The 117125-nt window shown below is 35.8% G+C and overlaps 7 protein-coding genes and 1 long non-coding RNA gene across 15 annotated transcripts; 5 read left to right on the top strand and 3 right to left on the bottom strand.

Annotated features, from left to right (window-relative positions):
• Window positions 1–1807: 1807 nt before the first annotated feature.
• On the bottom strand, window positions 1808–3055 carry LOC128558731 (uncharacterized). Its single transcript, XM_053548900.1, has one exon. The coding sequence runs from the start codon at window positions 3053–3055 to the stop codon at window positions 1808–1810; it is 1248 nt and encodes a 415-aa protein (XP_053404875.1).
• Window positions 3056–6158: 3103 nt separating this feature from the next.
• LOC123555144 (tubulin beta chain-like) lies at window positions 6159–15326 on the top strand. Of its 2 annotated transcripts, none has more exons than XM_045345795.2 (4): window positions 6159–6319; window positions 10971–11079; window positions 13168–13523; window positions 13866–15326. In XM_045345795.2, exons 1-4 carry the CDS (start codon window positions 6263–6265, stop codon window positions 14685–14687), a joined length of 1344 nt encoding a protein of 447 aa, XP_045201730.1. In that variant the 5' UTR covers window positions 6159–6262; the 3' UTR covers window positions 14688–15326. The 2 variants fall into 2 exon arrangements, with proteins under 2 accessions (XP_045201730.1, XP_053403319.1); XM_053547344.1 differs by lacking the exon at window positions 6159–6319 and adding an exon at window positions 11489–11548 and having other exon boundaries at window positions 10969–11079.
• A 144-nt stretch (window positions 15327–15470) lies between these two features.
• Window positions 15471–46200, top strand: LOC123555143 (malignant fibrous histiocytoma-amplified sequence 1-like). Of its 6 annotated transcripts, XM_045345794.2 has the most exons (14): window positions 15471–16437; window positions 28339–28590; window positions 29641–30516; window positions 30914–31643; window positions 32021–32259; window positions 32609–32753; window positions 33298–33318; window positions 36824–37004; window positions 37271–37426; window positions 37617–37749; window positions 38440–38611; window positions 39348–39515; window positions 41273–41370; window positions 44842–44981. In XM_045345794.2, the coding sequence occupies exons 2-13, from the start codon at window positions 28414–28416 to the stop codon at window positions 41329–41331; spliced, it is 3057 nt and encodes a 1018-aa protein (XP_045201729.2). In that variant the 5' UTR covers window positions 15471–16437; window positions 28339–28413; the 3' UTR covers window positions 41332–41370; window positions 44842–44981. The 6 variants fall into 6 exon arrangements, with proteins under 6 accessions (XP_045201729.2, XP_053403316.1, XP_053403315.1 ...); XM_053547341.1 differs by lacking the exon at window positions 41273–41370 and having other exon boundaries at window positions 15471–17711; window positions 44842–46200; XM_053547340.1 differs by lacking the exon at window positions 41273–41370 and having other exon boundaries at window positions 15471–17687; window positions 44842–46200.
• Window positions 18601–19963, bottom strand: LOC128558377 (uncharacterized). Its single transcript, XR_008371568.1, has 2 exons — window positions 19847–19963; window positions 18601–19051 (listed from the first exon to the last, which is right to left on the bottom strand). It is a non-coding gene; the product is annotated as an uncharacterized LOC128558377 (long non-coding RNA).
• A 2812-nt stretch (window positions 46201–49012) lies between the features above and the next one.
• LOC123555142 (mitochondrial fission 1 protein-like) lies at window positions 49013–61034 on the bottom strand. Its single transcript, XM_053547345.1, has 4 exons — window positions 60875–61034; window positions 59504–59583; window positions 58046–58151; window positions 49013–56431 (listed from the first exon to the last, which is right to left on the bottom strand). The coding sequence occupies exons 1-4, from the start codon at window positions 60993–60995 to the stop codon at window positions 56343–56345; spliced, it is 396 nt and encodes a 131-aa protein (XP_053403320.1). The 5' UTR covers window positions 60996–61034; the 3' UTR covers window positions 49013–56342.
• Window positions 61035–68514: 7480 nt separating this feature from the next.
• Window positions 68515–71318, top strand: LOC128558378 (uncharacterized). Its single transcript, XM_053547346.1, has one exon. The coding sequence runs from the start codon at window positions 68584–68586 to the stop codon at window positions 70333–70335; it is 1752 nt and encodes a 583-aa protein (XP_053403321.1). The 5' UTR covers window positions 68515–68583; the 3' UTR covers window positions 70336–71318.
• Window positions 71319–86769: 15451 nt separating this feature from the next.
• Window positions 86770–88539, top strand: LOC128558732 (uncharacterized). The gene has a single exon (XM_053548901.1). It carries the CDS (start codon window positions 86770–86772, stop codon window positions 88537–88539), a length of 1770 nt encoding a protein of 589 aa, XP_053404876.1.
• Window positions 88540–101915: 13376 nt separating this feature from the next.
• LOC128558379 (uncharacterized) lies at window positions 101916–108854 on the top strand. Of its 2 annotated transcripts, XR_008371569.1 has the most exons (3): window positions 101916–103006; window positions 105185–105364; window positions 107781–107914. XR_008371569.1 is itself a non-coding variant. In XM_053547347.1 (2 exons), exons 1-2 carry the CDS (start codon window positions 101926–101928, stop codon window positions 107933–107935), a joined length of 1236 nt encoding a protein of 411 aa, XP_053403322.1. In that variant the 5' UTR covers window positions 101916–101925; the 3' UTR covers window positions 107936–108854. The 2 variants fall into 2 exon arrangements, 1 of the variants encoding a protein (XP_053403322.1); XM_053547347.1 differs by lacking the exon at window positions 105185–105364 and having other exon boundaries at window positions 107781–108854.
• The last annotated feature ends 8271 nt before the right edge of the window (window positions 108855–117125 follow it).

Genomic DNA, 117125 nt, shown 5'->3' on the forward strand with positions numbered 1-117125 from the left:
CATGAAAATCGTCGGGAGAAGACGCAAATGCCCCCTTGCTATGCCATGATTCAATTTTGCTTAAAAGAAATCAAACAGTCTCATTATCGGGGACACATATGTAGGCCAACATCGAGAAACTTCACATCAGGCAAACACCCACATTTGATATTCTAAGATAAGATTTATTAATTGAGTCGGAAAGACAATTACACGTAACCTGGAACAACTGATACGTATTAGACCTTCCTGACGTAACATAAGCTCTGATGAGTTTTTTGACCGACTATAAATTCTCGTTATGTACTGCTTTGATTCTATTTTGCTTAATAATCTATTTTAAAAACTCTGTAGCTTTTACTCTGTTTTATTAACGTTTATCAAAAGTACAACTTTCATGTGAATTTTTCGATTCAACAACAATTAAAATACAAATCCGGAACTGATGTAATGTTGTTAAAAGTCATAGTAAAGTACCGCTAATATCTAAATATAATCAGGATTCGCAAGGAATGTCAATAATTTATCTGTTATGTACTAAAATAGGTTGTTACATTAAATATCGAGAAAAATATGTAAGTTAACCAGACGTGCACATGCAGCACGACCATTTGCTTAACTTTTAACGTGTAGCTTTCCATGTTGAAGTGGAGTTTAGCAGTTAATATACTACTGTTATAATTATTTATAAAAAGGAAATCTTAAACAAATATTTTGACTCAATTTTACATAAATCTTACAAAGATATTAAAACAATAAAATAAAATGTTTAATAATAAATAATATGAATCGGTCATTATAAAAGCTGTACAAAATAAGGGTAGAATAAGAATAAAGGGAAGTAATTCAGAAAGCAAATCTACTTTTAAATTAAATAAAGCAGTTTATCATTTAGCTTACTCCTACACAGTGATCTCCCTTGTCATTCGAAACAGGACAGGTAGAAAGAATCGCATGCAGATCTATATCCTATACAACTAAAAAAATGATTCAGATCATATGCTGTTTTATTACTGACGAGTGCATTATGTATTAAGGCTAAACTAGAGAAATCTTTGTTATACGTTTTGAACTATTTTTTTCACGGCATATTTTCGTGCGCTTCGGTCACGTCTGGGTTTTTCCAAAAGTGTTTTAAAGGAATACACCTTCGCTTTTCAACTTAGCCATGCTCGATGGATCAACCGACTTAAAAACATAATTTTAATACGAAATGACGCATTCTTTAACCTTACTGTATTTATATATGTATGAAACTATCAACCGACTGTAGAACAGTCAGAAAACAGTTTATATCAATAAGAACATCTGTCGATTAGCCCGATAAAACGGGCAAAAACCTTACAGCGGATTAATCTGTCATTCAGTGAAAATGGTCAGTCTGATATTTTTGCAAGCTCTGGAATACGGTAATTATAGGTCTCAACCACTTCGTGGTTTCAACCTAAAAACGGGAGATTGTATGTATGAATAAAAAATAATTGCCTTAAATCACTTGTTTTTTTTTTTCTTGTTTAAATTTTGAATTACTAACAAAGGAAAGTAATTCTTGAATGTCAAAAATGTATACATTTTCACCTAGACTTTTATATGTCGTTTATTAAATATGAAAATTTCTATTTTCACAACTTAAATATATATATTTGAAAAAAAAAACAGTATCATTTTCACACAATTGAACAATGTGCTTTTAGCAAAACAATGTCAAAACATGTTTTGTAACTATTGCAGTACAAGGCGACTTTTCCGACATTGTAACTATATGTAAGTGATAACGTTTTCCATCTCATTTTAGATTTCATCTTCCATTCCAGCAATATAGTATATTTCAGAGAGAGTTAAGTATATCATTGAATTTATAATGTAATTTGTAATAACTGCAACTTTCTCCCACCGACCAAGCTATTTGTGACAGCAATGACTGTGATTTATTCTTAGACACGCAGACCCTGTATGGAAATTCAATATCTAACTTGTACGAGAACAGGACTCGCCCTGTTTCAGAGATCTGTACAATAGAATTTGTGCCTTTGCTGCAGACAAGGATATAAATGGATGGACCTAGAGTTACACCTTTTGGTTCTTTTATCTGGTCGTCCTTGACAACAACCCTGGTGTTGCTCTTGATGTCATATATGTAGACTGTATGCTCGTACCTATCGGTGAGAATCACTTTGTCACTGTTTCTTATATATGTACAAGCACTAGTGTCACTAGGATATTTCATGTTTGGAAAGTTGATACTGACATCTTTCTCTTCTCCAGACAGAGAAACAATACGAACATGTCTTGTATCATGCATAGTTCCAACAATAAAGCTTCTCTCATCTTTCTGACATATAGAATCGTACTGCGACTTTACCTTACATGTCCTGTTTAAAGTTATTTCATTAAATTTACTTACACGTAGAAAGTCTATCTTGTAGTTAGCACCACTTGTTATCGCCACTTCCTCCTCAGATACAGCAACTACACTACGTGGTGCATACGATAACTGATATGATCCTATTTTCTCAAGCTTCTCATTGTAAATCAAACATTTCTTGTTATTATTATCCACGGCAACCAGTCTACCATCCGGAAGGAAATCCAGTCCAGAGTAGAACGGTACTTTGACATCATCTTCAGTCTGCTTTAGATCAATGGAAGTAATATTCGTTAACTTAACGATCGGATCTACAGGTGCGATGGGTTTTACATCTTCCGATAGAGAGCATTTAAATGTCAATTGTCCCGGAACGTAATATGAAATTGGAAGTGGGGGTAGTCTCAATGTTTCATCAAAATCAAATGAAACGGCCAGAGTCTCTAACCTTTGACATTCCTTGTCAACGTTGCTGCTAAGTTCATCGACTTTTCTCTTCATTCTTTGTTCCAGTATAAACTGCTGTGAGGGCGTCCTGTTCTGATGAACGTTATCAATTGTTTCCAGAGATTTTGTTACGTCAGCAACATGTTTCTCACTGTCAGACTGTTTCTTTGTCAGCTTCTCGAGTGTTTCTGCCTTAAATGATTCAGCGTCCTTAGCAACAGAATTCTCCAAGTCGTCAAACATTTTCATTACATCATCCCGCATTCGTCTAATTGTTAAAGACCTTTCTTTAACATCTTGATCCAGTTGTTCTTTCGAGGACTTGGCATGTTTAACGATCTTTTCTGCCTTCTCTTGTACTTCCTGTAATTTGACTTTTAATTTGGAACTTGCTGATGCAGATCTTCCGGCAATTTTTTTGTATTTCTACGACACTGTGGCATTTCCGGTGATCCACAATAGCACAGGTACTGTAGCAAAGCTGATTCTCATCTTCACAGAAGAATTTCAAAACTTCTTGATGCTCATAACATTGGTCTAATCCCTTCATATCAAACGGAATAGATTTTGTTCCCGCTTCAGTTGTATCCACTAGATGATGGGTCTTCATGAACGCGTAAAGTTCATGAATTTGTGAGCAATCTGAACACTGAAACTCGCAGCATGTCGGACAATATACTGACGCCGAAGTTTGCCTATTCTTTTTTTAACATGGCATGCACAACGCAACATCACTCCTCGCAGACGCCGTATTTTTTTGCCTCCCAGGAACTTGGTCTTCGTATTTTTCCGACATTTTCCCTTTTTGATCCGCCATATTAGATACGCCCAGTCGCTAACAATGTCTATGTAAAAAGTGTTTAAAATTGTGACTTCATATGCAGATACAATATTTTCAGTATATACATTAATGTCCTGAATTAACAGATAACAAAAGATAATAGATTATGATAACAGCAAGGGTAACCTTGAAAACATTGATATTCGTGAGGGGATAAATTTCGTAGATTTCGTAGTTGTACGTGTATCTAAAAAATGATCCCCCGAGGAGTAGGCTTTTTCTCTTACTTCTGGAATTTGAAATCTACGAAAATTTGCCCTCCTCTCCCCAACAAAAAGTCATTTTGAAAGAAATATTATTATTATCATTATACCAGATTTATATAGCGCCCTTTTCGTGATCAATTTCACGTTCAAAGACGCTTTACATAGTTCAAATGCAGCCACACAGGGCGCAGAATTCATCCTCTACTAGCACAGACACAGAGCGATCTGACCAGAGGGACAGAGTGAGACAAAGCCCCCATGACAGAGAGATCAGAAATCAGATACAGGCTTGTCCGGCTAACTTAGCCTAGCTCGTTGCGAATAGACAGCCTGGTTCTTTAACGTGCCCAGTGTATATCACTGATACACGCAACGATTGCCTGGGTTCCTGACCAGCACACCTCTAGTTGGGTGGGAAACACTGAAAAGCGTTTCTGAAAATTCCCGAGTAGCTGCCGGGGATCGAACCCCCGACCTCAGGATTGGAAGGCCAGTGTGCAAACCACTGAGCTATCCGTCCAAGATTTTTTGGCCCAAAAATTTATGATTTTTATAATGATTATGATTAATAATAATGATTTTACAATATACGGTTCCTTAGCTTCGTCCTAATTGATTTTGTGACAGGATTTTTGCTGTTAAAATAAAGCACAATAGTATACATTATATATACTGTATTCTATAGGACCCCGAGTGTAATGATATGATAAGTTTAGAATAAATCGTCGACCAAATACAATCTGGTGGAGTATACTTCATTGAAAATTTCAGCTTATTTTGACACTAGTTTGTTGTTTGTTTTTTCTCTACATTTCAGTGTTGACTTTTATTATTTTTTTATTAAAACAATAAATCCTTTCAGAAAATTTGTACAATTTCGATATGCTCTCGGTAATTGTATCCACAGAAAGTATGGTTACGAAAATCGCTGCACGTCATTGAAGTGTGTGTTGGTAGAAGAATTCATTCGCGTTGTTTCCTTCAAGTTAAACAATTGTGGGCCTCTTGTACAGCTTTCTCTGGATTGCGTGGGCATTAGTAAAAGTTTGAATACCATTGTTCGCTGGAGAATTAGCTGTCTCCAAGAGCATTTGATTACCTGTGATTTGTATTATGGTAGGGTCTGAACTGAGGCATGAGCCGAGCCCTGTGCTGCGACCTGTTTAGGTTTTCTAAATAAAATGAATAGATGTATCTTGTATGAATTACATGAAATTTGTTTATATTTAGAACTTAGAATTTCCACGACAGAGTAATTGTTTGTAAGATAAGCGAATGTTTAAATCGTATTACCCAGCTTCTCAGATACATCCATGTCTAAGAACTAATCTGAGATATCGAAAGTTAGTCAAACAGTAAACGAGCATCCACCCATGCACATGATTGTGTAGATTCAGATGAAACTTGCAAAACTGTTGTCAGTACTGTTAAGTCCAGCCTCGCGCTATATGAAAAATCTACATCCGCTTCAGGTCAGTAATTTGCGGTTAAGGTAGTTCTGCACGTTTGGATCGAATTTTTCCTACAATGTAGAATTTGATTAAATTCTGATTTTTCAAAACTTCAGAATATACCTAGATAATTCAGCAAACAAAAAGGATATGGTCGTGTGCTTAATTTTTGCTAAACTGATTTGAAAAAATTGAACCTCACGCAATATTTCATAAAAAGAGAGTATGGGAAAATCATAACTTTCATAACATTTTCGCGAATAGAATTTTTTCTACAATGTAGATTTTGATGACACTTCTCACAGTTGTAATTAACACATGGCCTATAGTTTTGGGAAATAAAATGTTTAGGTCCGTGTGCTTATTTTTGAGATAGTTGACCAAGATTAAATTGAACCGGACGTTTCACGCTAATTTTAAGACATGCTTTTTATTTTAACGTGTCACATGTTTTAATATCATATTTTGACTTTAGAAATATAGCAACAGTGCTATTGTAATAAATCTACCCACAGATTTCGATTAAATCATAAAATTATTTTCATTTCCGTATGCCGAATCCAGGCTTTATTCTACGTTTTCCGGAAAAATGACGTTACGCCATTACTTCCGGTTTATCAAACGTGCAGAGCTACCTTAATACGGGACAGGTCTCACTATAGGTGGGACATTTGAGTGAATTTTGTCTATAAATTAAGTATGAACGCGCTGATATATTCGCTTAACTTTTCTTGATCATTTATTAAAACCTTAAAACTGTTTTAATGAATTTCAAAATAACTATCCCCTGCCCTTCCCCCATAAGTCTACACTCTTGCAAATTATACATGCGCGCGCATGGTTTACAAACGGTGATTAATGGATGCAGCTGCGCACGCAGAGCGAATATAAAACTAACCCAGTAATTGATCCGTAGCCAGTTTAGTTAGTTAATACGCGGGGTGCGGACTTGGAAAAGCGAGCAGACGGGAAAATGAGAGAAATTGTTCACATTCAGGCTGGTCAATGTGGAAACCAGATTGGTGCTAAGGTAAGAAAATTTCTACAGTATCTACAAAGACTGTGCAGTCTTATTTAAATATCTACCGGTGTTTACTTTCTGCTTATCCGCTCCTCCTCTCTTCAGGTTAAAATATTTCGTATAGTTTTTGTAATTGGATATTAAATATGTTTTAGATTATCTATATAACCATTTGGTAAATTTAATACAAAATGGGCATTTAGTGTAGGTTCTGCCAGTACAACAATATTTAATCATTTATTCACATATTTAATGATAGTATGCATATATGATGGTGTGTGAATTAGTCATAACGCCTGTCCTGTATTACTCATACGATGAAAAGCATAATTATGTTATCGCTTTCCTTCTGGCAAATTAAACCCCCAACTGCCATATAAAAGCCAGAAGATGGCGCTGGGGCAGGTTTTTATATAAATTATGCATGTTTCACATTAGAGAGCCCTTTTTCAAAATTTTAAATGAACTACTGGATAAAAAGTTATGAAAAATTGCATAAATACACATTGAAACATTCTTTATCAATTGGTGTTTTTATTTTTTAAAACAAAAAATTGTGAAGTATAGTTTCAAAAAATTATTTAAACCTAACTGCCAAAAATTTGAATTTGCCGGGAGGAGCTAATGAGGTCATGAACCCTAGAGAAAACAGAGAATGTAAACAATTCCCTCGTGGTTAATTTTATCAACAAACTTGATCAGCAGAAAGCTTTATGTATCAGTAGAATTAACACCTAGAGTGCATTGTAAAACTTTTCCAGAAAAGTAACTTTGAATTTTTAAACTGAATAGAATATCATATTCAATCATTTCTGCAGTTATATTTTTATGTGTTATTTAAAAAATGTTTTAGAGATATAGGGAACTAAATAACAGACATACAGTGAAAATTATTTCAAATAGCTTATCATTTTTATTAGACCTTATCACAGCAACACTTGCTAATTTGTGTGCATTGTGCTACATCTCAGACTTAAATAGTTTATCATTTCTGCATTTATTGCTACATTATCTCAATTAATGGACCTGCCAGCAATGACAGAAAAGTTAAGAATGTTTGATTTCGAGTTTCACTGTTCAATTTACATTAATAAGAAGTTTAAAAATCAGGAATGCTAGTCTCAACTCAATTTTTCATAACAATGATATTGATATGGATGCACAAAATATGTATAATGATAATTTGTAATCATCAAAACATGTAAATTCATATTTCTTCTTCAACTGACCATTGTTTACATTTGATTTGTGAATCATTGAAAGTGAGCTATTTTTAGCTGACAGACAGCCTGGAGTAGCCTTGTTATTTGATAGGCCCCTCCTACAAAACTTACTGCCAGGGTAGTAAAAGTTGGGGCTTTAAATAAAGTTTAACCATATAGTATATTGAAAACAAATTTCTTTAATTAATTGAAATAAATGTATTTATTTGGTCTACGCAGTAACTTCTTTAAAAACTCCCTTGAATTTATAATAAAATTTTATAACTAGTAATAGGGTAAGGGGTAGGCTAGCCACTAAATTGATAATAAAGAACATGTGATAATATTTCAACTTTTGTCATTCTTCTTTTATTTTGTGTAATAGTGACAAATGCAAGTCAATTTTAGAGATATTGGACATAGGATATAGACTGGCTATATTCACAATTTTAGGCAGAAAAAAAAGAAAAAAAAATATATCTGGGACATAGTCTTCGCTATGGCAGTCAATGAACAGGATTTTCTTCTAAATAGTCTGCAAAAAATGTGGTTGATATTTGAAGTTCAATGTAAAAAGCTGTCAAAAGTCTGAGAAGGAATGTTTCGGCATATTTTTGTTTAATCCTGAATATTTACCCCCCTATCAACGTATATAATACCAATTTTATTGAATAGAGCCAGTATAAACATTTATATATATATATATAAACATTTATATATATATATATGATATTTAAGAGGAATGTATGGAAGAATGACAGGAACGCTGGTTAAATGTGGAATTAGTTCACGTGCTCTACCAGCTGTTCACGGAATGTTTAATATGTAGATCAAACATAATTATGTCCTGGCGTCTGACTGGAAAATCCTAATCTGTTTTTTTTTACAGACTATTGCCAATAAAATTAGATGCTCATTTACAACTTAATTTACGAGAGATTTCCACTGTGCACGTATGAAGATTTCATGAAGTTGAACCTCTTGAATAAATAAATTTGCTGACTCATTGTTTATTCAGCCCGTATATTCATCAGTTTGTTTTGCAATAATATTGACTATACTGTGTTGAATTTTGTATGAGTAATACTCATTGTCTGCAGCAGCAGACGATTCTCACACAGCAGATGATATTCACACAGCAGACGACAGTTGTTGATGAGTCACAGCAATGAGGAAAAATAACTAATTACGCCAAACAATAATTCGATGCATCATAATTGCTATATAATTTTCTATAGACTTAAAACAATAATTGTACTTTAAGTAGTCGAATTAATTCAGTCACGTAGAAAATTGGGTCAATGTGCAAATCTACACCCGGTCTGGTTGAATCACATCATGTTAATGTACTATTTTCCGGCAAATATGATCTACATTCCGCAGACAGTTCAAACCGGGGTCGTAGGTTCAAAATTGCGAGGGTGATACAACCTTGCTGCGTTTGAATTTTTTACCAGTTTTTTTTCTCGCAGAATACCATTCAAGCAAGGTTCAATAGAAGAGATATTGAAATTGATTGTATTAAATTTGTTTTGTACAATAATGATTTTACATTTTCATCTATAGATAAAATGCACTTTGTGTTATTACATGCTTCCATTTGCATACAGCTGCGTCTCGCTGTAACAGTTGTAGAAATCTCGTTGCTATGGAAACATTTAGAACGTTTTTGAAACACTGAGAAATTGTTTCTCGTAGTCTGGCATCGATCGAAGTTCAGGATCCCTAATTGAGAATTCAGAACATGCCGTCTGAGTCAGTAAAAAAAAAACGCGTATAATTATTTTCAGCTGCTTTCATAAATCTGTAGTTTCTTTGGAGTAAATGCCAATTTGGGGGTTTTGGGGTTCATTCAGTGAAAAGGGTGAAAAAATACAAACCTATATTGTTTGCAATGCATGCACTGACTAGCCTTGCTACCGACAGGATAATCTTTTTTTTAGAAAGAATGATTATGTTTCATCAGTCTTTTGAGAAAAACAAGGGACATAAATATACAAAATTTGAATAGCCTCATGAGTTATCTCCTGTGAACAAAACGCAGGGTCTGAACACAGACTATGCAATGTACATTTATTCGAGAGTTGGGTTAAGAGTTTGTTAAATAAATAGTTTTTCTGTCGAGGAATCCTTTGTGCTATGTGGTCATTTTTTTCCAAAGAATTATCAAACATTTTGCATTTTGTACGATTTCCATTCCTGCCAAAAACATTTCAAGTATGTGAGAGTGTATTCTGTCAAGGAGACCAATTTTCTTGTTTTTACACTCAGTATTGTTGAATACTTCAGTTCAGATATTCCCCCCACGAGACAGATCACGTTATTTTTCTCCATCAGTTGTATCGATCACGCCATTCCATGTACCGACACTAGGAGTGTTTCGCATGTAGATCTAGTTATTCAATATTTCTGCACTTAAAAATTAATGTCTGAGACATGTTTCCATGTATTCCGGAATAAATAAAAATTAACACTGTGATGTGATCACGCTTACCACTTCTAACGTTCTGTAGGGAGTTCTGTTGGTTTCTATGGTATCTAATAAAATAGACTAAACCTTTCATGTATTCGTGCGCGGAAACTATTTCATTGGAATAGGCAAATAGTCATTCAACAGATGGGAATGGCGAATAAGAGAATGCTATAATTAAATATGTAATTTCATTTTGTATTAACAAGATATATGAATTGTATGTATCCATATTTTTTGTTCTGTTGTGTTCTGCTCTGCTCTGCTTGGCTTCGCTCCATTTTGTTCTGTATAACTCTGTTTAAAATCTATCACAAATGCAATGGTCATTTTGCAAAGAGGAAATAATTTTTTTTTCACCCTAATAAACAAATTTTGATATTTTATGTATTTTTGCTATTGACTATTTATCGGTATTAGACCTATGACAACCCCCATCAAAGTTGTTTCATATGATAAAATGATCGGTTATGGGATGGTACATTTTGAATGTTGAAATATTTATCTGGTGAATAATTTTATCACAGGAGACTGAACCCAATTTTATCAACCAACCTTGATGTAATGAATGTTGAACGATGATAAACTGCCTCATCACCTTTCAAAGTGATCATTTATTCATTCGTCTGTACAAATCCTCTCTAATGTACATGTTTGTTTGTCTGCACAGTTATCGTGGTAACATTTTAAAAGCAGGATGAACTGTACATTTTGAGACAAATCTCTTGCTTAAAATTAGTTTGATACAAATATTATGAGAGTCGTGTTTTGCAAACAGAGCTACGCCGAAGGACTTTTGACCGAACTTCATTTAAAGAAAAAAACATAGGCTAAATAAATCATATAATTCTTTTGTAAAAATATTAAATAGTTAAGTTACAGTAAACAATCACTACCTTGCAGCCCAGCTGTCTAATGTAGGAACCGGTAAGACTGCAGAGGAGATTGTAACGTCGTAGTTCAAACATTGAACTTTTGACATTTTCAGTTCTGGGAGGTAATTTCCGATGAACATGGTATAGACCCCACAGGCACTTACCACGGAGACTCAGACCTACAACTCGAAAGAATTAATGTATATTTCAATGAAGCAACAGGTAGGTTTTCCATAAATAATCTGAGCAGTTGAGGGGCTCTTGCCACAAAGACGAATGTGTTTAGCTCTTTAAGGGAGGATGGAAATTGAATTTTAAAAGAAACATTCGCAGAAGGCTTTATGACTAAATTCGAGTGTAGTACAGGATTGCAGGATTAAGGGACACGTGATTATCATGCAAGTCGGCAAATTACGTGTTCTCCGTGTGTATTCTCTGTTCTGTATTCTCCGTTTTACAGAAAACCATTTGTACGTTTAACTATATTTACGAGTATTATTACGGGTGGGTCCGTATCCTTTAACTAAAATTAGATATTATAATATGTATACAGTTCAAATACTTATAATCTTCTTTAATCTGAATTAGAATCCTTGAAATAAATCACTGCTATAAATTTATCCTTTTTTAGTAAAACTGTTGATCCTACCTTAGCGTTCATCTGTATCAAGCAGCCACTTCCCTTCAGCAAGTAAGTCACCTAACGTCTTTAAATTGATCCTTTGTTCTTATTTCAACTTACCATAAGCAGACATCTGCTATAACTAGCCAGATTATGACGCTTCCTTGGCTGATCGCTTAATACAGGTTTGACTGTAGACATATCTCCGGTTCAAATTCGCAGAGATGAGCTTAGAAGTAAAGGGAATGTCACAGAAAATTCCAGTGTCCTTATGGAGTAAGAGTCTGAGATTCATGAAAGAATTCTTGATAATGTATTGACTCTATTGAGAGCATAACTATGTGAAATAATGGGTTGGGATATGATAAAGTATATAAAACAATATAAACCGGGTATAAATCTGGGCCTCGAAACAAATTTGTTTCACATCTGAGCTTCAGACAAAGTAAACGTAAGATATGTAGATGTAAAACTAAACTGAAAACTGCGAGAAACATTAGAGCGTAACTATGTTAACCTCATAAAACTACAACTATTCCAACTATTTTTGCTAAAAGCAAATTACTACCATCAAATATCGCGTGATAGTATGTATAATGTACGATAAACTGTGTGTTAAAGGTTCATAATAGGTGATCAAAAATATCAAGTTAACAATCTACAAAAACAAGATTGCTGGGGCAAACTATATGCTAAAACAACGTGGCCATTGTTATTTTATTTCTCTCAATGTAACGTATTGCCGGCTTAATTTTCCCTTAATTGTGTGTGAAATTGTTAAGTAATGTAGATGGTTTGTGTATAACATAGTAAAAGTCGGTTAAAGAGGCTTTCTCGTTACATTTGCTATTAATTGACTTTGTTATTATTTTTGTAGGCTTCTGTCCAATGACTCCATGAGTTCGCGCGTCTGTTTGCATAAATAAGTGGATTGTGACTTTATCATTAACACTGGAACATGTATATCATTCACATACCTGTTGTATTTGTTTTCTATCGTACAGAGTCAAAGTACAAATATTTTATCATATCGGATTTCATGATGTTTGGCTTACACGGTCCCTGGGATGCTGATTATCTATTTACACGGACCCTAGATTGCTGGTGATAAACATCGCAAGAATTTCATGATGTACTGGCTATCTACACGGTCCCTGGGGTGCTGATGAGCACTGTCTCATAAAAAAATAAACAGATATGAGTCGCTGCTCTGTGAAGGTTCATTTTTTCAAAGCATGGTTGATAAATGGCATTTGAATTTCATTAATGCCATTATACTATCTTACTCTTTATGTTACTAAATTTCAGTTATGTATAAATATGACGTAATTATAGCCAAACATGTGTTAACGTAATGGATCCGTGACACTTGGATATTCCCGTATGATGTTAACGTACCCTCGTTATGAAGTTCGGCATTCTTCGTACGTTACTGTAGCTGAACGCGCAAAAGACGTTCCGTAAAATCCGGAGAATGTCGAAATCGCAAACGGAGAATACGTAATTTGCCGATTACAAGTTATTAAAGCCTACCTACAATTAACGTCCAGTTTAGACTCTTCCATGCACGGTATTTATCTACAGGCTTGGCTGTATTTAGCAATTCGTAACGTTTTAATTTTAATAAAAAAATAAACGTGAGAACATGCATGTATTCAAATATAATTCAGTATATATGTCCTCTTCAGGTGGCAAATATGTTCCGCGAGCGGTGCTCCTTGATCTCGAACCCGGTACCATGGACTCTGTCCGATCGGGACCATTCGGCCAGCTTTTCCGGCCAGACAACTTTGTGTTCGGTCAGAGCGGTGCTGGTAACAACTGGGCCAAGGGTCACTACACAGAAGGTGCTGAGCTCGTAGATTCCGTGCTGGATGTGGTCAGGAAAGAGGCAGAGAACTGTGACTGTCTTCAGGGATTCCAACTTACACACTCCCTGGGTGGAGGTACTGGGTCTGGTATGGGAACACTGCTGATCAGCAAAATCCGGGAAGAGTACCCCGACCGAATCATGAACACATTCTCCGTCGTGCCATCTCCAAAAGTACGTAAAGATACCCTGCAAATTTGTTATTGATATTGTCGTAAAAAAATACTTTTTTTATACATATTTTGATTAGAATTTAGCCTTTTTTGTCATTTACGTTACTGGTTAGGCTGGTCGAAATATGAAGCGTTAGTGCCTTTTGGTCCATTTTTAACTTATCTGTCACATCTAAAGTATTAAAGAGGGCGGAAAGTAAGTTTTAAATGTAAATTACTCATTTGTATGTATGATATGATAAACACCTACAGTATTAATTTTAGTATAAATGCGTGACTTATTTAAACCTTAATACTAGACATAAATCTTGTCATTAAACGCTTTTATTTGTAAAATTTACAGGTATCCGACACGGTTGTTGAACCATACAATGCCACCCTCTCAGTCCACCAGCTTGTTGAAAACACAGATGAAACCTACTGTATCGACAATGAAGCGCTGTACGATATCTGCTTCAGAACCCTTAAACTCACAACCCCCACCTACGGGGATCTTAATCATCTTGTCTCCGCAACAATGTCTGGTATCACCACCTCTCTCCGATTTCCGGGACAGTTGAACGCAGATCTGCGTAAACTCGCCGTTAACATGGTACCTTTCCCACGTCTCCATTTCTTCATGCCAGGGTTCGCTCCCCTGACTTCACGTGGTAGCCAGCAATACAGAGCTCTCACTGTCCCAGAACTCACCCAGCAAATGTTCGATTCAAAGAACATGATGGCTGCTTGTGACCCACGTCACGGACGTTACCTTACCGTCGCCGCCATGTTCCGTGGGCGTATGTCCATGAAGGAAGTCGACGAACAGATGTTGAACGTTCAGAACAAGAACAGCAGCTACTTCGTCGAATGGATCCCCAACAACGTCAAGACCGCCGTCTGTGATATCCCGCCACGTGGTCTCAAGATGTCCGCAACCTTCATTGGTAACAGCACCGCCATCCAGGAACTCTTCAAACGCATCTCCGAACAGTTCACCGCTATGTTCCGGCGTAAGGCTTTCTTGCATTGGTACACTGGCGAGGGTATGGACGAGATGGAGTTCACAGAAGCCGAGTCCAACATGAACGATTTGGTATCGGAGTACCAGCAGTACCAGGAAGCTACCGCCGACGATCAAGATGAATTCGACGAAGAGGAAGATGATGAAGGCGAGGAGGCTTAAATTAAGTTTCGCAATTGAACACCTTTGCAAATATATCAAAATCTTCTTCTGATTTAATATGTTCCGTTTTAGGAGTCTGCTTTCAAGCAAGTTTTTGGAATATTTCCTGTGTTTTGAGTTCTCATATATCTATTGAAGTATTAGTAAGAAATTTTGTAATATGAACTGACCCCCCCCCCCCCCCCCCCACAAAAAAAAAAAAAAGAAAAGTTTTTTTTATAAAGATTACCAACACAGTTCCTTCGGAAAATAAACATTTATACGTTTGAGACATTCTTCTATTAGTAAAAATCAATAGAAATAGTTTAGAACTGGACAGAACATTTCCAGTAGAGAAAAGAAAAATGTAGAATTATTCAGATATAAACGCATATAAAACTTTGTGATTTATTTACTCCACAGGTATCTGACTAACTTTGAACTTTGATGTTGTGGCTTTTTGATACATTTGTTTTACATACACCAAGTGACTTATTGTAGGCAAAATTATTTTATTATTTTGCTTGAATTATTTGCCATGTGCTTTAAAGACTTTTGTCTTCTAAACCTATTGACATGTTTTGTTTGCTCTCTTGTGATAATTTGGTCGGACCATTGCTATCTTTTTGGATAAACTGCAATTAAACGTCAGGAAACATTCACTGCTTTACATTTCCTTAAGAATAGAGGTAGACTGAATACATCCCTAACTTTTCGTTTGTCATGACGTAAATAAGGACCGCTATTCATAACAAATCACGTTATGACATCAATGATGTTCACGTTTAAAGCAACATTGCTCTTGTTCCATGTGCGGCAGTTTAATTACATGATTGTTATTACGAACATGTAGCATAATAAAAAGGTGGATAAATACACATTTTCTTAAAACTGAATTCAGAACCAGCAGTAACTGTTGCGAATAAACTTACTCAAGTCGGAACTGCCTACATTGTAGAGATAGGCCCTAAAATTTTCAATGATAGAATTACATTAAATAAAGTCTAGAAATTAATTTCCAAGTCCTTGAAATAACCAAAAATGATTTCACAAATGTGAAGTTTATGATAGTTTTGTTAATATCAATAACAGAAGTTTTAATTTTTAATTTAAAGTTGTGATCCACAAAGAATGACAACTCTTGCCTTGGGCTAGTACTTATAAGTAGAGATCTATTAGTTTACTTCCCTTGCAATTACACAATTGAGTGGAAAATGAAAACTGTTTAAGACACACTATCATACTTTTTTGCACAACAAAATCATTAAGGATTTATTCATTTGTGTTTGATTTACCCCTCAAGACATGGTTCCTATGATTCTGTCAACTTACATATGGTAAAAAATTAACTTTTAACAAGCCAATAATAAAACGAAGTACCAGTAGGTAAATAATAGTGCAGATAATACAGTTTTGCTTGTATCAAAATGTCACAATAGATTCACTTTTGTAATACAGAACACCTGGTAGGATTAGTAAAGGTGCAATTATATTGATCTCTATTTCCTATGCCTATACATTGAGATTTATCTTAACACGAAAACTAACCCTGTCATCCTTTACGTTACCTTTCGCTAAAAGTTATTTCCCCTGAGCAGCGGTGATAAGATGTTTATCTCCCCGGGTATAATAACAAGCACGCGACATTTTTAACCCATAACAACGAACAGACTGATCTTTTCATCTGTAGTGACAAGTTATACTGTGTCTTAATGGGAATACTGTTATACACTAGAGGAAAAAAAACTGAAATGGATATATGAAAAAGAAGGTAAAATTATTGTATTTGCGATAAGATGTTTTATTTATAACACGCTTTTAAATCATTTCCAATTTCAAGTTAGTACATGTATAAACAATGTTTATGAAGTTAACAAAATGATCTGTCAGTATGAAATGAGATAGCCAACGAATAATTTGATACAATGTTTAATCTTTCAAGTATCTAATTGGCCGGTATGAGTTCTTTTTATCAAGTTTCAGAGCGGAACTTTTCTAATTGAATTACGCTAAACAATCCAATCTACCGGGACCGTGTGATTTTAATTCAGTGAAGATCTATGAATGGATAAGCCATATAATATGTATATATGTATACCAACAGTTAATGTATCTAATTAACATAACCGTCTTAAACGAAAGAAAGACGTTTTAATTATTAAGAAAACGGGCTAAAAGTGTTATAGAACTTTGAACTTCAGCGTTATATATACTTCCGATGCCAAAAGTTATTTCCCTATATAAATTAAGATAGTATCATAAAGTATAGTTAAAACATTTAATCATCACAAGACTTACAAACAAATATGTTCATGCCGGCGGAAATGACATTTTTACAAATACTACAATGAACTGATTTTTTTTTCTTTTTTGGTGGGGTTGGGGATAATTTTCGTGGTTTCTGTGGTTGAGTCAATCCACGAAATTAAATCAACAAACGAGTCAGATTCCCATTAATTCGATGTTCAAATTTTGAAAATCACCAATTCTTATCCCTGCGAAACTGCCGTTTTCGTCAAATCCACGAAATTTCATGCCCACGAAATTAAATGATTTGACAGTAAATCCACATTGTTGACCTTTTTTTGTTACCTGTTTTTTTTTTTTTTTTTTTTTTTTTGCTTTTTTTCATTATCTACTGGAAACTATGTTACAAATAACATATTTTGCATATTTTTACAACAGTCATAAAATGGTTCCGATTAGCATTTTGTCCTTACTTCTAAAATATTTTCTTTTAATAGATCGCAATGGATTCCAAAGTATTGAACGTGTATCTATAAAAAAAACGCCATTAAATAAATACTTACATAATAGCTTAAGACCTGTTGGTATGTTATGTCAACAATTGTCGTGTAAGAAATATCAATAAATAATTTAGTAAATGTAGAATCACGTATACAATACCTATGAAAGTTTCAAAGTTTAAAGCAAATATTTACACTGTTAAAATCTTTAAAATGATGGCTTAAATATATTTGTTTTTCACACACGCGATTCAAATAAATGGGGACTTACAAGGTTAGTGTTTTCATCCGTAAACTTGTAAGTATATTTTTAAATGATACAATGTCTTTTAAACAGATTAACATTGTATGTAATAAAACGTGCGATAAAATATGAAAAACCGGTATTTCAATTTATTAACTAGAGACGGAAAGCGGTACAAAGTAGCTTCTAAACGAGATTTAAAAAAAAACAGGATTAATAACGGTCAGTCCGGCTGTGGGGATCGCCATTTCTGGTGGCCACAACATGTCCGCTATCCATTTGTCAAAGTTCATTACGTAGCCCATGCGAAAATGATATGATCATAGTAAAATTTTAAAAAATGGTGATGGAAAATTCCAGATATCCATCTGGGTATTATTTACCGGGCAGGGACAGGCACAGAACCATCGACAATCTGGTTACCATGGCTTTCTCACGTGACAGTGTGTTTTGAAGTCAGCAACATCAACCGCTCGACAACCGAAGCCTTTAAATTTTGAGACCGTGAGTTTCAGTTGCTAGTTACCCATGTGAGTTTCTCTTCTAGTTGAATTCTGTCATTTTTTGTAGTCCTGTTTGGCGCCATAATTATAACCTCTACTGTGTTGGTGCGCCGTAAAACCCAAATAAATAAATATTATTTTTGAGGGACAGAAGACAATCCACATCACCACCGAAAGAAACTGACAATTTTCCCGCACGAATAATTTGGGTGTTCGAACTAAATACCTATATATAGGGATAATTAATTCATCAGATGAGCATTATAATGTAATACAAAGTGCTGCAACTAGTAAAACCAAAGTCTTGAATTTCATACAGACATCTGCATTTCCTTGTATGCATAACCTTGGCCCTCGTAATGACAATCGGCAAGTTACGTAGTTTATGTGACAGGAAAGGCCGTACCGGCGACAGTAACCATCAGAACAAATCAACACCCTTTACAATATTTACAAATTTATTTACAAAAGATGATTATTAACAATGAATAGATATGAAAAGAAAAAAAAACTGATTATCAGAAAGAAAAAAAAAATTTCAGTATCTCTAGATACAAAAGTTCTTATAGTCCATTCTAATCTGACGTGACACAGGTCTTTAATGTAATTGTGAACTTTAAGTAGCACAAACAAAACAGATCTCTAAATTCAGTCCCTTTAAACCGTGAATACGTTGATTCCGTGTTGGCTCCCTATGGTGGTAGGTGATTGCATCCCTGAGCTGACTTCAGAGGATAACAAAAAATCATCGTCTTTGCGGTTTACGGCACAACCATGGGACGAAAGCTCTGCGCTGGGAATATCACATCCAGGCGAGTGAAGACAAGTGAACCTCGGGCATTGTACTTCCGGGTTATGACATCACCAGGAAAAATCGTCTGGCGGAAGAAGCTAAAATATATAACATATGGTAAGCACCATAGCAAAACAAATAAGTCAGGGCATAAAACTGCTCCTTTGGGTACACCATACCTCCGTAGGCTCCCATAAATAATACGTGCTACTTATACAAAATATATGTGCTACTAAGTTCAGACGTCACATGATTAAAATACGTCACTTATTACTTCCATTATTACAAAGATTACTTACTTAAAAGACTAAAGTTAAAGTATGAAAAAGATATGAAAAGTTTATGATGAAACATTATAGATACGGACATGATAAACTGCAGCTATTATTTACAACTACAAATTAACAAAATTCAATGTAAATCAAACGTTATATGAGAGTTGGCATCCATATAATATCTAATGCCATACACTAAAACGGACATTAATTAGATGTGCTATAGACTGGCACACAATTACAAATTACAATAATATATTACAAACATGGCACTAGACTTGCCAGATAGATTTATACATAACAATACAATGCAGTAATGGCGTTCCATAATAACGAAATGTTTGACATAAGTTTTTGAAACAAAGTACTTTATAAATATCATGTTACAAATTTCAGTCCAAATTTTACATCTTATATAAATGAAACATTTTAGATTCCTCTTTCGAAATAATTTACAAAAGTCTGAAAAATTTAATAAATCATCCTGACATACCGAAACTAGCCAAAATCATATGCCGAAAAGTAAATGTTACAGAATTCTGTAGAATGAACAAAAATTTACCAAATAAAAATTGTAATGCAAAAATCATACAAAAATCTAACAAATAAATTTCTTACCTCGATCGAGCATAAATTTCTAGCAAGAAAATAATTCAGACATAGATTCGTCTATAAAGTCGTAAGGTGGTGTGCGCAAGGCATATCTAGTCCAGTCTATTTAAAGGATAATGTCCCGCCAAATACTAAATTTCATGGGATTCACGGCTAAGCCGTGAGCTCCGACTATTGTCATTTTCACGGGATTCACGATATAGCCGGGGAATCTAACTACTTTGGCGCGAATTGAAATTGACAATTTGAGGCCCATTATAGTGGTTTTGGGGATAAAAACATAAATTACTGAAGTTTATAAAATATCAACTTTCTTATTACTGAACAGAATTTAATGAAATTTACATGGAAATTTAAGTTATGAAATACAGAAAAACATGAGAGGTATTTCATGCGTGAAATCTGACATTTACCTCAATAACTCAAAAAATTACAAAAAGATGATGCAATACCTGCATTTACAATACATATAAAATAAGGCCCGTATGTCAATTTGTGACAGTTTACTTGTGCGAATTCGGCAGTCTCCGGTTTTTACGGAAGTTGAGCTATATTTACTTCCGATGAATGCCGAATTGCCTAACAAAAGACACGGAAATTGCCGAGTATCTTAACTGGTCCACTTCATTTACACGGCCTCCTTTACACCGGCAACAACAATTCGGACTAGAGTATATTAAAACTTGTTCCGTTTATGACAATATATAAATTTTGAGCTTGACTGAGATCAAAGGTTATAACTTATATGAAACACGCTCGAGTCTCCAGTATTAGTAGTTGAATGTCACCCGAATAATGCTTGAAGCCACAATCTCCGGGCCGACCGGTCGACACTTTTACCATTAAACTACGGTTCCCCTTTTTGATTTCTACAATTTATTTGTTTATTGCATCGTTCGAGTATGATTAATGGGCAGAAAATATTTAAAAATGATTTATACCCTATTTATAGATAAACTGAGTGTACATTTTCCAGGCCTACTAATTTAGACTAATTGATCTTATTAAGCAGAGATTCCTCAAATATTGACCTAACTCTATTTTCAAATACCATAGTAATATGAAATCAATCATATTCTATAGCTTCAATATTTGTTTTTGCCATTTCTCGGTGGTTTCATGTATTTAAAGGACTATTGATTGATTGGAAACAACTCTTCACGAGACAGAAAAGGAGAAACGGTTTATTAATCAATGATATTATCGTTATTGTACGAGTTAACTGTATTTATCCCGAACCTCGTTCATGTTAGTACATTGTATATGTATGAAGTATCAAGTTCTGAAGTTCCTGTACTCCAATGCTCCAAGGCTTACGATCCGGTCGGCCAGGCAATCTAGAGGTTGTGAGTTTGAGTCTCACTAATGTTACCACCACACCCAATCGCATGTAATCGTTCCTTCAGCAGGGATATGGGGTGAGATTTTGGATGTCCAGCTAGGGTTTCACAAGACCCCCCCCCCCCCCCACTCCCCCTCATCTCCAACGCCTCCAAACGAAAACACTGCAGAATTGAAAAGCTGTATTTATATAAGTTGTCTTTAGTTTAAGCAGTACTTATTTCAATCAAGTAAACATAACATAAACAACATTGAAACAAATACAATTAGAGTTAGGAAAAAAAGTTACATGGTAAATTATCTGAATCCTTTTCCTATAGTTGTCTTTTGACTTCTTCCAAAATTTTGAAATGTTTAAGCTTGTACTTTTTAGTCCCGTACCATTGTATATCAGGACCGAATATCCATGTATTTGGTATTAAAATATGCATATGTATACAACGATATCTGTATATGCAAATGCATGTTTATACCAAACAGCATTTATCAATAATTATTCAAAAGAGTTTTAAGTGCATTTTGTACAATTTGTTTGGACGAAATACAATATAAATGTACTGATAACCGTCAGAAAATGAATGATTTATAATTCCAAATGTTATCAGACGGGATCAGCCAAATCTGTCAATCTACAAAACAATCGATTCCTAAATCCTCTTGATTTAGACTTTCGAGAAAATGTTAAAAGACGTCAATACTTCAAGTACTGTGGGCTAAAAAGGGAAATGATAAGTGCTTTGTTTAACATGTTATAAATTTAAATGAAAATGAAGTTCTACCTGGCAGCGAGTTCAGGAATTTAGTTGAAAGTGCCACTGTGCAATAATACTTACTGCGGATACAAAATGGTAATTACAAATTTTTGTTTGAATATACAAGTTTCTAGTTGACCATAAAATGAATGAAGAAAGGAAGAATAAAGATTTTTATGAAATGGTTATTTTATCAAATAATAAGTCGGTTGTTTCATATTTTCCTTTCATTCTGCAAAAAAAGGTCATCTATGGAATATAGATGTGAAAACTGTTATTATTTCAGTTTGAGGTTTTGGAGGTCACCCTGTATATTATCTCCCAAACTGGAAGGATAGCGGTACGAGAGCCATTCATATAATATATTGAACAAACAGTATACTATTTTAAAATATATCTTTAATGAATTTCAGGAAAACATACGCAAAAATATACAAACACAATTATATTATTCTTTTAATAGTATGTAAAATTGAAGGGGTCCCTGCAAGAAGGTACCTATCTCCATTTTGTAAAAATGTTGGGAAAACGCTTTTTTGTAAAATTTCGGTGAAATATGATATTTTCCAAGATAATTGCAGCTGTAGATTGTATACTTTTTAAACAGTCATATTACAAAATTTCGTGTATTTTGCACTACTTATATCATTTTTATATAAAAAAAATCTAGTTTTTGTCGATTATGTTTATGCAACAAGGGTTAGGACCATTGTTGCATTTGCATTTAAACCATGATTTGCGTATCATTTTTGCCTAAATATATCAATAAAATATATTAATTTCACATACCTGATGACTTTTAAAATTATTGGTATAGTCTATTTACATTAGGCCAGTGTTCTTTTTATTATCCGAAACAGCCATCAAATCCCTGAACTCTTTGATGTCAACTCATTGTGGAGTTAGACCCAATGTTGCATACGTGAAATACCATTTTTTTTCACTCTTAAATAGAATAATACGCTGCTGGGGAAGTTAATCAGGTGCGGAATGTTCTATTTTATACCACAAATGTCCTTACTCCATTTTGACCAAAAATGGAGATAGATACCTTTTTGCACGGACCCCTTCAATTATGGGATGTTTTATAGAATAAAAGTTATTTTCAATTTTCTTAGAAATAGACCATAAGCTTAATTAAGGAAAACACTAGGTAGTAATACATTAAGGTAATGATTGATTTCTTGCCGTTAAGTTCCCGCCATTAACTTCTTGTCATTTATTTCCTGCCATTTTTCAAAACATTAGAAAGATTATAAAACACAAGTTGAGATTATTTCAGTCTTAAAGAACCGTTGTATGAAAAAAAGCGTTACCTTTGAAACTTTGGCTGGAGTATTATGATTATTCTTGTACTGAATATTCTTTCATTTATCAGAAAGTTACCCGTGCATGTTTAATTGTTATCTGAGGGAGGCACATAGATGCAGAGGTAGGGACAGCGGACTGTGACCGCATTTCATGCATTTCGTCCCCTTAATGCAAAAAGGTACCAAGTGCCTTCTTTATTCATATGCTCATGGTACCTTTTTGCATTAAGGGGACGATTTCATCCATGTGATTATCAAATACAGTACAGAATAAAGAGCAAAGTTATATTAATTGGCTGTTATAACATAACTCAGTTCCTCAACAATGCTTTATTAGAACTATTATCCTGCATCCCGCCAGTAGCGGTTGTTCATTATACATTTCAACATAATTGGCAAAGAAAATCGGCCCAAAGAACTTTCAAATTTGTAATATTAGAAACTCTAGAGATCACAACATCTTTTTAAAGAGTTTGTTTAACACAATATATGACAGCTATTTACATACGTTTGCATTCATCGAAGACGTATTTTGATTTCTAACAAGGTATATTTATCTATTTTAAATTATGCTTTTCTGTTGGGGGATTAAACGCAGCCCAAAACACATTTTCCAGCCAAACGTGCCATGTTTTATTCAATGTGCAACATACATAATCTGTCAAATTTGATCCTCATGACGCAAGTCTATAGAAGTAACTGAAAATTTTGTTTGATAGAAAATTGATTTTCACAATTCGGGTAACCCTTTAGAATTGTAACTTATAGAACTAACGTCTGATTTATGTTCGATTAATTGATTACATGTATACTCAATGGATTGAATTCATAACTGAAGTGGATTGAACATTTAAAGGTAAACTTTTCTTTACACTGTTGACAGTTTGAGGTCAAATATACAAATTTCAAGCTTTCATTCGGATGAAAAGTGTCGAAGTATTTTCATAGATTGATCGTACCGTTTATATATTGAAAGAGAAACTCACCATTGTGTTTAATCAAATATAGCACGAACTATTTTTTTTTTATCGCGGAGGGTTACTTAACACCGACAAAGTATGCAGAGTCTAAGGTATTTTGTGAAGACAAGATTTCAGAATCTGTGAAATACGTGTTAATGATTACTAGTGGTGAAGTTTGTTCAATACTTGGCCCTATGAGCAATGTCGGCTGTCAAGAGTAACAATCTGCCTTTGAATGGATAGGACCCATCTGACTGTAAGACGGTCTTACTTAAACTTATTTGTTGCGCAGTTATTCTACAATTCACCCACATCAGAAGTAGAAGGTGAAAAAATAACAGACCACTTTGACAGCTATAACATAACCTCGGACCGAAATTTCACTCGGAATAATCTTCCTCGTTTATGGAAATCTCAACTATGAGACAGAGAATTCTGAATAAATATATCGCTGTAAGGTAATCATATCTCACCTACAAGACAGAGTATTTCGAATGAAATACTGGTATGAGATAATGTTAGCTGCCTACAAGACAAAGTATTCCGATTATATTATCTACCTACAAGACAAAGTATTCCGAATGAAATACCAGTGTGAGATAATAGGGTTATTATAACAGTAGCTTGATCTGGGATGCAGTATTCGGCTCGAGTTTTGCCAGATCGGATCTCACGAGGCGCGCAAGCGCCGAGTGTGATCCGACTTTGCAAAATCCACGAAAGCCGAATACAAAGCCCCAGATCTAGCTACTGTTCTAATGACCCTTTTATTATATACCTTTACCATTTTAATTGATTCTTGTTTTGTTCTTGAACGAAATCTTCAATCTTTATCGATATTAAATGAAACTTAGTGAAGTTTTTATGTGCGCTATTTATAGAAATGTGCCGGGTCATGCATATTAATGAAAACAGTCCGGCAGCATACAATACGGAAGGTACAATACGGAATTTAAAAGGTACAACACGGAATTTTTGTCTGTCTGTTCATATTTAATTGTGAAATACAAGCCGATTTTTTTACAGAATTTATATAGGTATATAATAAAACATAATCTACCTACAAGACAAAGTATTCCGAAAGAAATACCAGTGTGAGATTATGGCATCTACCTATGAGACAGAGAATTCCATATTAGATACTAGTGTTAATGTGAAGTAATCAAATCTGACCTTCGATACAGGGTGTTCCGAATTAAAAATCAATGAAAGATAATCTTATTTCACCTATGAGACAGAGAATTCCGAATAAAATGATACGCCACTACTCAGCTTGTGCAATATTTTTTCAATTGTTGATGCACGAAAATGTAAAAATAACCGAATGGTGGGATATCAACCACGCACATTAAGTTGTAGAAAAGAAAATCTTCGTTGGTTTTTGTTGTTGTTTATTTTTGGGGGGGGGGGTTAAATCTCAGCCTCGGGTGGAAAATCCTTATTTCAGAACTCATGGTTTCATACGAGTTATGACTGCTTCTTTCATTAATGGAACATGTTAAAATCTTTCACCTGTTCCTGATGTAAACTTCTGACGTCATTTGTGCACAACTGTTGCGGGTGGGATCAGCCCCCCAAAACATACAACAAAATAATATATAATCCAAAAAGCTGTCATGATGTATCAATATTATATTAAACATTGAATACATTCATCGGTGAATAATGATACGCAATTGCTAAGTAAGATCAAACAAGGATTACGTCTTAACGAACACATTAAGTCCTTGATCATTCACGTAAGCGGATTAATTTTTCAGTATCAAAAAATAAGTTCAGTAGTTCAGTCGGCCAAAAATGACTTTATGTTTAATATAATAATAAAAATCTATCTCACACGCAATCTGCAGTGTATATGTTGTACGGTATATGGAACAACAAGGAGGTTGGGGTTGTTGAAGTGCCAGGTATGTTTATAATATATATTTATATATTTCAACTTTTGTGAAGGAATCTTATCTCACCTGTGAAACAGAAAATAACTAATAATATTTCCGTGCGAGGAATTCAGAGACAGGGTTTCCGAATAAAAATCGGGATAGGATAATCCTGTCTCGACTAATAAGAAAAGTGGTATTCCGAAAAAAACCATCGATATGAGATCATTCTGTCTCACCCAGGAGACAGGGTTTCCTAATAAAATCCCGATGTGAGGTATTCCTATCTCACCTAAGAGACGGGGTATTCCTAATAGGATACCGATGTAAGGTAATCTTTTCTCACCTAAGAGACGGGGCAGTCCGATGAAATACCGATGTGAGGTATTCTTATCTCACCTAAGAGACGGGGTATTCCGAATAGAATACCGATGTGAGGTAATCTTATCTCACCTAAGAGACGGGGCAATTCGAATGAAATACCGATGTGAGGTATTCCTATCTCACCTAAGAGACGGGGCAATCCGAATGAAATACCGATGTGAGGTATTCCTATCTCACCTAAGAGACGGGGTATTCCGAATAGAATACCGATGTGAGGTATTCCTATCTCACCTAAGAGACGGGGCATTCCGAATGAAATACCGATGTGAGTTATTCCTATCTCACCTAAGAGACGAGGCATTCCGAATAGAATACCGATGTGAGGTATTCCTATCTCACCTAAGAGACGGGGCATTCCAAATAGAATACCGATGTGAGGTAATTCTATCTCACCTTAGAGACGGGACATTCCGAATAAAATACCAGCGTGAGGTATTCCAGTCTCATCCGGTGAGAAGTAATCTTATCTCACCTAAGATCTTTCGTACGGTAGCATATCTAGAACAGTTTTAGGTCAGATTTGGCGATTAAACTGATGAAAATTATTTTGCTCTGTCATTGATAAATTAGCACAGATTAAGATCAAACTTTGCAAGAGTGTTTAAACTGCAGCTACAGACAACTAAGCTAAATTTCATCAGTAAAGATCTGCTAAAATACAGTTATAGCAAACTGAATATCAAATATTGCTGCTCTTAAATCTAATTCGTAAATTTTCAGATTTTAAGGTAGTGGACCCGTAATGACGCTCGGCAATTTCCGTGAAAGTACGTATTCGCGGAAACCCATTCGGCATTTTTTGGTTGTAAATGTTGCTCAGCGCACACGTGACTCCGTAAAATCCGGACTGTGCCGAACAAGCATACGGAGATTACGTAAATTGCCAACTGTTATTACGTGTCTACTACCTTAAAACGTTAACGTAAACGACTTTTGTTTCATAAGAAAGAAGTAAACTTTTTTTTTTTGGAAGACTGATTTTTTGTAATTATTAGTTCTTTCTCTGAATTTTAGAAGAGTTACTTTATTACCATACAGTAAAACACCGCTCGCTCGAGGTCGCAAGGGGATGAGCAAAATGCTCGAGTTATCCATGGTTTCGAGCGATCCAAACATTGACCAACATACGAAGAAAATTGAAGTTTGCTTTAATTTATTTTGCTAGACAATGATGGAGTATTCAGACTTCCATGGAGATTTAGAGCTTTTAGCTCGAATAACGTAACGGATTCGCAATCAACAATACGGCAGTGACGTGAATTTTGCATAATTGTTTTACTTAAACGCTGTTTATGGAAAACTGAAAAAAAAACATATTTCACAACTTTTAAATCGCTGTCGACACTGAAGTTAATGTCAACATTTTTTTCAATCTATTGTCGAAACCAGTATGTAAACGACATAGTTTTGAAAAGTATTTTTGTAAAAACTTATTATGAATGAAAGTTAAAGTTTGGCAGGAGATCAATATGAGTTTAAGGTTCACCCGTTAGATAGATTGATTAATATTGATAAAGACTTTGTTAATCTGTTGTTTTGTTTTAAGTGAATATGTCATTTTTAGTGAAGGCCAAACATATAATGAGAAAGGAAATAGTGCATTCATTCTTTTTAATTGGTATCTTTGTTTAGGTGAACTCTTTTTTCTTATTGCATTGTTTTGTACTGTTTTGCATTCATGTTATATTATTGTTATCTTTATGTTATATACATGCAATTTTAAAACACAAATTTTCTCCGCAAATCAGATACTATATTGGTATATAGTTTTGTTTTATTGAAAATGACTTTCAGAAATGAAAATGCAAACTGAAAACTTTTATTTTATATTTACTGACGATAAGAATTTTCTTTCTCCTTTTGTATTTACAGAATATTAAAAAGTAAAAATGGAAAAGACGCGGAAATGTGATTCGCCATAAGGCAAGTAAGGAACTACTTTATTCAATGTCTACCACCGCTCGGCCGCGCAGAAGACCCGGATCCCGCGGAGGAAATTCTGTAATCAAAGGACCTACCATGGCGCACGTGGGTTTCCAGGGGGCGCGCCATATGCACCCAGAGCGTCTGCCCAGTGCTAAACGGGAAAGGACCTTATCTGTAAGACTGTTTGATACAAACGAAGTAAGTAATTCTCTTATACCATCCCACGGCTTGCACGGACAAATTTTAGCGAAAAAAATCCTTCTATGATTTCTACAAATAGAATTGAATATGTTTTATTTTACTGGTTTAATATATAATTTATTATAAAGGGTACATTAGTATTATGGCACATGATTAAAAGATCAAGCTGTTTTAACTGACAATTGAGAAAATACTTTATACTTACTGATCTATGTTGCTAATCCACAAATCGGTACCCCTCGGTACGACTGAGACTGAACACCACTAAATCCGGTAGTTCTTTAGGCTGAACACCATCAAATCCGGCTGTTCTTTATTTCATATTAAATCCACTTATTTCATAACGTTTTTTTTTTCGACATTTTCTAGCCTATCAGATTTCCAGAGTTTCATATTCCCATAAAGAACTATATCGCTATTATAGAAATAAGGGAAAGAGGTGTTAACTTTTATATAGGAAAGCTACTTTTAATCAAATACAATCCGCTGAATTTACTCCTTTTCGCTTCTTTCAAAAAGTTCTGACGCTGCCATTTTACCTAATATGCGATTTAGATAGAATGCTACACATACATACTGAAGCACAGTAGAGTAAAAGAAACCATTTGATTTGATAGTAATCAGTCTTAACATATAAACATGGCGGCACCCACATTATTTGGATGACTTTTCACTTTCTCTGTTGGCCTTTTTTTTTTTTTTACTTTTATTTTGGTCTTTGCGACAGCTATCACGTTACGTCGAATCGATAGTCATCCACCCTCCAGTATATGAGTGCTATAAATAATTTTAATTTCTAATTCATTTCGTATATATTTTGGTGCATCAAAAGAAATATTATTCTTCTCTTTATTTGTATTTTGAATGCGATTTTGACATATTTTTGTCAAGCATACTTTTTAAGAATGTGTTTTTATTGGTTAGTGTAGTTTAAGACACTGCAAAGAGCAATATGCTAACAGAGGCTTGGAATATAATTGTTACGATCACATTCTACGAGATAATGGATAACATTTATCTGCATATATACCTTCTGCTTTTTTAAAGGACACCCTAGAAAGTATGGACAACCAGTCGAGCAATGTTAAGATTTTGATGGTGAATGGTTTGAACATGAACAATGTGAGCGAAGGTATTGTGGAACGCATGCAGCATCTGCAGAAGTTAGATCTTAGCGAGAACCAGCTTATCGACACAAGTCTTCCTGACTCGTTTTCAACTTTAGACAATTTAGTGGAGCTTAACCTTAGCAACAACAAATTCACTAAACTCCCGCCATCGATCAAAAAGCTACGTAATCTTAGTCGATTAAGTTTAAGTTTTAATACAATAGACAGTCTTAAAGGACTGGAAAAACTAAAGAAAATGCAAGTGCTAATGTTGGATCATAACAAATTCACTAGTGTGTTCAAAGACATTACGCACATGCGCAAACTCGAGATTTTGGACTGTAGTTCAAACAATATACGAGAAGTGGGATTAGATGTGCGCTTCTTGAAGAACTTGCGTGAGTTGAATGTTACTAAAAATAGAATCTCAGTGCTTCCAACGGATGTGTTTCAGCTGAATTCTCTGGAATCATTGAAGGCTGGTCAGAACCAGATCTCAAAGATTCCAATGTTCAACATGAATCCACAGCACTGCCACTGCTTATCTGAAATAGATCTTTCCTCAAATGTATTAAACAAATTTCCCGGACATTTGTTGGTGATTACAAAGAAATTGGACATCTCGTCGAACCGGATAAAGACACTGGAGTGGAGTAAGATCAAGAAGATGGAATTGCAGACGGACAAGGATCTATATGTGGAAGGCAATCCACTCACGTTTCCACCAACAGATATCTGTGAGTGTGGATTGAAATCCATGGTGCAGTTCTTCCAGGAGACGCAACTGAACCTTAAAGTGTATCAAGGAATGAAGGTATTATACCACAATTTATATCACATTTTTGTCATTTTTGCCTTCAAAATCTATCGATTTTTTTTAAATGATTCGACCATACATTGACAAAGCATTACATATAGTAAACATGAACAGAACAAATAAAGGAACTTATTGGGGCACCGCACAGGAAGATCTTTCTCAGTAAATGAATATGATTATTTTTTCTTTCATTGTTGTTTTAAAGATCAGAATTAGAGAACTAGAAACGAAAGAAAAGATAGTAGTATACAACTAAGTAAAGTAGATTTTCAAAATATAAAAAATGCCTACTTTTTCAAATTTTTAACTTTTTGATCAGTTTTGGTTTTTGTTCAGTGATATGTCTGTCCGCTGACGTGTAAAATTCATTATAAGCAAGCTGCTTCTTTTTCAGATACTTGTTCTTGGTGCACCAGGAAGCGGAAAGACAAGTTTTGTACAGACTTTGGTTGATGGACAGTCCAGACTTTCAGAGGAAATGTACGAAAAGTCAGCCGGAATAGAGGTCAGTGACATGACCTTTGAAAACATCGCTAACAAACCAGAACCTCCGCCAAATGTCACGGTCACCAAAGCAAACATGGAAATCCATAAAAAGCGCTTGAGTGTTCACGGGAAAGAGCGTTCAGAGGATACAGATGACGAAGTGTCATCGAATGCAAGCAGTTCAGAACACAATAAAACATTGAATCTGTGTATCTGGGATTTCTGTGGCAATCCATTTTATTTGTATCCGCACTATATGTTCTTTGAGCAGCCAGCAATCGCTATACTGACTTTTAACATGTATACATACACGTCAGATAAATTTGACGAGATGGTTAGTTCTTGGTTTGATTGGATGATCGCAAAAACGAACAAACTCGTGGTATTGTTGGTAGGAACACATGCTGATAAATTAAAGAAAGAAAAGATGAAAGCAGTATGTAATGAGGTCAAAGCAAAGCTTCAGGCTCACGCAGAGAAACAGCGACAAATTGTACAGAAAAAGATCGACGAAATTACGGAGAAACCCCATATATCGCAAACATTGTCTTCTCAACTGAATGCCTACTCTCTGCTCCTACACGAGAAGTTCGTGGTACAGAGCGAAGTCATTACTACAAGTGCTGCTAAAAACACAGGTAGGTGACCTTGTTACAATAAACGATGTGTCAAGGGACTCACTTGTAACAAACGGTAAAAGAAAATTTGACTTGCCATTTGAATATAGCATGTTGAACGATGACACTTAGCTGCACCTAAGGTACTGGACTTATAATGATTATCGGCATTTACCGTCCATTACGTGTTTTTTTCGTATGCGATTTCGGTATTGTCCGTAAGCCATGAAAAAAAACTATTTTCAGTTATGGCCGAAGAATACTAAAATGTTTTAAGAAGAAAACGTATTAGCACGAAAATTGCCAAGTGCCATTACGGTCCATTACGTGACCTCATTTAATAAGTCAAAGCACGCTATTATTCGGTTTGTTTCAGCCCATGTTTTATTGTGTTTCAGGTTATGAAACCATTGCAGCTTCGGTTGAGATGCTGGCGAACGATTCCCGTCAGTTTCCGCACGTTCTACGACCGATCCCGACATTTTGGCTCGACGTCGAGTCGTTCGTCGAAGAAAGGGGAAATACAATGGTTGTTCCGATCGTGAAATTTGATCAACTTAAAGACGAGATTGGTGAAAAATTTGGAATGAAACATTTACTGAATACAATCCTTCAGTACCTTCACGAGACGGGAAAAGTAAGTATAAATATAATTAGGGGAAGTGTCTTTTCTTTGGTGCTTTCTTCAAGTACATGTATATCTAACTCAATTCACAAGAAAGATTACAGTTCTTAAGGAAACTATTTTCATTATGTTTTTAAGTTTATAAAAGTGTTTTTTTGTTTTAACTACCATAAACCATTGTTATATAAAGTTTATTTCAGAGGAATGTAGAAAAAATGTGAAATTTCCGATATATCTTTCTTTTTAAGTTGCCGCCATGGTTTGGGAATTATCTTTCCGTTTAATTTGGCAGCTCATTATATAAAATATAATGTCATTTACTCTGAAACAGATAGGTAACATTGTATCTTTATTCGTCTAGGTATTGTGGTTCTCAAACAATGCGGCGTTGAAAGGTCACGTGATTCTACGACCGGCGTGGTTCTTTGACATCTTCCGTGCGATTTTCCGTCATGATCTTACGGAGAAACTGGAAATAGAAGTAGAGGACAGCTTTAAGACCATAGGTATAACACATGCACCAGGATTCTCTAAAACTGTGTCGATATTTTGATGTGCTATATCGGATGCCGATTCTCAAAACAAATTCCTTTCTAGACGTTTTCAAATTCTTGGGCAGAACTTATATTTTTTTCTTTTCTATATTTTTGTCATTTTACTTGGTTTCTTTCTTAGAACGATTTGAACGATTTCTACTTTAACACTTAATGAAAATCTGCCTGTTTTTTATTTCTACTCCGGTTTCTTTGAATTTATACTAATTCCTTTGCATGGGTTTTACGTGTTTGCTCATAAGTTATACAGCTCCGTCTGGACTTTTTGATGTACATAGATGATGCCTGCGATTCATGCAATATCACATATATACACTTTGGAATGCATATAGCACAATGCTGCTGACATAAAAATGCAAACATTAGATGCACGAGACTTGAAGTGAGGAATGCAGAGCACGCGGTATACTTCTTTGGTTATATCTTCCTCTCGTATCATGGCGCGAAAAGAACACCATATATTTATCTTTATATTTCCTGCCTCTCTACGTTGCAGTGTTCGAGGACGAAACTTCAGGTGGAGTATCAAAGCTGCACATAACCCATACCGCACGGCTAATCTGTGCTTCAAATCATATAACATAACGTGCACGAGAGTCCTTGATTAAGTACACATTCGAGAGATAAATAAATCATCTTTGAAAAAAGCAAGATTTCAGCACGAGGGCCTATAGTTTAAAAGTCCTATAACAGTCAGTCATGTTTTTATCCCGTAATTCCAATTTACAACATGATGGTAAGATGGTTACCTTGCCTATTCCTGTGCCAGCCTAAAGTCTGTGGAATCACACAGTTTAAGACAGAGCAAGGCACCGATTGAATGAAGCAATTAAGTCTAACTATTGGACAACTGCTGACCCAACAATTAAGCAATGTATCCGTTCTTACATTCATAGGACAGCATATTTTAAGGTATTGGACCTGTAACGACAGTCTATAATATTTACGTTCGATAACATTTACAGTGCTTTTAGTTGTTTGAGAAACCATTGCCCGTTTTGGTTTTGTTTTCGGCCGATTCCGAAATACTGACAGATCAAATTAGAATATGACATCGCACGGAAATTGCCGATTACGTATTTTTCCGTATAGAACTTCGTCATTCTTCGTATGATTGCCCATAAACGCTACACTAGCAGCCGGAAAATGCCGAAATAGTATCGGGATAAAACGTTATGTCACGGAAATTGCCGATTACGTATTTTTCCGTATAGAACTTCGTCATTCTTCGTATGGTTGCCCATACACGCTACACTAGCAGCCGGAAAATGCCGAAGTAGTATCGGGATAAAACGTAATGTCACGGAAATTGCCGAGTGTTATTATAGGTCCATTACCTTAAGAAAAACAGTACATCACTATTGTAAAACAGTGAAATGAGTAGAGCATGACTTAAATTGGTTACATTTGCTTTCATTAAACCAAACACCACTAATTACAGCTTTTTTGACGTTCAATTTAACAAGAGTGGAATAGCTATTTACATTTTATGATGCATTACTGTATTGTGAGAAAACACTGTCTTGTTTGTTTGAACACAGTTTGGTTGCCGTGTTTTCATTGTTTTCAGCTTATTTTCTCAACAAACGTTTTGGTGTTTTATCGTAGTTAAACAGGGCCATTATTTTTTTATATTTTGGTTTACGAACCGCCAGGATGACACATGGTCGTAGGAGGAGGGAAAAAAATAAAATTAAAAAACAGAATCAGAATTTTTTTTTTCCGTAGGAAACGGACCTTTGAAAGGAATATGGGTAAATTCTACATAACATCACACAGGCTGCATGTTATAATCTTCTTTCCCACTTTTGATGCTTTCAGTTCCTGCAAATATACCTGTGACCTTGGTTATATTTGATTAAAAATGAGCCTTGGGGCTTGTCGTAGCAGCTTGAGAAAAAATTTTGTCTTGGTATTTCTGTGAAATTACATTAATATACAGCTGGGCAGGTAGCTTAACATTTTTCTTGAAAGGACTGTACTATACATAAAAACTGCATATATTCTCACAAACTAAATGATTGGAGACATAGAAGTCATATGTTAAACACTGACTGAAATTAATACCTTCTGTTAAAACAACAGATGGAAGAATCTAATACTCCCCACATTTGAACAACACTGTCACCATGGATATATGATTTTACACTCAGCAGCTTTCAAGCATCTTGGCTGTTTATGGACCCAGTCTGAAACTTAGGGGTACAGCATACACTGCACTGTGCCTAATAAGCAATTATCTTTTTAAGTGTTTGGAATAGGAAGTGTCTAGCCATCTGGTAAACAGACACCTAGCCTATGTCTGTTAACTGGAAGCCTTGCCTTTCCTCATATGGTTTTCTTGGTATTTGTTAATTTATTTTATGAATAGGCCTAATGTAACATAGTCGAACTAATCCGACGTATACAGTTTGTTTTATATTGTGACGGTCAAACTGTAACAAAAGACAGAAATTAAAAAGCAGCCACTCAGCGACAGTAAGCTTGTCTAAATGTAACACAACAGTTCATCTTTGCAATGATCTTTGAAAATTCTGTTAGTCAATATTTGTCTTGCCACATCGATCTACTGCACAGCTACATTGGAAAAGACAGTAATTACATCTATAATCAACATTAATCTGATGTTAATATATAACGTACAATAATTTCATTAAAAATACGTAATTCACAACTTATAAACAAAATAGGTTACTGGACGCCAAAAAGCTGTACAGCCTACAGGCTAAACGTTTGCTTACAGGGCCTTACAATTACACAGTTTTAATGTCCCCTGTACCAGTTTATATCATCAAACAAAAGTACTGTCATCATTGTGTATTTACTGTAAATGATATTTTTCGGGGAAAAATGCTTTCAAGTTCGCGTAATAAGCGGTGCTATTGGAACGACAGTTACCGTAAACGTAGTTGTATACTAAATACAGACTGCATATCACCGACAATTGGCCATTTGTTCAGGAAAGCACTACGTCGCAACTTTGAATGTTCTTGCATTTTCATTAAAATTACTTCAAAACTTTGGAAATAATACAGCCTGGGCGCAGCCATTTTTAAACGTTTTGTAAATTGCGTAACAAGCATATTGATTGGGCGCAGTATATATCGGAAATTTTAATTGGACGTTTACGTCATGCATAAGATATGAAGTTTAAAAATAGAATTATAGGAATTCCTAATGTTGATTTGACTCGTTCGCCGTGACGGATATTCGAAGAACGAGACATTTTTTTTCTTTTTGGAATACGCGATGCATTTTTTCTTTTGCAAGCTTTCATGTCATAGCGGAGGAAATAAAAAAATCACGTTTTTCCAATTTTATTTTTTTTCTGAAAACACGTTTTTTTTGAGCGGCGGTTCCGTAAACCGAAAGATCAAAAATAAAAGGCCCAGTGTTTTCGTTGTGCAATACGTACATATAGCTCAACTCCTCTAAATTAAGCTCTAAACAAGCACTAGTTAGCTCTCTTTAGTAGGTCTGGTTAACCCTATTTAAAGGGATGGGTATACAGGTGAACCTGTCTGTGTGGTCACTTGCCTTAAGTACTTTTTACTGTTTTCATCTCTACCTGTCTAACGCAGCCACCTGTCTCCACCGGCCATTATGTCACTTCCTTGACTGGCAGCTTAATATGTAGTTAGTGTAGGATAAACACCTAGATTAATTAGTAGATAGGGTATGGGTTTGACCAGGAACTAGAGTGAAGTGGGTGGAACTTGTAGTGTGTATTTTCATAACTGAAGTCGATACGTCAAATTAAACTTTGATATAAAAATAAATTTAATATGCGTAAGTTGTAGAAAATATACTAAGAGTACCTGATCTTTAAAAATCGTCCGTAAGAAACTGTCATACAATCCTCCATTAATACACGAAAACTTCACAACAACCATTTCAATAATAAGGAATCAATGTTTTTATTCATTGAAAAAGTCCAATAGCTAACACGAATAACCTAAAACATTTGCTGTGAAACAACATAAAATACTTACAGATTCTTCTTTTTTCATTTTCTCGAATAGGAATTACTCAAAGTAAGTACGACCAGATGAAAGAAGAATTTCTTGCTGAAGGTATCGTAGACAGGGACCTGTTGAAATGTATGCTGAGTCACCTGTTGCCATTGGAAACCAATGGTCCATTCTACGAAGTGCTTGATTTACTTCTAAATAACCTTGACCTCGGCTATCTAGTCTCGAAAAGGTATATACATAATCTAATATTTATTGAATAATCGTTAGACTTTATTTTATGGTACACACGTAGAGGAACACACATTTTAAAAAAGAATCGTACTTTTACATAGAACATATTTGCTTGTCGTCGGAGGACCAGTCATGACCGCGAAAAGACACGTGATTACCTTACCTTACCTTTACCTTACCTGTTCTTTGGGATGAAGTCGAAATACATTTTAAAACCATACATGCGTAAATATCGAAACCATAAAAAAAATGTTTTCTTTGCAGACCGCGGGAAAACGGATACAACCTAGATCCGGAAAAAGACAGTATGCATTCTCGGAAGTACCTCATTCCCTGGTTCCGGAATGTACCCGAACCTACCTCTGTACAAGAATTATGGGAACCAATCGCCGGAAACCAGAGACTTGCAGGCATTTGCAGGTGAGTTTTATTGTTATGATCAACAAGAGACTAAAGATTTAAAAAAAAACAGTTGGTCAGACTTTTTCGACAACTCTAAGCCTTCAGCTTCCAAACTTGTATCATGTGACTTGAAACAGTTTCTCTGTTGTATATTATTATCAGGAAAGTATTGTTTGTGGTAATTCTATCAAGTCTCCAACATTTTCAGGTTCCCTAAGTATATGCCACCAGGCCTGTTTGAGATGCTTAGTGTCAGAGCCCACAGGGACAAAAACAGGTTGAAATTTCTGTCCCATTGGGGCTCGGGCTTTCACGCCAGACACAGAGAGGAAAAGCTACAGGTAACGTTTACATTCAAATAACAATTATACAGAAACAAATGCATTTTTGTGTTTGTCTTCAACATTTTCACATCTCTACGTACTTTCTGGTAATCATCGATGCTAATTTCTCGTCTTGATCATATCATCGATATGGAAGGCCGGTGCGCCATGCTAATAGTTAAATGCTAAATGCCATATACATTTGTAATTGATGCGAAATGCTATTTGCCATAATCAAAGTCAGATTTCAGCTGTCAAATGATGAATACTGGTAATTGCAAAATGTTAAACAATAAATGATAAGTGTTTATTCAAATAAAGAGCTATATATCAGTGGAATAATGTATCTGTCAGCTTTGTTAAATAGTTCCGGTCCCAAACGCTTTACCTATTTGACATTTAGCATTTGGCATTTACCTCAAGTATATGGCATATAGTATTTGGTATGCTGCATTTAGCATTACATACCGGTATTTTACATTTAGCATTATGTAAATGGCGTTTAGCATTAAATATTTAGCAATTTGCGTGTCGTGTCGGCCTTCCACACATAGATGTTGATACATGTGTATTTGTTTCGGAGATGTTTTGATATGATGTACATCTTAAGGCCTTCGCCTTGATATGTAGGCTGTGGTTATAACCAATCTCTTTTTTATAAAGTTCCTAAATAAACACGTCTTATAGACCCTTTGGACCTTATTTCAGATAATGTTCAGCTACACAAGACATGAGACCGATAACGGAACTACCTTGAGGTTCGAGTTCCGGGACGACCATGGCTCAGACCCCCATGCCGACTCGGTATCTGCTGCAGCCATGTGGACTATACTTCTCCCTATTCTAATGGACTTTGAGGAGTTATTGCATTCCTACACAGGTAGGTGATTCAATGATTCCAGCTTACTCTAAATACTGTTATTTGGTAAATTTCACGTTTATTTGAGCCGCACCATGAGAAAACCAACATAGTGCATTTGCGACCAGCATGGATCCAGACCAGACTGCGCGGATGGATCCATGCTGTTGGCTTTCAAAGCCTATTGCAATTAGAGAAACCGTTAGCGAACAGCATGCATTCTGACAAGACTGCGCGGATACGCAGGCTGGTCTGAATCCATGCGACCGCGCAGGCTGGTCTTGATCCATGCTGGTTGCAAATGCACTACGTTGGTTTTCTCATGGCGCGGCTCATTTAGTGCGTTATTCGCGATGTAAGAAATTCGCGAAACGCGAATTTTAGCGTTATAGGACATAATGTAGATTAATATTCATTAATATTTTGAAATCGCAATTGACATTATTCGCGATATCAGCGAAAAGAATACCATCGCGAATATTGTCCAATTTATAGTAAAAGCTCACGCTTAAATAATAAACTAGCCATCTCTCAAGTTAATTTGAACTTGGATCTTAGATTAATATACCTGTCTAAACGCAGGTCTTTAAGTAAACTGAGCGTCTTCAAGAACATATTTTCTTATTAAAAATATGCCATTTTCATAATTAGCTAGCAGGATGTTACAGCCTATTGTTGAAAATGACTTTGTAAAAACTTAAGCATGTTTACATGTTCAATACAGTATTTTACTTTCCAATTACATTTCGAAATGCAGGTGTTTTAGTTGAACGTCTGATGGAATGCCCGAACTGCAAGATGTTGTCGTTTATTGGGGAATGGTTGACCCCCAAGGAGACACAGGGGATGCCCACGAGACCGTGTGCTGAGTGCCACGAGGAAATAGACACCGCTTTCCTCGCGCAGCCTAGAGAAAAGAAACGAGGTAGGTAGTAACGTAGATAAGGCTTCATAAACCTCTGAAATAAAACGCGAAATTGAAGACATGTCATTAGAGGTGAAATAATTCTTCAAACTGTTCAAAACATACACATCTTATCTTGCAATATATGACATCACATTTGTTACAAAGACTATCATTACGGAAATTACACAACATATTTAGCTGTTATATCTAACTAATGAAACATCCTTATTTACTGACTTAATAAAACAGAAAAAAATACATCTTGTAATATCGTACTTATACATATGAGCCGTGCCATGGGAAAACCAACATAGTGGGTTTGCGACCAGCATTGATCCAGACCAGCCTGCGCATCCGCGCAGTCTGGTCAGGATCCATGCTGTTCGCTTTCAAAGCCTATTAGAATTAGAGAGACTGTTAGCGAACAGCATGGATCCTGACCAGACTGCGCGGATGCGCAGGCTGGTCTGGATCCATGCTGGTCGCGAACCCACTATGTTGGTTTTCTTATGGCGCGGCTCATATTTAGTTATTTCAATTGTTCCTATATATATTTCCTACACGTGTCATTGTTATAAGTAAGTTTTTAGAAATTTTCTGAAAATGCTCAAAGCTGATCTTTGTGTAGTTCGTGTGTTAAATGTATATCATGTTAGCTGAGACACTATTTATTCGCCTTGTAGAGAATGTTAATCTGTTGGTGTGATTGTAATTTCATCCAAAACACATATCTTAAAGACGCTATCATAAAATCCCGAAAATAAGTTGGTTTGGAATAAACCAGGGCTCAAAAATAAGCCACCGGTTTCTGGCAGTGCAATATATATCAGAAATTTTGCTGGGTTGGAAAATAATCCGCCTGCAATTCATATAGGCATATTATAATGATCATTCTTGTATGTATGTCTAACTTTTTTTTCTTTCCTGACAGCTTATGGTTAACTGTTAGCGAACTGTAAAATATACGATCAAATATTGATAAATGAATAGATTTTCTTGTACTTTGTATTTTTTACGGAATCGGTCGGGATTTTCTGCAATTTATAAATCATATTTATTTAAGGTAACGTATTGTTTGGATCAGGCAGCTTCATTCTAGTATATAAGTATAATTAATCGTATCATATAACGAAGCACTTCTGGTGTTATTTTTTCATGACTTTATGTTTGTTTCAATTTATTTTTATGCTTACAAATGTAGGAGTTGTTGGTTTGTGATGTTTTCAATTATATCTTTATTAACTGATACTATGACTAAGTTGAAACTAGTCCCTTCTTTTACATTCTATATTCTGTTTGAACAAAGTAACTTTTTTCATTTCTGAAACTTATTACTAAGAGGTTTAACACTGAATCTTTCTGGAATATTAACAGCTGTTTCGGGGTTATTTTAAAGAGTACAAATATCTCTTCTTTTTTTTTAATTTATGATTTGGATATGGAAACTTTAGTATATATTTTCATGAGTTAGAATTATGAAATTTCAGCAAAAGATAATTTCTGTTTCAACAGGGTTATATCATATTTATGCTGTTACGAGGGAAACAATTTATGGAATTTCATTTACGTCACCGATATAGCAATTCTTGAACTTTTCTTAACTGTCAAATCTCTCTGAATGCAGTTTGGGGGATTCTTTTCAAGGGTTACTTGTTTGGTGTATTGTGCTAGGTTAAAGGTACCCACATAAAGAGAAAACAATTCTTACACAAATGTGACGCAGTGAACATTTTTTAAGAAACCTTATTTTTATGTCAACACTGCTTGTTTTTCAGTCGACATTAGCCAAATACGGCGGAGAATTCATTCAGCGCGGGAACAAAAATCAAATTAGTAAACCACGTGACATTGTATCACGTTTTAGTTAGTTGTTGTAAGTAATTGTGTGCATGAAGAGAGCACGTTATAACGTGCAAACACGAGCTATATATGTATTCAGACCCACGTTGGTTTTAATATGTCTTTGTTTTGTTTTCAACATGTTTTCACCCAAATTTGTTTTAATTTTGCTTATTAATCGATAACATTTCTTTTATTTTAATTTAGTTTTTCAGCGAATAACTTTCTAACTGTGCCAGTTTAGACGAATTAATATGAATAACTCGTACTCTGTTTTTGAAATTTTTGTAGAACGTTATATTTTTTTCAGTTCAGTTATTACTTAGTACAAGATTGTGAATTTCTTATCAAAACTTGTTAAATTTTTTATTGAAATTCTAAATTCTAATCAAAGATTGTGAAATTCTAATTAAAGATTTCTCGAATTATCATTCAGTAGAAGAAACTAGTTTGGTGCATGAAATTTAAGCCGAGCCTGCAAAGGTTCAATTTCAAAAGCAGAGTTAACTGACAAAAGTTTGAAAACTTTAAAAAAAATTTCTTGCTCAAGTAAGTAGTGTTAACCTGTAATATCAAAAACCGCACGTGGAAAAATGATTATCATATTTTTAGCTCACCTGAGCACAAAGTGCTCAGGGCGAGGTATTGTGATCGCTCACCGTCCGGCGTCCGTCCGTCCGTCCGTCCGTTGTACGTCCGTCCGTTGTACGTCCGTCCACACTTTCCTTTAAACAACATCTCCTCCTAAACCAACAGGCCAATTTTGATGAAACTTCACAGGGATGTTCCTTGGATGGCCCCCTTTCAAAATTGTTCAAAGAATTGAATTCCATGCAGAACACTGGTTGCCATGGCAACCGAAAGGAAAAACTTTAAAAATCTTCTTCTCAAAAACCAGAAGCCCTAGAGCTTAGATATTTGGTGTGAAGCATTGCCTAGTGGACCTCTACCAAGTTTGTTCAAATCATGACCCCGGGGTCAAAATTGACCCCGCCCCAGGGGTCACTTGATTTTACATAAGAAAATCTTAAAAAAATCTTCTTCTCAAAAACCAGAAACCTTAGAGCTTAGATATTTGACATGTAGCATTGCCTAGTGGACCTCTACTAAAATTGTTCAAATCATGACCCTGGGGTCAAAATTGACCCCGCCCCAGGGGTCACTTGATTTTACATAGGAAAATCTTCAAAAAATTTCTAAAAATAAACCAGAAGGCCTAGAGCTTAGATATTTCACATGTAGCATTGCCTAGTGGACCTCTACAAAATTTGTTCAAATCATGGCCCCCGGGGTCAAAATTGACCCCGCCCCAGGGGTCACTTGATTTTACATAGGAAAATATTTAAAAAATCTTCTTCTCAAAAACCAGAAGCCCTAGAGCTTAGATATTTGACATGTAGCATTGCCTATTGGACCTCTACTAAAGTTGTTCAAATTATGACCCGGGGGTCAAAATTGACCCGCCCTAGGGGTCACTTGACTTTACATAAGAAAATCTTCAAAAGTTTTCTAAAAATAAACCAGAAGGCCTAGAGCTTAGATATTTCACATGTAGCATTACCTAGTGGACCTCTACAAAATTTGTTCATATCATGACCCCTGGGTCAAAATTGACCCAGCCCCAGGGGTCACTTGATTTTACATAGGAAAATCTTCAAAAATTTTCTAAAAATAAACTAGAAGGCCTAGAGACTAGATATTTGACATGTAGCATTGCCTAGTGGACCTCTACAAAATTTGTTCAAACCTTGTCCCCCGGGGTCAAAATTGACTCCGCCCTAGGGGTCACTTGATTTTACATAGGAAAATCTTAAAAAAAAATTCTAAAAATAAACCAGAAGGCCTAGATCTTAGATATTTGACATGTAGCATTGCCTATTAGACTTTTACAAAGTTTATTCAAATCATGACCCCTGGGGTCAAATTGACCCTGCCCCATGGGGTTACTTGATTGTACATAGAAAAATCTTCAAAATTTTCTAAAAATAAACCAGAAGAGCTTAGATATTTGACATGTAGCATTGCCTAGTGGACCTCTACAAAAAGTTTTCAAATCTTGTTTTTAAAGTTACTTAAAGAAAATTTCAACTATATTTTCTCATAATTCTTTTGATTGATTTCTATTATGATCTTTTGACCTTGAAGACTTGTCCTTAAGTGCAATGATAACAGGTGAGCGATATAGGGCCATCATGGCCCTCTTGTTTTATATAAATATGTTTTCTGTCTGATCAGTCAGATAATGACTTTTCTTTTTTAAAGGTTTTTCTATTTTATCTATTTTCAGTGACAACATTTTTATATACCTTGTAATTGATTCTGAAATATTTGTGGCTACTATTGTGTATAAAAAAGCAGTACCTTCGATATAATAAGTTTGTTGAAAACACGAAAAAGGAAAACACCAAGATAAAAATCAAAAGAATAAGTTGCCGGTGTGTGCTTTCCAGCTATAATGGCAGAACTGGTTTCAGAATGAACCTGTGGCATTAGTGCCACTAGGCGTGTCATTATGGTAAGAAGGTACAGTCATGCCATATAACACGTGCTCTGGCCCGAGCTCAGTTGGTTACTAGAAACCCGTTCTTCGCAGCGAGATGAGTCTTTTCTTGCAGGCTAACATTGTTATTTACTTGCAGCAAGAGATAAATTAGTTTCTGTTATTAATAACTATTACTCTGACCTAATAAATATAATATACATTAATTAATGTTGCCTTAATATCAAATTATATTATTTGTTTGAATAAATTGCACTTTATATTTCAATAAAAAGATAGTAACTACTTGATTCGTACTTTTTGAAGATTTCAGTAGTTTCGTGACATTAAGGCAACATTCGTAAAATATCAGTAGAAATTTTTCAGTTTTCGATTTTTCTTTGTAACTTTCTTTCTTTGTTACCAGATTTTAGTAGAGTGTGATTTTTATCCGAATATTGTATTATGCAGATCGTTGTATACATTTTGCTTTTTTGTTTTATGAAATTTGTTTCTAGATTCTATGTAAATTTGTTGATTTAGTATTGTTACCCCTTGTAAAAAATGACCATCGAAACGCACTTTGAAATTAGAATGTAACGTCAAATAATTTAATTGTAAGCAAAGAAGACTGGTTCTTGTTTTTATTTATAATCGTTCACCAGTTAGAGAATAGAATTTAAATGATTTTAAGATTTCTAGATTGTTTTTAGTTTGGAATAAATGCATGCAGTTCTGGTGCTTTAGGATATTTATCGCTGTTATATTGTAAGGGAGCTAACCCGTACTGACAGTCTGCATTTTCCGTATGCTATTTCGGCATCATCCGGTTGTTTTGAAAAAGCAATTTTCTGTTACGTCCGAAGAATGCCGGAATAGCGTGCGATAACACGTGATTGCACAGAAATGGCCGATTGTCATAACGAATCCACAGCCTTGAACCACAGATTCTAATATCATATGGTCGCTTTTTGTCTTATTCACAAAATTAACATAGAATATTTCATTTTTCATTCCTATTTGTAGATGATGTCCGGCTTAATCTTGCGCGCATGCGCCAGAAACGTCGTGACGCCCTAAAAGGTTCCGCAGGTTCTAAATTAATGTCAGTTCAAGCGCCTGCACGACATGGCCGCCGGGCCGCCATAATGCCGACGGAAAGTACCTTAATGGCTCGACCGAGTGTTTCTACAGCTGGCGAAAGTGAAAATGATAACGAGACTTGTGACGAAAAAAATCCACGAAGATCGACAGGATTTCTGCCAGGATTAAATGCAGAAGAAATGACTTCTTTTATGAGCAAACTCGAAAACGACACAGGAGATGCCAGTAAAAGCGACAGCGAGGCTGATGTCGTCACACCTTCAGGGCAAGCGGTCGGTTTACTGCCGGGACTCAATCCAGGAGAAATGGCGTCATTAATGAGTAAAATTGGTAATGATTCAGACAAAGAAAGTAATGCTGACAGTGAAATGCACAATGACTCTCCGCCAGCATTTGGAGTATTACCAGGTCTGAATCCAGGAGAAATGGAATCATTTATGAACAAATACGCAAATAAAACTGGTACAGACAGTAACGGCGAAAGCGAAGTTGATGAAGGCGAATTTGCTGCCCCAGAAATGGGAATTTTACCTGGTCTAAATCCTGAACAGATGGCGTCCTTTATGAAAAAAATAGAAAACGATACTTCCAACATGACTGACAATGACAGTGACAACGGACTAGAGTGAAATAATATTCAGAATATTCTACAAAGCCCTCCATGTTTAAGTCCTGAACGAGTGTCAAAATTTGTAAGCTAACTCCTATAGCATATCAGTTACTAAATTAGTAATTCGTTTCTTGCTGAGCTGTCTGCCATGTCGACCCTGTGGTAACTATTACCTGGAAGAAATAGTGTACTTTTGTTTTAGTCCTTAAATCTTTCTACGCAATTTTTTTAACTCGGCGCCATTATCATACAACCAACAACAACAACACAAATATCCACCACTGTAGGCTTCCATCTGTTTTACGTTAACACCATTAAAATGCACGTTTTATACACTAACGCTTTTTTTTTTTTTTGCAAAATGAGAAGATGCTTATTCATTTCTGGTCACCATCCAAAAACAACACACACGAAGAACTTGGTTTTTATTGGTGTTAAGTATATAGATCATCCATCTTTTGGGCCTGGTTAAATACCATTCTCTAATTTGTAACCATCTGATTGCTTGCTTCTTGACATAATGTTTTAATTGACCAATGACAAGTCGCATTCTATGATAGGTAATTCCATAACGGACAGATCACAACTTTCACTTAGAAAATCATGTAATTTAAAAGTTTATATTTTTATGCAGATTTTATTAAACATGTTATAATAAAATTGCCATTGATTATGTTGTTTTATCTATTTCCGTGCTGAATTGCTGTCATTGTGTTTTGTTGCCATGTTTTATTATATACTTTGTACTTGTAGTAAGATGCCCGTATGCACTTGTAGTAAGATGCCCGTATGCACTTGTAGTAAGATGCCCGTATGCACTTGTAGTAAGATGCCCGTATGTACCACTGGCACCAGATCAGAAAGAAAATGCCTCCGTACGTGTTATACCCTACCCCTAGGTATTCTATAAGAACCATGGTCGTGAACGGAAAAATATACTAACCCGTTTCAATCGCTCATTTCATACCTTAAACTCGCAGTGGGGTAAATGTGTACTATGGATATCAAACAAGTGGTAATTTATCTTCCATTGTGTACCGGTCACATTTTTTCAATACATTTTATCTTAGAAAAACAACGCGTTGTTTATAGTAATTTCAACATTACACAAAAAACCTGCTTGAACTTCCCTGTTGAAGTTCCGTTCTAGATTATAAAACGATTCTGATTGGCTGTTGTAAAAATGTATGTCAATCGTCATTTTACTACACGTGTTTCGCTAAAATGTGAAAATGCAGCAAAATGTGCAAAATGAATAAAATATACAGAACAGATGCAGACCAATGTACGATTTCAAATTAAAGATCATATACAAGATGAATTTCTTTCATCATTTCGAGTTTTAGTGTAAAATTGTGATTTTTGAAAAATCTGTTTTTGTTTGTTTACGTTTCGCCAAACATGTGCGCACTGCCGTGACCTCTAGACCGGATGTTCATTAGGGAAGTTAAAGCAAGTTTTTTCTGTAACGTTGACGAAAGCATAAAATATGTTTATAATCTCAGCAATATGGAATATTGAGACAATGTGACTGGTGCACGATGGAAGATAAATTATCGCTTGTTCAATATACTAGGCATAGGCACCCGATTTTTTGGGCTACGCTCCTGCACCGCAGAGCGCGCGCGCGCCGACATATCGTACCATGTCATGCACTGTAATTCAACCTACCTATATAAAAGGTGAAAAGTCCACAAATCTCCCGTTTAAGAAATGGCATATTTTCTCCTGTTACTAGGTACCCATTCACCGAACTGTGCGTTTAAGTTGAGAAATGTACGATTGAAACGGGTTAGTGCACTTTCCCGTTCATGACCATGGTTCTTATAGAATACCTAGGTGTAGGGTATAACACATACGGAGGCATTTTCTTTCTGATCTGGTGCCAGTGGTATGTACTTGTAGTAAGATGCCCGTATGCACTTGTAGTGAGATGCCCGTATGCACTTGTAGTGAGATGCCCGTATGCACTTGTAGTAAGAGGCCCGTATGCACTTGTAGTAAGAGGCCCGTATGCACTTGTAGTAAGAGGCCCGTATGCACTTGTAGTAAGAGGCCCGTACGCACTTGTAGTAAGATGCCCGTATGCCCTTGTAGTAAGAGGCCCGTATGGACTTGTAGTAAGATGCCCGTATGCGCTTGTAGTAAGATGCCCGTATGCGCTTGTAGTGAGATGCCCGTATGCGCTTGTAGTGAGATGCCCGTATGCGCTTGTAGTGAGATGCCCGTATGCGCTTGTAGTGAACGTATGCGCTTGTAGTGAGATGCCCGTATGCGCTTGTAGTGAGATGCCCGTATGCGCTTGTAGTGAGATGCCCGTATGCACTTGTAGTAAGATGCCCGTATGCACTTGTAGTAAGATGCCCGTATGCACTTGTAGTAAGATGCCCGTATGCACTTGTAGTGAGATGCCCGTATGCACTTGTAGTAAGATGCCCGTATGCACTTGTAGTGAGATGCCCGTATGCACTTGTAGTGAGATGCCCGTATGGGCCTCGACTTATGATTGAAATCTTAAAAATCTTGAATAAAATCTGTAAAAAGATCCTTTGGAAGCAAAGAATGCAACCAAGAAGAATAATAGCTGACTTGATTTGATCGAGTCTGTTCATTAGAGGTAATGAAATGTGTAACACCTCCCACGCTCCTAGCACCTGCGGAACTCATTTACATATATGTTGAATGGACTCCCTGATCCCAAAGGACCAGAAAATATAACAATACTAAATCCAAGTACGGGGAGACTTTTTACAGCCGCCACACGGCACTTAAAGATTGCTGTTATGATAGGTGTGAAGTCAAGTTGCAAAACAATTCATTAAAGCGGCTAACTCAAGACATTTCAGGCGAAAAATAATTTCTCTAAAAAATCCATAAAAATGAGTATATTGTGAATGGTGGTACAAACTTTTTGCAAGATATTCTTATAGATAACCAACATGCGGTTAAGTTAATGATAGCAATTGTACAGAAGTTCATATGGAAAATTATATTAGTCGCCGAGCTGTTATTGTCTTTCTCAATATTATTTCTCCGCTTTCTAGATAGTATGAGCTGTGAAAAACTGACTAGTTTTCCTGGATGTCAAGGCAGCTTCGATGCATTTTATCACCAGAGAGGGGGGTGGGGGTGCGGGTAATCTCAATACTGTTAAACCTTGGTTTTTGTATCTTTTATATCCAGATTTATTACCTTTCAGTATGCTGGTGTCGAGTGTGGCGGCCGGAAAAAGTTCCCAATACTTGATGTAAAATTTCTGGACCTTTCGGTATCATCGAGTCCATTCAGTTTCACTTATTATAAAAGGTCTGCGTAGTGCATGAGAGATGTTACACATTCCATTACCTTTCTTGAACAGATTCAATCAAACAAAATCTGCTAGGCCTACAGTTATGTTTGGTTATGTTCTTTTCGTTTCTGGGACGTAGAATGACATTTTCAGTGGATCTATAATGAATCAGATTACAATTAAAACAAGCGTACTGAAGTATATATTAAATTTTATTACATTTTTTTCTTGCATATCAACAACATAATTTAAAGTATAAATTAATCCGCCTTAACATACACAAAGTTGAACCTATTTAAGTTGTGACCTTTATTTAACAATCACTTGCCTTATGCAGCCGGGCAGTTAACTTCCTAAAATGATATGTTATTCCAATTTTTACCTGCCATAAGCAGCCACCTGTCAAAAGCAACCAACTGTATTAAGCAATTACCTGTATTAAGCAATTACCTGTAATAAGCAGCCACATTGTGTCTATCCCTTGGCTGACTGCTCATTAAAGGTTTGACTGTAGATTAAGGTCACACATCTTGTAAAACATTCATAAGCAAAAAAAATAATATATTACTACAGAAGCGTTTCTGCTTTAATATGAGTTACTTAAAAAAAGTAGTGCATCATTTCACATTACAAAATATAAATTTCATTAACATTCGAGGATGATGGTAAGTCATCTGTTACCTCATTTCATTTACAATTCTATTTCATGGTTTTACGCCTAGAAAATAATTTTTCTTCAAAATAATTTCAATATATTTATTTTCTAGCACCAAATTATTAGGAGAAAGTAGGAGAAGCTTATTAGAGGGAATGCTACGTTGTAAATACAGTCGAACTTCATTGCCTCCAGCTCTGATAGTTCGAATGCCACACTTTGTTGGAACTCAGCATCAGATCCCAGCAAATTCCCTATAGAATGTATAATTTTCTTTGACTCAAACCATAAGAACAAATTCTGCCGTTCCCATCGAGTCCGAGAGAAGAAGTTCAACCGTACAGCTTTTCGTATTTTTGTAACATTTACATATTTTGTACCAAACACTTTATGAACCTTAAAATGAAAGTTTTTTCTTAATTTACATGTTACAACATTGAAGACAACAAACAATTTTATCCAAAAAATGCCAGCACATTATTGCTAAAAACATACGAAATAGACAGTTTTCAGTATAAATATCACACATTATAGTTCAAACATCGTTTTTATCCAATGACAAGAGAGGGATTTTCAAAAAAGTAATAAACTTATTTTCATACTGTTTCATAATTGAAGAATCTGATCCACTTAATCATGAAGTAGTTCAAAATTAATGAGTATTCATTGTTCTGCCTACTATGGATTTCCCACATTCTAGGAGGTGGAGCAATTACCAAAGCTGGGACTGCATACAAGAAATAATGTGTCTATATATAAATAAACGGACCAAATAGATAAATGAGCCATGCCATGTGAAAACCAACATAGTGGGTTTGCGACCAGCATGGATCCAGACCAGAGTGTGCATCCGCACAGTCTGGTCAGGATCCATACTGTTCGCTAACAGTTTCTCTAATTCCAGTAGGCTTTGAAAGTGAACAGCATAGATTCAGTCTGGTCAGGATCCATGCTGGTCGCAAAGCCACCATGTTGGTTTTCTCATGGCGCGGCTCAAATATCAAATTATGTTTTTAGTTTCATTTTAATGCAAGCTGTACTTTCATAGTTCAAGTTTGACCTTTCTGCACCTTTCACTTCCTCTACTGGTCTAAAAAAAAACCAGGGTGCACTTTAAATAGATTCTACTTTGTCTTGTTTTATTTATACATGTAGTTGCTTTAATTGTACTGTTAGATCATTTAGAGTTAAACCTGCATATCATATTTCCATTGAGAATAAGAATATAAAATTGTGTTCCACAAACTACTTGATAAGACTTAGTCGTCTACTATGTATTTATGATATAAACTAAATTAAAATCTTCCAGCTGTTTTGCTAAAGGATGGCACTAAAATGACCTTGTATAAAGTTGTAGTAAACATGTACTTCTAGTGAAGATAAGACTAGCCAATGAATTCCAAGAGACTGAGGAGGCATGGTTTAGTTTACTTCAGAGAGAGCTTTTTGTTTCTTTGACCTGTCAGTTAAATGAAATGAGATGTTTAAACTATAAATAGGTTATAGATACACTTATTAAACTTATAGTTCAAACATCGTTTTTATCCAATGACAAGCGAGGGATTTTCAAAAAAGTAATCAACTTATTTTCATATTGTTTCATAACTGAAGAATCTGATCCACTTAATCATGAAGTAGTTTAAAATTAATGAGTATTCATTGTTCCGCCTACTATGGATTTCCCACATTCTAGGAGGCGGAGCAATTACCAAAGCAGGGACTGCATACAAGAAATGTGTCTATGTAATAAACAGACCAAATAGATAAATGAGCCGTGCCATGAGAAAACCAACGAAGTGAGTTTGCGACCAGCATGGATCCAGACCAGCCTGCACATCTGCGCAGTCTGGTCAGGACCCATGCTGTTGCTAACAGTTTCTCTAATTCCAGTAGGCTTTGAAAGCGAACAGCATGGATCCTGACCAGACGTCTGGATCCATGCTGGTCGCAAACCCACTATGTTGGTTTTCTTATGGCGCGGCTCAAATATCAAATTATGTTTTTAGTTTCATTTTAATGCAGCTGTACTTTCATAGTTCAAGTTTGACCTTTCTGCACCTTTCAGTACCTCTACTGGTCTAACAAGAGATCACAGAGTGATCTTGGCGCCCACCAATGTGCCATTTTTGAGTGTTCCAAATTTCAAGACTTATTGACTAGCTCAAGGTCAAATTTCATTTCCTTACACAACACAAATCTATGCATGTGGTCCAAATTTGAAGCCTGTACCTTCAAAAATGTGAAAGTAGGTCACTAGGTCAATGTCAAGGTCAAAGTTTGTTTCGGTACACAAAACTATGCATGTGGTCCTAAATTTGAAGCCTGTAGCTACAGAAATGTGAAAGTAGGTCACTAGGTCAATCTTAAGGTCAAAGTTCATTTCGGTACACGAAACTATGCAAGTGGTCAAAATTTGAAGGCTGTAGCTTGAGAAATGTAAAGGTAGGTCACTAGGTCAAAATCCAGGTCAAATTTTACTTCGGAATACAAAACTCTGCATGTGGTCCAAATTTGAAGCCTGTACCTTCAAAAATGTGAAAGTAGGTCACTAGGTCAATGTAAAGGTCAAAGTTTGTTTCGGTATACAAAACTATGCATGTGGTCCAAATTTGAAGGCTGTAGCTTGAGAAATGTAAAAGTAGGTCACTAGGTCAAAATCAAGGTCAAATTTTATTTCGGTATACAAAACTATGCATGTGGTCCAAATTTGAAGCCTGTACCTTAAAAATGTGAAAGTAGGTCACTAGGTCAATCTTAAGGTCAAAGGTCATTTCAGTACACAAAACTCTGCAAGTGGTCCAAATTTGAAGGCTGTACCTTCAAAAATGTGAAAGTAGGTCACTAGGTCAATGTCAAGGTCAAAGTTTTTTTCGGTACACAAACCTATGCATGTAGTCCAAATTTGAAGGCTGTAGCTTGAGAAATGTGAAAGTAGGTCACTAGGTCAAAATCAATGTCAAATTTCATTTTGAAACATGAAACTATGCATATGGTCCAAATTTGATGCCTGTACCTTCAAAAATGTGAAAGTAGGTCACTAGGTCAAAATAAAGGTCAAAGTTTTTTCCAGTGCACAAAATTATGCATGTGGTCCAAATTTGAAGGCTGTAGCTACAGAAATGTGAAAGTAGGTCACTAGGTCAAAATCAAGGTCAACTCATGTCAAGGTTCATCTTGCCACTCAAAAATATACATGTGGTCCAAGTTTGAATGTTGTAGTTACTGACAAGAACATTTTAAAAGCTTTTCCCTATATAAGTCTATATGAACCATGTGACCCCCTGGGGCGGGGCCATATTTAACCCTAGGAGGATAATTTGAACAAACTTGGTAGAGAACCACTAGATGATGCTACATTACAAGTATCAAAGCCCTAGGCTTTGTGGTTTGGACAAGAAGATTTTCAAAGTTTTTCCCTATATAAGTCTATATAAACCATGTGACCCCCAGGGCGGGGCCATATTTGACCCCAGAGAAATAATTTGAATCATCTTGGTAGAGGACCACTAGATGATGCTTCATACCAAATATCAAAGCCCTAGGCTCTGTGGTTTTGGACAAGAAGGTTTTCAAAGTTTTTCCCTATATAAATCTATATAAATTATAGAAATAAACAAAGGGCCATAACTCACTCATAAATTGTTGAACCAGTCTGATTTTCAGGGGGACACAACTAGGGTACCAATACATCATTCTGACAAAGTTTGGTCAAAATCCCCCCAGTAGTTTCTGAGGAGATGCGATAACGAGAAATTGTTAACGGACGGACGGACGGACGGACGGAATGACGGACGGACGGACCACGGACGCAGAGTGATTTTAATAGCCCACCATCTGATGATGGTGGGCTAAAAATAAACCAGGATGCACTTAGATTCTACTTTGTCTTGTTTTATTTATACATGTAGTTGCTTAAATTGTAGTAACATAGATCATTACGAGTTAAACCTGCATATTTTATTTGCATTGAATAAGAATATAAAATTGTGTTCCACAAACTACTCCATAAGACTTAGTTGTCTACTATGTATTTATGATAACTAAATTAAAATCTTCCAGCACTGGATCAACCGCTGTTCTGTTGGCACTAAAATGACCTTGTATAAAGTTGTAGTAAACATGTACTTCTCCATCATGAGTGAAGATAAGACTAGCCAATGAATTCCAAGAGACTGAAGAAGGCGCTCCGTTTCGGCAAACTTAATTGCATTAGAAGTTCAATAAATGATCTATAACCTATACTAATAGGAGAGATCGCCCTGACATCACGCATCAACACCTGTTTATCTAGTGGTGGGCAAAACAAATATTTTACATGGGGTCGGAATTTTTAATTTTTAATAACTTTTTTGTTCATTTTTGGATTTTAAAAATTCAAAGTTTTGAAATGCTTACGATTTTCATATTTTCGTATTCAAATATCTTTTGAAAATGAATAAGCGTTTTGAATGACATATGATTTTAATAGCAGCGTAACAATGCTTCAAACTTTTAGAAAAAACACTGTAAGTTAAGCGCTCATAATTAATTCATTTTATTTCTATATAATAATTAAAGTTATCAATAAATCAGTTTAGAAATAACTTAAAAGTCTTAGATCTATCACATATAGTATCCCATTCAAACATATTGGATTTTAAATATTGCCATCTGGTAAGTTTTCCATTGTAGTTCATATACATTGTATATTTTGCATTTATCATGTTCTATTCTGCTTTGTGTACAATCAGAAACTTCTTCAGAGTTCATTTGAAATAAATGACAGAATATGCTATGAATGAGAGAGTGCCTTTATGAAAAGAAGCTTTCAAGTATTTAGATTGACAGATTATGACATGTCTTTATTCTAGTCTAATCAAATAAACATGCTACAATTTTCACAATGCACACAATAATTATGCATACATATAACGAATGTATCTAACATGTTATTGGTCATTCAATAAATGAATTATAAGAGACATGAAATCAGTTTACACTCATTGACTAATTTTTCATAACATAAAAGTCAGATTACCTTTGCTAACCTGTATTTAAAAACTGCCATAACATAAGTACAATTAAGACACCGAAATTTGAAAACCATGGCACTACAAATGTGTTATAATGTCTTAGAAAAGCAAATACATGTATCATCCATGATCAGATCAAGCGATGATAATCTTAACTAAGTCAAAAACTCAATTATATATTTCTGTAAAAGTGGTTGTTCACATCTATATACACTAAAATTCTTATCAACTTTAAAACAAGAGCTGTCATTAATGGTGACAAATGCCACCCGCAGTGCTTTGACCTTTGACCTGGTGACCTTGACCTATGACCTGGTGACCCCAAAGTCAGTAGGGGTCGTGTACTCAATAAGTACTATCAGCATGTGAAGTTTCAAGGTCCTGGGTGCAGTGGTTCGCGAGTAAAGTGCCTTCATGCAAAAAGTTAACATTGTGTGACGAACGAACGGACGGACGGACAGTTGAAAACTAATATGCCTCCCTTCAGGGGCATAAAAAGTGGTATGAATATTCCAGCTTGCACAGCAAGTATATTAACCTTAGTGTAGTAAATGTTTTATCATGCTGGTAAGGAATACCATTTACATACAATACAATAAAACAATTTACCTGTATGTATTTATTACTAAATCATCAATATTTCCCTATATGGATGTATCAATTGTTTTCTTTTGGACCCTTCCAAGTTAAACAGAACAAGAGGCTTGTGCAGGGCCTCCACTGGGCCTCAGAAGTTGTAGCCATTTTTTTTTAGAAAAGAACTGCAAACTGAAGCTGAATTGCCGAAGTTTGGCCACATTTTGATAAAATTCTTGTAACCACTTTCAAAAACTTGTAGCCAATTCTTTGAACTTGTAGCATTTGGTTACATTGGCGAATGGCAGAGGAGGCCCTGCTTGTTTGGAGCAAGGGCTGCCGCCATTAACATAGTTACCTCCCCTACAACACAAAGCCTGTACAATCCGCTTCTGCTTAACTTACACTGATCCAACACCATGATTACGGATAGTGATACAAAATTTTTGTTCATACAGAATTTTATACATTTATTAGCGTTTAGTATTTTAATCCTAACCTTTACACACACAATCATGTTTATTTTTTACATACTGCGTAATATCGGTTTCAAATAATGGCATAATAAATCATTAAGCAGTTTTTACTTAAACCTGTGTAGCTGGTTCTAATTAACCCTTATCATACTGGTCTCAACTGATTCTGCCTTTGCGACAAGTGTAGACCATGATTAGCCTGCACATCCATGCAGTCTGATCACGATCTGCATTTTTCGCTATCCAGTCAGTATATTTTTTGTAAGCACCCCTTTTAAAAGTTAATGGTGCTGTCCAAATTCAAAGATGGACAAGTTCATAACTGAAATTAAGCAGGGTAAGGGTTAAAAAGATAATCAAAATATTTAATATTTCATTAGCACATTAGTCAGTCATTACACATATGTAAACACAAGTTCACAGTAACTTTGTGAAAGTCTGATTTTATAGGTTCAAAACGCCTTTTTTCCAATTATGCTGCACATATTATATATTCAAGACTATAAACAATCAAACAACACACACCTAATTATGTCCCTTTTATGAGTAACTTTCAACAAACATTATAGTCAAGACAGATTTGGTAAATAAAAATTTCATGATTAATTCCCTTTGAACCAAACTGACCACTATCACTAGAGATTTTAAAATGTCTTTTGAATAAATAATTTTCAATAGCATTAAGATGAATGATTCTCAATTTTAAATGCCGATATGGATAAAGGGTCAAATTTTTCTTATAAGATGATAATTATATTATAAACAGTACTTGACTTTAAAGGTAAAATGTCTAATATAAATATGATCATTTCTTTGCCGCATGTACTGCCAGTCCGATCAGTCCTCCGACCGCCAGAGCAGCTCCTCCAATTATTGCCATACCCGTTAAACCTTCTGTAATATGGAAAGAGAAAAGCAGTCTTATTATTATTATACTAAATCATATAATTTGCAAAACGTATGTAATATTGGAAGTTTGTTTGTTTGTTTTGGGTTTAACGCCGTTTTTCAACAGTAGTTCAGTCATGTAACGGCGGGCAGTTAACCTAACCAGTGTTCCTGGATTCTGTACCAGTACAAACCTGTTCTCCGCAAGTAACTGCCAACCTCCCCACATGAATCAGAGGCGAAGGACTAATGATCTCAGACACAATGTCGTTTATCAAATAGTCACGGAGAACATATGCCCCGCCCGAGAATCAAACTCATGACCTTACATATAAAAACTTTACCAAAAACTGCTAAGTCGAAAAAGGGGCATAATTTTGTGAAAATTCAAAGTATAGTTAAGGAACCTAAGTACTACATGTCATATCATGACAGTGAACAAGTGTGTGAAGTTTCATCTATTCCTACTAGTGGGTACCGAGATACCAGCCTACATACAAAAACTTAACCAACAAGAGTGGCAGATTGTCACAAAATATGCCCGTCATTGAACTTGGCCTAATTCAACTGCCATAATCCTAGAGTGCCTGGGGCGAGTTGGCTGGTTATCAAACTTGGTTGAGATATAATGCCCATAAACATTGTCAGCATGTTTGGTGAAGATCGGATGAAAACTGTTCAACTTAGAGAGCGGACAAAGCTAAATTCGCAGATTTTCTAGTAATTCACAGGCCATAATCCAAGCGTGCCTAGGGCAATTTGGCTGGTTTTTTTTACTTAGAGAGCGGAATTACTGTGGATGCTGCCTGCCCACCCCCACGGGGTTTCAAATAATACATCCAGCTCTTTCAGACGGGCGTATAAAGTCGAAAAAGGGACATAATTTTCTAAAAAAAAAAAAAAAAGCAAACTAGAGTTATGGAAGCTGTGTAATGTACATCAGTGCATCAAAGTGAATAAGTATGTTTAGTTTCAATCAATTCCCACAAGCAGTTACTGCAAAACCAGCTATTATATAAAACTTGACCAAATCGGCATGTGACGTGGATGCGGAGGTGGTGTGCGGAGGTGGATGCCAACAGATGGGCATGTTCAATAGCTCTACCTATTCATTGAATATTCTCTAATTTTGAAAAAGTAATCATGAAACACAGTCGAAATAGATATACATGTAAGTTAATTGACAGCCATAATCAACTAAATGCTCCAGGTACACAAGGCATAGAGGTAATTTGTATATTATATCATAACTATTCATTCTGTGTGTTTCACCAAAATGTAAAATAAATCTATCCAAAATAAACTGTCTAAGAATTTCAATGAAAACGGTTAATTTCAGGGGCATGCAATTTCACAGTGTTTGCCAAAATTTTGTTGGAAAATTTAATTTTGAAAGAAAATTCTGATATGTTCTTGTTATGTGTCCATTTGAATTCAAATTTTAATATCGTGGATTTACATAACCATGAAATTCACGAAAAAAAAATCCACCACAAATATTAATGATTTGACAGTAATTAGCTATTGTACTGACAACATCTGCCAAAGAAAGCTATGGATACTTTCCTAAAATGGTTACAGTTCTTTAATCATTTCAAACACAATTCGCTTTCAACTTACCATTTCTCATTTTAGTTTTCACATATTTTTGAATGTCTTTCACTTGGTGATTCTGGGGTTCAATCTTCAAAAATAAATTTGTAAACTTTAACGCATCTTCATAATTCTGAAAGAAAAAATCAAGGTTATTAAGATTTTTTTCTATTAAAAGCATTGTCTACAGACTACATACTGAATAACTGAAAAAATACATAACTATAAATACTGACTATATCAACATTTACAATAATACAATGTTCCTACTCTGATGTTGGCGTCCTAATAGACGTGGCATTTGAACTGTACACTGTTATTTCCAATGAAGATATAATAGTAGAAACTATCAAACAATGTGTTTTCTTGGTTATTTTTGATCTTGAAATGTAAGATATAATATAAAGATCTTTGTGGTAGTGGGATCTTTTTTTTCCCAATATCTTTAATAATGTCAATTTTTTGGCCAAAAATGTAATTTCCCTGTGTAAAATTAAGACCTGCAAAATTTCAAATAGAAATATTGCTTTCATGCGAAGATGTCATGAAACGTTCATAAAAATCCATAAAGAATTAAGCCAAATTGAAATTTTTAAACTTTTAGTGTCTAAAAGTTCACAATAGAAAAATCTAGGTACATGTATTACCAGATGCCACTCTAGGTGCATGTATTACCAGGTGCCACTCTAGGTGCATGTATTACCAGGTGCCACTCTAGGTATATGTATTACCAGATGCCACTCTAGGTACATGTAGTACCAGATGCCACTCTAGGTACATGTATTACCAGGTGCCACTCTAGGTGCATGTATTACCAGCTGCCACTCTAGGTGCATGTATTACCAGGTGCCACTCTAGGTGCATGTATTACCAGATGCCACTCTAGGTGCATGTATTACCATGTGCCACTCTAGGTGCATGTATTACCAGCTGCCACTCTAGGTGCATGTATTACCAGATGCCACTCTAGGTACATGTATTACCAGATGCCACTCTAGGTGCATGTATTACCAGGTGCCACTCTAGGTGCATGTATTACCAGCTGCCACTCTAGGTGCATGTATTACCAGGTGCCACTCTAGGTGCATGTATTACCAGGTGCCACTCTAGGTGCATGTATTACCAGCTGCCACTCTAGGTGCATGTATTACCAGATGCCACTCTAGGTGCATGTATTACCAGGTGCCACTCTAGGTACATGTATTACCAGATGCCACTCTAGGTACATGTATTACCAGATGCCACTCTAGGTACATGTATTACCAGATGCCACTCTAGGTACATGTATTACCAGATGCCATTCTAGGTACATGTATTACCAGGTGCCACTCTAGGTGCATGTATTACCAGATTACCAATTCCTGGTAATATTTCTGTTTTAACTATTGACACTTGGATCAAGAGGAAATGCACTAATATAATTCTACCTTAAGTAAATTAATTAGCTAGTACTTAATATTTTTAATATCACTGAAGGTTTTTTACCTTTAATCTAGTATTTGCCAGTGCCAGGTAATACAGACAATCTCGTTTGGTCCCTGTGTCATGTGTTCGTTGAAACAAATCTGGAAAAACAAGAATGTAACATCTAAAAGAGGAACACAAGGCAGATTCCTGTAATGGCAACTGGTCACTTCCGTCTTGTTATTTCCGCATTATTTGGACGAATGTCACTCACATGAGCACCTGGCTTTCTGTTTTTAGGCAAAAACATTCTGCATTTATTGATAGGAAATTGTTCTAAATCTAGACGTCAGTGATAATAACCATTACCCTACTAACACCAAACTTAATAGGGGTCATCTATCACCCTATGAAGTTTAACCACTGCAGGTGTTGTCTATCTATTGATCAGAAACCAAATTGTCTACCGACTGACACCCTGGACAACACTGAACAAGATACAGGATTTAAACCTTGTCCTGCTAAATTTCTATAATGAACTGGTCCATCTTTCAATTTGGGCAGTACCATTAACTGTTAAAAGGGGTGCATACAAAAAAGATACTGACTGAATGGCGAACAGTGCAGATCATGATCAGACTGCATGGATGTGCAGGCTGATCTTGATCTGCACTGGTCGCAAAGGCAGAATCAATATCGTGTCCAGCATGATAAGGGTCAAATGGCAAATCTGTATCACTACATTAAAGAATCAGCTTTGGCAAAATGCCAACATTTATAATTATTTGTCATTGCTGGGACAAATACTGTGTATTACCCAGCTGTAACTACTGTACTAATTACTGGTATATACTTAACAAATAATCAAGGCCTTCGAGTTGTTTATTGTCTAGTTTACCACGGTTTAGAGTTCAGATGCGTAGGGACTGAACCACGAGGGCGTTAGCCAGAGTGGTTAAATACTGAAGCATCCGAACGATGAACCGTGGTAAATGAGACGATAAATCACAAAAAGGCCTTGATTGTTTTCATTCTGACATGCTCATTGACATATTTTAATAAATATCATGCTGGACTTCATTTACCCGAGGAGTAAAGTATTGGACGTCATGTGGCAATTTGACGTCATAATTGATAACATAATGCTCTCTTACCGGTCCGCGCGTCAACAGTTGTTTATCGCAGAATATACAGAGCTTGATTTCCTTCTTTGTTTAACTGGAAATCAAATCGAGCCATGTTAGAATTGGGGTCTAAAAAGAAGGTATCAAATTATATTTGACTGTTGTTTGAAGTTATTAATGAGAAATTTCCTGTGTTTGCCACTAACATTGTAGGTTGATTTTAGGGATATTTGTCAAGCAGGATGCACAACAATAAATACCTGGCTAGGCCCTGGCAAATATTTTGCCCACCCTGTTAATGTTTGTGTGTTACCATGGTTACCATTACCTTCTAGAAGAGCTATGCCATGCTTTATATCTACATCAGGTTTACTTCGAGCAAGACAGATGGCATATTCAAACTGGGCTTTCTCACTGGGAGTACCACGACTAGATTGGTCTTCATACATACGCCGGAATTTCTGAAATATTTCAAAGAAACATATATGAATAATTCTGTCAGTATTTAAACGTGGTTAATTTGATTTTGGTCAAGAAATGGACTTGTTTTAAACCTTTTACATCTGGCTATTAACACTTACCAATGTTCACTCAGTACTTACCAGTACAGGGCACTCGTTTGGCTGTTTTTGGGGCCGAATATGGGCCTCATTCCCCTCATAAAATAATGTGTTTTTTTCCCCTTTCTCAGAAGAAAATTCCCCTGATAACAGGTTGTTTGACACAACTAGATATGAACTCTTAAAATTATACTATAGTGCCTCTAAGGAAGGTTACTGCTGCAATACAGTTACATTAGTTAGAAATGATTGAAAACAACATTATTTAGTGTGAAAAGTAGTAACATATATATGGCTAAAAACTTTTTGTCTTTAAACGAGAAAAATTCTCCTTCCTGAGGGTAAGGGTATCTGTCCCAAAAAGTTGTCTAGTGCCCTGCAGTAATACAAGTTAGATTTCCCATGGAAGTTGCTTTAAACTACCGTAGATGAAACTTAAAATGACATAATGGTACATGTACTGTAAATTGTATTCGATAATTTGAATATTGTATTACTCGTTGAAGAATGATCCCTTCATTTGGATCCGATTTATTGATATATGAGCTGCACCATGAGAAAACCAACATAGTGCATTTGCGACCAGCATGGATCCAGACCAGCCTGGGCATCCGCGCAGTCTGGTCAGGATCCATACTGTTCACTTTCAAAGCCTATTTCAATTAGAGAAACCATGCATTAGCGAACAGCATGGATCCTGACCAGACTGCAGGGATGCATGCTGGTTGCAAACGCACTATATTGGTTTTCTCATGGCACGGCTCGCATGTGCTTTTTCTTGCATTGTTTCAGAGATTGACATTGTGGAATAGAATATTGGTGTTCATCATTGTTAAGGCCCAGTGGTATTTTCGTGGTATTCATCAAATTATACAGACTCAGAGGGATTGTTCTCTTGAAAATTTAATATTATCAATTATTTGATAATTTATTGAAACTATTACGGTGCTTACATACTAAAGCCCTACCCATATCTGCATTTTACTGTTAGGAAAAGAAAGACATTAAAAATACAGAAAAAGTCATAAAATACTGGTCAGACATACTTGCTTCAATAAATTAAACATTCATATTCATGTAGAAACTTCAGATGGGTTGAATATAACTCATAATTTCAAATAAGAGAATTTAATCTTTGAGAATATGATAAGAACAGGTGCGAAGAGATATCTACCCCAACATCGGTTCTAATACACAGCAGATTGCCAATGACACTAAATTGCAGAAATAAATCACAAAATATAATTTCAAAAATATCAGCAAGGCAATTTTATACTTTAATGTCAACGTAATTCATTATCACACTGGGGATTTCCTACAAGAAATATGCAAAATAAGGTCCGGTTAGAGGACCCCTAGCCACTGCCTATCTCTATCTTCCATTAATGTCAAACTCCTCACGGGGCCGTACACATTTGGCGCGTCACACCACAGATAATATTAAAAGACTTAACTGTAAAAAGATAGTTAAAAGCACTTGGAAAAATAGCTTGGTTAAAAGTTTAAAAGCAGCTGCTATCAGTCAGTTTAAGGTGAGACATGATCAATACAGCAAATGGCTGCATTGAACTGCTCAGGGGTTGGGAGGTTGACAACAGCAGGAGGGAGATAATTCCAGTGATACAATGTTCTGGGGAAGAATGAATACTTTAAGTAATCTGTAGTTGCCGTGAATATCATGTAACTGAGGAGATGGAAGTGACGTGTTGAGTGGGGGAAGGGAACTAAGAAGCCTTCTTTGGGGATGGCAACTAATTCATGGTGGACTTTGTACATAAGGGAAAGTCTGCTGTCAATACATATGAGATCAAGGCGGCAATGTTTGAGGGATTGTAACATGTCTGTTACACTGGATGTTTGATGGTAGTCAACCATAATCAAGCGAGCTGCCAGTCTCTGGACTGCTTCAATCTGGTCTATGAGGGTTTGGGTATAGGGAGACCACACTTCAGAGCCATATTCCAGTCTAACGAGCGTCTGGTAAGCCATGAACTTAATGGGTTCAGATTTGGCCAAGATGACTGATTTGGGTAAGACTCTGTGGAGGTAGTATTGGGTGGGAATAGGACGTTTCCTTCTTGCGAAATGGATAGTTTGACATTTGGAGGGGTTAAATTCCATATCCCACTCCAAATCTTCTAACATTCTGAGGTCATTTTTGAGGGTAACTGATTCATTTGCAGATGTCTATCTCACACTGTCAATACAATATAATACAATACAATATAAATTTTATTTGAAGTTGGTATATATACGCACCAACTTTAGATAAAATTTGTATCGTATTGTATTGTATTGACAGTGTGAGATCAGCTGTATCATCGGCAAAGAGACAGATTTTGGAGTTAATAATAAATAATATTTTGCAGGAGGTCATTTATATAAGCTCAAAAGAGCAGTAGACGGTGACCAAGGACTGACCCTTGGGGACTGGGATGGCATCGGAACTGGTGCCATTCAGTACAACTGATTGGAAATGGTTATGAAGGAAACCTTTAATCCACTTGAGAGTTTTACCTCTGACTCCACAATTGTGCATTTTCAGTAACACTTTCTAATGGCTGACCTTACTGAAAGCGAAAGCCTTACTCTAAATCTAATAGTACGAGATCAACTTGTTTCTTATCATAGACTGCATTAACCAGGTCATTAACTAATTTTACTAGTTGAGTGACATATGATCTTTTTTCACGAAATCCATGTTGTAGACCTAAGCCAAATGCGCAAAGGCTACCTTTTATATGGCCCGATTTTCTTTTATTTTCTACTATAAATCTTTGTGGATTCATCCGCACGAAAGTGACTATATCACTGTATATGGTTAGACAATAATAGAAGAAAGACATATAGATGAAAAGTAGTCATTACGACTTCTATTGATAATCGTCCGAATATTTCGCTGTCCGAAATTGTTGTACTAACATCTACATCTACATCTACATCGTTACAACCAACAATCGATTTCCGATTATGACTGGTCGGCGCTGTCAGAGAAACAGTTGTTAAAGAAATTTAGTATATTACAGTATTAAAAGTAAAAGATAAAAGGACAGTATGCTACAGTTAAAATAGGACAGAATGGAAGAATTACATAGTGACTGCCGCCAGCCTCTCTGTAAAGATACTGAGGCTGGGGCTAGCTTTGACTGATGTGGGGAGGGAGTTCCAGAGACGGATGGTTCTAGGGAAATAAGAGTTAGCAAAGTATTGAGTGCTGGAATAAGGGATCAAGTAGTTCAGGTTTCTAATGGGGGACAAGTAACCTTGGTCAATAGCAACGGTCTGGGTCCTTACTTTGTAAAACAAAAGTAATGAACAGTTTAACCTACGGTACTGGAGAGTTTTCCATTCTAAGGATTTCAACATTTCAGTTACACTGCTTGTATAGTTGTAATCATTCATAACATACCTAGCTGCTGACCTTTGGACTCGTTCAAGTTTATGGGTGAGGGTTTTCTGCCAGGGATGCCACACAGTTGAACAGTATTCTAGCTGTGGGCGGACATAGGTGGTGTATGCAGCTTCTTTGACCTTTATGTTATCTGTCTTGACATTTCTCTGAATAAATCGAAGGGAGGAGGTTGCCTTAGAAGTTATGTTTTCTATGTGTAGTGACCAGTTCAAGTCATTGGAGATAGTTACTCCTAGGTATTTAGCTGATGAGGTGGACTTTAACTCTGTATTATGTAACCTGTAGGGATATATAAAGGGATTTCTCTTCCTACTTACTCTAAGGACTTCACATTTGTCGGGGTTAAATTCCATTGCCAGACTCTTTCCCATGTTTCTAATTCATGGAGATCTTCTTGAAGGGCTATGCTATCATATTTGATTTGACAGTGAGGTAAACGATGGTGTCATCTGCAAACATACGGGTTTTACATTTGACTGAGTCAGGCAGGTCGTTAATGTATACAAGGAAAAGGCAAGGCCCAAGGACAGACCCCTGTGGAACTCCAGACAGGACTGGAAGTTCGCTGGACAGGTGACCTTCAACTGCGACCTTCTGGGTACGATTAGAGAGGAAAGATTTGACCCAATTAGTTATTTGGGGACTAACACCTAGGGATTGTAACTTGTAAATTAGCCTCAAATGGTCAACTTTGTCAAATGCCTTAGAAAAATCCATTACGATGACGTCAGTTTGTTGGCCTTGTTCTGAATTACTATAAAGTTCCTGGGTAAAATTAATAAGCTGAGTTTCGCAACTATGACCCGACCTGAAACCATGCTGGAACTGGCTGATAATATTGTGTTTGTCAAAGAAGGACATAAGATTTGAAACCACGATGTGCTCAAGGAGTTTGGACGCAATACAGGTCAAAGAGATTGGTCGATAGTTGCTGGGTTTTGATTTGAGACCTTTTTTAAAGACTGGTGCAACTGTTGCCTTTTTCCAGTCTTGAGGGACAATGCCTGTATTTAGGGATAAATTGAAGATGTGGCAAAGGACGGGGGCGATTTCTTGATGAAGTTCCTTGAGAACACGGGGGGATATTTCGTCTGGCCCCGACGCTTATGTGGGGATAGGCCAAGAAGGAGCTTGTCAACACCCTCTGGAGTCACATTTATTTGGTCCATTAGGGAGGAAGGGGATGTTAACAGTTTGGAGCACAAATGTTTAAGGCTTAGGGCTTAGGTGGGGAGAAAACTGATTCAAATTGCTTATTAAGGATGTTTGCTTTAGTGACAGGATCAGTATGGGTGAAACCATCTGATTTGAGTGGAGCTATGCCGACATTTTCTTTTTTGTTATGTTTGATGTAGCTATAGAATTTCTTATTTCTACCAGGTTGGGAATCATGGCTAAAGATGACGTTTTCCATGTATGACCAGTAGGAGGCTCTTATTTGCCTTTGTATGTAGGATTTTAGGGACTTCAGTTTCTGGTTCTTAGCTTGATTTGGGGATTTGTTGAGTTTGTGATAGAGTTTATCACGCTTGTGGATAAGCCTGATAATTCTGGGAGTTAACCAAGGCAAGTCGGCACGGGATTGGATATTTTAGTAGGGATATGCTTGATACAAGATTCATTTAAGCTGTCCTTAAATGAGTTCCAAGCCTCATCAGGGTTTGTATAGGCCTTACTAATAAAACTACTATTAAATGAGCGCATGTCACAGTGTCCACTTATGATGGTGAAAAACTGTTGCAAGTTTTTAAAGCAATAGCTTTGATAGTTTATGAGAAAAGTTGACTTAAACATAATACTCAACCAAGAAAATGATTTTCTAAGTCCAAAAGGGGCAATAATTATTGCAAAAAGCAGGATGGAGTTACGCTGCTTGCTGTACAGGGTCAGCTTATGATGGTGAACAAGTGTTGCAAGTTTCAAAGCAATAGCTTTGATAGTTTAAGAGAAAAAGTTGACCTAAACATAAAACTTAACCAAGAAATCTGACATTTTCTAAGTCCAAAAGGGGCCATAAATCTTGCAAAAAGCAGGATGGAGTTATGTTTCTTGCTGTACAGGGTCAACTTATGATGGTGAACAAGTGTTGCAAGTTTTAAAGCAATAGCTTTGATAGTTTAGGATAAAAGCTGACCTAAACATAAAACTTAACCAAGAAAACTGATTTTCTCAGTCCAAAAGGGGCAATAAATCTTGCAAAAAGCAAGATGGAGTTATGTTTCTTGCTGTACAGGGTCAGCTTATGATGGTGAACAAGTATTCCAAGTTTCAAAGCAATAGCTTTGACAGTTTGGGAGAAAAGTTGACCTAAACATAAAACTTAACCAAGAAATCTGATATTTTCTAAGTACAAAAGGGCCCATAAATCTTGCAAAAAGCAAGATGGAGTTATGTTTCTTGCTGTACAGGGTCAGCTTATGATGGTGAACAAGTATTCCAAGTTTCAAAGCAATAGCTTTGATAGTTTAGGAGAAAAGCTGACCTAAACATAAAACTTAACCAGGCAACGCCGACGCCGACGCCGACGCCGACAACCGCTCAAGTGATGACAATAACTCATCATTTTTTTTCAAAAAATCAGATGAGCTAAAAACTGTTCTATGTTTGATATATTTCACTGAGCATAAATTGACTAAAAATACGACTGTTTCTTAGTGTTAAACGTATGTGTTAACAGTTTTCTTTATTTAACAAATAATAAGTTCCCAACCGTGGTTTATTGTAGAATAAACCGAGTTTTGAGTTCTTATGCAAAACACAAAGTAATACTATTTTCTGCTTTAAAATTGGTAAGTACAATTCATGTATGTCTGCATAGTCGAGGTGAGATTAATATTTAAAAAGCAACTTAATTGTTCTGTACGTTCTGTGTAAATGGTATCTTTTTGGTAACACTGTTAGATTAGATTTGATTGTATATGATTGTAAAAGAACTACTTGATCAGCTGCAGTGAGCTAGCTATTCATGGAAAACATGTTTGGTAAAAAAAAGAAAAAAAAAAGACAAATTAAAAACGAAGATATAAAACAGCAAAAATTACGAATGTCATAGTATGCGATCCGTCTGAATCATGCATTCAATATTTGTTCATGATAAATACCCAACTTATTACTAAAGTGTTCGAATTTCATTCAAAGGCAAGGTTTTGAAGTTTCTAACACTTCATCCGCATTTGAATCACAGACATTCTTCTATAAGGCAATTTCAAATTGGATTGCTCTGCCAAGTAGCTAAATGATAAAAAAAGTAAATCAAGTTTTAAGTCTGCTTTAAAATCATAAATTTTGAAAAAAAGTAAATGAGCCATGCCATGGGAAAACCAACATAGTGGCTTTACAACTCGTTACCATGACATACTTAGTCGTTCCCTCGTGTTAGTTCCTCGTGAGAACGACATAAAAAAAAGAGAAGTGCAATTGCAAAACAAAGTAGTGTATGTCACCTCTGTGCCACCGTACTCTGAAATATGCACAAAAAGTCGTTTTCGAAAGGAAAATGATTGTCTGCGTAAGACAAATGGCTACATTATGCAGGTGAGCGCTTAGGCAGGTTCAGCTGTGTCCCGTTTGAGAGATGGAAAAAGGAGTTGTAGAAATATCCAGCTGTCAAGTAGAGCGTACTCACCGAGATTTTTAAAAATTCATTAGTACCTGAATTGAGTCGGCAAAATAGTTCGTTAATTTTAAAGTTTATAAGGCTTAGCTTTATGGCTTGTTAAAAAATTCTGTTAGCCAATCAAATTGAAGGAAACGGTCTAAAAAAAGAAACAATTAATATCCTATATCGGCGAAACTGGACTTTTTTATTTGTTATATTTCTGAAGTATCATAAATCAAAATATTAAGCAATGTACTTTTTCAATAAATAAAAATATAAAATGCAAATGTAATAAACAATGAAACGTGTACACTTACAAAACACAATTTACTTCCGCATTCTATGCCCTACTTCTGACCTGAGCGGTCTTATTTAAATCAAATATTGGACAAGACAAGTTTAAACATACGTCTATTGTACAGCGTAACTGAGGTTTTTGTGAACAGAATATTATCATACGATTCAAAATGGCGGAAAAGGGGAGTGGAAATATGGGAAATAACAGCTCTGGTGATGCAGTTCCTGGACGAACAGAGCAGATATTATGTCAGCCATGTTCCAGTAAGGATAAACAAACTGTAGCTGATGTGTTTTGTTCAACTTGTGATGAATTTCAGTGCATGGATTGTTCAAACATACACAAAACGTATGCTTTCATGAAAAACCACAAATTAGTGAAAGCAAAAGATATTAAAGAGAAACCAGTCTCGTTTGATATGAAGGGATTAGACCAATGTGATGAGCATCAAAAAGTTTTGAAATTCTTCTGTGAGGACGAGAATCAGCTTTGCTGCAGTACCTGCGCTATTGTGGATCATCGAAAATGCCACAGTGTCGTAGAAATACAGAAAATTGCCGGAAGGTCTGCACCGACACGTTCCAAATTAAAGGCCAGCTTGCAGGATATCAGAGAAAAAGCTGAAACTGTCGTTAAATATACCAAGTCATCAAAAGAGCGACTGAAGCAAGATGTTAAAGAAGTGTCTTTAAAAATAAGACGAATGCGGGATAATGTAATGAAAATGTTCGACGATTTGGAAGTTTCCGTTGCTAAGGACGCTGAATCATTTAAGACAGAAACACTCGAGAAGCTGACAAAGAAGCAGTCTGACAATGAGAAACATATTGCTGATGCAACAAAATCTCTGGAAACAATTGATAACGTTCATCAGAACGGGACACCATCACAACAGTTTATAATGGAACAGAGCATGAAGAAACAAGTCGATGAACTTAGCAGCAACGTTGACAAGGAATGTCAAAGGTTAAAGACCGTGACCATTTCCTTTGATTTTGATGAAACATTGAAATTGCCCCCACTTTCGATTTCTGATTACATTCCGGGGCAACTGACATTAAAATACTCCGTACCGGAAGCTGTAAAACCTATTACACCTGTTGATCCGATTGTTAAGTTAACGAAGGTTACTTCCATTGATCTGAAGCAGACTGGAGATGATGCAGAGGAACCGTTATACTCAGGACTGGATTTCCTGCCGGATGGTAGACTGGTTACCGTGGATAATAAGAACAAGAAATGTTTGATTTACAATGAGAAACTTGAGAAAGTAGGATCATATCAGTTATCGTATCTTCCACAGAGTGTAGTTGCTGTTTCTGAGGAGGAAGTGGCGATAACATGTGGTAATGGATACAAGATAGACTTTCTACGTGTCAGTAAATCTAATAAATTAATTTTGATCAGGACATGTAAAGTTAAGACAAAGTATGAGTCTATATGTATGAAAGATGAGAGATACTTTGTTGTTGGAACTCAAGATGATACAAGACCAGTTCGTATTGTGTCTCTGTCAGGAGAAGAGAAAGATTTCAGTATCAACTTTCCTAACAAGAAATATCCTAGAGACACTGGTGGGTGCACATATATTAGAAACAGTGACAAAGTGGTTCTCACCGATAGGTACGAGCATTCTATCTACATATATGACATCAAGAACAAAACCAGAGTTGTTGTCAAGGACGACCAGATCAAGGAACCACGTGGTGTAGCAGTGGGTCCATCCGACTGCATTCTGGTTTGCAGTGAAAATACAAATTCCATTGTACAAATCTCATCAACAGGTCTGTTCCTATCATCGTACAAGTTAGAAATGAAATATCCATACAGGGTCTGTGTTTCCAAGAACAAATCCATTGTCGCTGTTACAAATAGCGCGAAGAGTGAAAAAAAGTTGCAGTATTTCAAAGTTACGTATTAAATTCAATGGCATATTCTGAGAGAGAAATTCAGTTTGAAAAGAAAACTAAATTTGAATTACAAAGTTTGTTAAAGATTATTATATATTTCATTGTAATTGCATTTTTAAAATTCATTTAAAATGAACATAATATAAATGATGTTTGTATTGCATCTTTGTCAAGAAAAGAGCAGGATACTCAGTATACAGTAATTAACCCTTACCCTGCTAAATTTCTATAATGAACTTGCCCATCTTTCAATTTTGACAGTACCATTTACTGTTAAATGGGTAGCTTTTCAAAAAGATACAGACTGAATGACAAACAGTGTAGACCATGATCAGACTGCATGGATATGCAGGCTGATCTTGGTCTGCACTGGTTACAAAGGCAGAATCACTTGCCGCCAGCAGGCTAATGCTTAAATGAGGCCAATTACAATAAGTCTGTCTGTGAACTGCATTTAATTTAATAATATTTTTGGTTATTATTTCCATTCGTATATAACAATTATACATCACTAAAGTAAGCAAATGGGTCGGTTCATACAATACTAAGATAAATGTAATAGGAAAGTTTCGTAAAAAAGTGTTTAGGAGTTTTGGAGTTTATTCAATGTAATAGGGAATATTGGTAAATAATGCTCTGTGTGAACTGTTTACAATGCAATAGAAAACACAATGTTGGAAATATAGTGCTTGTTTTATGCCATAGAAGACATTGGAAAAATAGTGTTTGTTTTACATTCAATTTGGTTTAAATAGCGAGTCGCTTGAAGTGTATTCAATGAACAATGTAAATAAGTAGGAACTACTGATTATATAGTGTCTTACGTGGTGTATTCAATGTCATAGGAAACATTGCTAAAACTTGTCTGACGTGAACTCTGTTTATGCAGGTTTTCAAATTTGAGTGATTCAGCTATTAGCGCATATGCACGATATACATGTTTATTATATACTTATATAAATTATGTCTAAAATACAGCAAACTGTTATAATAACCCAATTGTATGCTTTTTTGGTGGTAGTGGTGTTACCCATTTCATCAACTCTCATGAATACACCCAATTAAACCTAGTTTGCAAATAATTTACCTGGTTTCCCATTAGATGTTGATGCCAGACAAGAAAGCTACTTGTACCATTTTCACTCTTTGGTATGACGCGGCAAGAGATCAAACCCACAAGCACCATTTGTAATTTTTGATAATCTAAGGAGAATTAACAGTGCTCTTCAAAGACAATTATGAAACTCTACATCATTTTTCATGCTCCCCGAAGGAAGTTGGAAGCATATAGTGGCCACCGTGTCCGTCCGTCCGTTCGTCTGAGCTTACATTTTGCATACTTAGGTGACTATAGGATCTGTAGTATAGGTAAAAGTACAATAGAGAGAACAAAAGAGTAACAACATAAATACCCGTATGTAGGAACTTCCGTCTGTCCGTCCGTCCGTCTGTCCGTCCATCCGTCACACTGCTTGTCTGGAGGATAACTCGAAAAGTATTGAATATACCAAGTTATAATTTTATACAATGGTAGAGCTCTTTAAGAGGAAATGCCGTAACAAAAACCCATAACTCTAGGTGGTCCTTTTTCTAAATTTTCTCCCTTTTTAAAAACCTTGTCAGTGGTATCACTTGAATACGGTATTGACTTCATTCTTTACATACTGATAGATGTCAGTTAGAGGGAGTGCAATAACAAGGAACCATGACTCTAGGTGGTCCCATTTTTTATTATCTTTTTTAAAAGCTTTTCCCGGGCATAACCTAAATACTATGTAAGGTATTGACTTCATACTTTACATATTGATAGAGGTCAGTGAGGCGGAGTGTCGTGACAAGGAACCATAACTCCTGTTGACCACATTTGTCCTTATATAAATATAATATAACTGTCCGTAAAGCCTCTGTGACTAAAAAACCCGTATACTGCAGTCATTTCGGGAAGCATCCATTAGTGTTACCGACCGCCTTGTTTGGTCTGTGTAATTATGACTTTAGCTGTTTTTAGGTAAAATATTCAGCACGGAGAAATCGATAGAGAAAGACTGCAACCCACTGGTTCAGTTGTGGTTTGGGCTCTTGCGTTCGAACATCGGCAGACTACTGAACAATGTTCCTATAGCCATGCAAGACATACTCGAGTTCATTTGAATATGATTATTTTAATTAACTATGTATAGGTTTTCAATTTTATATTATTTTGAAATGTGGACAAACACGCAACATAAAGTAATCATATTTAAACTGTTGCAACGTGTATTTATGAATTATACGTGATATATGATTAAAACAAAACATTCTCTAAAAGTCACAATTTAAATTTTAGTACACCTGCACTGGTCATTCAATATTTTAGACAGTAGTTTTAAAGACGCTCGCTGCAGTTTCTTACATGAGAGATGGGGAAAACTTTCCCAATAATAGAATTTGATCAAACTCTGTATATAAACACAGTCTAATGTTAGAAACAGAAAAATGCAAAAACAACCATAGGTCACCGTTTAGTTATTATCTGCCCCTATAGCTGGAGGATTTTTCTTCAGATTTGCATATTCGAGAACAGAGAACTCCTGAACAAGCAATATTTTAGTGATCCTAGTTTCACTTGGGTAAAAATCACCTATTACTCGGACTTTACCATAGACTCCCTGTGTAAAATCTAAAACTTTAATCTAAAATCAAAGTATTAAATCCATATGCTATTCCAATGAAACTTCGAAAGCATCGTCTGGTGTACGAGCAGTCAAAAATCTAATTTGATTTCTGAAATATGGTAATTTCTTAAGTCGTTATACATGTGTTTTCATTGTACAAATACTAAGTTCTACCCAAATGGAATGCAGCGCTCTGATTGTGTAAATCCCTGATGTCATCATAAAGTTATAAATGGCGAGTACGTAGTTAGATATCTGATTTCATATTTCTAATCGCCTTTAATAGACAAATAATTGAACGACTCCTAATGTGTTCGTTTTGTTTCTTCATTTTTAAATAATGAGTCAATTAAAGTTTAATTAATAGACCTGCACTTTAAAACAGAAACAACGTGTTATAAATGAAGACCCAGTACGAGACAAGTACAGTTCGATTACTAGGTCATACGTGTTTACACGTTTTCAACCCAAAATTTCTCTACTTACAAAATGACCTTTCTACTTTTTTTTATTATATTTTGATTTAGCTTGAGCTCACCTTTTTCTTATACATAACACACTAAAATATGGAACCCTGAGTTAAGGTTACAAAACGCAATGTTTACAAATCTTTAATGTTTACAAACATGATGTTTACGAAAACGAACTGTACAGTAGTATCGCTCTATATATGTTGATCTATAACAGTGATATAGATAGATAAACATTATTCATGTCTATAAGTAATAGTTATTGTTCGAGGAATAGGTCGGCATTTTGCATATAGACCTGTGAGGGATTTGTAAACCGAGCGAGCGTAGCGAGCGAGGTTTTCAAATCACCTCACTGGTCTATAAACACTCTGCAGACCTATTCCGAGAATGATGTCTGACTTACCTACATGCTTCTTTGTTTTACATAGTCCAAATTGGTTTCGGATTTGAAGAACGTTTGTAACGTGTCTGTATGATTACAATCAAATAGTTAGAAGAAGAAAAAACAGACAATATGTGCTACAATTAATCGGATACTATTAATATAATAAAAGGCCCAACTTGCTGCGTACCTGTAAATATATTTGTCAGCAATTACACATGACATTTTGTTTTCCATGAAACATCCGTGCACATTTGGGAAATATTCGGAAGATTATAATCTTTTTCATAGATCATCAATTTGTGTCTAGTCAGTTAGTCAGAATTTGACGCGAATGGTATTATATAACTTTTTTATGCCCGCAAGATGGGCATATAAAAACTGCACTGTTTGTCCGTGCGTGCGTGCGTCCTTGCATGTGCGCGTCCGGTAAATTGTTGTTTAAGTCTTCCATCCACAAAGGGATTTTGAAATATCTTGGCATTAATGTTTACAATAATGAGACGACGTGTCATGCGCAAGACCCAGGCCTCTAGCTCCAAAGGTCAAGGTCACACTTAGAGGTCAAAAGTTAACATGGTCTGTTTCGTCTCCGGTCCATAACTCTGCCATCCATGAAGGGATTTTGAAACATCTTGGCATAAATGTTTATCATAATGAGGAGATGTGTCAAGCTTAAGACCCAGATCCCTAGCTCCCAAGGTCATAGGTTAACAGGGTATGTTTCGTGTCCGGTTCATAACACTTCCATTCATTAAGGGATTTTGAAATCACTTGGCATAAATGTTCCTCATATTGAGACAACTTGCTCCAAGGTCAAGGTCACAATTATAGGTCAAAGGTTAATTTTGTTTGTTTCTTGTCCGGTCCATAACTTTGCCATTGACGAAGAGATTTTAAAATTACTTGACATAAATGTTCCATATAATGAGATGAGGTGTCATGCGCGGGACCCAGACCCCTAGCTCCAAGGTCAATGACACACTTAGAAGTCAAAGGTGTTTCTTGTCTTGTTCATAACTGTGCCATTTATCAAGGGATTTGAAAATAATTTGACACAAATGTTAAACATATTGAAGCGATGTGTCATGTTTATGACCCAGGCCATTTAGGGCAAAGTAAAGATCACAAAATGATATGTGATTTTTACGCATACAACTGTGGCATTCTGGGGCCTAATTCGGGGGCATTTGTCACCAATAGTGACAGCTATTGTTTTTGATAATTATTATAAGAAACTTTTAGTTTATTTAGTTCTTTAATTTGCTACCTAAATATACATTGCAGTATACAAAAGTATTGATATAGATTTATCATTACATTATCACAAGAAATGCTATCATAATATACCGTGATCAGGCACAGGTCAAGAAAACACAACGAAATGAGCAAAAAAAAATGCGCACACACAATCGAGAAGATATCAAAATCGTCATTCTTCTTGACAATGAAATTAATGAGTACAGCTAATTAAGAGGCTTGTAGTTCGAGGCCTCTGTTTTAATTGACATGGCAACGATTTGAATAAATATTATATAGTTAAAAGTCGTTCTGCTCCTCCACATCTGTTTCACTTGAAGAAGTTGTCAGATTATTGTGGATGTAAATACAAGTATAGAATACGGGAAACTGACAGAAAACTGTTTTACACGAATGAAAGTCTGACAGGTCGACAAAACTTTGTACAGTGCAAAGTATCTTATGATATATAAAGGCATAAAATGTCAACTGTTAATTTGATATGAATTAACGACATTCAGCAAAATAAGAACATTTTTCAGGAAACAAGAAATGTACTTTGACCAGTTCCCACCAATTACCACTGCATAAAACTGCCTTTAGATATGTTAAAACTGTCAATATTATTTCAGACACGTTTGGAATATATCACGATCATTAAACTGGTCTATTTTTTAAAATTTATGTTCCAAGTTGATTGTACAAATTTGTGTTGTTTGTTTTTTTGTTTGTTTTTGTTTTTTCTTTTGCAAATTATAATTGTCATTATTTTTCATTGTAAAATAAAATGTCCTGTTTCATGAAGCAGTCTCCTCCTGGATGGACCAGTATGCCCATATTAACTTTCAGACAAATATCAAGACCTTTTTCGAATTGAATGTTAAAACTTTATAGTAAAGTCATGTTTAGATAAATTTTCAAAATATGTATAGTGCATTTTATTTGACCTGGCGGCGCGTGGTTTCGTGACGGTTCACTACATTTTTGTGAAGGGATGTAGTACACGTATTCATTGTAGCGTTGAATTTTAGTCGTTGGTTACCGAAGATTACGAAATGAAACAATTATATTGCTCTACCTATTTTGCTCCTTTTTTGAGATTACTATTATTTGCATAGGTCAAAGATTAACTACGCCCCGCCAGGTCAAATAAAACGGACTATAAAACTGGTCGAAAATTTCTCACTTAAAAGGTACTTTTTTAAAACAAGTGATACTATATTTACGGAGTCAGTCCTGCGTTCACCTTAAAGGGAATTCCGATAGTTTTTTATGCGCATCTTTCTGCGCAGCCGACACTTTCTATGGAAAACTGAACTGAAGTCAACATTTGTTGAAACATGTTACAGACAGTCTTAAATATGAGGCATCTTGAATGAAATAACATTTTTGATAAGTTTTATCAGTAATCAAATGTTGATACTGGTTTATGTTGTATTGACAAGTATCATGCCTGACAAGTATCTTGCTATTCTTGTGGTTGTGTTTTCACATCGCATTTTGGTTCAAAGACAGTGTTGTTCATATAGTGTGAGATAATTGACTTTAGTACTGATAAGACAACATCACCTTTCAGATTATTTAGTATTCAATTATAGAAAGAATTAAGAATTTTTAAAACTTTTTTTTAACTTCTAGCCGACATACATGTAATCAATTTGGCCAGGTTCGCGCCATTTTCCGTCCGAACAGGTGTTGTATTCTAGCGGTCTTAACATAAGATTTAGCCTGGTGACCCATACATTTTTAGCCATTTTTATGCTCACAGGACAATTATCTATACACAAGAAAAACAGGAAAAAATTCTATGAAAGCTTTTTTTCAAAATTTAAAAAAATATTCTTCACTATGGGTATTTTTCACTGAAAAAAGTTCACAAAAGTAAATATGAAACAATTTTTTTTTTATTTGTACCCATTATTGTAATGATAGAGTATTACAAATATGATTATGATATCAAATAAGTATATAATAAAATCTGTAAAAAGAAACAAACTTTATTGTGCTGTCTTGATGTATATTTTGGTTGGTATTTATAAAAAAGCAGAAAATTATGAAAATGTTGAAAAATCGCTAGCAGTTTCAGCAACAGTGGGTGTGTTCAAAACATTTTTTCACAAAAACAAGCTTGGTGACCTAATGTTTTTATTTGTTCATTGTTTTCAGCACAAATTTTCCTATCATATATGTGAATTAAAATAATTTCTATGAAAGGAAAAAAAAACTATAGGAATTCTCTTTAAATGACAGGCATTGATTTCTCATTATTCTACTGCATTGCTTCGGTCGCTTACGCATAACTTTGAATTTAATCTCTGACAAATGCGTAAGTGTCGACAATTTGGCATAGTGGTTAGAACATTGGACTATCATCCGAGCGACTCGGGTTCAATTCCTGCTACAGGCACTTGAGTTTTTCGTGTAAACAGTAGAGGTAGGGCAGGTCTGGAAATTGTTATAGACCTCTTAATTGGTCTATGAGGTGTTTATATACCTCATCGGAACAAAGAAGCCGGTAGGTAAGATTAAATATAGTCCATTTTAATCGACCTGGCGGGGCGTGGTTATGCGACGGACAACTGCATTATCGTGCAGGATCATGTAGTATATTCGGCAACCAGATTTCTTATTAATTTTTTTTTTTTGAGATAACCATTATTTGCATAAGCCATAGATTAAAGTACTTTAGAAATGTTGAATATGATTAGAAACCAACACATAAATCAAAACTCACAACTAATTTCTATCGGCCTACAAGAGTATTGTGACGTATATATTGCGACAATATCAAACTTTGAAGTTGTTCAAATTGAAACGCGGGCAAAGCATCACGCGGGAAATATCTTCTTAATGGGTACAGGTCGATTTTTAGTAATTTATACACACCATATAAAACCATTAAAGCATGTGGTCATTCTAAACAGAATAATAAGAGACTATATCTAAAAGCCATATCATTCTGTACATTCTATATAGGAATTAAAACAGTAGATTATACAAATACTTATATGAGATAAAAAATATTTCGAACCGGGCATTAGGACGCATAAAGACATATCTTTTAACGTAAAAATATATATCTCTAAGTGTTAAGTGTTACAGTAAGCCTGCGATAGTTTCTGGTTCTTTCCAGTGTGTTTCTCTACTACAAACAACGATCTCCGAAGTTTAACTTAAATTTAACTAACCGTGCAAAAAAAAAAAAAAAAGACACAATTACTGATCACAAGTTAACGATTGATCAGGTCTCAATGACTTTTTGATCAAAATTTAATGTTGAAATGGTAGCAGGGTCATTTCTCAACGTTGACAAATGACCCATGGGATCAATTTTCAACGGGGTCAATATTTAATGTTACACCGGCAAAATAGTTTACGTTGTTTTAATATCCTATATCGGTTAAATTGGGCTCCTCCGTTATTTTCATTTGTTATGTTTTCTGAAGTATTGTAAATTATATTAGAGAGTTTGAGATTTCAACCTTCGCCTTCCCCTTCAACGTCTCTTATATATATTTGGGGTAAAACGTCACCGATATGCGTGTATTTTATTTATATCAGAAGTTGCTACTAAAGTTTTCCATGTAATATCAAGTAAGCCTAAGACTTCGCTTTATTATTATGTGAAATAAAAAGCTTAGTTTCAGGATTTCTGCTTATTAAGTTATTCGATTATCCATATGTATAACTGGACTAAATTTGATGCGAAACACTATCAATAAGTATAAGAATAATGAAGTTTTGTTTGGCTAATGATTTTAACTAAATACATTGAATTGAACCTGGAAGTATGAAGTTATCAACTGTTTTTGAGAAACTTTGAGATTTTGTTAAAACTTTAACTTCTACGGCATATTTGTGTCCTCAGGCGGTATTTATTATACCAGATGGGCCTTTTTGTCGTAAGAAGTGAGGTTTTGAACGTCCGAATATACGATATCACGAAAGTCAAAACTTCAGTCTTTGTACATCTACTCTGTCCACATACTCGGTATCAAAGACTGAAATCTGGATGGAGGCACATGGCATGACAGTCATTTTACTTGAAAAATGAATGATAACACGCGATTATCATTTGGTGGAACATTTTATTTTAACTTCCAAATAAAATCAACCCGTTTCTGTCGGACACTTAATAGGACAATTGCGTTTTAATTATAAACATAAAATGGTACTAGTAAGACGGAAAATTTTCTCTGAAGTATCAGACAATTTCAGATCTATGATATCATGACGCGTTAGCCGTATGGGATAACTCCATTCTTTACATGCACGGACTCAGAGCCTGGCAGAGGGGCATTGTGGGTCAATCCCCCTTTGATTCTTACATTTTACAAAGAAAATCGGTCTTGAAACTCGGTGTGACTACCCCCTCCGCCCCCCTCCACCCCCCATGAATTGGTGACCCCTGTTTAAAGTTGGTGTCCCTCTAATCAAAATTCATTGATCTGCTGCACATGCTTTACTTATGAAATAGTATATTCAAACAAATAAGTGTATATGCCCACATGTTATTTTGTGCGACAATTTTCGTCTCCACCAGTTCTTGACTGTTCCGCTAGACACATGGTGACTTGGTACGATTATATTGAGCTGTCTGAGAGTTTGGCATTATACAGAGTCAAACTGAGTGTCATGATGGCAAAACGTATGATATCACGAGAGTATCTTACATTTGTTTCAAATCGCTTGTTAAATGTATTCATAAATTGTGTATATTGGCTCATATTATCAACATATCTTAAGGAATTCGATGTACAAAGTACCAATTCAAAGTAAAAAAAAAAAAGAAAAACTATGAAATACTAGTCAACAGCCTTTTGTGTTTGCTTTATCTCATATATTTAACTTAACTTCAAAGTATATCGAGAAATGCATTTGTAGTTGGTGTCTCATGTTTTTGTTTAAAAAATATTAATTGTAATATCTTTCAAGAACACCATCAACAATAGTATACATTGATATGATTATCATTTTTATTTCCTCTCATGTATTATTTACAATCGTGCATTGTATACTGACATCATTTTATATAAAATGTTGTTTTTTTTTCTTTGTTTTTTTTTTGTAATCGCACTAATATCCAATCCATGCGATGATTATGTTAATTGAAACGTTTTTATTTAATTTTCATTTTTCAAACCTCTAGTAAAAGTCCTGCACTTTCGGACAATTGATATCAAAATGCACGAGAAAAACGATCATAATTACAGATAAATTGAATGGGCGGATTAAGAGAAGTAAGGTTCATTCTAAAGTTTGAAATCTCAACGAATTTTAATCGAACTTCAACTTCATACGTTAACTTCGCAAGAGACGTTGAAGGGGAAGGCGAAGGTTGAAATCTCAAACTCTCTAATATTAGGCAATGTACTTTTTCAATAAATAAAAAAACAAAATGCAATTGTAATATACAATAAAACGTGTACACTTACAAAACACACTTTGCTTCCGCATTCTATGCCCTACTTCTAATAAGAACGGTTTTATCTTCAATCAAATATATGACAAGACTTTAAGTTTAAGGTTCAGGCAAAACGTTTGAGACCACTCCTTTATAAGTAAATTTTCATTTTGGAAATTATACCGGACAGACTCATAATACTGATAACATACAAATACGGAGTTGCTCAAAAGAAGTAGAAAATACATTCTATACATGTCACCTTGTTTGGTAATATGTATTTTGTCGTACAAAACATGTACTTTTGCTGTCCACTTTCTATTTTGTACAAAATATCAAACTTCTTTTTCAAGCATATTTTTTCTCTAAGTTTGGTTTTGTTGTGTGCCTTGCATTCTTATCTAGGTACTCCGGGAAATGAAAAATAGTTTACTTTTATATTTGTTGAAATACTGAAGTTGTTTGTCAATTTGACAGCTCTACTTCCACTTTTATTTTGCATTTTTTGCATTTTTTTAAATGTACATGGTTTGTAACACTTTCAACTCCCGCAGTACCTGGACAAATATGTTAGACACACAATGATTATAAAAGTAATGACAAAATAAGCTTGAAATCTTCTACAAAATAGAACATGAACAGTCATAGCAAATGTGACATAAGACAAAATGGAATAACCTGTCTTGAAAGTTTCTTGTCCTTATTATTAACATTTTGGTGTATTCTTTATGATAGACCAAGGCCTATGTGGCTTAAAAAAATTCACCCGAGGGGTTGTTTCAAAAGACTTTACTTGAACCTTAAACATACTTGTATTGTACAGTGTAACTAAAGTTTGTGTAAATAGAATATTATCATACGATTCAAAATGGCGGAAATGGAACATAACAGCTCTGGTGATTCAGTTCCTGGACGAACAGAGCAGATATTATGTCAGCCATGTTCCAGTAAGGATAAACAAACTGTAGCTGATGTGTTTTGCTCTATTTGTGATGAATTTCGGTGCTTAAAGTGTTCAAACATACACAAAACGTATGCTTTCATGAAAAATCACAAATTACTGAACGCAAAAGAATTGAAAACGAAACCAATCTCGTTTGATATGCATCAACAAGTTCAAAGTTAAAGGCCAGCTTGCAGGATATCAGAGAAAAAGCTGAAACTGTCGTTAAATATACCAAGTCGTCAAAAGAGCAACTGGATCAAGATGTTAAAGAAGTGTTTTTAAAAATACGACGAATGCGGGATAATGTAATGAAAATGTTCGACGATTTGAAACGTTCCGTTGCTAAGGACACTGAATCATTTAAAACAGAAACACTCGATAAGCTGACAAAGAAGCAGTCTGACAATAAGCAACATATTGCTGATGTAACAAAATCTCTGGAAACAATTGATAACGTTCAGCAGAACGGAACGCCATCACAACAGTTTATACTGGAACATAAAATGAACAGACAAGTCAACGAACTTAGGAGCAACGTTGACAAGGAATATCAACGGTTAGAGACCATGACCGTTTCCTTTGATTTTGATGAAACATTGAAATTGCCCCCACTCTCCATTTCTGATTACATTCCGGGACAACTGACTTTAAAGTACTCCTTACCGGAAGCTTTAAAACCTATAACACCTGTAGACCCGATTGTTAAATTAACGAAGATCACTTCCATTGATCTGAAGCAGACGGGAGATGATGTCAAAGAACCGTTATACTCAGGACTGGATTTTCTTCCGGATGGTAGACTGGTTGCTGCGGAAAACAAAAACAAGATATGTTTGATTTACAATGAGAAGCTTGAAAAGTTAGGATCCCATCAGTTATCGTATCATCCACAGAGCGTTGTTGCTATATCTGAGGAGGAAGTGGCGATAACAAGTAGTGGTAAATACCAGATAGACTTTCTATGTGTCAGTAAATCAAATGAAATAACTTTGATCAGGACATGTAAAGTAACGACACAGAATGACTCTATATGTATGAAAGATGAGAGACACATTATTGTTGGAACTATTGATGATACAAGACCAGTTCGTATTGTATCTTTGTCAGGAGAAGAGAAAGATTTCAGTACCAGCTTTCCGAACAAGAAATATCCTGTAGGCACCAGTGCTTGTACATATATAAGAAACAGTGATAAAGTTGTTCTCACCGATAGAAACGAGGATACTGTCTACATATATGACACCAAGAACAACACCAGAGTTGTTGTCAAGGACGACCAGATCAAGGAACCACGTGGTGTAGCAATAGGCCCATCTGACTGTATCCTGGTTTGCAGTGATAAAACACATGCCATTGTGCAGATCTCTCAAACAGGTCGGATCCTATCCTCGAACAAGTTAGATATGAAACATCCATACAGAGTCTGTGCTTCCGAGGACAAATCCATTATTGCTGTCACAAATAATGCGAATGGTGAAAGAAAACTGCAGCTTTTCAAAGTTACGTATTAAATTCTATGACATGTCCAGAAAGAGATATTTAGTTTGAAAAGAAAACTTAATTTAAATTACAAACTTGGTTGTTCAATATTATATATTACATGTAATTGAGTTTTTTTTTTAAATTAAAATGAGTATAGTATAAATGATGTTTGTGTTACATCTTTGTCAAGAGAAGAGCAGGATTCTCAGTATACTGTAATTAAATGATTCCAACAACAATAAGTCTGTCTGTGAACAAAATTAATAATATTTTGTTGCTTATTATCTCCATTCATAATTATATAACAATTGTACATCACAAAAATAAGCAAATGGGTCGGTTCATAAGTTGCAAAATTTATATCAATTAATGAATATTGAAATAATACTAAGATAAATGGAATAGGAAAGTTTCGCAAAATAGTGTTTAGCGTGGAGTTTATTCAATGTGATAGGGAATATTGGTAAATAATGCCTTGCGTGAACTATTTTCAATGCAATAGAAAACACAATATTGGAAATATAGTGTTTGTTTTATGTGAACTTTATTCAATGCCATAGAAGACATTGGAAAAAGAGTGTTTGTTTTACGTGAACTTTGTTCAATGTAATAAGAAACATTGCGTGTCGCGTGAAGTGTATTCAATGTACAATGTTTATAAGTAGGAAATACTGGTTATATAGTGACTTACGTGAACTGTATCTAATGTAATAGGAAACAGTGCTAAAACTTGTCTGATGTGAACTGTATTTAAGTAGGTGTTCAACTATTTGTGCATATGTACGATATACGTGTTTATTATTTACCTATAAAAATCTGTCAAAAATACAATTTACTGTTACAATTTAGGTGATAGGGGTGTTACCCATTTCATTAAATCTCATGAATACACTCAGTTAAACCTAATCTGCTAATAGTTTACTTGGTTTCGTTCTAAACTTCCGAAAGATCTTTAAGTAGATTTTATTTCCGATAAGTACTATATTGTTTGTATTATTGCTTATTTTTGTTGAACAATTTTGCTATAATCTTATATTATTTATATGGTACTGGTTTTGTGTTTCTAATAAAGGCGCTAGAATTCAGTTTGGACTTTTGTGTATTATGACCATTTAAAACATCTTATCTAGTATAGTTGATATATCAAAATCTATTCAAATCAACGATTTCAGACTTTTGAAATTGAATTCCTTCTCGCCCAGTTGTCTTTCCCTCAAAAATCAAATGATCAATGCCAATTGTTAATGCAAAGTGCGGGACAATGAATGCCAATTACGTATTGCTTAGAGCGTATTTAAACTATCATAGAGCTCGGAATTTGATAATATCATCTTTTAAATAGTCATTGACCACCTATATATAGCAAACATCCCCATAGAACATGTTGTCGGTTTATTTCACATTGTTTGATTATGATATAATATCAAAAACTGAAAGTTTTATTGATTTTTTTTTTCAACAACTAGACATTAAGAGATACAGTTTCCTAATCTATTAGGAGATAAGCATTGGGCAATAAGCATTAAGCATTTAACAGTTGGCAATTAACATGAAATATCTAGATTATAACATTTAACATATTTCATTTAGCATAAGGTGTTTGGAAATCAACACTTGCCATTAAGCATTAAGTAGTGCGGCATTTACCAGCAAGTATTTGGCATTAGCAACTAGCATGGCGCACCGGACTTCCAGAAGTTTCTAGGCAAAAACGATTTGACTTTGCCGTAAGAACTTCAAGCTATAAATCACTTGTTGTGGAAGACGCAAAATATCTTTGGGCATTTTTTAAAAAAAAAAAAAAGATAATGAGCATATGGAAAGAACAAGTGCCTGGTTTCATCCTCTGAAATTGCTTTTACCAAGACAAGCTTATTCCTAATACTGGTAATTTGAACACAACGCATTTGACAGCGAATGGCTACTAAAATCCACCAGTCCATCAGAGCAACCAATTAGGTATTTTTACTTTTATTGAATCATTTGCTGGTCAGTAGTCAAAATTATTTGCTCGAAATCCGAATCAACAAATGTTTTATTACGTCACATTAGAAATAAATGTTCACAGATATATTCAGGCAAACATGTATTGAATATAGATCCGTTATACGGCACGAGCTACGAGTCATAAAATGATACACTGAGTTTCCTCTCTTGTGCAACATTTGACGGAGACAAGCATATTGTTTGTTGTAGAGAGAGAGAGTTGTTGTAGAGAGGGACTCGACCGCCATGTACATAGATATATGCGTTTAAAAAAATGAAATATATTATAGTCAAATAAAAATATTCATTTACAGATAATATGTTATTAGTCAGTATAAATTTAAAATGTTTTTTTTTCTTTTTCTTCGTACTCCTAATGCAAGTAATATCAGGCACAGATGAATTGCAATAGTTTTGAAGAGTAAACAGTTTTAGAAAGATATGAAATTGGGGCTAAAAGGCGCGTAAACGATGAGTTTACAGTCAAAATGAGTGATTCAGTCAAATTGAGTGAGTAACAGATTGAATGTTAAATAATAGATATTAACAATGTGTTCATTATGCATACCGTCCTCCATTTCACATTTATAATTTGACTAAAAAATCATAAAAAACGGCTTAACTGAAATATCACATTTCCCGTAATACTGCCGACGAACATGTGAACAACAACTGGCGACACTAATTGTAACTGTAAGTAATAGCCGTCCATACTCGCGAAAACTCTTTTTTTTCCTTTTGTTTGTTGTCTGCTGGTTCCCACGTTATGGCAAATAATCCAAGACATCCTATGTAAAGTCTTGGTACCACCGACATTCAACAGTGCATGCATACATTATGTATCAAATATTGCCGTGCTGTCAGACACATATCTAACGGACATTGCCGATGTTGCTCAAGGGAGGTAATATGTTGCTTTGGTACGTCAAGGTTTGTGTCGTAACGGACTGTCGTTTGTCGTTGTAGGGAATTACCGTTCTGGGGATGGAAAAGTACGTTGATTTTGCTTGGGAGGAATTGTGTTTATCGCTCAAAGAAGGGAAAGACTCGAGAGCGGTGTCGTTTATGGAGGCAATACTGTACACTTATTAAATGACTTGCCGGTCTACAGTCGAAACTATTGCCCGTGGTCTAAGGGGCCGGCCATTTGAACTTTGGGGCGTGGGGGAAGAGAAGGGGAGGGAGGAGGGGACTTTACTATGTCAATAAATGTGTTTTGCTTTCTATGAAAGTCAGAATATTTATTTTCAGAACTTGAAGGTCAGAATATATTTTTCAGAGTAAACTTAAGATATATTTTTTTTTCAAATTATTTTTCTGTTATTCAAAAAGTATTAATGGGCACGTTAAACAAAATACTTCCTGTCTTGTGTATAGGACTTTTTTTAAATGCTTTGGTATTTCCACTGTCGCAGTTCTTTAGAATGATATGTAATACATACATTCGAAGAATTTACCTATATTTTAAGTGAAATCAAGGAAAACCCTTGTTACGAAAAATTAGACATCAGGATGAAGCTAAGAAATTGTATACTGTAAAATCATTAAATTTTGTGAGACATAAAATCTCGTGGTTTTGTCAAAACGACTTTTTTCGTGGGGGCAAGAATTCGTGGATTTCAAATTCTATAAGTAAGATAAAAATTGCCTTTTTATGTCTTAGATTGAAGCACTTGTGAACAAAATCCACGAAAAATTCCCACCCCCGCGAATATTTATGATTTCAAGGTAATCATTGCTGATATGATGATCTATTATCTTTCATTAACTGTTAATTCAGAACATTAATATACACACTGATAAATCTTTTATTTGCATCTGAAGATAAAATTTCGCACAATTTTTACATAGACATTGTTAGCGACTGGGCGTATCTAATATGGCTGAACAAAAAGAGATAATGTCGGGAAAATATGAAGACGAAGTTACTGGGAGACAAATAAATACGGAGTATGTGAGGAATGATGATACGTTGTGCATGCCATGTTCAAAGAGGAATAGGCCAACGTTGGCTTCCGTATATTGTCAGACATGCATCGAGTTTCAATGCTTGGAGTGCTCAAAAATACATGAAGTTTACGCGTTTATGAAGACCCACCAGTTAGTGGACACAAATAAAGCAGAAACAAAACATACTCCGTTTGATATGAAGGGATTAGACCAATGTGAACAGCACAAAAAAGCTTTAAAATTCTTCTGTGAAGATGAGAATCAGCTTTGCTGCAGTACATGTGCTATTGTGGATCACCGGATATGCCACAGTGTCGTAGAAATTAAGACGGTCGCCGGAAGGTCTGCGTCAGCGCGTTCAAAAGTAAAGGTCAGATTAACGGAAGTTAAAGAGAAAGCTGAAAATGTCGTTAAAAATACCGAGTTAACAAACGAGCAATTGAATAAAGATGTTAAAGAATTGTCTTTAAAAATAAGACGAATGCGGGATAATGTGATGAAAATGTTCGACGATTTGGAAGTTTCTGTTGCTAAGGATGCTGATTTATTTAAGGCAGAAACACTCGATAAACTGAGAAGGAAGCAATCAAACATTGAGAAACATGTTGCTGATGCAACAAAATCTATAGAAACAATTGATAATGTTCATCAGAATGGGACACCATCACAACAGTTTATACTGGAACAGAGAATGAAGAAACAAGTCGATGAACTTAGCAGCAACGTTGACGAGGAATGTCAAAGGTTAGAGACCGTAAGCATTTCATTTGATTTTGATGACTCTTTGAAATTGTCCCCACTTCCGATTTCTGATTACGTTCCGGGACAACTGACATTAAAATACTCCGTACCGGAAGCTGTAAAACCTGTAACACCTGTAGATCCGATTGTTAAGTTAACGAAGATTACCTCCATTGATCTGAAGCAGACTGGAGATGAGGTGGAGGAACCGTTATACACAGGACTGGATTTCCTACCGGATGGTAGACTAGTTACCGTGGATAATAAAAACAAGAAATGTTTGATTTACAATGAAAAGCTTAAGAAAGTAGGCTCATATCAGTTATCGTATATGCCACAGAGTGTAATTGCTATATCTAAGGATAAAGTGGCGATAACAAGTGGTAATATATACACAATAGACATTCTACGTGTCAGTAAATCTAATGAAATAACTTTGATCAGGACATGTAAAGTAAAGATACGGTATGACTCTATATGTTTGAAAGATGATAGACACTTTGTTGTTGGAACTATCGATGATACAAGGCATGTTCGTATTGTATCTCTGTCAGGAGAAGAGAAAGATTTCAGTATCAGCTTTCCGAATAAAAACTATCCTAGTGACACTAGTGCTTGTACATATATTAGATACAGTGACAAAGTGGTTCTCACCGATAGGAACGAGCATACTGTCTACATATATGACATCAAGAGCAACACCAGAGTTGTTGTCAAGGACGACCAGATCAACGAACCATGGGGTGTAGCAGTAGGTCCATCTGACTGTCTCCTGGTTTGCAGTAATAAAACAAACTCCATTGTGCAGATCTCTCAAACAGGTCGGGTCCTATCATCGTACAAGTTAGATATGAAACTCCCCTACAGAGTCTGTGTTTCTAAAGACAAATCACTTATTGCTGTTTCAAGTAACTTGAATGGTGGAAGAAAGTTGCAGCTATTAAAAGTAACATATTAAATTCAATAGCATACTGTACTCTGTCTGAAGAAGACAATTTCGCTTGAAAATAAAATATTAACTTAATACAAATTAAAAATGAAAGATGTGGAAAATGATGTTCAAAATTAAATATCTATTTAGTTTTTATAATCAAAATCAACCCATCATTGACTTGTTTGTATTTTATATTTGCCAAGAGAAGAGCATAAATATGCCGTATACTGCAATCGTAACAAGTCTGTTGGTGAAAAAGAGACTCTGTGCTAGCAATTATCAAAAGTTATATCAGTAAAAAGGCCTTTTACGTTGATACTACATGTGCTAAATTGCAAATATATCTTTTACTAAAATGTTTTAAAATTCTGACTGAAATAACGCTATGAAAAATGTAATAACAGGGAATTATGTGAACTCGGAATATGCTTTTTAAATAAGAAAATAAACGTTTTTATCTTTATTGTTTTTTTCAAACGTTATGACTTAATTTTCTGGTTTAATATTTAATAAAGGGAAAAATACTCACTGTTTTGATTTATATTTCTATACGTACCGACATGACTATTGAGCTTACACTTTAACATCTGAGCCATGCATGCATGACTCATTTTTAAGCATCTGCAATTGTGCTTGACACAGCTTTCGACAACTGAGTCATGCATGACTCACCTCTAAGCTAGTGAGCCATGCCTGCATGACTCACTATTTAGCAAATGAATGGTGCCTGCATGGCTCACTCAATTGTGGTAGATATGCATGTATCAACCTTTAAAACGTTTTTACTGGGATACGACAGTTATAGCAAGGTGTAGACAACTCATGTAGTCTTATACAGGTTTGATATCTTTAATATGAATTCTCTGCCTTCATGTTATTCCATCAACATTTAATTTTTCAGCATCAGCAGATTTTTCTTCAGTCGAAGTAGATTTACTCATATTCTTAATCCAGTAATAAGGACAGATTACACCAAACCGGAAGTGACTACTCAGTGTTACATGTGAAGTAGTCCAAAATGTAGTTCCATGCTATGGATGAAATCTAGTATAATGAGTGACATGAGGAGGTGACAATTATATTTTTGGATTAGTTTAATTGCTTATTGTATTGAGAAAAGATCTAGACCATTTTCATTGTGAATTTCCTGGAATAAGTTTTTATTCTTTGCGAAAAATGTCTACCTACGCGTAATTGCTAAACGGCTGTTTTCATGGGGGCATATTTAGAGGGTGATGTTTCTCAGAACAGATTATTTTTCTTATATACAACATAACATGTCAATATTTTTCTATTTTTGATAAGAAGACATGTCATACTAAATGACCATATATGGTTTTCATATCATTGAAATGCTCTAAAGTGCTGAAAATGAGGTCTGAATATTTTATTGTTAATATGAAATAAATAAGGAATTGAATTGGTAGAATGTAACCTAATAATTCAATTGCATTAGATAATGTGACTGAGACGATGTACCGCATAGATGTAGATAATATTATCTTTTTAAGTTCATTTGAAATCTGCAAGGTTTCCTTCAGTATCCTATGGCAACCAGTTATTTCCGTTGACGTCATAGTGTTTCCACGTGCAAGCCTCCCGCAAGCTTCTCTAAGGACAAAACGACAAACTCCTTTATCAAAACTGCATCATATATGTGAGTAAACCCAAACCGAGGCACCAAAAATGGCGGACGTTTAAAAATCTGTTACCAATGTAATTGGGAAATATAATGTTTATTGTTAAAAATCCAAAAGAAAAGTTATTCAAACGGATGGAACATCTGTGAATTAACTAAAATTGGTATGTTAGTAGAAAAACTTTGGTAAAAATATGTGTAAATATGCCAGAAAATTCGTCAAGAAAGCAACAGAATAATGGTGGGAAAAAAGGATCTTGTGACGATAAAAAAGGATCCAGGGGAAACACAAAATCAGACGTTGAAAAACCAACGAAATGCTCATCTGGTAATGACTCTGGTAATGACTCTGGTTATTTGCCTAATAAAACCACTGATCAACAATGCGAAAGTGTGCAGAGTCATCGAAATCTTCAGGACCCGCCATTTGTTTACTATTCCCCACCCACGTACATGTCGGACAATATGATGACAGATGTAAACCAAATGCTAAATTACACAAGTACAAACATTAATGAGCGCCCCCAATACCCTATCAGTAATCTACAGAACCCATTCCGATTTCCGTTTGGACCACAACCAGGTTTACCAGCACAAATATTTGGACCTCTGCCTCCACAACTGGGTCCGATTAGTGCTTGCCAAGACCCGGGGCCTGGACCCGTGGTTCTAGCTAAAATACGACAGGGATCATCCATTTCCAGCCAAGCATCACCCGGTATTTATACTACAGAATCCTCCCCTGAACAGTCTATGAATTCAGGTGTTCAACAGACCAAAAGTATTTATTGTGACCCAAATACAAATGTGAATGCTAATCAAGAGACTACTTACCCTCAAAATAGTCAACAAGTACCATCTGCAGACCAGAACACGCGCCTTTTAGTTGATCTGATAAATAAACTTGATGGCCGCTTACAAACAATTGAACAAAGTGTTTCAAAATTAAACAGTATCCAGTCACAAATATCCAAAGTGAGTAGTGATGTTGATATTTTGAAGGGTGACAGTGTTACTGTTAATCGTCGTTTGAATTCAATGGAACAATTCTGCCAAAATATCAGTGACTTCACTGATGACTTTCAGGAACACAAGCAAAATAGTTCTAGCTCCTTTTGTGACCTGCAATATCGATGTAAATGTATGTCCGATGATATTCATACACTACAAGCGTCTAACATCCAATTACAAGAAAAGGTCCTCGATTTACAGTGCCGAAATATGCAAGACAATTTGATATTTTTCGGAATTGAGGAAACAGAATCTCCTGAGTATCCTGAAAATTGTGAAACCACACTGAGACACTTTTTAACAGAACATGTACAAAATGACCCTACCGTCAATACACAAAATGTCACAGTTTCTGACATCAAATTTGTAAAGGTACACAGATTAGGAGGCCCTAATCGCAACTTTAGCAATGATAATAAACCACGCCCAATTATTGCCAAATTCGAACCAAATTCAGGACGTGACAAAGTGCGCGAAGCCGGAGTTAGACTTAACATAAAGAAATCCGGCTACTATATTAATGAACAATTCCCAGCTGAAGTAGAAGAGCGCCGGCGAAAATTATTCCCTATCATGAGAAAATTTAAAAATGACCCGTTAAACACTCAAAAATGTACACTAGTTCGAGATAAACTTTATGTTGGGAATCAACTGTACAATCTAGAATCAGGAAAATTAGAAAACCATAGATCTCGAGGAGTACCAAAAAATGACCAAATTATGTCGAACCGTAATGTCAATAAAACACGTACATTTAATAACAGTAATAGTCGTAAAACTAGGGCAGATTTCACCACACCGAATCGATTTGCTGTCCTCGGGGACAGCAGTGAAACGAACCGAAAACAATTACGTTCGCCGAGATCTCCCCTTGAAGAAACGTCTGTCAAGAGATATTGTGACAAAACAAATTATGCAGATGACCGTTTGTTTGATGAAGACGGGCCTCGTTTTACATCAGACGCATTGCAGACAAAACAATCCGATAAAAGTGATACGTGTAACTCGGAAATCATGCAATACGAGGAGACTCGTGAAAATACACAATAGAATAGTCCGAGAGAGTGCAGCTATATAATACATAGCGGTAATTGCATAAACCATTTACAGTGTTCACCTACCTTAATAACGGATAATGACGTGAATGGTGATAAATCTACAAATCTGAGACTTCTTTCATTAAATGTATGTGGACTTGTATCAAAACAAATTATACCTGAATTTTGCTCCTTAATAGACAGTTATGATGTTGTAGGGTTTCAGGAAACAAAAACTGATTCCTTGGACTCTGTATGTTTTAACAATTTTGATGTATATTTTAAACATAGAAAGCAAACTTCGAAAAGAAAGTCTGGCGGGCTATGTTTGGCAGTTAAAAATAAATTGAAAAAGTACGTATCAGTAATTGAGAACGAAAATCATTTTGTGCTATGGTTTACTGTTTCACATAAGTTTACAAATGATGGTGATATTTTATATGGTTAGGTTTATTTGCCACCTGAAAACTCAGAGTATGCAGTCGATGATCCATTTGCGGAGATTCAGGCTGACATTGATACTTTTTCTTCTCGGTATGATAAAATATGTTTGTTTGGTGATTTCAACTCACGAACTAAAACATTGCAAGACTTCATTCTTACAGATTTTGATATTTTGCATGAAAATAATCTTGATGATCTTTATTACGATTTGCAACAGCAAATGAACTATTTTTCTTGCGGTAATGTATCGCTTGAACGCAATAATGCCGATAGTGGTGTTAACAATTATGGTTATAAATTTGTTGACTTTCTACAGCGAAATGATTTTTATATTCTAAATGGAAGAACATATGGCGATACGAATGGGAGTGTTACTTGTAAAAATGTCAGCACAGTCGATTATTTTATTTGCTCAGCTATTTTGTTTCAACATATTGAGAAATTATCCATTTTGGACTTCTGTCCGCTCTATTCAGACGCACATAATCCAGTTTGTTTGAAAATGAGTTTTACAAGTACGGAAACAATTTCTGACCATAATTTAACTAGAAATGCCAGTGTAAAACTATGGGATAGTTCTAAAACAGAATCTTTTGTTAATAATATTGACAATGATAAAATTAACGAAATATATACAGAGTTGTGTAATTTAGAAAATGGCCGAACACATCACAGAAGAAAATCTAAATATTGTGGTCACAAATATAAGTGATTTATATGTAAAAGCTGCAAGAAAAAGTTTTGGGACTACAAGTAGTGCAAGGAATATTAATGAAGCACAAAGTAAGCCCAGTTGGTTTAACCGTGATTGTAAATTGTCTAGACGTAATTTTCATAGGGCAAAATTTTTGTACAAATCAAGAAAAACTGATGAAAACAGAACTAATATGAGAAATGAAAGTAAAATGTATAAAAAAACACTTAAACGGAATTTTATGAATTTCAAAAATAAGAATATTGATAAACTGAGAAAAGTAAAAAAAGCTGATCCTAAACAATACTGGAAAGTTCTAAATGGAAAAATGAAAAATAATGTAAATGCTAATTTAAATGATTTATATAACTATTTTAAAAATTTAAATTGTGATGACAATATTGATGACGCACGTTATAATACAAATATTGAAGTAGAAAATGTTGAACAAATAAATGAAGAACTAAACAAAGATATAACTGTACAGGAAATAGAAAATGCTGTAAAATCACTGAATAACGGGAAAGCCAGTGGTTTAGACGATATTTTAAATGAACACATTAAAAATTCGTTCCCTATTATGAAAGATTTATTTGTGAAACTCTTTAATATTATCTTCCAACATGGTATTATCCCAAAAACTTGGACAATAGGAGTTATTAACCCGATATATAAAAATAAAGGTGATGTTTCTGAGCCATCAAATTACAGACCTATTACACTGTTAAGTTGTTTGGGCAAATTATTTACGGCAGTATTAAATATACGTTTACAAAGTATACACTTGACTCGGATATTATAAATATGTACCAATCTGGGTTCAGAAAGGGTTACTCTACTATTGATAATATGTTTATTTTAAATACTTTAATTGATCTGTTACGTAGACGAAAAAAGAAACTTTTCTGTGCCTTTGTGGACCTGAAAAGTGCCTTTGATACAGTATGGAGAGCAGGTCTTTGGAGTAAAATGTTTGCCTGTAATATTAATGGAAAATTTCTAAAAGTGGTGAAAAATATTTACGCCAATGCAAAGTCCTGTATTAATGTTAATGGGGAAAAATCCAGTTTTTTCTCTTGCTCAATCGGCGTTCGTCAAGGCGAAAATTTGTCGCCTTTGCTCTTTTCTTTGTATTTAAATGATCTGTATGATTTTTTTGTAAATAGTGGTATAGCTGAAGGTATTGACTGTATGTCCAACCAACTTTATGATGATGTATTGATCTTTGTTAAACTTTTTGTTATTCTGTATGCAGATGATACTGTTATTGTGTCAGAATCAGAAAGGGATTTACAAAATGCTTTAAACATATACGCGGATTATTGCAATGAATGGAAATTAAAACTGAACACTGCTAAAACCAAAATTCTGGTATTTTCGAAGGGAAGACATATGAATTATACTTTTAGTTTTAATGGACAGCAGTTAGAAATTGTTAATGAATATAAATATTTAGGTATTTTATTCAGCAGAAGTGGTTCTTTTTTCAATGCAAAAAAGTTAATTGCTAAACAAGGAACAGAGGCAATGTATAGTCTCATTAAGAAGGCAAAGTCTCTCTACCTACCTATTGACACGCAAATAGATCTTTTTAACAAAACTGTCAAACCCATTTTATTATATGGCTGTGAAATTTGGGGATTTAGTAATATTGAGGTAATTGAGAGAGTTCAGTTGAAATTTTTGAAATATATTCTTGGACTTAAGTCATCAACACCCAGTTCTATGGTCTATGGTGAGACAGGTGTTAAACCGCTTAGTATAGATATTGAATCTAGAATTATTACATACTGGGCTTATTTGGTTAAACCTGTTTACCCAAAACTATCTAGTTTGTCTTACAATATTATGTTAAGTCATTTTAGGTACACAAATCCTGTTCCAATACGCATGTTTGAATGGATTAAAAATGTTAGAAATATTTTTATAAAATGCGGATTATACAATATATGGGACACTCATGATTTTGTAAACTACACCTGGTTATCAGCCACCATTAAGCAAGAATTGTCAGATTTATTTTTAAACAAGTGGTATTCCGATGTAGATAGCTCAAGTAAATGTAAAATTTACAAATTATTTAAAACTGATTTTAAATTTGAAGACTATTTGTTAAAAACACCATCAAATTACTGAAGTTTATGATAAAATTTAGAACTAGAAATCATAAGATGCCAGTTGAAACTGGAAGCTGGAATGCAGTTGATTATAATTTGAGGAATACGTAATTTATGTAACACCAGTATAGGAGATGAGTTCCATTATTATTTGAATGTCAGTTTTTTAAGTTAAGAAGAAGACATTTTCTTAAATCGGAATTCTATACACGACCAAATGTAAACAAGATCAATAGATTAATGAATATTGCAAGTATAAATGTGTCTGAATACAATAAGCTATGCAACTTTGTAAAGGAAATTATTGCTAAATTTATGTAGATGTCACACTGAGAAGATTAATGCCATATCTATTTATTTTATAGGCTACTTATAAGTTAGGCTAAGAAAAAAAAACGTTGTTCTCTCCCGATAATCATATATTAACTATATATTATTAATCATGTTTTCTATTATCCACTATTGTATATGATAACGATTATTTGTTTCTATGCCTTTTTGTTGCCTCACATGTTTAAGTAATATTATGTATACCTCATGTTGTCATGTATTGTGACCTGAGAGAAATAAAATGAATTGAATTGAATTGAGTATGTCTGTCCACGGTTTATTTACAGTTTTTGTTTGTTTGTGTGAAGGCCCGCGAGACCCTTAACTATTTTGTGTTAGTCTTTTTGCACCTCCGGACAAGTCAATCAGTGTCAATTAGGGCATCGCCACGTGGCGGCCATTTTACTCAAAATTTTACATGCAAATTTTCATTAAATAAAAAAGATGACTCAGTGGTAACAATAAAGTCAATAATTTTGTCATATTTATGTTCTAAATATTTATGTGAACATATGTAAATGAAATGATGTGCATTTGAATGCTAGACATTTCGACCACAAGACATTTCAACCCCAAAATTTAATTTCCTTGGACATTTCGACCCCAAGATATTTCGACCCCTCAGAAATATTTTTGATGTTTTGATCCAATATTACCTTGACTTAGTTTCTGGGGACTTTAAAAACACAATTTAGGGAATCTTTTTGATCAGGTATAATGATTATGAGATTTTTTGTTATGAAATGCTGTTGCTGATTTAGACCATTTATTATTAATTATTTAATACTTGTATGTATATAAAATGATAAAACTTACATTGTAAGTGTTAAATATTGTTTGTTTGTGTGTGTAGTATTTTTAGTATTGTACACAATTAAATACTCTTTAACTAAAGATTTAATCTAAAATATGGTTTATTCAATTTAACAATCAACAGAAATGTTTACACCTGGTTGATTATGTGTTAGTGGTTTGAAACATGGCATTGTTAATCCTTTAACACCTCATTAATTAATCAATGGCATGTGTTAACTCTCGTTAAAATTGTCTGTTGTGTGGCCGTTAAAGACTTAATCTTCCGACATCAAAGTGGTTTCATTAGGACAGTCTGGAAAAGGCAGATATATGAATGACGTTACTGTTTCATGTTCAACAAAATACCAAAATATCAATATAAAACACATACATTCTTCGAAATATGAATTTAATGGCATAATGACATTAAATAAGAACCGATCCATTGATATCTACACTCACAGACTGTTATAATTGGTCAATGTTGTAATTGCGATAACTTGGATAATATTTAAATTACACGACTCACCTTTGTTCCCATATGCTATTTACTGTTGAGGATAATTTTCCATTAAAATGGCTTAAATCAACCATGCGTGATATACTTTATTTAAGAAATAATTTATAGCAAAACAGTGCTTTATCACTATTTATACACGATGGGCGGTTATACGTCGTGCGTAATAATTTCATGAGGGCGCAGCGAATAACAATAACCATAACCAAAATATACTCTTGAGAAATGTATACAAAAATGTCATCATGCTAAAAATAAACTAGAGCTCTCACAGGAGTGACGAATTATACCCCCATAATACAGCCTTGTCACAGAAGTAAGCCTCAGTATGTGTGTAAATTAATCAACACATTTGTGCAATGTGACATTTCGTTTAAAACATGTTATTAAGTAAAATATTTCAAGAAATTTGAAAGCGCTATTTCTAGGTGCGTACATGGCGCTAAAAATCACGTTGACATGACGTCAACATAATATCGTTGTGATGATTAAAGCATTGTTAGTCATATTAGAATTTTTATTTTCAGCGTAGTCTTAACAAAATATATGAAAATCATAGGTGACCGATTATAAATGTCTATGGGTGTTTATCAGTTCACAAAATCTACTCTCAAAATGTTAAATATAGTTTCAAGTTTATTGGCAAAAACAATTTGCTTCTGGCCATTTACAAATAATAAGCAAGAAATATGGCACAGCAATGTATTACAGATAGAAAATATACATGAATAGTTCAATTTAATTAAGAAACAGTCATAATTCCAGAGTATTTTTACGAACTTCAAAAGATATACTATATAAATGATACATGTTATAGATAATATATTGTAAAATATCAAATACTGACAAGAGATTTCCAAGCTATAATTCTCTATGATATGTGTAATTAAACATTACCAGGCAAAAATATAATTCAAATGCAACACATTTAATAACAGAACAAGAATTTTCGACAGCATTCAGTCCGCCTCTGAATTATAAATCAATGGATTATATATAGATGTTCAAATAGTTAAACATATACCCGTGTTTTAATGTATTGGTTCCTAATGTAATAACCTAATGACAATAAATAATCAGTAAAGGGTCGTAAACAAAACAATCAAAACCTTCTTGTGATTTATCATCTAATTTACCACGGTTCATCGTTTAGATGATAAAGTATTTAACCACTCATGGTTCAATCCCTACGCATCTGAACTAGACGATAAACCACTCGAAGGCCTTGATTATTTGTTAATTTTAGTATGAGTAAAAGAATAGGAGAGATCATGTTTATATACAAATCCGTTGTATTTTCTATTTTTAGAACTGAGTAGACAGTGATCGGATGGGCAGAAGCCGAACGTCCCTTTTTTGAAAACAGTGATGTTTTTCTTATGGCCTAAACTTTCTTGAAACACAAATTAAATCAGTATTTTTTTATCAATGGAAAGGTTATTAAACAAGCAATTTATTAATTATACAATACCCAAGGCTATGAAAGCGGGAGTATTGGAACCACCCAGGCCGAAATGGTCATGTTGAGAAACTAAACAGTACCAATAACACGACATAAAAGTCGTGCTGAACGGTCTGAGAAGATCTGAGAATATCGAAAGTCACTTTGATATTCTACCTCTTCTGTTTTTATTTTCATATCGGAGTAAAGAAGTATGGCACTTGAAATAACATATATGCGTTTTTTTTAAACTTCAGAATGGTGGAAGAAGAGATGCAGGAAATGTAAGTGAGGAGGATACGGTGGAGGCTATGGGGGCGGATACGGAGGCGGATCCGGGGGAGGGCATGGTGGTGGTTACGGTGGCGGATACGGAGGTGGATATGGCGGAGTGTATGTTGGCGGTTATGGCGGAGGGTATGGTGGCGAATACGGAGGCGGATATGGCGGAGGGTATGGTGGCGGCTACGGACGCCACCACTGGAAGAAATACTAAAGGACTAGTTGATTTGTGCAGCAAATATGCTGTTAAGGACTGACCAACCGATACGAGACCTGATCGTCGCCTGACACTTTTTTTTTGTTGTTTAGCTGAAAATAATCAACATATTTTAGCATCAAATAAGTGTTTTGTGCCTATTTCATTGAATCATCACCATGGCCATTTACAATTTATATAATCAGAAAGAGTAGCGAATTATCCGACCAGTACTTTCGTATAGACATTTTTTTCAACCGAAACGACTTCATGACGCCCTAATTGAAACTTTCAAACTGTTTAAAAAATACGCATTATTTCACTATGCTAGCATTATTGTTTACGTGAGAAAATAAACCAAATTTCTATGACTTTGCGAGAACGACAACATAAAATACTGAACTCAAGCCCCAGGAACCCCCACCCCGCCCCACCAGCACACGCAAACACCCCGCTCCCTAGCCTCCTTTTATTCAAAATAAAACGAGAGAGAGTAAACAATATCAACAAAAAAACAACAACAACATTTTGGTGCAAGTATGTCAACTATTGTAACATAGATAAGGAATTTCTTACATTAAAGTGTAAGCATGATTAAGCTATTTTGGGTTACAAACCTCTAAATACAAAGTTTCGGCAAAGGTCAACTTTCTCTACGGAACTTGCTATACTGTGTGTTAGATCTGCTGATTGGTCAACATGACCACTGTGTATAACTATTTCCATTATAAAAAACTAAAATAACAGAAACATGTAAATTATAAGACACGGTGAACAACTTTCGGGTTTAAGAATTTCTTGAAATAATGGATATTTAAAAATGTTGTCTATTTTTTCTTTCTTGTTTTTAGAAATCATCAAAAGAATCACACAAAGCTGACACATGTCACCCAACATTCAAAAATGGAACACATAGACACTGTGTGTAACTACGGTTATCTGCAAATTGTTGTGCAATGTAAAGCGCCAGTAGTGGCTAACCATATCGACAAAATCTTTCTCTAACCTATTCATTGAAGCGCACTTCTACAGCGCACGTGTTAAAAAGGTCAGGCATTAATTTGTTCCCATCGTGGTCCAAAGGTCAGTCCAAGTTGCTACTCCAAAAGACCGAACTATACCTCGCCCTATGTATAAAAATGTCTCGTTCCAAAGACATAGCTAACTCGTTACCACGACATAGCTATCTCGTTCCCACGAGTTATTCAGCCAATCAAATTGTTTGTTATATTTATTATACCTGTGATCATCCTCCGAATCACTTTGGAGGGAACCTCGTTTCTCACCATGAAATCTTCAAAGTCGTCTTCCATCATGGCGTATTTATTACAAAGGAAGGTTACATATCATTTGTAGCAAGTAAATATAAATTACGCAGGTTACGCAAATTTGATTAGTTGATTAACTCGTGGAAATAAGACAGCTATGTCGTGGTAACGACTAACTATGTCGTGGGAACGAGAAAGTGAGTCGTTCCCAAGAGTTACTAATTCGTTCTGTCGACATAGCTAGCATGCACTACTCTTATAATACTGTTTTATCATTACACTACTCTTCTTTATTGCGCTACTCTTTTTATTTCAATGCAATATCTTTGTTTTAAAAAATGCACTCCTCTTTTTATATCGTTCCCACGACTTAGTAACTCGTTACCATGACATACTTAATCGTTCTCTCGTGTTAGTTCCTCGTGGGAACGACATAAAAAAAGAGAAGTGCAATTACAAAACAAACTAGTGTATGTCACTTCTGTGCCACCGTACTCGGAAATATGCACAAAAAGTCGCTTTTGAAAGGAAAATGATTGGCTGCATAAGACAAATGGCTGCATAATACAGGTGACCGCTAAGGCAGGTTCAGCTGTGTCCCGTTTGAGTGATGGAAAAAGGGGTTGTAGAAATATCCAGCTGTCTAGTAGAGCGTACTCACCGAGATTTTTAAAAATTCATTTGTACCTGAATTGAGCCGGCAAAATAGTTCATTAAATTTTAAAGTTTATAACGCTTAGTTTTATGCACTTGTTAAAAAATTCTGTTAGCCAATCAAATAGAAGGAGACGGTCCAAAAAAAGAAACAATATCCTATATCGGCGAAACTGGACTCTCGTTATTTTTAAATTTTATATTTCTGAAGTATCATAAATCAAAATATTAAGCAGTGTACTTTTTAAATAAATAAAAAAATAAAATGCAATTGTAATAAACAATAAAACGTGTACACTTACAAAACACAATTTACTTCCGCATTCTATGCCCTACTTCTGACCTGAGCGGTTTTATCTAAATCAAATATAGGACAAGACATGTTTAAACATACTTCTATTGTACAGCGTAACTGAGGCTTTTGTAAACAGAATATTATCATACGATTCAAAATGGCGGAAAAGGGGAGTGGAAATATTGAAATTAACAGCTCTGGTGATGCAGTTCCTGTACGAACAGAGCAGATATTGTGTCAGCCATGTTCCAGTAAGGATAAACAAACTGCAGCTGATGTGTTTTGCTCTATTTGTGATGAATTTCAGTGCTTGGATTGTTCAAACATACACAAAGCGTATGCTTTCATGAAAAACCACAAATTAGTGAACGCAAAAGATATTAAAGAGAAACCAGTCTGGTTTGATATGAAGAGATTAGACCAATGTGATGAGCATCAAGAAGTTTTGAAATTCTTCTGCGAGGACGAGAATCAGCTTTGCTGCAGTACCTGTGCTATTGTGGATCATCGGAAATGCCACAGTGTCGTAGAAATACAGAAAATTGCTGGAAGGTCTGCACCGACACGTTCCAAATTAAAGGCCAGCTTGCAGGATATAAGAGAGAAAGCTGAAACTGTCGTTAAATATACCAAGTCTTTCAAAGAGCAACTGGATCAAGATGTAAAAAAGTGTCTTTAAAAATAAGACGAATGCGAGATAATGTAATGAAAATGTTCGACGATTTGGAACGTTCCGTTGCTAAGGACGCTGAATCATTTAAGACAGAAACACTCGATAAGCTGACAAAGAAGCAGTCTGACAACGAGAAACATATTGCTGATGCAACAAAATCTCTGGAAACAATTGATAACGTTCATCAGAACGGGACGCCATCACAACAGTTTATAATGGAAAGTAGAATGAAGAAACAAGTCAACGAACTTAGCAGCAACGTTGACAAGGAATGTCAAAGGTTGGAGACCGTGACTATTTCATTTGATTTTGATGAAACATTGAAATTGCCCCCACTTCCGATTTCTGATTACATTCCGGGGCAACTGACATTAAAATACTCCGTACCGGAAGCTGTAAAGCCTATAACATCTTTAGATCCGATTGTTAAGTTAACGAAGGTTACTTCCATTGATCTGAAGCAGACTGGAAATGATGTCAAGGAACCATTATACTCAGGACTGGATTTCCTACCGGATGGTAGACTGGTTGCCGTGGATAATTTCAACAAGAAATGTTCGATTTACAATGAGAAGCTTGAGAAAGTAGGATTATTTCAGTTATCGTATAATCCACAGAGTGTAGTTGCTGTTTCTGAGGAGGAAGTTGCGATAACAAGTGGTAGGTACATGACGATAGACTATCTACGTGTCAGTAACTCTAATGAAATAACTTTGATCAGGACATGCAAAGTAAAGACAAAGTATGACTCTATATGTCTGAAAGATGAGGGAAACTTTGTTGTTGGAACTTACGATGATACAAGGCCTGTTCGTGTTGTATCTCTGTCAGGAGAAGAGAAAGATTTCAGTATCAACTTTTCAAACAAGAAATATCCTCATGACACTAGTGCTTGTACATATATTAGAATCAGTGATAAAGTGGTTCTCACCGATACTGACGAGGATACTGTATTCATATATGACATCAAGAGCAACACAAGAGTTGTTGTCAAGGACGACCAGATCAAGGAACCACGTGGTGTAGCAGTAGGTCCATCTCACTGTATCCTGGTTTGCATTAAAAAGACAGATTCCATTCTACAGATCTCTCAAACAGGTCAGGTCCTATCATCGTACAAGTTAGATATGAATAACCCCTACAGAGTCTGTGTTTCTAAAGACAAATCAATTATTGCTGTTACAAATAAAAGAAAGCTGCAGCTTTTCAAAGTTACGTATTAAATTCAGTGGCATATTCTGAAAGAGGCATTTAGTTTGAAACGAAAACTAAATTTGAATTACAAAGTTGGTTAAAGATTATCATATTATTTCATTGTAATTGCATTATTTTATATTTAAAATGAACATAATATAAATAATGCTTGTGTTGCATCTTTGTCAAGAGAAGAGCAGGATACTCAGTATACTGTAATTAACCCTTACCCTGCTAAATTTCTATAATGAACTTGCCCATCTTTCAATTTGGACAGTACCATTAACTGTTTAAGGGGTAGATTACCAAACTAATACAGACTGAATAGCGAATAGTGTAGGCTATGATCAGACTGCACTGATGTTCAGGCTGATCTTGGTCTGCACAGGTCGCAAAGACAGAATCGCTTCCCGCCGACAGGCTAAGGATAAATGATTCCAACAACAATAAGACTGTACCTGTGAACAATGATAATAATATTTTGTTGCTTATCATTTTCATTCATATATGACAATTGTACATCACAAAAATAAGCAAATGGGTCGGTTCATAAGTGGCAAAAATTATATCAATTAATAAATATTAAAATAATACAAATGTAATAGGAAAGCTTTGTAAAGTAGTGTTTAGCGTGGAGTTTATTCAATGTAAAAGGGGAACATTGGTAAATAATGCCTTGCGTGAACTATTTTCAATGCAATAGAAAACTTCATGTTGGAAATATAGTGTTTGTTTTATGTGAACTTTATTCAACGTCATAGAAAACATTGGAAAAATAGTATTTGTTTTATGTCAACGTTATTCAATGTCATAGACAACATTGGAAAAATAGTGTTTGTTTTACGTGAATTGTGTTCAGTATAATAAGAAAGATTGAGTGTCGCGTGAAGTGTATTCAATGTACAATGTATATAAATAGGAAATACTGGTTATATAGTGTCTTACGTGAACTGTACCTAATGTAATAGGAAACATGGCTCAAACTTGTCTGACATGAACTGTATTAAGTAGGTTTCAAAATATGAGCGATTCAACTGTTTGTACTTATGTAGGATATACGTGTTTATAATATACCTATATAAATTCTGTCAAAAAATACAGCTTCCTGTTATAATAACCCCATTGTATGCTTCTTTGGGTGACAGGGGTGTTACCCATTTCATCAACTCTCATGAATACACTCAGTTAAACCTAGTTCGCAAATAATTTACTTGGTTTGCCATTAGATGTTGGTGCCAGACAAGGGAGCTACTTGTACCATTTTTCACGTCTTTGGTATGACGCGGCAATCATGAGATCAAACACACTACTCTCGCATTCGAAGCACCATTTGTATTTTTTTATAATCTAAGAAGCATTAACAGTGCTGTTCTTCAAAGACAATTATGAAATTCACCGAAGGAGGTGGGAAGCATATAGTGGCCACCGTGTCCGTCCGTCCGTTCGTTTGAGTTTACATTTGAAAACTTAGGTGACTATGTTATCTGTAGTATAGATAACTGTGTTTTTCTTTGATGTCATTCATTCCGTAATCCTTCAGGTGGCTATTTTTCCTTTTAAGTGGCTAAAAGAACAATAAAGAGAACAAAAGATTAACCACATAATTCCCCATATGTAGGAACTTCCGTCCGTCCGTCCGTCCGTCTGTCCGACCGTCCGTCACACTGCTTGTCTGGAGGGTTACTCAAAATGTAATGAAGATACCAATTTATAATTTTATACAATGATAGATTTCTTTAAGAGGAAATGCAGTGACAAAAACCCATAACTCTAGGTGGTACCAGTTTTTTATTTTCTTCCTTTTTTGAAAACCTTGTCCGGGGTATAACTTTAATACTTTGTACAGAATTAACTTTATACTTTACATATTGATAGAGGTCCGTGAGAGGGAGTGCATTGACAAGAAACCATAACTCTAGGTGGTCCCATGTTTTGGTTATATCCCTTTTTTGAAAACCTTGTCTGTGACATTACTCAGATACTATGTAAGGTATTGACTTCATACTTTACATATTTATAGAGGTCAGTGAAAAGGGGGTGCAGTGACAAGAAATCATAACTCTTGCTTAATTATGATTTTAGACTATGAAGTGAAATATTCAGCACTGAGAAACCGAAAGAGAGAGAGGGTGTAACAATAAAGATTGTGGTTCAGTTGTGGTTTGGGCTGGTTTTGGACGATTATCGGCAGACATCTGAACAATGTTACTATAGCTTTGCAAGACATTTTCAAGTTCACCTGAATATGATTATCTTAATTAAGTATGTATAGGTTTTCTGTTTTATATTATTTTGAAATGTCGACAAACACGCAACATAAAATAATCATATTCAAACTGTTGCCGCATGTATTTATGAATATTGTACGTGGTATATGATTAAAACGAAATATTCTCGAACAAACATAATTGAATTTTATTTGCACCTGCCTGGGTCATTCAATACTTTTGATAGTAGCTTAAAACGATCACAAGCATTAATTCCTTTTCGATTAAAGTACATTTCCTGGCAAGTCTACATCTTATATTTCTACTTCCGCTGTGGATAGGCAACAAAAGAATATGGAACCATATTTTTCAATGATTGAAAGCAACGTTTCCTTTACGAAAAGTTAATTTCTACTATTGTCTATGAAAATACTCTTTTTACGTTTTTGTTTACATTTAAGATTTACATTTTATCTTTTCTTCTTTTTCTTTGTTTTGCTTTACACGTAAAATGATTTTTTATAACTTACTTTAAATTTTATTTGAGCGGCTGAAAACTTTATTTAGCTTCGCGAAATGACGATCGGTAATTTCCGTATGATTACGACTTTCATTATTGGGTTTCGGTATTCTTCGGTCATTAACGTAGCTCATTCGAGCACGTGGTTTTCCGTTTGCACAAATAAAAGACTTAACCAAATAGAAACGATCGAGCTTCAGTATCATTTTTTTATTACTTTGCAAGTTTCTAATTATAAAAAATGCATCCATATTTGTACAGTTTAAACCAATGGAAATAATTAAGTACCGAAGTCTAATTGTAACTGCGCATGATCATTCAATGTTTCATAGTTCATGCATGTATCAGTCAAGTTTGCAAGATTCTAGTTACAAATATTTGCACGGTTTAAACCAATGCAAGCAATTAAGTACCAGGGTCTAATTGTAAATAAATGATTCTACATAGCATGATCATTTTAAATTATGTATCAGCCAAGTTTGTCAAACACTTCTTAATAAAACTAACAAAACTTCTTCTGGAAACGATTTGATATGACTTTGTATCTCTTTCCAAAAAAGTAGAAAGGAAACCATCAATGGCGAGTTATTAGATATCTATTTTCATATTTATTATCGCCTTTAATAGATGGCACCGCTATGGCAAATTATTGAACGACCCTTAATGTGTTCGTTTCGTGACATTTAATTAAACTTTAATTAACAGAACCGAAACAACGCTTTATAAATGAAGATCCAGTACGAGACAAATAGTATCGTTCTATGTATGTTGACCTGTCACAGGGATATAAAATAGGGTTATTATAACTGTAGCTCGATCTGGGATGCTGTATTCGGCTCGTTTTACCGGTGGATTTTTGCAAGATCGGATCTCACGAAGCGCGCAAGCGCCGACTGTGATCCGACTTTACAAAATCCACGACAGCCGAATACAAAATCCCAGATCCAGCTACTGTTATAATGACCCTTTTATTATATACCTCTACCTTTTTGTTTGTTGTTTTGTTTTTGAACGAAATATTCCATGTTTATCGATATTAAACTGGAACTAAGTGAAGTTATTATGTAAGCTATTTATATAACTGTGTCAGAGTATGCATATTAATGAAAGTAGTCCGGCAGCATACAATACGGAAGGTACAATACGGAATTTAAAAGGTGCAATACGGAATTTTGTTCTGCCTGTTCATATTGAATTGTGAAATACAATCGATTTTTACAGAATTTATATAGGTATATAATAAATAGATATACATTATTCATGTCTATAACAACGGATATGAAATTCTACGCTGTATTGTTGCTGTGCTTGACTTTGACTGTATATGTCAGTGGTAAGTCAGTTTACAGCAATTTTTACTGTTATTTGTTTCTTAATTATTTTCTTGAAATATTCATTCTATATAGTGGTGTGGTCTCATTTTCGGGAGAATGACCATTAAGCAAAGAATCATTAAAAACAAACACCCGTTTATTTCGTGTGACCATAAACCGGGGTTCTACAGTTTTTGTATTGTTCTACGGTACACACTTTTTGAAAATGAAATACATGTAATTCATGACATAGTGCAGTGTAAAATTTATCCAGATATAACTACGTTTTTAATGTTTTGTGATGTACTAATTGATTTTGTAAAGTTGTAGACGTTTTGGTACATAGAGCAAGTATCGAAACTTCGGAAATACCTGTCTCACGGGTATAAACCTTTTACGATGCTTTTGGTTGCCAGGATGTTTACCGGTTGTTTTGATTTAGATGCACATGCGCTCTCTACGTGTGACAAAGAACGGGTATTGTGTTTACTGTTTGATCTATATTTTCCGAACCAAGGTTTTTCTATGGTTACTCTTTAAATATAAGACAATACCATTGATATCACAAGACTTCACAATCTACATGTGCATGCACATTATACTTTTTTTTTATAAAAATCAAATATTTTTATTTTTAGGACTCCGACAATCTAAACGTACGATGGTTGGAATTTCTCAGGAACAGACGTACACTGGAAAGAATAATATGAAATCTAGACTGGTATCAACAGAAACCAAAGACAACAGCAACGCTAAAATTTCCCGGGGATCCAAAGGTCCCGACCCGTATTGAAAAAAAAAAAAAAAAAAAAAACAAGCAAAAATGTTTTGTTAGCCAAAGGCATTGCTAAAGAACTTTCTGAAATGAAGATGAATTATTAAATTGTTAGCTTAAATGCTTTTGTTAAATATTCCGACGGTACGTTTGTTCTTTTAAATGTATATATGCATGCCTTGTTATAATTTAAATATTATCTGCACTAATCGCAGAAAAATAGGTCTGTCTCATTGGCCGAGTGGTTAAGATCACTTGTCCCTCATCGATTTGGGTTCGAAACACCGCGTGGGGTGTGGATTTTTTCAACTGAGGAAGACATACAACTGGCTTACGTAAGGTCGTTGGTTCTACCTAGGTGCCCGTTTCTAATACTAAACACTTTGTAGCTCTTATACACAGAAAATCCAGTTATGAACTGATTTAACAAAACTGTTTTTACAAATATTCGCAAACATTTTTCCAACTAAGCTTTCAGTAAAGTGCAGGAATTTCTGTGAGCATGCGCAGACTATTCCTGTTGCACTATGATGAAAGATTATTCTATACATACGCCAAATATCCAACAAAACGATTTTTGCATATTTTAGTAAGAATAGAATTATATACGGTACGCACATACCCAATTGCTCAGCAATCTGCGGTTCCATTTCATGGTCGCAGAATGTTTTGCTAATGTCCGGTGGCAGATTCTTGATATTGTGAAAAATTCATACCTGTAATTATGACCAGTGGTTATAACAAGAAATATATTTTAAAAAGATATTCGGCCTTGGTGAAGATTTAATGTATTATAATCATGTTGGATTGCAGTATAGATACAGAATTAGTTATTCTTTCATATTATGCATGCTTTTCAGCAATGTCCTGTTTAACTATGTGAATTTCAACAGATTTCCGTGCGACACTCCAATGTTCCAACACTTGTTTAAGCAAAGCAAAATTGGCTTTCATGTTCTCTTATGCGCATTGTATACTTAAGAAATGCATTTCGCCTTGACAAAGCCCACCCGCTTAGCTCAGTAGGTAGAGCGTCGGTCTACGGATCGCGGGGTCGCGAGTTCGATCCTCGGGCGGGGCGTATGTTCTCCACCTCTTATTTATGTGGGGAAGTTGGCAGTTACTTGCGGAGAACAGGTTTGTACTGGTCCAGGAACACTGGTTAGGTTAACTGCCCGCCGTTGTATGACTGAAATACTGTTGAAAAACGGCTTTAAACCCAAAACAAACAAAATCGCCTTGACAAAATTATGACGCTTTGCAAGAGTACGAACATTCCCGTGCAATTTAAATTTATACCACATTTCTTACACTTATAGGTAGATATACGGCATTTTGTGGTTCAAAGTCATATGAAAAACTTGCAGTCATTGTGATTAATTTAATTACGGAGACAGCCGAGCTCACAACGGCTGGTCAACTGCACTGTTACAGTACATAAAAAGTTACTCAAATTTGGAGTTCCAGGATTCGTGTAATAAAAACCAATCATGTAGATTTGTCTTACGAGAAATACGTGATAGCACGGAAATTGCCGATTGTCGCAACAGGTCTACAACCTTATTGATATTTATTTCAAAATTCCTCAAAAGGAAAAATGTGACCGGGGCTAACTTTTGACAAAAAAAGAACAATAGCTTTAAAACCGGACCAAACGCAACAGATGAACAACCAGATCAGAAGCAAGAGATGGACAACTGGACCAGAAGCAACAAATGGACAACTGGACCGGAAGCAACAAATGGACAACTGGATGGGAAGCAACGGATGGACAACTGGACGGGAAGCAACACAGATGGGCAACTGGACCAGAAGCAACAGAAGGACAACCGGACCAGAAGCAAAAGATGGACCGGAAACAACAGATGGACAACTGGACCAGAAGCAACAGATGGACAACTGGACCAGAAGCAACAGATGGACAACTTGACCGGAAGCAACAAATGGACAACTGGACCAGAAACAACAAATGGACCAGAAGTAACGGATGGCCAACTGGACCAGAAGCAACAGGTGGACAGTTAAACCAGAAGCAACAGATGAACAACTGGACCAGAAACAACACAGATGGACAAGCGGACCAGAAGCAACAGATGGGCCAGAAGCATTAGATGGACAATTGGACAAGCCAGAAGCAACAGATGAACAACTGGACCAAAAGAACAGATGGACAGCCGGACCAGACGCAACAGATGAACAACTGGACCAGAAACAACAGATGGGTCAGAAGCAACAGATGGACAACTGGACCAGAAGCAACAGATGGGCCAGAAGCAACAGATGGACAACTGGACCAGAAGCAACGGAAGGGCTAGAAGCATCAGAATGACAGTTGAACAAAAAGCAACAGATGGACAACTGGACCAGAAGCAAAAGATGGACAACTGGACCAGAAGCAAAAGATGGACAGTTCGACCAGAAACAGCAGATGAACAACTGGACCAGAAGCAACAGGTGGACAACCGGACAAGAAGCAACACAGATGGACAACTTGACCAGAAGCAACAGATGGAGTGTTTGGACCAGAAGCGACAGATGGACAACCGGACCAGAAGCAACAGATGGGCAAGAAGAAACATATGGACAACTGGACCAGAAGCACAGATTGACAACTGAACCAGAAGCAACAGGCGGACAACTAGACTAAAAGCAACAGATGGAAAACTGGTTCAGAAGCAGCAGATGGACAACTGAACCGAAAGCATCGACTGGACAATCGGACGAGAACAGGCAGATGGACAAGTGGATCAGAAGCAGACAGACAACCAAATCAGAAGAAAAAGAGGGACATTCCAAAATGAAACATATGGACATCAAAAAAGACGCAACAGACAGACAACCAAATCAGAAGCAACATATGAACAACCAAACCAGAATCAACAGACAACAGGACCTGAAACAACAGACAGACAACAAGACCAGAAATAACAAGACAAGAAGCAACAGACAACAGGACCAGTAAAAAAAAGTCAAACAACTGGACCAGAAACAGCAGATAGACAACAGAACCAGAAAAAAAAAACAGACAGACAACAGGACCAGAAACAACATATTACAGAGCGAAAACAAAAGACAGAACAAGAGGGTCATTGACTCTAAACGCTCACCTGTGTACAAGGTTTCAAAAGTGTTTGTATAAGCTCTAGCTATTGTTGATTTAAAGTAAAATGTGACCACGCCCCCTGGCAGCCATGCTTTTTGACGAATCTGAATAATTTAAACAATCCTGGTAGGTCACACAAGAACCATCTGTGTAAAATTATTTTAAAATCGGGCAAGCAGTTTCACAGATCAAGATTTTTCAAGTTTCCACTATATACATATATAGGTAAAAGTGACTGTGCCCTCTAGCAGCAATATTTTTTGACTAATCAAAATAATTTGAACAATCTTGGTAGGGGTCACACAAGGACCATTTGTGTAAAGTTATTCTAAAATCGGCCAGCAGTTTCACACAAGACGACTTTTAAAGTTTCCACTATATACATATATAGGTAAAAGTGACTGTGCCCTCTAGCAGCAATATTTTTTTGACTAATCAAAATAATTTGAACACTTTTGTGTAAAATTATTACAAAATCGGGCAAGCAATTGCATACAAGAAGATTTTTGAAGTTATAGGGAAAAGTGACCATGCCCTCCAGCAGTCATGTTTTTAGACAAATCTACATAATTTGAACAATTTTGGTAGAGCTAGGGTGACATAAGGACCATTTGTGTGAAATTATTTCAAAATCAGACCATCAGTTTAGGGGAAGATGTCGTTGGAAGTTTTTTCTTTTTTTAGCTCTGACAGTCCCTTTGTGCAACAGAGCGGAACCGTTTGAACAACTTTGGTAGAGGAACATCCATGCCAAGTTTCATCAAAATCAATTCAATGGTTATTGACAACAGATGGACGCAAGCATGAAGGAAGACGGACACAGCGTAATCACAATAGCTCACCATGAGCTTTTTGTGTTCAGGTGAGCTAACAAGAGCTGTCACAGGAGACAGCGCACTCGACTATTTTGATGCTGGATAGTGAAATTGGGCACATCTGAGGAAACTAAAGCTGTCACTGGAGTGTTTAATGACTCCAATTGTGGATGAAGATATTGCACAACAGCCTGAGTCTATGTCAAAAATATCAACTTAAAGTAATAAGAGAGGTAAAGATAAAATGTATCAAAACACTATATAAGTATATTCTAAGCAAAAAGGGGCATAATTCATTAAATATTGGTGCCAGAGTTATGCAGCTTGTGTCATATCGTGTGGGTGATGATGTTGAACAACTATTTTAAGTTTGAATCAAATCCATTCAGTAATAACAGAGACAGAGTGAAAGTGCATCAAAACTTTAACCTAAAATTCTAAGTAAAAAGGGGGAATGATTAATGAAAAATTGGTGCCAGAGTTATGCACCTTGCGTCATATGGTGTGGGTGATGATGTTGAACAACTATTTTAAGTTTGAATCAAATCCATTCAGTAATAACAGAGACAGAGTGAAAGTGCATCAAAACTTTAACATAAAATTCCAAGTAAAAAGGGGAAATAATTCATGAAAAATTGGTCCCAGAGTTATGCACCTTGTGTCATATGATAAGGGTAATGATACTGAACAATTGTTTAAGTTTGAATCAGATCCATTCAGTAATAACAGAGATAGAGTGAAAGTGCATAAAATTTTAACCTGAAATTCTAAGTAAAAAGGGGAATAATTCATGAAACATTGTGCCAGAGTTATGCATCTTGTGTCATATGATGTGGATGATGATGCTGAACAACTATTTTAAGTTTGAATCAAATCCATTCAGTAATAACAGAGGTAGAGTGAAAGTGCACCAAAACTTTAACCTGAAATTCTAAGTAAAAAGGGGGAATAATTCATGAAAAAATGGTGCCAGAGTTATGCACCTTGTGTCATATGATGTGGGTGATGATGTTGAACAACTATTTTAAGTTTGAATCAAATCCATTCAGTAATAACAGAGACAGAGTGAAAGTGCATCAAAACTTTAACCTGAAAATCTAAGTGAAAAGGGGGGATAATTCATGAAATATTGGTGCCAGAGTTATGGCCCTTATGTCAGATCATGTGGATGATGATGAGGAATAAGTATTTCAAGTTTGAATCAAATCCATCCAGTAATTACAGAGATAAGTTGAAAAAAGAGAAAGTGCACCAAAACTTTAACCAAGGTGGGGACGCGGAAAGACGCCGACGCCGACGCCGGGGCGAGTAGGATAGCTCTCCTTATACTTCGTATAGTCGAGCTAAAAACTGAACTAAACAGGAAGCAACTGAACCAGAGGCAACAGATTTACAACTGAACCAGAGGCAACAGATCTACAACTGAACCAGAGGCAACAGAACGACAACTGAACCAGAGGCAACAGAACGACAACTGAACCAGAGGCAACAGAACGACAACTGAACCAGAGGCAACAGATCTACAACTGAACCAGAGGCAACAGAACTACAACTGAACCAGAGGCAACAGAACGACAACTGAACCAGAGGCAACAGATCTACAACTGAACCAGAGGCAACAGAACGACAACTGAACCAGAGGCAACAGATCTACAACTGAACCAGAGGCAACAGAACGACAACTGAACCAGAGGCAACAGATCTACAACTGAACCAGAGGCAACAGATCTACAACTGAACCAGAGGCAACAGAACGACAACTGAACCAGAGGCAACAGAACGACAACTGAACCAGAGGCAACAGAACGACAACTGAACCAGAGGCAACAGAACGACAACTGAACCAGAGGCAACAGATCTACAACTGAACCAGAGGCAACAGATCTACAACTGAACCAGAGGCAACAGAACGACAACTGAACCAGAGGCAAAAGAACGACAACTGAACCAGAGGCAACAGAACGACAACTGAACCAGAGGCAACAGAACGACAACTGAACCAGAGGCAACAGAACGACAACTGAACCAGAGGCAACAGAACGACAACTGAACCAGAGGCAACAGATTTACAACTGAACCAGAGGCAACAGATCTACAACTGAACCAGAGGCAACAGAACGACAACTGAACCAGAGGCAACAGATCTACAACTGAACCAGAGGCAACAGAACGACAACTGAACCAGAGGCAACAGATCTACAACTGAACCAGAGGCAACAGAACGACAACTGAACCAGAGGCAACAGATCTACAACTGAACCAGAGGCAACAGAACGACAACTGAACCAGAGGCAACAGAACGACAACTGAACCAGAGGCAACAGATCTACAACTGAACCAGAGGCAACAGAACGACAACTGAACCAGAGGCAACAGATCTACAACTGAAGCAGAGGCAACAGATCTACAACTGAACCAGAGGCAACAGATCTACAACTGAACCAGAGGCAACAGATCTACAACTGAACCAGAGGCAACAGATCTACAACTGAACCAGAGGCAACAGAACGACAACTGAACCAGAGGCAACAGATCTACAACTGAACCAGAGGCAACAGATCTACAACTGAACCAGAGGCAACAGAACGACAACTGAACCAGAGGCAACAGATCTACAACTGAACCAGAGGCAACAGATCTACAACTGAACCAGAGGCAACAGATCTACAACTGAACCAGAGGCAACAGAACGACAACTGAACCAGAGGCAACAGAGCTACAACTGAACCAGAGGCAACAGATCTACAACTGAACCAGAGGCAACAGAGCTACAACTGAACCAGAGGCAACAGATCTACAACTGAACCAGAGGCAACAGAACGACAACTGAACCAGAGGCAACAGAACGACAACTGAACCAGAGGCAACAGAACGACAACTGAACCAGAGGCAACAGAACGACAACTGAACCAGAGGCAACAGAACGACAACTGAACCAGAGGCAACAGAACGACAACTGAACCAGAGGCAACAGATCTACAACTGAACCAGAGGCAACAGAACGACAACTGAACCAGAGGCAACAGAACGACAACTGAACCAGAGGCAACAGATCTACAACTGAACCAGAGGCAACAGATTTACAACTGAACCAGAGGCAACAGAACGACAACTGAACCAGAGGCAACAGATCTACAACTGAACCAGAGGCAACAGAACGACAACTGAACCAGAGGCAACAGATCTACAACTGAACCAGAGGCAACAGAACGACAACTGAACCAGAGGCAACAGAACGACAACTAAACCAGAGGCAACAGATCTACAACTGAACCAGAGGCAACAGAACGACAACTGAACCAGAGGCAACAGATCTACAACTGAACCAGAGGCAACAGAACGACAACTGAACCAGAGGCAACAGATCTACAACTGAACCAGAGGCAACAGATCTACAACTGAACCAGAGGCAACAGAACGACAACTGAACCAGAGGCAACAGATCTACAACTGAACCAGAGGCAACAGATCTACAACTGAACCAGAGGCAACAGAACGACAACTGAACCAGAGGCAACAGATCTACAACTGAACCAGAGGCAACAGATCTACAACTGAACCAGAGGCAACAGATCTACAACTGAACCAGAGGCAACAGATCTACAACTGAACCAGAGGCAACAGATCTACAACTGAACCAGAGGCAACAGAACGACAACTGAACCAGAGGCAACAGATCTACAACTGAACCAGAGGCAACAGATCTACAACTGAACCAGAGGCAACAGAGCTACAACTGAACCAGAGGCAACAGATCTACAACTGAACCAGAGGCAACAGAACGACAACTGAACCAGAGGCAACAGATCTACAACTGAACCAGAGGCAACAGAACGACAACTGAACCAGAGGCAACAGAACGACAACTGAACCAGAGGCAACAGAACGACAACTGAACCAGAGGCAACAGAACGACAACTGAACCAGAGGCAACAGAACGACAACTGAACCAGAGGCAACAGAACGACAACTGAACCAGAGGCAACAGAACGACAACTGAACCAGAGGCAACAGATCTACAACTGAACCAGAGGCAACAGATCTACAACTGAACCAGAGGCAACAGAACGACAACTGAACCAGAGGCAACAGATCTACAACTGAACCAGAGGCAACAGAACGACAACTGAACCAGAGGCAACAGAACGACAACTAAACCAGAGGCAACAGATCTACAACTGAACCAGAGGCAACAGATCTACAACTGAACCAGAGGCAACAGATCTACAACTGAACCAGAGGCAACAGAACGACAACTGAACCAGAGGCAACAGATCTACAACTGAACCAGAGGCAACAGATCTACAACTGAACCAGAGGCAACAGATCTACAACTGAACCAGAGGCAACAGATCTACAACTGAACCAGAGGCAACAGAACGACAACTGAACCAGAGGCAACAGATCTACAACTGAACCAGAGGCAACAGATCTACAACTGAACCAGAGGCAACAGATCTACAACTGAACCAGAGGCAACAGATCTACAACTGAACCAGAGGCAACAGATCTACAACTGAACCAGAGGCAACAGATCTACAACTGAACCAGAGGCAACAGAACGACAACTGAACCAGAGGCAACAGAACGACAACTGAACCAGAGGCAACAGATCTACAACTGAACCAGAGGCAACAGAACGACAACTGAACCAGAGGCAACAGAACGACAACTGAACCAGAGGCAACAGAACGACAACTGAACCAGAGGCAACAGATCTACAACTGAACCAGAGGCAACAGATCTACAACTGAACCAGAGGCAACAGAACTACAACTGAACCAGAGGCAACAGATCTACAACTGAACCAGAGGCAACAGATCTACAACTGAACCAGAGGCAACAGATCTACAACTGAACCAGAGGCAACAGAACGACAACTGAACCAGAGGCAACAGATCTACAACTGAACCAGAGGCAACAGAACGACAACTGAACCAGAGGCAACAGATCGACAACTGAACCAGAGGCAACAGATCTACAACTGAACCAGAGGCAACAGAACGACAACTGAACCAGAGGCAACAGATCTACAACTGAACCAGAGGCAACAGAACGACAACTGAACCAGAGGCAACAGATCGACAACTGAACCAGAGGCAACAGAACGACAACTGAACCAGAGGCAACAGAACGACAACTGAACCAGAGGCAACAGATCTACAACTGAACCAGAGGCAACAGAACGACAACTGAACCAGAGGCAACAGAACGACAACTGAACCAGAGGCAACAGAACGACAACTGAACCAGAGGCAACAGAACGACAACTGAACCAGAGGCAACAGAT

The sequence above is a fragment of the Mercenaria mercenaria genome, chromosome 7 (assembly GCF_021730395.1).
Source record: "Mercenaria mercenaria strain notata chromosome 7, MADL_Memer_1, whole genome shotgun sequence".
NCBI lineage: Eukaryota > Metazoa > Mollusca > Bivalvia > Venerida > Veneridae > Mercenaria > Mercenaria mercenaria.

Coding starts and splice junctions, on each gene's coding strand:
- LOC128558731 (XM_053548900.1), bottom strand. CDS start 3,055: ATGCGGGATGATGTAATGAAAATGTTTGACGACTTGGAGAATTCTGTT.
- LOC123555144 (XM_045345795.2), top strand. CDS start 6,263: ATGAGAGAAATTGTTCACATTCAGGCTGGTCAATGTGGAAACCAGATT. Junction 6,320..10,970: donor GAAACCAGATTGGTGCTAAG/GTAAGAAAATTT, acceptor TGACATTTTCAG/TTCTGGGAGGTAATTTCCGA. Junction 13,524..13,865: donor CCGTCGTGCCATCTCCAAAA/GTACGTAAAGAT, acceptor TAAAATTTACAG/GTATCCGACACGGTTGTTGA.
- LOC123555143 (XM_053547341.1), top strand. CDS start 28,414: ATGTCTACCACCGCTCGGCCGCGCAGAAGACCCGGATCCCGCGGAGGA. Junction 30,517..30,913: donor AAGTGTATCAAGGAATGAAG/GTATTATACCAC, acceptor CTTCTTTTTCAG/ATACTTGTTCTTGGTGCACC. Junction 39,516..44,841: donor GCCTAGAGAAAAGAAACGAG/GTAGGTAGTAAC, acceptor TCCTATTTGTAG/ATGATGTCCGGCTTAATCTT.
- LOC123555142 (XM_053547345.1), bottom strand. CDS start 60,995: ATGTATGAAGACCAATCTAGTCGTGGTACTCCCAGTGAGAAAGCCCAG. Junction 58,152..59,503: donor TGGCAAATACTAGATTAAAG/GTAAAAAACCTT, acceptor TTTTTCTTTCAG/AATTATGAAGATGCGTTAAA. Junction 56,432..58,045: donor GAAAACTAAAATGAGAAATG/GTAAGTTGAAAG, acceptor TCCATATTACAG/AAGGTTTAACGGGTATGGCA.
- LOC128558378 (XM_053547346.1), top strand. CDS start 68,584: ATGGCGGAAAAGGGGAGTGGAAATATGGGAAATAACAGCTCTGGTGAT.
- LOC128558732 (XM_053548901.1), top strand. CDS start 86,770: ATGGCTGAACAAAAAGAGATAATGTCGGGAAAATATGAAGACGAAGTT.
- LOC128558379 (XM_053547347.1), top strand. CDS start 101,926: ATGCGAGATAATGTAATGAAAATGTTCGACGATTTGGAACGTTCCGTT. Junction 103,007..107,780: donor TCTACAGATCTCTCAAACAG/GTCAGGTCCTAT, acceptor TTTTATTTTTAG/GACTCCGACAATCTAAACGT.